Source organism: Cornus florida, unplaced genomic scaffold (assembly GCF_030987335.1).
Source record: "Cornus florida cultivar Cherokee Brave unplaced genomic scaffold, ASM3098733v1 CherokeeBrave_3.0.0_Hap2_Chr08, whole genome shotgun sequence".
NCBI lineage: Eukaryota > Viridiplantae > Streptophyta > Magnoliopsida > Cornales > Cornaceae > Cornus > Cornus florida.
Genome location: NW_026775578.1, coordinates 45,903,005 through 46,047,183, shown reverse-complemented (window position 1 = coordinate 46,047,183; position 144,179 = coordinate 45,903,005). Strand labels below are relative to the sequence as shown.

At 35.5% G+C, this 144,179-nt stretch overlaps 8 protein-coding genes across 10 annotated transcripts; 5 read left to right on the top strand and 3 right to left on the bottom strand.

The window, feature by feature from the left end:
• The first annotated feature begins 9,527 nt into the window (after nucleotides 1-9,527).
• Nucleotides 9,528-21,835, top strand: LOC132271578 (RNA-binding protein 1-like). Of its 3 annotated transcripts, XM_059773008.1 has the most exons (7): nucleotides 9,533-9,767; nucleotides 15,424-15,545; nucleotides 15,676-15,922; nucleotides 16,018-16,079; nucleotides 16,164-16,245; nucleotides 17,502-17,622; nucleotides 17,745-18,028. In XM_059773008.1, exons 1-6 carry the CDS (start codon nucleotides 9,680-9,682, stop codon nucleotides 17,603-17,605), a joined length of 705 nt encoding a protein of 234 aa, XP_059628991.1. In that variant the 5' UTR covers nucleotides 9,533-9,679; the 3' UTR covers nucleotides 17,606-17,622; nucleotides 17,745-18,028. The 3 variants fall into 3 exon arrangements, with proteins under 3 accessions (XP_059628992.1, XP_059628993.1, XP_059628991.1); XM_059773009.1 differs by lacking the exons at nucleotides 17,502-17,622; nucleotides 17,745-18,028 and adding an exon at nucleotides 21,394-21,572 and having other exon boundaries at nucleotides 9,528-9,767; XM_059773010.1 differs by lacking the exons at nucleotides 17,502-17,622; nucleotides 17,745-18,028 and adding an exon at nucleotides 21,591-21,835 and having other exon boundaries at nucleotides 9,529-9,767.
• Nucleotides 21,836-31,537: 9,702 nt separating this feature from the next.
• LOC132270173 (uncharacterized) lies at nucleotides 31,538-35,715 on the top strand. Its single transcript, XM_059771372.1, has 3 exons — nucleotides 31,538-31,912; nucleotides 35,138-35,497; nucleotides 35,608-35,715. Exons 1-3 carry the CDS (start codon nucleotides 31,538-31,540, stop codon nucleotides 35,713-35,715), a joined length of 843 nt encoding a protein of 280 aa, XP_059627355.1.
• A 1,287-nt stretch (nucleotides 35,716-37,002) lies between these two features.
• Nucleotides 37,003-38,359, top strand: LOC132270172 (uncharacterized). Its single transcript, XM_059771371.1, has 3 exons — nucleotides 37,003-37,355; nucleotides 37,502-37,632; nucleotides 38,073-38,359. Exons 1-3 carry the CDS (start codon nucleotides 37,003-37,005, stop codon nucleotides 38,357-38,359), a joined length of 771 nt encoding a protein of 256 aa, XP_059627354.1.
• A 32,990-nt stretch (nucleotides 38,360-71,349) lies between these two features.
• On the bottom strand, nucleotides 71,350-71,799 carry LOC132270170 (uncharacterized). The gene has a single exon (XM_059771370.1). The coding sequence runs from the start codon at nucleotides 71,797-71,799 to the stop codon at nucleotides 71,350-71,352; it is 450 nt and encodes a 149-aa protein (XP_059627353.1).
• Nucleotides 71,800-71,910: 111 nt separating this feature from the next.
• On the bottom strand, nucleotides 71,911-96,558 carry LOC132270169 (uncharacterized). The gene is made up of 5 exons (XM_059771369.1): nucleotides 96,086-96,558; nucleotides 73,301-73,828; nucleotides 73,009-73,198; nucleotides 72,645-72,738; nucleotides 71,911-72,443 (listed from the first exon to the last, which is right to left on the bottom strand). Exons 1-5 carry the CDS (start codon nucleotides 96,556-96,558, stop codon nucleotides 71,911-71,913), a joined length of 1,818 nt encoding a protein of 605 aa, XP_059627352.1.
• A 4,015-nt stretch (nucleotides 96,559-100,573) lies between these two features.
• On the top strand, nucleotides 100,574-117,248 carry LOC132271577 (MAG2-interacting protein 2). The gene is made up of 12 exons (XM_059773007.1): nucleotides 100,574-100,865; nucleotides 100,985-101,033; nucleotides 102,051-102,224; nucleotides 103,706-103,907; nucleotides 104,049-104,269; nucleotides 104,879-105,848; nucleotides 107,081-108,057; nucleotides 110,149-110,237; nucleotides 112,133-112,492; nucleotides 112,585-113,833; nucleotides 113,999-114,264; nucleotides 114,356-117,248. Exons 1-12 carry the CDS (start codon nucleotides 100,776-100,778, stop codon nucleotides 116,999-117,001), a joined length of 7,293 nt encoding a protein of 2,430 aa, XP_059628990.1. The 5' UTR covers nucleotides 100,574-100,775; the 3' UTR covers nucleotides 117,002-117,248.
• Nucleotides 117,249-118,008: 760 nt separating this feature from the next.
• LOC132271575 (uncharacterized) lies at nucleotides 118,009-119,944 on the top strand. Its single transcript, XM_059773006.1, has 3 exons — nucleotides 118,009-118,162; nucleotides 118,927-119,086; nucleotides 119,478-119,944. The coding sequence occupies exons 1-3, from the start codon at nucleotides 118,015-118,017 to the stop codon at nucleotides 119,737-119,739; spliced, it is 570 nt and encodes a 189-aa protein (XP_059628989.1). The 5' UTR covers nucleotides 118,009-118,014; the 3' UTR covers nucleotides 119,740-119,944.
• Nucleotides 119,945-134,356: 14,412 nt separating this feature from the next.
• On the bottom strand, nucleotides 134,357-140,271 carry LOC132271574 (beta-glucosidase 13-like). Its single transcript, XM_059773005.1, has 14 exons — nucleotides 139,864-140,271; nucleotides 139,580-139,649; nucleotides 138,363-138,421; nucleotides 138,059-138,134; nucleotides 137,699-137,776; nucleotides 137,492-137,579; nucleotides 136,889-137,126; nucleotides 136,648-136,757; nucleotides 136,324-136,568; nucleotides 136,185-136,216; nucleotides 135,855-135,954; nucleotides 135,599-135,713; nucleotides 135,245-135,444; nucleotides 134,357-134,653 (listed from the first exon to the last, which is right to left on the bottom strand). The coding sequence occupies exons 1-14, from the start codon at nucleotides 140,236-140,238 to the stop codon at nucleotides 134,460-134,462; spliced, it is 1,980 nt and encodes a 659-aa protein (XP_059628988.1). The 5' UTR covers nucleotides 140,239-140,271; the 3' UTR covers nucleotides 134,357-134,459.
• Nucleotides 140,272-144,179: the final 3,908 nt, after the last annotated feature.

Below are 144,179 nucleotides of genomic sequence, written 5' to 3'. Positions count from 1 at the left end.
AAAGTATGAAAGTTGGGTAAAAAAAAAAGGCCTCTCTAATAATCTCCTAATTGGGCTTTCAAATTTTCTCTCACATATAGCAACTGCCAATTTTTTTTGGCAAGTCTCTCATTTCCTAATACGATGCTGTTTCACATCGTCACCCACTCGTACTTCTCTCTCTCCTTGTCTGTTGCAATATAGAGAGAAAAGTTCCGGGACAATCTGATCTGAAGCAGAGGAAGAAAATCGATGACGAAAATAGGGTTACTGATAGACCTCGATCTCGATCTTGATAGTTCCTGGCCGTTAGATCAGATCTTCATCTCCTCCAATCTTACGTCGCCGTTCCTTCTCATGTCCTCAGTGACCCTCTCTTGTGAAGCTAGCTTGACTTTGGTTTTTCTTGGTTGGGAACGGATTCTTCTCTCTCTCTCTCCCCCCTTGTTTGTTGCAATATAGATTTTGAACGTCTGATTCTTATTGATTTTGTAGTTTGCAGTTGCATAGAGAGAGAGAGGGGGAGCAATTTCAGAGTTGAGAACGAGAATAGAGATGGAGGCGATTGGGGAGGCTGTAATGATTTTCCCTAAATATATATATATATTAATAATAATATAATCAAATATATATAATATACATATATACATATAATATATATAACTTTTTGAAAAAAAAATTATATAAAAAAATTAATTCACAAATAGTGGTAAAAAAATTATAAAAAATTTGTTTTTTTTTTTTTTTGGTTCCTTTTTTGACTAGATATTTTAGAATTTTACTTTTTTTTAATTATGTTTAATTTTTGTTTCCTTCTAATGTTTACAACTTGACTTGAAATGTGCCTAATATTAATATTACTGATCCAAATATAAATAGTGGAAATGGTAGTTGAAAAAGAATGGTGGTTGTGTTAAAAAATAGCATTTTGCATGAAATGCACCATTTGAGTAGAATTGCTAAAATGTAGCATTTTGACACTGTAACACCTGTCAAAATATAGATTTGGCATGCAAAAATAACTTTTAGCATTGGAGATGCTCTTACGGTAATGTTATTTGGTGTACTCTTTATTGTGTTCTAATGATAGGATTAATTCTTAATATTTTTTTAAAAAAAGATTAATGTCAAAACCTATACAAAATTATAAGACTTAAGTTTAAAAAAAAAAAAAGAAAAAAAAAAAAGAAAAGAGGGAGAAAATACATATATTCGGTTCATTTTATAACTTGAATTCAAAAATAAAATAAATTTTATAACATATTGGATCTCAAATTAAAAGAACTTTATTTCAAGTCATTGTGGCCTTTGCCTTGTCTAAATATTTTAATATATCATAGTATCCTTTATATTTTCAATTTAGTTACTAATATACATAAACTACACTGGCATATCACTGATATTGTTTTCTTTTTCTCTCTTTCCCTTCAAATTATTTTTCATAGTCATTGTTGAGGGTGAAATCCACACGGTCTGATATGACACCGTTTTCTTGCAAAGAAGAGAGTAGAAGATTGATAAATCTTGACGGCACCAGTGTGGTGCTTGCCAAGAACTCTCTTTTTCTCTCTTTCCCTTCAAATTATTTTTCATAGTCATTGTTGAGGGTGAAATCCACACGGTCTGATACGACACCGTTTTCTTGCAAAGAAGAGAGTAGAAGATTGATAAATCTTGACGGCACCAGTGTGGTGCTTGCCAAGAACTCTCCGACGATTAAGTCAGTCACTAGAGGTCTAAAAGAAAGACAGGGATTTAATAATAGTTTTTTGTCGCACCTTTTTTGATTGGTAGGATCTCATTTTTTGCGAGATCAGAGAAGATCCGTTTGTGCGAGATCAGAGGAGATCCATTTATTACCAGATTTGCCAAGATATGATTTAACCCTTTGACTTTCTCAAATCGTGCCAAGGTTATCTTATCCTGTTGAACCACATCATCTTATCTTTTCCTTGATAATGAAATATTATCATTCTTGAACAATGAAAATATCATCGTTCAAAAGTAGAAGAGATTTGGCGGCTGATCAAAACTTAGTTGCCTCTATCATTAGGTCAAGGTAGGTTAGGTTTATTTTTCCCTATCAGTTGGCCCCCATTCCCAAGCTTACTCGTCTAGTTTTGGGAATGTAAATTTTTTTTTTTTTTTACCCCAGCACGGTTCCCTCGGGAAAAGTGCCCGGGGGGTACTGTTCACTGGAACAATAACTTTTTTTTTTTTGGCCCCGACACTGTTCCTTCGGGAATAGTGCCTGTGATACCCCTTGAATCCGAGACACAGGTTGATCAAGCCCAAGCCCGAACTCGAGGGAATATCAAACAATTAATATTTAATGCGAACACAAAATACAAATTGAAATAATAAGAAATAAATAATAAATAGCTGGAAGAATTCTAATGAAAATCCTCAAAATAATAATATAAAATCCAACTCCAAAACCTCCAATTAATTAACAACTCGGAAATCCATCTAGTTGACCCCTAATAAAAATCCCAACTATAAAGTAAAATAACTGAAATAAGATCCAAAGCTAGTAAGCAGTCCTACGCAATCGGTGGAATAGAAGTCTGTATCTGCTCTACACGACCAAGTTCTAACCCTGGAACTGACGAGCACCTGAAAAATAAAAGAGTGGATCATGCCCACGTGCAAGTCCTGATCTACTATGATCCAAATAGGAATTCGATACGCAAATACATCCTAAATAGATTCAACAATATCAGAGTAGTCCATATATGTATAAGTACACACTATAGGACGTTCACTAGTCCAATAGGTTTGTCTCGTAGAGATACCATGCAAATTGCACATTACGTGGTCATGTGTACCTAGACCTACCAGGGAACAACACCTCTGTCCAGCTATCCATCCTAGGCGATATACGCACCCTAACCATGATCATGAGACTCAAGCTCATACCATAGTACTATATCATATATATATAAAATCCGTGTCCTCCTGATACAAAATATCACCCATCTAGTATAGTGGTTTGATATGTATAACAATCCATCCCAAAAACCAAATTATGTCATTCAGTTACTTACTGACCTGACACTAATAGGAGTCAGACTTAACCTTTATGGTTAATCCACACCTTAATCCATGTTAGGTAGAATTTAGTGTTGAATTAATCCATACCTAGTATGCCACCACCCCATACCGGTGCATACAGTCCTCCAATCCACATAATTGATAAAAATAACGTTAATTAATTTATCAACCGTTCTCCGAAATATGCATCACTATAGTTTAATACATATATAATGACATTAGGTATTCACTACAGAACCTAAAAATCATGCTCCAATTATTTAAACTGCTAAAATAAACCATAGAGCTCAAATCCTCCAAAACAGCCGATAAATCGATACAATTATAACAATTTGAGTATCAATTAATTCCAAACTAAGTATAGTTAAATATAATTAATTCACTATACTTATAACACTAAAAAAAATATAAGATTATATATAATTAGATTATATATAAAAACCGTGCCAAGTTCTAGTAAGTAAAACCAACAAGACATTGTGCAAGCTACCGGTTTTCTCTTAGGTTTTTCTTGCACTATTCTTCAATCCAATTATGATTTTATATTTTTCCATCATAATACCAATCTTATACAATCCCATACATCACTTAAAACAATTTAAACGAAGTGCAAACACCCTTGTAGCCCAAACAGCCCCTAAAAACCAATTCTGTAATGTATAAGAAGAGAACAGGCTCTTTAAAAATTTAGAACCTGCTCAAAACCACTTAGAGCCTACTCTAAACCACTTAGAGCCGGCTCCAACTCTTTGGGAGCCGGCTTTAAGGGTTTTGGGAGCCTGCTCTCCCTCCCTTAGCAGCCGTTGTCCGTTTTCCCTTTGTCTTCTTCGACTCCGGTGATTAACAGAGCCTCTATATTGTGTTTTAATTATCATTCTAGGTTTAATCTTAGTCCTAGATAAATTTTAAACCACTAACATCCAATCAGAACATTTATAGAACACAAGTTTTGAAACAAGATTACAGAAACTCCGTTAGAAATTTTAAGCAACTAACCACAGATTAATTCAGTGTTTTTTTTATATATTGTTCTAAATACTTGTTCTTGAGTTCAAACTTAATCCCAGATTAGTTACAAGACATTCAATCGCATTACTAATCTCAACTAAAACAAAGCTTAATCGTAAACCATAGAAGAAACAAATAACATAACATAAAAGGAAATGCAAAGTAGTTATTTCAACGAGTCTAAACAAAATTCATGCATGCATAAAAGACTTGTTATAATGTTTATTTAAATCCATTTTATCCTTGATTTAATCCCTGGAGTCTAACTAGGCATGCACAGAACACGAATTAAAAGGAAAGAGAAGAACAGAGACTTGCCTTTGAGTTTCAAATTTGAAACTCAACACCACTGTTCTCTGAATTGTCTGTTAAACCCCCCATTGCTGTTCCACAAAACCATGTTCCTTCCTCCTTAATCCCACCTAGCCTTCCTCTCCTATCTCTCTCTGTTTTCCCTCTGTATCTCACGGTCTCTGCTTTTACAAAAATTACGTTTATTTTTCTAAAACCCTAAACTGTGTATTGCTTTATATTTATAGGTGTATATTAACACCAACCCTAATCCATGTACAATTAGGGGCTAAACCCTAACTCTAATTCTAACCGTCCCATAAAACTATCTCAGCTTTAACCTACGGCGGCTCACAGATACGTGAAATATAAACCAAAGTTAAAACTGTAACCCTAAGTTACCATAAAGAAAATAAATAAACATTACATTAACTAAATAAAACAATTAAATAAGTATAGTAATTAAACAGGTAATTAATCCAAGTAATTAATTCAAATAATTAATTAAAACCAATTAAACAATTAACTCAATTAATTCAATTTAAACACCACAATAAAACAATTAATTAAATAAAAATACAATTAAATCAGAAATTAAATATCAGAAATATCTTTTTAAAATTAGGGGTATTACAGTGCCCGCGGGGTACTGTTTACTGGAACAATAACCTCTTTTTTTTTTTTTGGGTACCTTTGGATACTCTTTCCTTGGATATTTTTCCCTTGAATAATGTTCCCTCGGGTAATGTTCCCTTAGGTATTCTTCCCTTGGGTAATGTTCCCTCGGGTATTTTTCCCTTGGGTAATGTTCCCTAAGGTATTCTTCCCTTGGGTAATGTTCCTTCGGGTATTTTTCCCTTGGGTATTCTTCCCTTGGGTAATGTTCCCTAAGGTATTCTTCCCTTGGGTAATGTTCCTTCGGGTATTTTTCCCTTGGGTATTCTTCCCTTGGGTAATGTTCCCTTAGGTATTTTTCCCTTGTGTAATGTTCCCTTGGGTATTCTTCCATTGCGTAATGTTATATTGGGTAATGTTCCCTTGGATAATGTTCTTTGGGGTATTCTTCTCTTGGGTAATGTTCCCTCGGGCATTTTCCCTCGGGTATTGTTCCCTTGGGTAATATTACCTTGGGTAATGTTCCTTCGGGTAATGTTCCCTCGGGTATTTTTCCCAATAGTGAAACAGATACCAAATCAAGGTTCTGTTTTGGAAGGGTACGGGTTCAAACCCATGGTCAATAACTCTTAGTGATGTAAAATTGGATTTTTCTTTTGAAAATCCAATATACTAGTTGTAAACTTTATGGGTTTCAGTTAGTCCATCACTTTGGCAAGGGAATAAATTTTACAAGCTTCACTCAGCTCGTCGTCCCTTTAATAAGGGAATTAGTTTTTACAAGCTTCACTCAGCTCGTCCCTTTAGTACATGATATTTATTTACTGTCCCTTATAGTATGGGGATATTGATTACGAGATTCATTCAGCTCGGATCCTTTTAGTACAGGACATTTATTTACTATCCCTTATACAAGGATATTGATTACGGGATTCATTCAGCCCGGGTCCTTTTAGTACATGACATTTATTTACTATCCCTTATAGTACGGGGATATTGATTACGGGATTCATTCAGCTTGGATTCTTTTAGTACAGGACATTTATTTACTATCATTTATAGTATAATGATATTGATTACGAGTTTCATTCAGCCCTGATCCTTTTAGTATATGACATTTATTTACTATCTCTTATAGTACGGGGATATTGATTACGGGATTCATTCAGCCCGGATCCTTTTAGCACATGACATTTATTTACTATCATTTTTAGTATGGGGATATTGATTATGGGATTCATTCAGTCGGGGTCCTTTTAATACAGGACACTCATTATTATCCCTTGTAATACGGGAGGTAGTCGTCTCGTCTCTCTAGTAAATGAAGGAAACTTTAATTATCTCACCCTTCTATGTAGGAGGAGTAGTCGACTTCTTGTCCTTTTAATAAGGGAATAATGTGTTCTTGGCCCTTGATCCCTTTAATGAGAAAACCTTTAATAAGGTGTAGTCGGCCTCTCGTCCCTCTGAGTCCTCCTCACAATATGTCTTATCGCTTTGGCTGAAGAATGATCTCTTATAGCTGGCATCTTTTTCATCTCTGGTTAGAGGGGCTAACCTCTTCTTGTCCTCTCATTCATTTCCCTTTCGTGCATTTATGGCGTCTTCAGCGTTCATGTGTTTCTGCGCTCTAATCAACAACTTTGCCATGCTGGTGGGAGGTTCTTTAGAGAAGGCGAACAAGAATCTGGAGGTTTGAAGTCTTCCTATGAAAGCGGTCAAAGCCACCTTGTCGTCCACCTCTTAAACTTGTAACATCTCTGCGTTGAATAGGGTGATGTATTCCCGGATCGACTCTCCCTTCTATTGCTTCACGGTAAGTAAGTACATGGCTAGCCTCCTATGCCTCTGACCTGCAATGAAATGGCTCACAAATTGCTTACTCAGTTCTTCGAAGGTGTTGATGGTTCCTGGCTTCAGCTTGTTGAACCAAACTCTTGCTGATCCCTTAAGTGTAGTGGGAAAAGCTCGGTATATGATTTCATCTGGCACGGCGTGTAAATGCATAAGAGCTTGAAAGGTCTCCAGGTGATCGAAGGGATCTTTGGTCCAATCGAAGCTTTCGAATGAAGGCATCCTGAACTTGTTAGGCAAGGGGCATTTCATAACGGCGAGGCTGAATGGCAAGTTGGTCATTTGCACCAAGTCATCTATGGCGGCATGACCTATCCTTTTCATAGCCTGCATTACATCTTCCATTTTCACCTTGAGATCCTTGATCTATAGGTCGAAATAGGTAACTTTCTCTGTCTTTTCCTTAACACAGAAGGTTGTGCCTATTTGAGATTGGGAATTCTATAGAGGTGGGGAAGGAGGTTCTCTATGTCGATTTCTGACTTGGTTTTGTTCTGCCTCGAACGCGTGAGAAGGATTGTTTTCTCGGTCCTCCTCGTGTTGTCCCCCATCATTCAGATTGAGAAGATATGGTCGGACAATTCTTGTTGAGCTGTGGTCCCGCTGGGACAAGATGTTGCAGGATCTTTGTATTTTGTTGGATCAACTGGTCCATACCCTGATTCAGAGTTTAGACCTGTAGTTCTAACGTGCAAGCTGTTCCTGATCATTCGGGACGTTTGGGTGTTTGCCCGACCCTTCTCTTTGACTGGATCCCTGTAATGATGATTCTGTTCCAGTTACCATACCGGACCGCAAGTACATATACCTAACCGAGTAATTGATTTAAGGGAATCGTTGTTTCCCACAGACGACGCCAACTGTTGAAGGTGAAATCCACGCGGTCCGATACGACACCGTTTTCCTGCAAAAAAGAGAGTAGAAGATAGATGAATCTTGACGGCACCGGTGTGGTGTCTGGCAAGCGCTCTCCGACGATCAAGTCAGTCACCAGAGGTCTAAAAGAAAGGTAAGGATTTACTAATAGTTTTTTGTCGTACCTTTATTGACTGGTAGGATCTCATTCTTATAGGCGCTCCTCGTCAGTTCATTTGCAAGATCAGAGGAGATCCATTTGTTGCCAGATTTGCCGGGATATGATTTAATCCTTTGACTTTCTCAAATCGTGCCAATGTTATCTTATCCTGTTGAACCACATCATCTTATCTTTTCCTTGATAATGAAATATTATCATTCTTGAACAATGAAAATATCATCGTTCGAAAGTAGAAGAGATCTGGCGGCTGGTCAACACTTAGTTGTCTCTATCGTTAGGTCAAGGTAGGTTAGGTTTATTTTTCCCTATCAGGCATCAAATATAGTTGTTCACAAAATGGTGTTACAAAAGGAAAATAAAAATAAAAAATTTTACAAAACGATTCATATTGTGTTTGGTAGAAGGGAGGAAAGGGGAAGGGATAAGAAGATAGATTGAACAAGTTTCCATTATTTGATGAAACAATTTCTATTGTAATTGAAATGAGGGGGGCACGGTGTAAAAAAAAAATAAAAAACAATAATTACGACAATAAATATAAATTTTATAAATCAAGAGGTAAAAAAGAAAAATTACTTAAAAATAATATGTCAATCAATGAGTAATTTAAAAAAGATTAATAGTTAACAAAAAATTTAAAAAGGAAAGAAAAATGAGAGAATTTTGAAAGGGAAAAAAATTGGAGTTTGATTAAAAAAAGAAATTAAACGAATTTAAAAAGTAAAAAAGAGAAGAAATACAAAATTTAAGAGATAATTTTAAAAAATAAAAATTTTAGAGAGGACATTATATGAATTTTTTCATATCCACATGTAAAAATATATAAAATTAGTATATATATATTATAGTAAGTGGGGCCAGGCGAGGGGGGCACGTGCCCCCTGGGCATATACTTGCTCCGCCCCTGGTTAGAAGTGTTTCACGTTGAATTCGAATGTAAATTGAAATGAGTATAAATGAGTGGGTATACAACATGTCTTACCCAATAATTTAAATTTTTAGGTCAACGAGCAAACACTCACCAGTTAAACTAGTCTACAAGACCCTTGGTACGAATTCTAATAAATGGGTATTGCTATAAAAAAAAAAAAAAAAAACCGGGGGCCACTTTCAGTAACTTTTAAAAGGGTATTTTGTAGTTTTAAAAAATAAATATTTAAAAATACAATAAAAGAAAATTTCCGGATTATAAATGAGTTGGTATATAGTATGTCTTACTCAATAATTTAAATTTTTAGGTCAACGAGTAAGCACCCACTCGTTAAACTAGTCTACAAGACCCTTGATACGAATTCTATTAAATGGGTATTGCTAAAAAAAAAAAAAAAAAAAAAAAAAAACAAACCCGGGGACCACTTTCAGTAACTTTTAAAAGGGCATTTTGTAGTTTTAAAAAATAAACATTTAAAAATACAATAAAAGAAAATTTCCGGGGACACATGCCCCATGCTCCAATGGGTTATGACATTTTTATTACAATATTTGATTAGAGCAAAGTCTTATCCCGATCCACCGTATCCATAAATTAAAATTTTATTAATTTCTATCCAAAACTCGGATGAATTCGGACTTGGTTTGAGTTAATTTGCATCCGGGTTTGAATCGAATTCGGATTTTATCCATTTTTATTTGGCCGGGTAATATAACCGACGTATTGGGCTTCCTTTGGTCGATCGCTGATTGGCTTCTTAAAGAATAAGAATCAGAGAGTAAAAAGCGTAAACCCTCAAATCTGACGCCCCTTGTTGTGTTCTCTTGTTAGATTGCTTCCATCAATCGAAATTACCCTTTCCATTCCTTTCTCTCTCTAAAATTCTAGTCCCTTTCTCTCTCTAAGAATCCATGGCCGACGCTTATTGGAGATACGCCGACGTCAGGCAACAGCAAGCTCTTCCTTCTCTTGTCGGAAAACGCCCTCGCTCTGACTTCGGTAATCTCTTTCTCTCTATACACACATGACATATACATAGATTAGACGCACGTGTTATAATTGATGGGGAAGCTAGGGTTTCGGATTACAGGTTTTATCTTTTGTTTGGTTATCAAGAATTGGCGATGGGTGTTTTTAGATATGTTAGGGTTTTTCAATGGCGATGTGTTTGGTTGCCGATAAAAAGTAGGGAAGAAAGAAAGAAATTAAATTTCGTTATATATGTTATTCCATGGCTTGAACTGTGAATGAAACAACAATTTGGCTCAGTTGGTATATATATATATATATATATATATATATTTAATCTCTTTTTGACTTCATCAAGATGGAGATTTGAATCTTCTCGTAATGTTAAATGTAGAGCCCAAATTCTTCTTATTTTGGGTTTTTTCACCATTGAATTAAGTGGCACCTGATTGCATGTTATTCTTCTTTTTCGTGTGTGTGTATACATTTATATATATATATATATAAATAACATTGAAGTGCTCTACATTCTGTGAGATTAATGGGTTATTTGTCCTTAAATTATTTAATTCTTACTCCTCCCTTGATTTACTGCTGCTATGCAGAACTTTTTGTTTAAATTTTTAAGTAGTTTCAAGTTAAAAGGAAAATAGACAATAACTGGTTGATAATTATGGTTATTGGTTTATTATGTCATATGATTTTTCCATTATCGTTGAGTTGTTAAGATGGTAATCACGTGAGGAGCTGTCATCCACTTCTGTGCAAACCCATTGTTGCCTGGACTGGTCTTTACTTCAGGCTTTAGTGTTGGAATCTTTGAATAGGTATTGGTGGTAGTAAAAGAAATGGAATCTGTCTGAATATTTCTTTGATGATCGATGTGTCTTACTGATCATGAAAACAAACGGTTTTCTTTAAATATTATTTAATTTATGATTTTATTGTTTATTCTTTGCCCAATGACGAAGATTTTAGTCACAGCATTATTTAGGCTGAGGGTTATCCGGGATCCACTCATCTATGTATAAATATATCATTTTTTTTTTTGGACGCATTTGGATTCCTTTTCGATGTTAATTTATACATACACATGTATATATATCGGTGTTTTTGTCTTTTAATTTCACTTAGCTTTTGTAATTTTAGCAACTGCTTATTATGTATTTTAGGGTTTTGGATAACCCTTCATTTGGTGCACCAGTTACAAAGTGTGACATGGTCCACCTTGAGGGTAGTGTTAGGGAAGGGCAAAAACAAGATCAGATTAACTACTCTACTACCAGCATGGTGAAGGTCTTTTCTTGAGTAGGACGAAAAATGAATAGCTTATTCATGTAGCTGACCCAAGTAGATGGGAAAAGGCTTTGTTAAGTTGAAAAATTCAAGAATATTTAAAACTGATTGAAAGATCATCACGTTTTTGTCATTTCATATTGTGTTAATTTTTTTTCTTGATACGTTGAATAGTTTATGTGAAGACAATTGGTTCAATGAAGGTCATGGGTGATCGAGGGAAAGAAAGCCGTCTAAATTTCCGTGATGGGGAATGCTATGGATCACTGAATGAAAAAAAATGATATGTTTTGAATATTGATATATTCTCTTCTTGTTCATTCGCTTGACATTTTATAAAGTTTACTTTCTTAGCATGTTAATGATTGTAAAACTGTTTGGAGATTTGATTTTATATTTATCTGGAGTTAATAAGTGTTAAGATGCTAGCACTTCAGTGGTTTGGACACATGATTAGCCTATCTATTCTATTTTAATGATTGTAAAACTGTTTGGAGATTTTCTTTTATATTTTTCTTGAGTTAACAAGTGTTAAGATGCCACTTCAGTGGTTTGGGCACGTGATTAGCCTATCTATTCTATGTAATGATTTCATTAAATAGTCTCTGAACTCATTTAGGATGCACTATAGAGACAGACTATGCCTTTTGAAAAGGTGAGTCTATGGTTTTTGAGAATCTATTCAAATAAAAGAGCACTAGCAGAGGATGTAGTGCCACAAGTAAGAAAAAATGTAAGCCACACTCAAGATCGTAATTTGTTCTCTACTACATATTTTTTCTACAATTTCCAAGATGATACAATTTAGCCCGACATATATTAGGAAATATCGTTGTTGCTTACAGACCTTGTGGATAGCTGCAGGCCAAATAAATGAACCAAATTGGTGATATATATATAAATGATCAGCACTATAGTACTTGTATTGGCACGTGAAACTTTCACCATTGACCATCCATTTGGAAGATCAGTTTGTATGGTTTGAGGATTCTAAGACTGCATATATATGAGGAATGCCACTTCAGATGGCTGAAGCATTCCATCTCAATTTGTCTGGAAATGACATCCTCTTCCTACGAAGCTTTTAGAGAAAGAAACTCATTATATGCGGTACCAGAACATCCATTTCCTAATGTAATCCTCTTTTTGCTGCACATTCCAACTAATATATCAATACCATAAACGGTACATGGAATTGAATTGGGAATCCCATAAATTTTTGCTATGAGAAATGTCGAAATGACAGGCCAGAACCTCCAAAGATGATCTCTGTGGTTTGTACCTTTTTAATGCTAGTCACTTATTATTTTGGCCTCTTCAATTGAAAAAACTCAGCATTGTTTTGACTTCAGTATCTAATTTCAGTAAATGTATGTGCCTGACGTAACTACAAAACCTTTTCTTGTTGTTAAATTTCGTTTGGGTAGATGTCTTGCGGCTGCGTGATAGCTTGTATGTCAATCATGTTCATCATAGAATGTCTCTTTTCTGATTCATGAAAATAACAATCTTTTATTGATGACCACATGTATTATTTAAATATTTTTTTAGGTTATTATTGATGAGATCCAAATGACACTCTCTTAATCTACAATGTATAATACAATGGTAAAAGTTTGTTATACCATTTCAAGTCCTTGTAGTTACAATTCAGTTCAACAAAGCCTTTTCGTAACTAGTTGGAGTCGGTATCGTGAATCTAGCTTCCTCGCTTTGCTCTATATAAGGCCATAATATCATTTTAGGTAGTTACATGATGCAAGTAAAGGCTGGAGGTTGGTTACATACCCAATCCACCACTCCACGCTTCCTGGATTGAGTCGATTGATGGAACCGACATGTTGTAATGATCCTTCTATTAAGTTGCATCCATTTTGCTTGTTCTCCTTATATTTATTAGTTACCACAAGATATTCAGTGTATTAAACTTTGATGATCCATAGTAAGGTGGAGTTCAACGTCAAGTTCAATATATTGGTTAATAGGCTGGATGTTTTTTTAAACCCAATCCATTTCCACGCCTTCAGAATTGACCGAACCATCATGGTAATGACCCTTTTAGTAGGTCGCATCTAGTTTGCTTGTTCTTCTGATAATCACCACAAAACATTCAGTGCATTGAAGCTTGATTATCCATATTAATGTGGAGTCTAATACATTGATTACAAATGCGTATCTTTATTACTGTTATTAGTTTGTTCTTGTGTGTGTATATTTTCTTAATTGGTTTTAACAAATCATATTTGTATAATTCATTTTTAAAGTTTCAGGTTGGTGTATAAATATGTTTCCATAAATAATGGAATTCACTTTTTACTAGTAATTTGGTAAATATCATGTGGCCGCTTATATTTCCTTGATTTGAATGTTTGAAGTATTTGGGAAAGACTCGGAGTAAGCAGGGGCGGAGCCAGAAATTTTCTAGTACTAATACGTTTTAGCAAGAATTACAAAATAATAAACACTTCTATTATTAAGTGTGAATTTTTAAAGGCAAGACCAAAAGGTTCATTGGACTTTGAAAAGTCATAAATAATTTATTTCACAAACCATTGTTAATTTCCATAGATAAGTAACTATAAATTAGAACTTTAGCAAATTTAATATTCTATGCAAAATTACCATTAATAACCATCAATAGCTATACATTATTACTATTAATAATTTTTTTTTAAAAAAACTGGGGGGACCATGGACCCCCTTGCCCCCCTGGCTCCGCCCCTGGGAGTAATAATGCACTTGTTACACAAGAATATGTAGGGGAGAGTTGGAGAAATGGAGGTTTGGGTTCTAGAGGGATCTGGTGATCCTTCCTTTTGTTGGAAAAATGAGAATCTGGATAAAATTGATGAAACAGAAGAGATCTGAGTTAAAGATACAGGTGACGATATCTGGATCCATTTAGATCTTAATTGCTTTATAAGAAGGCTTTGCTTGTAAGCTGTTGTGTAGTAGTGATCTAGGAGCTGGAAGATATGGAGCTATACGTTCCAGCTCTGGCATAGATTAGGGCCATTGCTTAAAGCTCGAGTGCTAAGCATAATAATCGTATTAAGTTTAAGGGAAGCCACTATCTGCATATAAATATTACCAGGTGTTATGTCTGCACCCTGTAAATTCCTCACTTCCTCACATTAATGGGTCTAGCAGTGGTTGGCGGCCTTACAGTGAATGTGAACTCTCAATTGCTTCATGAATTTTGAGTTTCTAACTTTCTGTTAGGTCAACCCCCTGATTTCCAAAGGCGGCCTTCATTATTAATCATTAATTTGGTCCTTGAGACCCTTCCAACCAACCACTAGTAATTAGGTCTTTGATTAGTGTGTTCACCTTTTTGCATCCTTTTGTTTTTAGAATTATCAATTCATTCTTGCCTTAATGGGGGTTGGATCTCAGAATCAAGATCTATTAATGTAACTGCCAGTTTCACATCCTTAGAAAATCATTCTTAGCCGTTAGATCATTTCCTTTTGATTTAATTTGTGATTGCAATTTTTTCCTGGAGCTGCTGCCTTTTAGTAGTCATATTTTTGATATGTGTTGGAAGTAGTGAATCAATCATTTTTCTGCGTTACTCTGTTAGGTTAATCCGTCTTTTAAGTTCCTAGTGATTTCTCTTTCCCCCCTTTCTCTGTCTCTCTCTCTCTCTCTATATATATATATATATATATATATATATGTATGTATGTAATTTTATGCATGTCTATCTACCTATCTATTTGTGTCTCTGTTTTATTTTTATTATTTGGGTGGTGGTGGTGAGAATGCAAGGGCTAAAATAATATTGTGAGCAGACTTTGATTATATATCACAGGGGGCCTTAAAATCACCTGCACCAAAATCAGCTGAATTTTGGTGTTTGTAAAGTGTTGTGATATTCTGTGAAGTGGCATTCTTTTTTATTTTGTGGGAGTGTTCCTGGAACCAGGTTGGTTATACACGTGTAGTTTAGCTTGTAATGCGTTTACCTTCTTTTACATAAGTGTAATGATATCGCAACTAAAAAGAGAAAGGCGGCATCAAACAATATCCATACATGTCTTTTTCCAAGGTATTATTCTTAATGGGTCAACTGTCATGGTTCAGCAACCTGATTAAGAATGACATGGTGGTTCCTGTCTACTAATCTGGATTATGTAACTCATGATTGTAGGAGCTTTTTTGTTATGAAGAAAAAGGGGAAAGGGGGTCTGAGAGGAAAGTTGCTACAATTAGGAAAAGCAGTTGTATTTTTTTTTATGGTGATATTCTTCCATTTAGCATTTTCATTTACCTCATATAGTTATCTTATGCTCTTCCGTTTCTAGAAGTTGCTTACGTGGGTTCATTGTTGCTTGCTTTGTATTCTTTTTGGCTGCTAATTTGCTGATTTTTGTGCTTAACCTTGTAGAAATTCCTGGTGGCCATGAGTTGCCAAGCTATTACGCTCGTGATGATGAAAGAGGTGCACACCGTGTTATTAGAGATTCTGACACAATCGGAGCATCATATGATCGTTATCTGCGCTCTGCGGTACTTAGTTCTTATTATGTGTTGCATTGTGGTGCCCACATAGCCCCCTTTCTTATTATGTTTCTAGTAGCGCTTTATTAATTTACAGTAGTTGAATGTTTAGTTCTAATGCATTAGTACAATGTACCAGCAAATTACTTCTTATGGTGGGGGGGAGTCTGTTAAACCTTTAAGTGGAGGACTAAGTGGTCACGCTATTGATGATCCACGCGACCCGCGCCTTATGGGTATTGGGGGGTTGGACCCAGGAGTGACTGCAAAAGGCCGGACCTTGGGATTTGGAGGTGGAAGGCCTGAGGTTTCTCTTCCTCCTGATGCTACCAGTACACTGTTTGTGGAGGGATTGCCAGCAAATTGTACACGGAGGGAGGTGTCTCGTATCCTTTTAATCTACTAATTTATCTCCTTGCATTGCTTTCATTTTTTCCCCCCATTTTTTTGCTTTTAGTTTGTTCCTTCACTTGGTTTGTAGATATCTTTCGCCCTTTTGTTGGGTACAAAGAAGTCAGACTTGTTACTAAGGATTCAAGACATGTATGATGTTTCTATCAAAATATACTGTCTAAATTCATTATTTGGAAAATGTTTGATATGCTCACTGAATTTTAATTTGTGCAGTCTGGGGGTGATCCGCTGGTACTTTGTTTTGTTGATTTTGCTAGTCCAGCCCATGCTGCCACTGCAATGGATGCCTTACAAGGTGTGCTTGACATCAAATTCAATTTTCGTTCAATTTGTAGGATGTTAGCTCTACTGAATAAAACTATAAATTACCAATGTGATTTGGCTATTGTCTCATTCTTTATTATGACATTACTGCAAAATGATACCATTTAAGAGTTGTAGAAGCAAAAAAAAAAAAAAAAAAGAAAAAAAGAAAAAACGAAAAACAGTAGGGGAATTGTTACTTCCGTTTTCAAGGCTGAGGGAGGGTTTTGATGCGGGTCATTGGGTTTTGCTCCTTTAGGATTTGTTGTGAAGAATTGTTTGCCAAAAGTATGGCTCTAGCTTGACACTGAACTTGGATAATATAAGCACATGCTACTCGATGCCTTGACCCTATTTTTTTTAAGCACCTTTAGCTTGACCTTAGCTCCGATTGACAGCGTCTTACTTCCAGTGGGATTCTTGGCGTCTTTTGGGCGATCTGAATGCGTGCTAATTATCTTAAGCTAAAAAGTGGTAGTGAGTATAAATACATGTACTTGGGCCTTTGTGAAGAAATGTTTGCTAAGAGTATGGCTCTAGCTTGAAACTGAACTTGGATAATGTAAGCACATTTAGCTCGATGACTTGTAATATAAGCACATTCAGCTTGACCTTAGCTCTGAATGATAGCGTCTTACTTCCAGCGGGATTCGAAGCGTATTTGCGTGATCTGAATGTGTGATAACCAACCATCTCAAGCTAAAAAGTAGTGTGAGCATGAATATATATATACTGGGCCTTTCAGAATAGTTATTATTCTGAAACTTGATTGCAAATATGAGGAGGAATATTTTGCTAAGTCTTTAACTTTTAAGATTTCCCAAACATATGTAAAGGTTATTCCTCCTGTAGTAAGAGCTGGATGCTGCATTCTGTTAAGGTTAATTTTTGTTCCTCATATTAGCTGCTGGAGTCACGTCTTCCCTTCACGTTCTTCATAATTCGTATTAGAGGATAGCGCGCACAATTGTACAATTGGCAATTCCACGTATATACTCGTAAGAATTTTTTTGTATAATGATATGTTATCATTCACTCAGTCAACAGGTTCTATTGATTTTCATCGCATGCCCTCGTGTATAGTCAGGAAATTAGCGGTGGACGCGCCATTGCCTCTTGGGTGTATTAGAAAGTGATGGCAAACATTATTTGCGTTTTTCTAAATAAATTACGTTTTTGCTGACGCACTTAATTCGCCGTTCATAACGTGAGTTCCGCAGCGTAAGTTAGTCAAACTCAATTTTGCAGGTTATAAATTCGATGAGCATGACCGTGATTCGGTCAATTTAAGGCTTCAATTTGCTCGCTATCCTGGTGCGAGGTCAGGTGGCGGGCATCGTGGCAAGCGTTGAATTATGCGGTTTTACAGGTGACTAATGCTATCCGCCATGCACTCAACCCTTTACTACAAATGATGGCCGTTAGTTCTATTTTAAGAAATTTCACGGAAAAATAAATTAAACTAAATTGTGGAACAACGCTTCTGTGTAGGACTCACTCGTGTCAGGGAGGTCTATGACAATGAGGGGTGATACAACAGCCTTGCAGTTTCAAGAATTACTTATCGTGCTGAATCGGCGCTTTTGTTAGGACCGGCTTGTTGCGGGTGGGTTTTCGATAATTGAGGGACGGTTGCCCGAGTTTAAACTTATAAAGGGCTTAGCTTTTTTCTAATTAATTTAGAATTATGTCTCAAACAATAACACCAGACTCGAGTCCTGTTAAATTTGTTTTTCTATTTGAGTCTATCAAAACATTGCTTCTGCTTTTGTTCATGTCTCGATATTATTTCATGTTTGGAGATATTTATTTAGTAAACTAGAGATAATGATTGCAGAGGTAGCGCAACTAACTAGTTTTCTTGTTTAGTTTGTCCTCATAGTTTTCTTAGGATTTTCTTTTGGATGTACAAAATCAACCATCTCTAGCCTCTTTTTCGTTTGAATTTTTTTCTATGCATATAGCAGGGATTATTTGGTTTATTTATCTTCAGTTTTGTTTTATTTATTTATTTTAAAGTCAGTTTTATGCTTTTTTTAGCATTTTCTTCATGCATATATATATATATATATATAAATTGTTATTATTGTTTTTCTTCTAAAAAAAGATAATTTTTAAGTTTTCTTTAACATGGGGTACAAGATGTCGGCAACATTTCAAATTCTAGGTTTAGCTTTTGCAAGCTTTGGGCATTTAAGTTGGATCTGGTCATCATTTTTCAACATGCCTTTTTGTAATCATCATTTATGTATTTTGGTTACACAACCGAGTTTCAGTTATACTTGTTTTAAAAATATTTTTAAGCATCATCCCTCACAAATGGTTATTTTGTTTTTAGTGTTTCATGTTATCGTATACTCAAGTTAGTATTTTTTGGGCTTTTTTTTTTATACTTCAGTAGAAACATTTTATACATGGAGGTTTTTTCTTCATTTGGTAGCCGCCTTATAAAATTGAGATACGGACTCCTTGTGTTAGGAGACTTCGACTTGTCTATTTTAATCCTTTAACTTAAACTATGCCACTCAAGGCGATTAAATTTCTTAAATAAGCCCGGACCAGGTTGTGCAAAGTGTGGGCGCTATATCTTCATGTAAAGTCTATGCATGCCTTTATTGTAGTCTTCATTGCATTGCCATAGTGGCGTTAAAAGGAGACTAATCATGTTACTATCCCGGGAGAAGTTCCCGAAGCCTATTTCTGCTTGTTATATAGCTTGATGCGCATAGAATTTTTTTTATTATCTTGGATGTCTGGGATCACATCTGTGCGCATAATCCCAGGGTCGTCACGGCTTTAACCATTTGAAGGGGGTTACAACTCTTGCCTGTTATGACTTGATATTTTTGATTGAGCTGGGCTTGGATGTCTAGTGTCACGTTGCTGCGTTTAAAATTCTAGGGTTGTCAAGCATCTTACTGTAATTATACAGGCTGAGGAAGGTATTCTTAAAATCTCCCTGTGGGTTCCTTGAGGTCAAGTCATGGACGATCCTTGCATGTTCATGTCCTTTAAAAGCTGTTGGTTGGTGGAAATGTTGGGAAAACGTTGATATATAAATATATTGACGAGTATGGATGACTTGAGTTCAATTGTTGTGCCAATATATATATATATATATATATATATATATATATATATATATCTATATTCCCCACTCCTTTGAGAGTTAAAAGCAAATACACAATCACAATCCTAGTAGGGCAGGTCTTGAACGCATGAACATTAATACCTATTAGTATTATTGCGTTGAGATTTATATATTACCAGATATGCGGTGTGGGGACGCATTTACATTGCTTCTACGGGGTTTGAAAGGGAGGAAATATCACTGGACTACAATCCATGGTGGTGTGGGTGGCTCTTGGCCTAAAAATATGGCTAATGACGTATTTAAGTAGAAAGAAGTGGATTTCGTGGGGGTGGGATGCCATACTGCAAGTGTTGCAATTGTTGAGCTTGACAAGCAAGCAGGGCTAATCATTTATCTTCTTTCAAAAATCTCAATTTAATTCAATTTTATCCACCAGAAAATCTCAATTTAATTCAATTTTTTTTAGATAGATAGATAGATAGATAGATTATGCGGTTTCTATTCTATTGTACGACGTTATTGTTTTTTACAGATGGTTTATGCTGATTTTGAAAGATTTCAATCTTTTAGAATTATTTTGTACATGTTTAACAAAAATACTAAATTGATTGTTAAATACTCTTTCTTCTATACCATTTTATTTTATTTGTGTGAAGATTGTTGAGTCTGTACCGTGTGATAAGAAAACAAATGCATTCATCTCAATTTAACATGAGAATGTTTTGAAAGATTTTAATTTTAAATGAATGTTTCATCAAATTTTGGTTATGATTTATTATAGTTTTTTTTTATGGTAGTTTCTTGTAATTATAGAAAAAGAAAAAGAAAAAAGAAGACAATCGTATGCTATAACTTTTTAATTAAATGAAATATAGAAGAGTGTTTTTTATTTATGTGGTATTCTTGGAGTATTGAGCCATACTTGATTAGAGCAGTTTTCTTACCTTTTCGGTTTGTTGGCTATATCATAAACAACTCATTATTCCAATTCTGGATAACCACCCCTTCCACACATAAAATTAATTGATTGCAACCCTCTAATAACATTCCTCATACCTATTTACAGCAATTTTAAGGACTGATAAAATGAATTCAGTAGAATTGGTATAATAAATTAAGAGTTTACACTAGCATGTGGAACATGCTCTTTAAAAAATTCTACACCATTTTACCATTTTATAATGTGTACGCTATGTACAAGTCTAACCATTTAAGTACTCCTATTGTTTGATAATTGGAATTTAAAGATCAAATTTAACTCTTATTGTTTGTTAATTAAACTTTAAAGATCAAATCTAAGTCCTAAAATTTTGAGCATAATTTTATGTTATAGAAATTTTTTAATACTTGTTTTAACCTCATTTAAATTTTCATCCCATAACTTATTATTTTAAGTGATCCAAATTGTGTTTTAAACACACTTAATTGGCTCACTATTCCGAACCATCGCTTAGTAATCTGGTCGGCGCTCCACAAGCTTCTCAATACCACCATAACATAAGAAAGTGGGGTTCTTTTAAAATGCTCCACAACTCTGCTTAATATATATATATATATATATATATTTTAAAACTAAATGACATAATTGCTGTTTATGCCTGATTTTCTTGATAAAGTGATTGTTACCAATGCTTTCTTTTTCCATGGCAATTAACTTTCACATCCACTTTTTATTATTTATTTATTTTATTTATTTTTTGTAAGCAAGCAATGACACATATCTACTTAACAAAAGAACATAACATGTACGCATACCCCTTTGCAAGTACAAAGTTCTCGTATTTAGGGAAGTAAAAACAATTTAACAGTCATTAAAAATAAATTTGTTGATGGAATTATTATGGTGAATACTAACTTTTTTCTCTTTTTTTTCTGCCACGTAGTCCATTTAATTTTCGTCTAATCAACTTGTCCTTGTCACGTGTCATTTTGCTATTGGCCCATGTTGGCATCCACATGGCATTCCAATATTTGTGTGCGAAAAATAAACACAAATTATAGCTTATATAACTTGGCAAACAAGTTTTAGCTGAGCTGTTGTAATAGGTAGGTGTTGTGTATCATGGAAGTCGAATACACCGTAGGGACATTGTTCGCGGCAAAAATCAAAATCTGGATTTTGATCTTCTCCAAATTTTATACGATGATTGTGATTAGCCAGTGAACTAACAAGAAAGAAGAACCAAGATTACAAGTCTCTCAAGTCAGCTGTACGCTCTCTTACGTTCTATCTCGGTTTTCAGTACAGTAACACCCGACCCACAAGACAAAACGGGTCAACGAACTATTTCTGGGTGCCACTCACCGGGTCACAATGCGATCCAGCTATCAACTTCAACGGTGAATTGTTGCACTTGCATCCCTGTCCTGCATGTATTTAATTCCACTAAATTAGGGTTCATTGTTGTTTACATGTATTTTATTCCACTAAATTACGGTTTATTAGACTCCACATTATTATTAAAGCAACTGCTAACTGCTAGTGTCTTATCTGGTTGAAAATTTCTAGGGCTTTGTGTATGAACTCTTGCTTGTTATGACAATCTAAATTCTTCTGATATCAAAGATAGGTACCGAAATATTAGAAACAGTTGTTTTCTAATCATTTTTATTTACATGTTTTTGGGATAGGGTCATTTATGTCACACTGCAATTTAAACTGAAAATTAGCCAAAAAAAGACACGTGACTTGTTTTATAAAGGACCTAAGTGAACAACGAAGTGAATTCATTAATTTCATGTATAGTCTATATAAGAGAACATGAATTTAAATTCAATCCTTTCAAAAAAGAACAAACAAAAAAGAACAAAAAAAAAAAAAAAAAACGAAGATACCTTTAAAATAAATTGCAAATAGTGAGACTTTTACCAAAAACCTCCAAGTAAAAAGTTCAAAAAATGGGGTTTTCAAAGCTCACCAAGGAGATGAGGCACTAATCAGTCTCTGGACAAAAATATTGTTAACCAAATTTCCTCCATTTCAAACTCAAAGTATCGATTCGGTGTCCCTAAACATAGCATAAGTTCAATCTAGTACAAGATTAATCTGCATCTAATCATTTGCTATTATTTTTGAAAATCTCAATTTAATTCGGGGTTGTACCAATTGGGCTATTCTTTATTTAGAAACTCGAACCTTAAACTTTGAAAAGTAAAGAAAAGTAAAGAGATACTGCTAAGCAATAATGTTTATTATATATTATATACGTAGTATATATTGGTCCTTTTTGTAAGATTACCAATTTGCCACCATTGGAAGAGTGAACTAGAATTACAGTTCTTCTAATCAAACACACGTGGTTGTTTTTATTTTTTATTTTTTATAGAGGGGTGAATGCTATGTCCGTGTTACGTAGATTATAAGAGGTGAATTTTTTAATAAATATTTTTTAACATTTAAAGAAAATGGAAAAAAATAAATAAATTGATTGATACGTATTCTCTCTAACCATTTAATTTTTTCAATATTGCAATGTAGCAGGGGGAATCCGCCATTTCGGTTATCACAATAGTGTATATGCTTTTTGACCAAAAGTTTCATAAACACAGTAAAAAGAATGACAGAAGACACATGCCATTTTGGGTGTGTTTCAATCCTTGGAACAAAGTTTTACATGTTTGCAATATTTTCATTGGAGATTATTCCAACATTTGAATTGATAGCTTATTTTATCTTTTGGATTTAATTTCAAATGAATACTAACCTTAATAATTTATAAAAAATTATGGTGCATCAAATTTCGATTCTAATTTATTATAGATTTTATTATTATTATTATTTTTTGATTTTTATCATAAATTTCTTGGTTGATATTTGAAACTTAATTTTTTCGAGTTAGAAAAAGATTAACAAAAAAATTGCTTAAGGTAGGAATCCCAAGCATAAGTTCTTAATTTGAACATAGAACACACTAAATAATTTCTACATCTAAAAAATAATCCAAATTTAATTGTTTTCTGTAATTTAGAGTGAGTAGTATCGGTTGAAATAATTAGAAACAATTGTTCAACCTTCCACTTCAAATTCCATTCTTTACAAATGAAAAATAAGCCACATGATTTTGATACTTCTCAATGTGACATATTTAAGTTAAGGCGTGCAATTTAGGTTGGGCAATTTGAACTCAACCTGAGCCAGCGGTTCGATTTTTTGTGAGTTTGGATAATTATTTTTATAATTAAAGATGGGCCTAATTGAAAATTTTAAAACCCAAACTTAATTAAGGTTGAGCTTGAGCTGAGGTGCTAGCAACCCAAACCCGAATTTTAATATTATTTTTATTTTAAATGCATTATAGATAATATTGAAATGGACAATGCTTAGCTACACACTGGTGAGTAGCCTCACCCTACTCATCCCTTATGTGTTCCAATAAAAAAAGAACACATCAACTTTAATAAAAAAAATCAACAAAATTATAAAAAAACGAGAAGAAAGTTGGATTGATCCGTTTTAATTGAGTAATAACCCTTTCTCTTTTCTCTCTCTTTTTCTTCTATTCCCAAATCCACGCCCTCCTCTCTTCACTATGGGAATTAAATTTGCCCCTCCCATTTACATTATTCTTTGAGATGTTTGTTTTTAATTCAATCGATTATTATTCTTTTGTGAATTTTCTCCCCTTTTGTGATCTGTTTTGGGTTTATCATATAAATTAGTTATGATAACTCATATCTTCTTCTTCTCTTTTTTATCCTTTTTTTTTTTTAATTATTATTATTATTATTTTTATTTATTTATTGTATAAATTTAATCTATTTGTAACTTGAGTTTGATTCGATCAATTTGGGTATCGGCTTAGTATGCTAACTATCGATAATTTAGGTGATTGAAATATTCCATTTTGAAGTTCATGGTATAACCGGAATTTGAGTCTAATCAAATTGGGAATTGCTGGCAAACTTTAATGCAATTAACATGTTTGATTCATTGGCGTCCTAGCATGAGGACTTTTAATTCCCATGTCAGTTTCAGCATTCGAAGCCAAAGGCATTAAAAAAAAAAAAAAAAGGGGCTGCCATGTGTGTTTTGCTTCTACTGAGTTGACAGGATGGAGGAATTAGCATTTTGCAGTACTCAATGGAGAGAGGAGGGGGTAGTTTTGGGAATCGATGAAAAAAAGAGAGAAAAGAGAAAGAATGGTTATCCAATTAAAACGAGTCGATCCGACTTTCTTCTTTTTTTTTATAATTTTGCTGATTTTTTTATTAAAGTTAATATGTTATTTTTTTATTGGAACAGGGTGAGTAGGGTAAAACTACTCACCATTGTGTAGCTAAGCATTGTCCTATTGAAATTATGATCACTTTTTTCTATTCAACTTGTTTACAAAATTTTTAATTTATTGTATGTTAACATTTAGAATAATTGAGTTTCTAAGAATTTGTTTGTAATTAATTTAAAATTTGTAACAAGTTTATTAATATATACATACATATATATTTTTTGTTTAAAAGTAATTTAATTGAAAATTAATTCAAGATCACATTAAATTATTATGATAGTGATTGACTAACCAGAATTAACTCCATTTTGTAACCCAAAATTTAAGTTAGAATTAAAAGTTGGTTTATAAGTAAGAAAATAGGTTGGGCTCTTGTTGGGTTTTTAAATGATTGAAGGTAGGGTTATGGTTGGACTCAGAGTTACAATATTCATGTGGCAGGTTGGGGTCCGACTACAACCCTCCTCTCACCAAATCAATTCTTCACCTTTGTTTGTTGAATATATCATAAGCAACTGACAACTAAATTATATGATAAAATTACTCCAATTCTAGATCATAGCTGATATCTACAACTCACCACTAATATGTATTTTAATGCACAAATAAAATCAAGTTTATAATATTACAAGACTGTTGTATATTTCATAAACTCTTAAAACAAAGAATGATCAACTCTATCCCTAGCACATACCTATTTATAGCAATCCTAAGCAAAGAAAAAAAAAAATGAAATGCATATGAATTGGTACAATATTACAACACTAGTATTTTCCACAAGCTCTCAAAAAAATTCTACACCATTTAATAAGATACTGTAACTCTAGTATGTTCTACAAGCTCTTTCAACACCAATTTATAATGGAGAAGTGCTAGTCACAGTCGTCCTGCACTAATTCTAATATAATGTGAACTGCGTACACTAGGTACAAATGTAACCATAAAAACTAAATATTGAGACTCTCATTGTTTGATAACCAAAAATTATAGATCAAAATATGACTCCTGAAATTTTAAGTATAATTTTTTTTTTTCCTAGTTGGTACTCATACACATTTGTCTCTTCTGAGACTTGAAGTCTTGACCTCTTTTTAGAAGGTAAAAAGCTGATACCATACACATTTCCTAGTTGGTACTTATACACATTTTTGTCGTAATTTTTTTTTTTTCCTAGTATAATTGTAATTGTACAATAAGTACCTGCTGCGAGACAATTTACACAGCCAAACAAGGCACTTCCTTGAATTGTCCTTCCAATGATGAGATGACCAAGCTAATGAAATCATTCCAACTTGATGGCATGATGTGAAATCAGCATTTCAGCCGGTTGAAATTCTAAATTGGGTTGGAGAGTTCACGGTCAAAGAAAAGGTGAGAGTGCGGTTCCTCAAAGGTCATACATAGGGAGCAAAAATTTGTAATGCCCCTTTTGATAGGAAGAAAAGAAATTAGATAGGAGTGAGTGAAGAAGAGATGGATAAGACATTTTTAAGAAAATGATGATGTTATATTTTTTTTTTTGTTTGGTTGGATGGAAGAGAAGGAAAGAGATAAAATCTTATTTTGTTTGTTAAGAGAGAAGGAATAAGATAAATTGCTAATAGTGGATTTATATAATAATTAAGAAGGGAAATATTGTAATCTAAAATTTCTATCACAATCTTGCTTTTCTTTTTTCCTTTCTATGTTTGGAAGGATATAAATTTGTAGAGCAGAAAGAATGACTCAACTGATAATGAAGAATGCCGACACACAAAAAAAGACATTGGCGTATAAAAAGAAAAATAATGTCATTTCACATTAAAAAAAAGCGCATTCAATGAATAGATAGATTGTTACCAATGCTTTTTCCTTTTTCCCCTGTCGAGTAAATTTCACCCCCTTTTTGTCCATAAAATGAGTTTAACTATTGATCTACAGGTTCGAAGTTAAAAAAAATATTACTAAGTCACATACTTATAATCACATTATTGTAGCACACCCCTGTACAAGTAGATAGTTCTCGTAATTAGGAAAGTAATAAGCAAAATAATAACGAGTTGTAATTTGGTAGCATCAAACGACTGATTCTACTTATCTAGAAGCATCCTACACCAAAATAAACAAAATAAATAAATAAATAAATAAAAATTACTAAATATTGTTATAAACATTCGATATGATTTTTCAAATGTGTAAAATCCTTTGAGGCATATTGTCTAGTGGAAAACAATTGCGTAAAAATTGACAATGAGGTTCCGCTACCTACATCTACAGTGAAGGCCGGTGAAGAGTTTTTTTTGTGTGCAAATAAATAAGGAGATTACAAGTCCCTCGAGACTCGAGTAGTCTCTTTATGTCTCACTCTACTCCCTATTTTGTAATATTACCATTGTTATTAGTGGATTTCAATTCTTTAAAATTTAGTAAGAAATTATTATTATTTTTAAATACGTAATATAAAATAAAGTTGTGTTGGAGAAAATAGAAACACTAAATAAAAAGACACCCTTTCACTGAAAAATAAAATTTTCTCGTGTTGTGTGAAGAAAATATTTTGAAAAAAATAAAGGATTACAAAAATCCTAATTTTCTAGAAGTTTTAAAAAACGTAATAGAAAATTTAGTTTTCCATACTTACCTATTTTCTTCCAAAACTTTTCCTGCAAAAAAACAAACGAACGTATCTTTTAATTTGACATTCTTTTTTTACTTATTAACTTATTCATGCAAAATAACTTATTTATTTATTTATTTATTTACTAGGTTTCATAGAGGCAACTTATCTGCAAAATAACTCTTTCTTTATTTTTCCACAAGTTCATATATAATTCAAATCTCTCTAAAAAAAAAAATATTACCATCAGTTTCTTCCTCTCGGCTTTTTTTTTTTTTAACTAATAATTAATTCTACTTCCACCTAAGAAAATGTTATGAAGTCTTGCTTTAAATATAAATAAAACATAAATAATTATATTATTAAATTTAATAATCCACCATTTTACTATTTCTTTAATAAAAATAGACATTATCAAATACAAATTCATTTATGTTCAATCACTTTCTTTTCACTCTCATGCTATTCAAAATAACAAATTAATTTTTTTACTAACCAAATGCATGATAAAAAATAACTTTTCTTTTTTATTTATTTCACTTTTATTATTATTATTATTATTATTATTATTTTATTTTCTTACTTATTTCCATTTAAACAAATGGAGTCAACGTAAATTGTAGGTTGCATTGATTTCACTCTACTAAATTAGTGTTTGTTTGGCTCGTATTACGAGAACTACTGATATTTTATCTGGTTGAAATTTCCTAGGGTCTTTCTGTGTGACCTCATGCTGTTATATCTCTTTTTATTTTTTTATTTTGTAAAAAATTCACACACCTACATTCGAAATCTTTCATTTTGAAAGAGAGAAGATATAACATTAGACTACAACTTTTTATTATACAGATATCTTTTTGGACTTTTTGAAAAATTACCAATTTACCACAATTAGTTGAGCTAGAATTAATTAGTTCTTCCAATTGATAAATTTGGTAAAATATAGTCGAGACTTGTGTAGATATCTTTTCGACTTTTTGAATACTTATTGTTTACATGATACTTTATTGTTTTTATTTTTAATTTTTTATATAAGGTGAATGCTGTTTTCACGTTAGGGTGATTATAAGAGGTGCATTCTTTGATAAATATTTTGTAATGTTTAAAGCAAAAGGAAACAATAAATAAATTAATTATTAAATACTTTCTCTAACCATTTTATTTATTTATTTATTTTTTTGTAAAGATTGTCTAACAATAAGAAAGAAACTGCATTAATTAGATTAAAAAGTAACATAAGGTGATTCGATATTCAGATACATTCGACTAAATTTACGTAACTAAGGAATAACGTTGTGATGATATTATTCTACTCATATAAAACAGTCTAATATATACGACGGACTTGTAAAAGCCAACGAGAGACAGGGGGCCTTTTCGGTGCAAGAATGACCTGGGACACATGTCATTTTGGGTGTGTTTGAATCCTCGAAGCAAAATTTCCCTTGTTTGCAATGCTTTTTTATTGTAAATTATTCCAAGATTAAATTGTGAATGTATAGTTTATTCTATATATTTTTATATAATTTAAATAAATTCTAATCTTTATAATTCATATACAATTATGGTGCATCAAATTTCGATTATGATCTATTATAGATTTTTATTTTTAAATTTTCATCAAAGTTTCTTGTTTGTTATTTGAAACTTTCTTTTTTGAGCTATAAAAATACTCCATAAAAATAAAACTTCAATAATTGCTTTAGAAAAAGAATACATTGGCACAAATTTTTAATTAAATTAAATTTATTGCAACATAGAACATAGAACAGTATATCTAGCATTAGACATAGTTAATTTTTTTTTTTTTTATAAGTTAAAAGGATATAATAACTAAGTAAATATTAAATAATGACTCACTAAACAAAAACTAACTAATTTTGACATTAAAAAAAAAAAAAAGCAATCACTCATTTAATTGCTGTCCGTAACTCTTGGTGATGTATAGATTGAAAGAAAGCAAATCACACCTTCTAACACTATTTAGTTTTAAAAATTCTTTTAAAAAAATACTGTTTACCCGTGTTGCTAAAAACATCCCAATGATCTACATTCTCATTCTACATTTTGTGTGTCATCAATTGTAGTGATGTCACTCTACACATTTTTTGAAAATCAAATGTACTCTTTTTTATATTCTATATTTAATTATTTTATTATTTTTTAAAAGTCACACCTTGTCAATTTGTTTTCAAAATTAAAAGTACACACAAGCCCACTACCATTCCTTCAATACAACATAAGAATATAGGAGATTGAATGTAGAATATAATGGGAACACAAGAGTAGAGTATGTATACTAGGTTTCTAAAGTTTCTTCAATAGGCACAGGTGCCAGCCATTATCCAAACACTCATGCAATGGGATACTCGAACTAGATACCAAGGCTCTACCATCCCCAACTACGTACTAAGGGCTCTACCTTCCCCCAACGAGGGAACCATTATCCAAACACTCATCCCCTGAAATGCTCTAACTATGGTTTGTTGGCTATATCATAAGCAACTGACATTAAATTTTTTCAATAAAATTAAGTTTACAATACTATAATACTCTTATATGTTTCTATAAACTCTTTAAAAAAATGATTAACTCTGCTTTAACTTTAATTGATTTTAATCTCCCGAATACCTATTTATAGGAATCCTAAAGACTGAATTTTTTTTTTTGTACAATACTATATAAGTCTCTGGTATGTTAATTTCCGGGAAAAAAAAGTCTCTGGTATATTCCACAAGTTCTTTAAAAAATTCTATACCATTTTATGATGCGCACACTATGTACAAATCTAACCATAAAAACAAAATATTGAGACACTTATTATTTGATAATCGAAATTTAAAAATCATATTTAAGTTCTGAAATTTTGACAATAATTGTATATTATGAAATTTTGTTAAAACTTGTGAAAATCTCACTTAAATTTTTATTCCATTTTATGTAACTTAATAATTTAAATCATCCAAGTTAAGTTACCAAACGCGCATAATTTTATCGGTCTTTTTGGACACGAAAATAATAAATGCCCCACTTTATTTATTGCATTTATTTATAAATGCGTCCTTTTTTAAATTTTAAACTAAGTGATGTAAATGCTCATTACGTTGTCTGGGTGATTTATGTCCGCAATTTTAGCTGAAAATTAGCCAAGAAAGACATGGCTTGTCTTGTCTTAAATTTTCGTTCATTAAAGTCCAAAATGTAGACCAGAAAACAACAAAGTGAATTCATTAAATTCATGTATAGTCATTAATCTCTAACATGAGTTGAAATTCCATAAAAAAGAAGAAAAAAGAAGAAGAAGAAGAAGAAGAAGAATAAAAACGTGCACACACACTTAATCTTTTATGAAGGTGAAGATACCAAAAATGGTCTGAGTCGGATACGACCCATATCACTATAGATTGAATCAGGAAAGAACGTTTAGCTCGATCGGATGACCACCCATCAAGCCTAATATCTATTGAGATAATCTCCAAGCCCAATCTCAAAGCAAAAGAAATGGGCCAGTGTCCAAGAGGAGCCCAAAGGATCGGTCCAACATGGAAGACTAAAGAAGAAGTTTTTAGAACAACTGTAAAAGTCTATAAATAGAATGAAAAGAGATGAAAAAGCGGTTGAGATATTTTGAAGTGTAAAGACTTATCTTTCCAAATTGAGAGAGTATGTCCATTGCATCTTCAATGGCGCCGTCTGTGGGAATCGGAGGAAAGATCCAGTTGATCTTCAAGTACGCTGTAAGCAGATTGATCATTCTTTCGGAGGATCAGGATTGACCTACGAAGTTGAAGCTTGATTTCTGGAAATTGGACTCCGACCTTAGGAGATCGTGATCTGTTTTGCGGAGGTTTGATCCTGATTCACGAAGGCCAGATCCGATGAATTCACGACAGAAAAGATTCAGATTTAGCCGACGGAGATCAGAATCCGGCTAGGCAAAGGTCAGATCTAGTACACTCACAGTAGTAGAGTTCAAATCTGACCAAGATTTCTCGATTGATGACTTTGCTCCGGTCAGGAACGATAATAGGAGGTGAGAGTTCTTATTCGCAGGAAAATGAAAACACGCAAAGCTTGAAGAAAGGCTCTAAGAAGAGAAAATGCAGAATTGAGAGCCAGAGTGGAGCGACGAGACACTCGGTAGTTCCACGACCGCCTCCGGCAAGAGAAAGAATTCTACAGCCAAATGTTGTTCACCAGAGCGAACAAGAAGGAAACGTTCACCTAGATCTGCGCCGCAAAGAGTTCAGGCCGGAAGATTTTCCACCGAATGTCCATTATATGAAGAACGAGAAAGATCTGTCTATCTGGATCCACACTGAGAAAGGATTAAGCGAAGGAAGCTGTAGAGTTTGGCCACAATAAGGCTATGCCGTCGTGGCGGAGGGAGTTGACTGATGAGAGATCGTTCGATCCAATTTACCGTCCGTCAATGGCCACTTATGACTACAGGAGTTCAGGCAAGAGACCTGTTGAACAAAAGATACTCTCGAAGGAAAATGAAGCCCTCTGCATGGCGGCTCGGACTGTCGATTCACCGTTCACAGATGAAATCTTGAATGTTCTAAATCCAAGAAAATTCTCCATGCCAATTTTTACTTTGTTTGATGGAACAAGTGATCCGATAGAACATGTTTATCATATTCAGGTAAAGATGGCTCTAAATACAGAAAATGATACTTTGATGTGCAAAGTTTTCCCTACGAGCTTTACTGGACCGGCGCGTAATTGGTTCAAGAACTTGGTAAGAGGATTGGTGGAAAGCTTCCGGAACCTGTGCGACAAATTCATAAGCCAATATTATGGAAATTGTGATACCCCTCAGATCCGAGACGCGGGTTGATCAGGTCCGAGCCCAAACCCGAGGGATATCAAACAATTAAAGTATTTTAAATCGAACACGGAATACAAAGTGAAATAAGAAATAAAATTAAATAGTTGGAAGAAACTAAATTAATAAACCTTAAATTATAAATATTTTAAATCCGATAATCCAAACCACCAATCCATACAACTCGGGAATCTTTCTAGAGGACCCCTAATAAAAAGTCTCGAACTGAAAATAAAACATAAAGCTAAAAATAGAGAGTGGTCCTACGTAGTCAGTGGAATGGAAGTCTATATCTGCTCTGCACGATCAACCTCTAATTATGGAACTGCCGAGCACCTGAAAAATAAAGGAGTGGGTCAGGCCCACATGCAAGTCCTGATCTACTACGATCCAAACAGTAATCTGATACGTAGATACATCCTAGAAAGACTCAACAATATCTAGAGTAGTCCATATATGTATATATAGTACACACTATAGGACGCTCGCTAGTCCAGTAGGTCTGTCTCAGCCTGAATAAAAGGTAATATGCGAATACGCACCCGAAGGTGGGTGTGAGTACCTAGACCTACCAGGGAACAACACCTATGTCCAGTTATCCATCCTAGGCGATATACACGCCCTAACCATGGTCCTGTGACTCAAGCTCATACCATGGCACATATAATAAATATATAAAGTCCGTACTCCTAATACAAAATATCATCCATCTGTATAGTGGTCTGATATATGTATAACAAATCCATCCTGAAACCATAATAGGTCATTCAATTTATTTGATTGACACGACACAAGTAGGTGATGGACTTAACCTTTATGGTTAATCCATACCTTAATCCAAATTAGGTAGGACTTAGTATTTTGAACAAATCCATTCCCAATATAGGTAGGTCTTAGTGTTTTGAATTAAGCCATCCCTAATATGATACCGTTCCATACCGGTTCATATATATCCATATAAGTATGACTTAACCTTTTTATGGTTAATCCAACTCATTCCAAATTAGGTAGGATTTAGTGCTTGAACTAATCCATACCTAGTATGTCACTGTCCCATACCTGTACATACAACCCTCCAGTTAACATAGTTGACAAACAATATTAAATAATCATCAACCATTATCCATAATATGCATAAATACCATTTAATACATATAACAAGTCAATATGAATTATTACAGAATTCAAACATCACATTTTAATCATTTAAAATGCTAATACAAGTCATAGTATTCCAATCCTCCATAAAATCCTTAAATTGATAGAATTTATAAAACAAACATATCAATTTATTCCCAATCAAGAATAGATGATTTCAACCACTTACTATTCTTATACTTCTGTTTAAATATAATTAAACAATAAATTATGTAATACAGAAATTCCAAACTCCAGTACATAGTTTAATGTTCAAAACAGTCGATAAATCGATACAATTATAACAATTTGAGTATCCAATTTAAACCCAAACTAGGTATAGTTAAATATAAGTAATTCACAATACTTATGATACTGGAATAATATTCAATTATACATATTTAGATCATATATAAAAACCTTACCAGATTTCAGTAATTAAAACCAACAAGACAGTGTGCAAGCTACCAGTTTTCTCTTAGGTTCTTTTTGCTCTATTCTTCAATCCAATTATGAATTTATATTTTCCCATTATAATACAAATCATATATAGTCCTACACATCACTTTAAACCATTTAAACAAAGTGCAGAATCCAGTTTAGCCCAAATAGCCTTTAAAATAAACAAAACTGTGCGTTTTAAAAGAGAGCAGGCTCTAGAAAAATTGGAGCCTGCTTTTTTCCATCTAGAGCCGGCTCTAGACTTTTTAGAGCCTGCTCTAGTACACCAAGAGCCGGCTCCACCTTCCTAGGAGCCGGCTCTAAGGAAATTAGGAGCCTGCTCTCCCTCCCCTTAGCAGCCTACGTCCGTTTCATCTTTGTCTTCTCCGATTTTTGTGAGTATCAGTCCTCTGTAGTACTTTTAAATCCTTGTTCTAGGTTCAATCGTAGTCCTAGATAAGTTTAAACCACTGAGATCCAATCCTAACATGTGTAGGAATATAAGTTTTAAAGCCACGTTTACAGAACCTCCGTTAGAAATTTTTAAGCAAATTATAACAGATTTAATTCAGAGTAATTTAGTGAAATTAAATAATGTTCCAAGCACTTGTTTTAGAGTTCAAACTCAGTCCTAGAATGATTACAAGGCATTCAAACATCCTACTAATCTCAATTAAAATAACGCTTAACCGTAAACCACAGTAAGAACAAATAGCAGAATATCAACAATTTTTGCAAAGCAGTTAATTCATGAGAGTAAACGAAATTCATACATGCATATAAAACTTGTTATAAAGTTTATTTAAGTCCGTTTTATCATTGTTTTAATCCCTGGAGTCTAACTAGACATGCACAGAACACGAATTAAAGGGAAAGAGAAGAACAGAGACTTGCCTTGAGACTTTGGATTAAAATCTCTAACTATCATCTCTATCAACTCCGGCAACGTCGGTTGTGTTAAACTACCTCTGCTGCTCCTAATTCAGTCCCCGAACTCCTCCTTGAATCCCTTCTTTAATCTCTCAATTACTCTCTGTATCTCACGGTCTCTCTGTTTTTACAGAATTTGGCTTAGTTTTCTAAAACCCTAAATCACCGTATTGCTTATATTTATAGGTGAATCATGATAACCCTAATCCATGTATAATTAGAGACTAAGCCCTAATTCTAATCCTAGCCGGCCCATGAAATTTATGTCGGCTAAAACAAAACCCTCAACCACCTAAATCCTAAAGAATTTACGTATTCTAACCTAACTCACTTAAGGCCATTTTTTTTTAAAAAAAAAAAAAAAAACCATGACATCAATTGAGTTAATTAACAAATAAGTAACAATAATTAAATAAATAACAATAAAACAATTACGTAATAATAAAACAATTATACTAAATTAACAAATAAAACAAGTAAATCCAAATAAACAAGAAAAACTGCAATTAACTTAATAAAAATGTAATTAAATATAATAAATAAATTCCAGAATTGTCCTTTTAAAATTACGGGTATTACAGAAACAAGCAGTCGGCAAAGGATATATCAAGTCTTTTTATAATGAAACAGCTAGAAGGCGAACGTCTTCAAACTTTTCTCACTAAATTTAACCTAGAAAAGAGCATGGTAATTGAGTGTCATCCATCCACGGCGGTTCAAGCGTTCAAACTGGCCATGAACCGAGGGACACTGTTCCATACAAATCTAGAGGTGAATGCGCCGAAGACCATGGATGAGCTGAACCAGAGAGCTGATAGTTTTGTGCGCTTGGAGGAAGAGGAAGCTGCTAACGCGAGGAAAACATCAATGGTCGTGGTGGGAGAAAAGACCAGAACAAAGATCAGTCAAAAGCAAGTTGCACCACACTGTCCGACTCCCTGGAAAGCAGAAAAGAGGCCTAGGGAGGAAGAATCGATCACTCCACTCAAAGTCAGCCTATCGAGGTTATTCCAAGAAAATAAAGATAAGTTTCGCCCTCCCTTACCTATCAGACAACCGCTCGAACAAAGAGATCAATCTAAACATTGTGTTTTTTATAGTATTTTGGACATCTGACTAATGAATGCAAGAATTTAAGAAGACAAGTGGAGATGCTGATAGCAAAGGAAGAATTCGCTGGTTACATTCAAAGGCCAGCAATAGAGTAAAACCGATCGGCTGAGTAAGTGAAGAGAAATCAGAAGCCAAACTACCATAACGCTCAGCCTGTTCGTAAATTAATGCAATTCATGGCATGCCTGAGCCGACCGAAGAGTCAGAAGAGTTACTCCAAAAGCGTCTTCGTTAAACATAAATGAAGAAAATGATAGGCAGTGTAAATGCTCTGCACCAGCAAAGCAGTTCAGTTCAGATAAGGTTTGACAGAACAGATCTGTTGCGAATTTAAATCCCTCATGAAGATCCCCTGGTCATTAGCCTGATGGTAGCAGAATGTTTGGTTCGAAGAGTCTTGATTAATCTAGGGAGCAGCGCAACCATCATGACAAGAGTAACGTTCGACCGGCTCGAGATTAAACCAGAAAAGCTCAAACCCACAGGAAATCCACTGCTAGGATTCGACGGGAAGTGGGTGGAGCCTATCGGTATGGTCGAGTTGCCAATACTTGCTGCCGAGAGAGAATTGATAGAAAGCTTTATGGTCATTGAGATTCACCCCTCTTATAATCTCTTAATGGGAAGAGGGTGGATTCACAAAGTCCAAGGTGTCCCATCGACTTTGCACCAGGTAATGAGATGCTTAAGTCTAGATGGGAGCAAAGTGATTGATATCCATGGGGACCAGGTAGTAGCTAAGGAATGCTATTACGTAACCCTGAAAGCCGGCAGGAAAGGAAAAACGCTCGTTCGATCTGGGAGCCTGAGATAGCAATTACAGGGGCCTCCACCCAAGGCACCCAAGGAGGTTGGGGAGGAGGAAGAGCCTTTGGTCCTTACTGAAGAATCCCTCATGGATATGCAGATTAATCCTCTGAGACCAGATAGAACCACAAGAGTAAGGTTAAGGCTTGCAGAGGAGGAGAAACTGCAGCTAGTTGATTTCTTATCTAAAAGCGCGGATGTGTTTGCCTGGAGCCATTCAAACATGCCAGGAATCGATCCCTCTGTGTTTTATCATTCTCTCAATGTAGATCCAAACGCCAAGCCTGTAAGACAGAAGCAGAGGAGGTTCGCCCTAGAGCGCAATCAAATCATAGCTGATGAAATTGATTTATTACTGGAGGCAGGGTTCATCAGAGAAGTTCAGTACCCATCTTGACTCTCAAACATGGTTGAAGTGTAGAAAAAGAATGGGAAATGGAGAGTTTGTTTTTATTTCACTAACCTGAACAAAGCTTGTCCAAATGATAGTTTCCCTTTACTAAAGATTGATCAAATGGTGGATGCCACTACTGGGTATGAACGGCTAACTTTTCTGGATGCTTACTCAAGTTATAATGGTGGATGCCACTACTGGGTATGAACGGTTAACTTTTCTGGATGCTTACTCAAGTTATAATCAAATTCCTATGAATCTAAACGATGAAGAAAAAACATCTTTTGTCACTGAACGAGGGATCTATTGTTACAAGGTTATGCCGTATGGATTGACAAATGCTGGAGCCACTTACCAAAGGTTGGTTAGCAAGATTTTCAAAAGTCAAATGGGTAAAACTGTAGAAGCCTATATTGATGAGATGGTAGTAAAAAGTAGAAAGAAGGACCAGTATTTGCAACACTTGCAAGATATGTTTGAGGTGTTGAGGAAGTACGGCATGAAGCTTAACCCAACCAAATGCTCGTTCCTGGGGCATGTGGTTAATAGCAGAGGGATTGAAGTTAGCCCAGCCTAAGCCGAAACTCTGATAAAAAATGCATAACTGAGAACAATTAAGGAGGTTCAGACGCTCATCGGACGAATAACAACACTAAGTCAATTCATTTCTAAGCTATCAGATTGCTGCAAACCGTTCTTCGACATAATAAGAGGCCACGGAGGCAAGCCTGGGGGGATGAGCAACGACTGGCACTGACCAGGTTGAAAGAGTATATGCAGAACCCTCCAATCTTATCTGCCCTAAAACCAGGTGAGAACCTTTCCATATATTTTGGCGTATCGAGCATTGCCACAAGTGCTATTCTGGTACGAAGTGAAGAGGGAAAACAGTTCCCAGTATTCTATGTTAGCAAAACAATGGCTGAACCGGAGAGAAGGTACTCAAAGGCCGAACGGGTGATCTTATCATTGGTGTATGCAAAGAGGAAGCTCAGATACTATTTTGAATCCCATCCTATGATCGTTCTTACCACATTTCCTATAAGGATTATCTTGCATAAGCCAGATCTGTCAGGAAGAATGACTAGTCCATTGAGCTGAGCTCGTTTGGTTTAACGTATGAACCCTGAACGGCCATAAAAGGACAAGTGGTGGCTGATTTCCTACTTGAATGCGATACAGAAGACGTAGAAGAAGTCCTCGAGAGTGCATCGTAGAAACTTTTCGTTGATGGTTCTTCAAACCAAATAGGGCCAAGAGTAGGGATTAAACTGCAGACCCCAGAAGGTGCCACGCTCCATCGAGCAATCAGACTTGAGTTCAGAGCAACTAATAATGAAGCAGAGTATGAAGCATTGCTGGCAGGACCGAGACTAGCCAAAGAACTAAAGGTCAAGAGTTTAGTTGCTTTTAGTGATTCGCATCTACTTATTAGGCAGGTGACTGGGGAGTATGGTACCAAAGATGAGACAATAGAGGCATATCGTTCTGCCATTATGCATGAAGCAAAAAACTTTGATCAAATTAAGTTCACCTAACTGTCAAGAGAATATAATGAGGATACTGATTGGCTAGCTTGCAGTGTGTCGAGTTCTGGACTGTCATTGGGAAGGGTGATTCCAGTTGATGTGTTGTGTCAACCCTCCATCTTTGAGGAACCACTCGGCTCGGATCCTCGGCAAGTAAACGTCATACCGTATGTGCCAAGCTGGATTGATCCAATCATGATTTTCATACGAGATGATGTGTTGCCCGAACAAAAAGATGAGGCAAGGAAAATCAAATCAAATGCTACAAAATATACCATTATCCATAATCAATTGTATATGAGATATTTTTCGGGTCCATATTTGAAATGTGTTGCCCCCTTAGAGGTTGGGCAGATTCTGCGGGCTATCTATGAGGGTGTATGTGGCAACCACTCAGGAGGAAGATCTCTAGTGCACAATACAATGACGCAAGGATATTTTTGGCCGAACATGTCATGGGATGTAGAAGAATTCTCTAGAAGATGCGATAAGTACCAAAGGTTCAGACCACTGATCCACCAACCATCTGAAAATTTGCACGCAATAGCCAAACCATGGCCTTTCGCGCAATGGGGGATGGACGTGGTTAGCCCTTTGCCAAAAGCGAGATCACAAAACAAATACGTTCTACTTGCAACAGATTATTTTACCAAATGGCTAGAAGCCGAGCCGTATCCTAGTGTGACCTAAACTCAAGTAAGATGTTTCATCTAGAGCAATATCATTTATCGTTTTGGTGTGCCGAGATCGATCGTTATGGATAATGGAATCAATCTGGACAGTACGTAAGTAAGGAACCTGCTATAAGAGTATGGAATTAAAAAAAAATTGGTAGTAGTTAGCCATCCGCAAGCGAACGGTCAAGCCGAAATCACAAACAGAACTATCTTTGCTTGTATAAAGAAAAAGCTTGAGGAAAAGAAGGGTAAATGGTTGGACGAGCTTTCGAACGTCTTGTGGGCTTATAAAACAACCCCTAGATAACTAACTGGTGAGAGCCCATTCGCTATGCATATGGCATTGAGGCAGTAATACCGGTTGAGCATTTAGTTCCAATTGTTCAAAGTTTGGCATTGGATCAAGAGCAGAATGACAATATGTTGAAATTTAACCTTGATTTGCTAGAAGAAAAAAGAGATGCAGCAGCAATTAGACTCGCTTCTTATCAGTAAACACTTATGAATAGTCACAACAAAAAGGTCTCGCATAGAGATTTTGCACCCGGTGACTTAGTTCTGAAAAAGAAGGTAGGAATCGTCAAAAAGATGATGTCACCCTAGGAAAGGCCATACAGAGTTGTAGTGGCCATAAGAAAGGGGGTATACAATCTAGAGACCATTGCTGGAAGTGGTTAATAAACCATAGAATGACACGTCTCTAAAAAGGTACTACCAATAGAATAAGATTGTAAGATTAAATTCCATTATGAAAAATGTTCATTTAAAATTGTGCTCATATGAATGTATCGATCCATCAAGATTTATAGAAAGAATTCATTTTGTTTCAAAAATTGGTTGAGCAGAAAACATTTAACCAAGTAAGTGGCAAATGGCACTATGAGCCGAACGCCAAAAACTTGCACCAAATGAAAAGTCGAGTGGCAAGTGGCATTTTAGTCGAGTAACAAGTACTTAATCAAGTAAGTGGCAAATGACATTATAAGCTAAACGCCAAAAACTTAATCAAGTAAGTGGCAAATGACACTATGAGCCGAACACCAAAAACTTGCATCAAATGAAAAGTCACGTGGCAAGTGGCATTTTAGCCGAGCGCCAAACACTTAATCAAGTAAGTGACAAATGGCACTATAAGCCAAACGCCAAAAACTTACATAAGATGAAAAGTCAAGTGGCAAGTGGCATTCTGGTCGAGCGCCAAGCACTTAACCAAGTAAGTGGCAAATAGCATTACGAGCCGAACGCCAAAAACTTGCACCAAATAAAAAGTCGAGTTGCAAATGGCATTCTAGCCGAACGCCAAACACTTAATCAAGTAAGTGGCAGGTGGCACTATGAGCCGAATGCCAAACACTGGGCAAAATTAAATTATCATTTCGTTCAAATACAAGCCGAAATAAGAACATTTGGCAAGATTAAATTATCATTCCATTCATTATTACAAAATAATTCTGGGTATACAAAAAGTGATATCAGAATGAAATGAAACAAGTACAAAGGTCAGCGAAACTCTAATCTATCATCTCTTCTCCGTGGTCGATCCATTGCCCATTCCACCATCATTGGCTGCATCATCATCTCTGGCTGGTCTATTGTCTCTTTCACCATCATTGATCATTTCCTCGCCTCTGGATGAAGAGTCAACATGAATGACCTCCTCAGTTGGTAGAACTCTATCACTGGTTACAACGACAGGAGGAACAACAGTAGTGATAGGAGAGATACTTAGAAGGCGAACAGATGGGATAGCCCCAGAGGTTGCAATCTCATTGCACTAAATGAATATACGTTCGGCAGGGTCAGGAAGTGGATCGGTGTAAACGTTCAGTAGGTCAATCTTTAAAATGTCGTCAACATTATCTGGACCAGCATAGGAGCTCGTTTGACCTTCAGGTGGAGAACGATCAATAAAACCATCTCTGTACCCCTCAGCGTATCTGAGAGCCCCAATCTAAGAAAAACGAGCATGAAGAGCCTTCATACCACTATCAACTCTGCCTATAACAGAGGGGTACGCTCATTTGAAGATTTCTCTTCAAAAACAGAACGGGTTAGCTGCTCAGAGATTAAAGAGCGCTAGAGGTTCCCCTTCTCAACCTTCAGCGCATCTCTCTCAGTTTGCATAACATTTCTTTCCGTCTTCAAGATGTCCATCTCATCATGAAGAGAGTCCCGCTAGTTCTTCAGAGCATCTTTTTCAGCCTTCAGAGCATCTATTTCTCTCTCTAATTCAGCTAGCTTGACCAACAGTTCTGTGTTTTTGGCTTCTACTAATGCTATACCCTTGACAAATCTGTCAAGTCTAAGGGAGAGGGCTTTAACTTTCTTGTTTGACAACTCAAGATTCCTCTGGAGGGTGATCATCTCGAATAGAGTCTGTATAAGGACATAAGCGTTCTGATACATTCAGTACGAGTATGAAAGGGTCTGAACGAGGAAAAAATGAAAGTTTGTAAAAAGGTAGAAAATAGTTACCTCAATAGCAGCCGAGGGAAAACAGTTGAACATTTCATTAAAAGACATTTCTTTCTGGGTTTTTAGGTCCTGTGGGGTCCAAATGTTCTTGTAAAAGGCAAATGAAGTGTCACCATCCTGGAACACAGAGCTACAATTGACCCATTTTCCTATTTGAGTATGGGCCACCATAGAACCACTACTAGGGAGGAGGCAGAAGTTCTAGTTGCATCATCTCCCAGATTGGATACCTGTGATGAAGGGAGAATAGTGGTAACCCTGCAGGTCCTAACCCTTCGAGACAAAGGAAGGTCATCCTGATTGAACCCACCCTCAGGCTGGGGTCTTTTGCCCAGGCTTTTTTCCGAAGTATCTGTTCAAACAGGAGTAGATCCCTTAGTGTTTAAAGCAGTAGGTGGAGAAACCTCGATTGAAACCTCAGAAGGATTATCGTTCGGCATGGTGGGTGAAACCTCGGTTGAAGTGGATGTGAGAGGTTCGGGAGTAGGCTGGTTAGGGTTCTTGGAAACAACCGGAGCGGTTGGAATGGCCGCAGGAGCAGCTGGGGGTAGCCGCAGGAATAGCTGCAGAAGGGTTCCTCCTCATGTTGAAGGAAGGAATCTGTATTTGTTCCATGGTAACACCTAGGATTGATATGTCAAAAAGATTTTCTGGGAGCAGATCGGAAGTAGAAGGAATAACGTTCAATACTTTCTCCTTCAGAAAATAAAGTCTAGCCCTGCAAACGCTGAAAACCAATTCAGCATGAGGAATGCCAAGGCAACAGCAAAGGAAAGTGCAGAAACGACGAAGACAAATTTTACAGGGGCAGTTGTTCTTATGTTTCTTATATTTTTTGTATAATGGGACAGAACACTCCCCAAAAGTGGTCGGGATAGGGAAAATCCAAGTGATTGGAGTCTGCCAAGCCTTACTGATTCCAATTAAATTATTTCTCCCACCTTTTTCGGAGGCGAGTTTATCCGTGCATATGGATCATTTTTCGAGGGGAAAGAAGTTAAAGTACATATCACTGGTTTTGATTTTGGTAACTCAATAGCAAAGAAGAAGGTCTAGGATGTCAAGATCTAGATTTATATCATGATTTAAGATCAAAAGAACTGATATAACCTTAAGAAAATTGGGATTAACTTGAAGAGGGGAAATCCCTAATTTATTAAAGATATAACAGAAGAACGGATGCAAAGAGAATTTGATTACGTTTAATTGAAGAAGGGAGAAGAGGATCTCTCTGGGAAGAAGACCCTCACCAGTTCTCTCATCTAAACCCTCGGGATAGAACTTAATGGAAACATCGTTGGGTATTTCGTACTTCAAACAAATAGTTTCTAAGTTAGTAACCATTGCAATGGTGGAGGAAACTCTTGGATTTAGGTTTTTTTTTTTTTTTTTTTTTTTTTTTTTTTTTTTTTTCTACAAAAAAGTAGTAAAGAGAAAAATCCTTGAAAAGTAACAGGGGATTAGGACTAACCTTAGAAAGAAGATCTACAGAGTACACTGCAGCAAAGTGAAAGATAAAGAATCACAAAAGGAGAACTCACCGGAGAAGACCTGGTTATTGACGGAAACGATCAAAGCAAATGAGGCTCGAAGATATAGATGGGAAAGATAGAAGAAAGGCAAAAGATGGGAAGTTAGGGGTTTTAAAGAGGAAGTGACTCAATAACCAAAGAGTCATGGCAATGATGATATTTCAAATTTTGAAACATGGGTCTCTGAACCAACCGTTCGCTTCCTCACGTCATTGTTTCAAGCAGTCATGTCATTATAAAGTCTCTTCAATAATCTCACCCCAATTAATTAGGGAGAGATATGGGGGGCAGGTGAAGATACCAAAAATGGACTGGGCCGGGTACGACCCCTATCACTAAAGATTGGATTAGGAAAGAACATTTAGCCCGATCGGATGACCACCAATTAGGCCCAATATCCATTGAGATAATTTCCAAGCCCAATCTCAAAGCAAAAGAAATGGGTCGGAGTCCAAGAGGAGCCCAAAGGATCGGTCTAACATGGAAGACTAAAGAAGAAGCTTCTAGAATAATTGTAAAAGTTTATAAATAGAATGAAAAGAGAGGGAAAAACGGTTGACATATTTTGAATTGTAAAGACTTATCTTTCCAAATTGAGAGAGTATGTTCATTACATCTTCAGAAAGAAATATATATATATAATTTAAAGAAGACACTTTTAAATTAAAAAGCAAAGAGTAAGTACTTTTAGCAAAATATCCAGTGATATACTGTAACGGGTGAGCGTTTGTCCATTTACCCTAAAACTTAAGTTATTGGGCATACCCACCCATTTATACACACTTCGACTTCAATCCAAATTCAATGTAGGACAAATCACACTTGTAACATTCTCCCTATCCGAACTCGTGCAACGCCTTCCTTGCGGTCAAGCGACCCGGCTTACTCTGGGTCCAGACTCGGATGCCCTCTAGGCCGAGCGTTTGGCGTAACACCGGATCAAGGATTGGGTCTGACTTTAATACCAATTGTAACGGGTGATCGCTTGCCCATTTACCCAAAAGCTTAAACTATTGGGTTATACCTACTCATTTATACACACTTCAACTTCTATCTAATCCGATGTGGGACAAGTCCTACTTGTAACATATAAGAATAAAAATGGCCACAAGTAAAAAGTTAAAAAAGGAGATGAGACATCATAGACTAATTTAGTCTCTTGATTAACGAAGGCAGTTGTCGGCCAGTTGAAACAAATTATGAGATTAATAAAATCACTTTATCATAATAATATCATATATTGAATTTAATAGTATAATGTATTCAATTTATATACAAATATATTAATAAGGACCCAATGCGTACTCCCCTTTGAATAATCGTCCCATGCGTTTACGATTACAATATAGCGGTATCTTATGTTCATTGAAAGTTTATTTGTTCAAATTCATAATAACTATGTTGCTTAAAATAAATGTGGGACAAGACTTGCCCCACCGGTGTATAAATCATCTCTACTGACTACCAATGTGGACCAATCACGAATGCATAAATAATCCGTAATTATAAAATCAAGAAAGTGATAAATAAAGACAATAAATTTTTTTGGAATAAATTTAGTCACCTTCCCTGATTTTCTTATTTATCATTTTCCTGATTTTGTAATTATAGACTATTTGTGTATTTGTGATTGGACCACATCAGTGGTCAGTAGGGATGATCTACTAATCGGTGAGTAAGCAAGTCTTGTCCATTATATATAAATATTTAAGGCAAAACAATTTAGATGTAGACTACTATATAGGCAAATAGCCCATCTCGTACAAATTTGACCTCCCCAAACTAGAGGTCAGGGTTCAAGCCTTTGTGGCATGTGTGTGTGTATCAAATATGTGTACGCGCATACCCGCTTTGGGAACTAAGCATTCTACCAATTAGGCCACTAAATAATGTCTGAAGAACTTCTTCTTCTTTTTTTTTTTTGTTATAATTAAGTGACGCATATATAAAATAGAGTAATTACATATATACAACGGGCGTGCCCCAAGAGCCCAATCTAGAAACCAAGAAAATATAAACCCAAAATAAACCAAACAAAGCCCAAAAGAAAACAAATACAGTCCATATTGTCCAAAGATTAGCCCAATATGGATACCATTTAAATCTCAAGCCCAAATCATATATATAGGCTGGATTCCATCAACAAACTCATAAAACATCTTAGTACTGGTGGTGGTGGTTTGGCTATGGTGGATGCAGTTGGGGAGATGATGGTGGTGGTGATGGTAAAGGTGAAGAAAGGGTTTGGGTGGAATTGTTCATCGACGAATGTAGTTAAATTCCATTCTCTTGCGATTTCCTCTGTGTAAGGGCAAGAACACTTTTTGATAGAGAAAATTTATACTCACTGCATTGATGATTAAGTTGTAGGTTTGCCTTGGAGGTATACTTCAATTCCTGAATATCTTGTTCTTGCTATGTGTTAGGGTTGAAATAAAACCCACATTTTTGCTGCAATCTATCCCAAATTGATCTTGAGTATGAGCATCGGAAGAATACATGTTCATTACTCTCTGCAGCCCTCAAAGATAAGGCACATACATTAGGTTGCATTGTGAAATCCATTGATGGTTTGTCGAAGAGTTGTAGGTAGATTAAACAATACTTTACGAATTCTTTAACCCTTTCAAAATGTGATCAATTCACCCATTTTCTTCAAAATCTGAATTTGATGAAGAATGAATGAATTTTGCCTTTTGGAATCTCTAAATCTTCAATTATACTCCAATTCTGATGACATAAAGAACAACACTCCTAAATCACTCTTGTGTTTATATGTGTGCTCTCAAAAATAAAATTAGTAAAATCAGATTGATTTTCTGAATAAAAATATCTCTTAAAATGTCTCTCAATTAGATCTGAATTTTGTATGCAAAAAGCCGTGGAATCCTAATTGAGAAAACAAGTTTTTATAAACTTTTGAAAACCTAATTGTACTTGGAAAACAAGTCAATTTCGTGCATAGGATTTTGGAAAGAAGTCTAGACCAAAAAGGAATCAAAACAGACCAGAAAGGTAAATTACCAAAACCAATCAGAAGACCTTGAACCGGTTCACTATTCTTTGAACCAGTTCAAGATGGCCAGTATGAAATTTGAAGAATCCCTTTGATTATTGAACCGATTTAGGAAAGTTGAACCGGTTCAAGATGGCCAATCTTCAAAACCTTTAAAAAGCCTCAAATGTTGAACCTGTTTAAAAATTCTTGAATCAGTTCAAGATGGTCAAAATGTAAAATCTTCCTAAAAATTATGTTTCAACCTTCCAAAACTTCCTAAGTGTTCACACACACTCACATACCTTTCTCAAGCGTTGTTTCATCATCCCGGAGTGTATTAAAACATGAACACTTGAACTTCTTCAAATCCGTATCCAATCTTTAATATTAAAATTTTGAATCGAAAAATTACAACTCAATCAGACTTGTTTTGACAACGAAATTAGCCAATACAAAATATATACTTTTATCTCCCCAAAATATATATCTCTCACAATTGGTTGTGCAATGTATTTATTTTAAAGAAGTTTTCTCCAGAACTATGAGCATTGGCTTGGAATGTTGATGTCACAAATGTTCTTTTGCTTGATGAGGTACTTCTATGTTTATGTCTTCTACAAACTATTTTCTTCATTTGAGCATAGAGTCCATATGTGTCTCAAAATTGCAACTTTGTTCCATAGCTAGAATTAATGTAATCCAAGTCCCCCAGCTTCTTTTGGTGTGCACACTTGCTCCCATCCCACTTTTGATCTGTATCTACTCATATTAGGTCCTGCCTAAAGGAATCTTTGAAGAATTTGAGTGACTTGATCACAAACTTTAATAGGCAGAATCAGAAAATTTGTCCAGTAAATGTGCTACTAAATAAGGTAGACTTAATGAGCTGTAACCTCCCTGCAAAAGAAAGTGCCCTGGATGTCCAGTTATTCACTTTAGATAGCATGCTATCTAAGATTGTTTGGCAGTCAAAAGTTGTTAGTCTTGAAGTAATGAGTGGTAGGCCTAGGTATTCTACTGGAAGGGAACCACAGGAGAAATGTAAAAGATTTGAGATAGTTAATCTATCATCAATTGTGACTCTACAAAAAAGTTTGGCATTTGCTCAGATTAGGGGTAAGACTAGAAAACAATTTAAATTTATCGAAGGAATCCTTAAAGATTGAGGCTAAGTTAATGTCTCCATGGCACAACATGAGTACATCATCTGCAAAGGTTAGGTGTGAAATTTGAAGTTCTTTACACCTCCAATGGAAGGTGAAATTAGGATTTAAAGTGGTGAACTTTGTTGTGATTGAGGACAAGACATCCATAGCAATAACAAAGAGATATGGGGATGTAGTATCCCCTTGTCTTAACCCTCTAGCACTTTTAAAGAACCCATATAATTCCCTATTAACAGAAACATAAAAGCAAGCAGTTTTAATGCAACTTTTGATCCATTTAATGTAAATGATAGGAAACTACATTAACTACAAGGTATGAAAAACAAATTGCCAATGAAGTTGGTCATAAGCTTTGTGAAGATCCACAAGGTATCAAAAACAAGTTGCCAATAAAGTTAGTCATAAGCTTTGTGAAGAGCCACTTACATAGTGCATCTAGGAGATAGCGAGGACTTATGGTAGCCCCTCAACAGTTCCTGAGCCAGAATGATATTGTCCCCACTTTTCCTTTCGCTTGATAAAGGCATTTTGTGCCTTATCAATTAGTGTAGATAAGATGGGTTTCAGTTTATTAGCTAACAACTTTAAGAAGCATTTGTACAGCACACTACAACAAGATATAGGTCTGTAGTCAAATAGAGAAAATGGATTAGGTATCTTTGGGATCAAAGCCAAGTAAGTTGCATTAACCTGCTTCAATAATCTGTTTAATTGCCAAAGACACTTCTTCACCTACTATGTGCCATGTTTTTATTTTTTATTTTTTGAAGAAAAAGGAGTTAAAACTATCTGTTCCAGGTGATTTTTTGGATTTGATAAAGAAAAAACACTTCTTAATTTCTATGTCAGTGGGATCTGAGGTTAGGCTTTCCAAAAAATCCTCTGGATTAGTTTTCGAAATAAATTGAGCTAGAAAGTCCTTACCTGGGTAACAATGTGGATTGTTACCAATCAGTTCTTCAAAGTATGCAATGAAAATTGCCTTGATATCTCTTGAAATGCTACCATTCTCATGCCTGACCTCTGTGATTTTTTTTCTTATATATTCAAACTATTCTGAATATTTTTGTGAAAGAAATTTGTATTTTGGTCACCCTCAGCCAGCCATTGGACTCTCGAATTTTGTTCGAATAAATGTTATTGTATTTTGCATAGACTTGATTATTTAACTATTGAAAAGGATAGATTCGGTAGTAATACTACCAAATATTATTAGCTGTAAATATAATATTTGGAGGATATTTGCTGTAAATAGAATATTGGTCAAATGCTGTAAATTAGGAAATTATTAATTAGGCTAGCTAGTTATGTGGATGTATTCTCTCCTATAAAGAGAACCCGTGTAAACTTGTGAATTGTGTGCTAATACAGAGAAAAAGTTTATTCCATATTTCTTTCCTTTTAAATTTATATGGTATCATAGCCACCCTAAGGAAAAAAAAAAAAAAAAAAGCCTAATTTTCTTTTCTGCACAATTTCTTCGTTGATCAGCCATGTTTGACGTTTTCTCCATGTCAATCTCGTCTATCATAACCCAGTCAACCAATTCGACACCCAAGCCCCCAGTACCGATTCTAACTCGGTTTAGATCACCAATATTCGCCTTAATGGTGACAATTATTTACGGCGATCCCAGACCGTTCGAATGTACATCAGAGGGTGGGGAAAGATCGGGTACCTAACAGGAGACAAGAAGGCACCAACATCGGAGGACCCAACGTACGTAACCTGGGATGTAAAAAGTTTGATGGTGATGACTTGGCTTGTGAACTCCATGAACGAGAATATTAGCTCCAACTATATGTGCTACTCCACGGCCAAGGAGCTCTGGGACAATGTGGATCAAATGTACTCTGATTTGGGAAATCAGTCTTAGATCTACAAATTGACTCTAAAACTTGGTGAGATTCGGCAGGGAGAAGATTCTATCACCAAGTATTGCAATTCATTGAAGTGCCTTTGGCAGGACATGGATCTGTTCAATAATTATGAATGGAAATCTATTGAAGATGCCAATCACTACAAACGGACCGTGAAGGCTCGGCATTTACAAATTCCTTGCTGGGCTCAACATGGAATTTGATGAAGTACGAGGACGGATCATTGTTAAGACTCCACTTCCTCCAATTGGTGAAATATGTGCTGAGGTTTGAAGAGAAGAGAGTCGCAGACATGTAATGTTGGGGAAGAAGACTACCAGCGGACCTGTTCAGAGTTCTGCCCTTATTATTACAGAGACTGCTGTTAATAAAACAGTCAATTTTCAACAAAAAACTGAAGAAAAGCCACGGGGTCTAGTGCGACTTCTGCAACAAACCGCGCCACACTCAGGAGAACTGTTGGAAAATCCATGGAAAACCAGCGAATTGGAAGAGTAGTAAGCCTGGTGACAGAAATAGGCGTGCGGTTCCTACTGCTAATGAAGCTGAGATAAGTCCCTTAAGTAAGGAGCAGATAGATCACCTTCTGAAGCTGCTGAAATTTAATTCCTCATCTAGTTTCCTAGTGTTTCTCTTGCACAAATAGGTAGTGCACTTAATGCCCTTTATTGTTGTTTAAATTATACTCCATAGATCATTAATTCTGGAGCCTCTGATCATATGACCAGCCTTTCCAATCTTTTTAACACTTACTTACCATGTTCTGGCCTTGAAAAAATTAGAATTGCAGATGGTAGTTTCTCACCTATTGCAAGAAAAGGTTTGATAAAATTATCCGAGAATATAGATCTTAAATCTGTTCTCCATGTCCCTAAACTAGCCTGTAACCTTTTGTCTGTGAGTAAACTAACCAAAGAATCTAATTGTCGTGTAATTTTCTATGATTCTTACTGTAAATTTTAGGACCGGAGATCGGGGAAAAAGATTGGCAGTGCTAAGATAATAGATGGACTTTACTACTTTGATGGGGACTTCTCCAGTAATCAAAAGGATCAGGGTCTTAGTAGTGTTAGTTCTAACTCTATTTATGAAAAAAATAATGTTTTGGCATTTAAGACTAGGACATCCTACCTTTCCATATCTTAAACCTTAGTTTCCTACTTTATTTAAAGGTTTGGATTGTTCATCATTTTATTGTGATAGTTATTGCTTATCTAAAAGTCATCGTACTACTTATTTGCCAAAACATTATACTTCTTCAAAACCATTTTATTTAGTACATAGTGATGTTTGGGGACCTTCAAGAGTCACTACTATCTTTAGTAAAAAATGATTTGTTACTTTTATAGATGATCATACCCGTTTATGTTGGATTTATTTGATAAATGAAAAGTTTAAGGTTGAAAAAAACTTTAAGAATTTTTACACAATGGTTGAAACTCAGTTTTAAGTAAAAATTAGCATTTTTCACAACGATAATAGAACCGAGTATTTTAATAAAATTTTGGGGAGTTTTTTAAAAGAAAAAGGGTATCCACCATCAGTCTACATGCGTGGATACCCCTCAATAAAACGGAATTACTGAAAGAAAATAAATATTTACTTAAAGTGGCTCGTGCTATAATGTTTTCAATGAATGTTCCAAAATATCTTTGGGGGGAAGCTATTTTAACAGCTTCGTATTTGATTAGTAGAATGCCTTCACGTGTTTTAAAATATAGTACACCATTAGAATGTTTCAAAAGAATTTTTCCATTATCAAGGATATACTCGGATTTACCTCTAAAGGTTTTTGGCTACATAGCTTTTGTTCATATACCTAATAATACTCGATCCAAACTTGATCCTCGAGCTGAAAAATGTGTTTTCATAAGGTATACTTCTAATCAAAAGGGATATAAGTGTTATAATCCCCAAACAAGAAAATTTTATGTAAGTATACTTTCCCAAAAATTCTCTTCAGGGGGAGAATGAGGTGATGGAATAAAATTTTTAGGATTTATTTCCTACTCCTTTACCAAATGTGATTTTGACTCACTCACCTTTTCCTACTGTTATTCCCGAAATTCAAAGTCAGGAACAATGTGATAAAAACCAATGAAAACAATGAAATGAATCATAGTCATATAGTGCCAAACATTACTGTATCTGAAACAGGGGAAGAATCACTACAACAGGGCACTAAAGTTCCCAATACTGAGCCTCTGGTTTATACTCAAAGAATACCTCATCAAAAGAGTCAAAGTCAGCCTATTCCTCTTGGAAATGATCAATCTCAACCTCCAGGAACCCAAGATATCACAGGTAATTATGTTGCTAACGTATCTTCAGTTCCTATTGTTTCTCCTAACCAAGAACCATCAGACCTTGATATTCCTATAGCTGTTAGGAAAGGTATTCGAATCAAATATCCAAATTCAAAATATCTCATTGCCAAATACCTTTCTCATGAAAAACTCTCTCATACTCATAGGGCTTTTACCTCAAAAATCTCACACTTGTTTATCCCGAGAAACATTCAGGAAGCTTTTGATGATTCGAATTGGAAGTTAGCAATGATAGAAGAGATAAATGCTCTTAGAAGATGTGATACTTGAGAGATAGTTGATTTACCTAAGGAGAAAATAATAGTAGGTTGTAAGTGGGTCTTTACTGTGAAATGTAACGCTGATGGTAGCATAGAGAGGTACAAGGCAAGACTAGAAGCAAAAAAGTTCACCTGGAATTGATTATCAAGAAACTTTTGCTCCTGTAGCCAAGATAAACTCAATCAGAATTTTTTTACCTTTGGCTGTGAATTTTAGCTGGCAATTACATCAGTTAGATGTAAAAAATGCCTTTTTAATTGGAGATCTTGAGGAGGAGGTCTTTATGAATCTACCACATGTTTGAGGGAAAATTGGGACCTAATAAAGTCTGTAGACTGAAAAAAAAAATTATATGGTCCCAAACAGTCCACTAAAGCTTGGATTGAGAGATTTAAGAGAGCTGTGAAGAATTGTGGCTACTGTCAAAACTAAGCTGACCATACCATGTTCTACAAACACAGTAGAGAAGGCAAGGTTGCAGTGCTAATTGTCTATGTGGATAATATAGTCTTGACAGGTAATGACAATAAAAAATTGGAAAGACTGAAAAAGAGACTTGCAGCTGACTTTAAGATCAAGGATTTGGGTACATTAAAATACTTTCTTGAAACGGAGTTTGCTAGATTCAAAGAAGGTATATTTGTGAATCAACATAAATATGTTCTTGATTTATTTAGTGAGACAGGTCTGCTAGGATGTAAACCAGCCGAGACACCCATTGAGCCCAACCTTAAGCTGCAGCCTTCTTAAGATGAAGAAGTTATGAGTATAAAGTAATATCAAAGACTTGTTGGAAGACTGATCTACTTGTCACATACACGTCCAGATATAGCTTTTGTAGTCAGCATGGTTAGCCAGTTCATGCATTCACCTGGACGAGAACACTTTGATGCAGTCTACAGAATTCTCAGACACCTAAAGGGGACCCCTGGAAGAGGTCTACTATTAAAAAATCGTGGGCATTTGCAAGTTGAAGCCCATACTGATGCGGATTGGGCTGGGAGTGCTATTGATAGACGATCAACTTCTGGCTACTGCACCTTTGTTGGAGGTAACCTTGTCACCTAGCGGAGTAAAAAACAAAATGTAGTAGCAAGAAGCAGCGCAGAGGTCGAGTTTAGATCAGTTGCTCATGGAATTTGTGAGGTGTTATGGATTAAGAGACTAATGGATGAATTAAAGGTCTCTAATCCGTTGCCTATGAAATTGTACTGTGACAATAAAACTGCTATTTCGATCGCTCACAATCCAGTGCTTCATGACAGAACAAAGCACATGGAGGTAGACAAACACTTCATCAAGGAAAAGCTCGAGAAAGGATTGATCTGTATGCCATATATTCCTACTACCGAGCAAGTTGCAGATGTGCTTACAAAGGGACTTCTTACAAGACTGTTCAACAGACCAATTAGCAAGCTTGCTATGGAAGATATCTTCAAACCAGCTTGAGGGGGAGTGTTGAAAAGGAAAGATTTGGTAGTAATACTACCAAATATTATTAGCTGTAAATATAATATTTGGAGGATATTTGCTGTAAATAAAATATTGGTTAAATACTGTAAATTAGGAAATTATTAATTAGGCCAGCTAGTTATGTGCATGTATTCTCTCCTATAAAGAGAACCCTTGTAAACTTGTAAATTGTGTGCTAATACAAAGAAAAGGTTTATTCCATATTTCTTTCCTTTCAAGTTTATAGTAACCATGAGTGGTTTTCCATTCCTCCTAAGTCATTGTTACCTGGGTCACCATTCAGTAGGTTTTGGCATGAAGTATATATGGTCCTTTTTAGCCTGTAGGACTCTCTCAGAGATGCTACTGAATGAACTATGGTTAAGTTTCTTCTGGCTCAGGTTTACTTTTTTTTCTTTTTCTCTTTTACTGAGCAGGATATAATAAGTGATCCAATTTTTAAAAAAAGCACATTTTTTTTTCCCCTTAAGCATTAGTTTGAGTATAAGATTACAACGATGTCTCTTGAAAGACGCATATTTACAATTTTAAAACTCACATACCTAGGGAAAATACATGATCATGTATAGTTGAATAGAGCCATACCATGTAAAAGTAGATAGTTCTAGTAATTAGGGAAGTAATAAAAATTGAAAAGTCATTAAAAATCAATTTGGGAAAAAAATTGTTCTAAATATTCAATATTATTTTTTAACTGTGTAAAATCCTTAAACACTCGATATTGATTTTTTTTGTGTAAACTCTTTTTTAAGGCATATGGTCCTTTTCTCGTACAGATTACTCATAAGTTGTTGACGTCTTGATGCCCAACAATTTTTTTTTTTTCTCGAAGCATAGAAAAATCTATAATCCTCTTCTGTAATTTTTTTTTTTTCCTGTATTTTATAATACCCACATCTAAGGTTTTAAAATTGACTTTTGAGTTAGTTTTCTTCATAATAACATATTCTAGCTTGATATTGGTCCGACCCAAATGGTTCGGATCGAACCTGATTCGTATATATTTTCTATAGTATATAGATACATTTTTGAATTAGAAAGAGTGTAGATGCTGAAATTTTGTGATGGTCTAATAGTCATCGGATATATTGGTCAAGAAGTCAAACATTACTAATTAATTAAATTTCATGATTTTGGGGTCCCAACAATGGACACATGTCGAAATCCTAAAGGCCCAGATCTTTAAAGAAAGAGCGATTTAATTCAATTTCAAATTTGAATTTATTTCCAAACAAAGAGAGATATGTATATCTTGATTTAGGGGATATAGCACAATCATGGGGGATTTCCAAATTGAATACCCCAACCTTTGGCCTATAAATACAAAGCCATCAAGGAGGGCACCGAGATAGACGGAGACGAATAGAACACCAAAGGCCACACCTACGCGTGCCGTTCTTCATCAAAAGCCTTCATTCACCGTTCGAGATCAAGCCCTGTCGGCCCTCGTTTGAAGATCCATTTGAGTCTTCTTCAACTTTGAAGAACTCAAACAAAGTTCAACCACATAGAAGAAGAATAACAAGCGTGCCACACTTATACCGTTCTTCATCAAAGACCTTCACTCATCGTTCGAGATCAAGTTCAGCCGGCTCTCGTTTGAAGACCAGTTGAGTCTTCTTCAACTTTGAAGAACTCAAACAAAGTTCAACCATCAGTTCAAGATCAAAATTTTAAAGCCCTTATACCGATTTCCTAAAAAGATTTAATCAGAGGGTGATTCTAGATTGTAATAGAACCGCCAATAGAAAATTGTACCTCTTTTCTTTAAATTAATAAAATTAATTATTTGTATGCATTTTTGTACGATCGTACAGAGAGTATTACACGGAGGTGGTTCGCCATATCCATAAGTTTGAAATAGGACTACCAGTGGATGTAGACCATTGTATCATCAGTATCATGCGGGGAGTAAATTATCTTTAAGGACATAGTATTCAGCCTCGATACAAGTTTTTTATCTATTAATTTATTAAATATAAAGTTTCATATAAAATTAATTATTTCTTTACATATTGATAATTATCTAATCGCATGTTAAATGTCACACAAAGCATATATATTTTGTAACAGTTGTACTTCCGAGTATTGCATTGTCTGAGGACTTTTTATTTGGGTCCTTTTTGAAAGATTACCACAATTGGAAGAATTAACTAGAATTAATTAATTGAAATCAAATGAAATTGAGACTTTAAAAAAAAAAAATTGAGACTATTTATTTTTAATTTCCTAGAATAAGACTTTTATGTCTGTGCAAAACTCTAACCCTCCAATATTCGGCCTTCTTAAGCTTCCTTCTAGTATGGTTTCTAGCGTATTTATTGTTTTCTTATAAAGGGTGTATGCTGTTTTCACGCCAGGGTGGATTATTAGAGTGCATTCTTTGATACAATTATTTTTTTAAATGCTTAAAAGAAAAGGCAAAAAAAAAAAAATGATGATTAAATACTCTTTCTCAATGGCAAGAGGTCTCTGGAGCCATAGGGTTGGGGCAGGAAGGACACAAGTCTATGGTTAGACTACTAGTTGCCTAATGGACCAATAGTTCAATAGTTGGGCCTCTCTGGTTTGGAAATTCTTTAACTAGATAATAATATCTTAGTTGATAGCCTAATTTCCAATCACCATTGAATGCACCCAACCACTATCCACCTTCACCAATTCTTCCCATCAAGAAGTTTCATTGGTCAATCACAGGAGATGCCCCAACCTTCCTCTGAAACAGACTATGTCGAATGGTTACCTAGCCCTACCAAAGAATTCACAATGGCACATACCATAAGATACTTTAACCCTCCCTCACTAATTTTCCCTTGGCACGAAGTTGTGTGGTTCAAACATCATATTCCTAAACACCGCATAATCCTATGGCTAGCTGTGAGGAAAAGATTGTACACTCTTGATGCCAAACCAGTCCTCCACAAACACTACACAAACTGTTGTTACTTATGTAATTCTGTTTGGGAATCAATGGACCACCTTTTCTTCAAATGTGAATATTCATCCCATATATGGTGTTTTGTTCAAGAAGTTGCAGGGTTCTATATCTTACCAAGCTGTTGGACTGAACTGATTCAGTGGTGTTCATCACACTGGTCCTCATCCACCTTTCTAGTTCATAAGCTTCTTTGGGCTGCTGCTGTTTACTTCATATGGATGGAAAGGAATGCAAGAGCCTTTAGAAACCAATCATCATCTCCCTATAGCATCATAGCTCAAGTCAAAGAATGTGTTAGAGCAAGACTTGCATCACTCAAGCTCAAAAATTCCCATGACATAAGATCACATCCATCTCACAACTTCAGCTGCTCTTCCAGCAGGGTTGTTCCACGTACGGCTGCTAGACAAGCTTGGCTTTTACACTAGCCTGTGTATGAGAAGCTGAGGTTACATGGATTCACAATAAGTAGTGAGTTTAGAAGTACTGAGTTTGGCTTGGCATAAGGATGTCGTTTCTGAAGTCAGAAAGCTTAGCTTGGCAAAGTTGGATGTAGTGTTAGATGTTTGATGTATCTTCTTGTTGTATTTCTTTTGTTGTTGTCTCCTTCCCTAATTGGGACAATCTGTACATTCCTTCTTATATCTATTCAAGCTTACCTTAAACAAAAAAAAAAAAAAAAAAAAAAATGTTTTCCTTCTTTTCAATGTTTTCATTCTAAATTATTGCAAGATTAAATTCTGAATGGATAGTTTATTTTGTACTTAATTTCAATTGAATTCTAACTTTTATAATTTATATAAAATTATGGTTCATCAATTTTGATTATGATATATATATATATATGTATATTATTAATTTCGTCAATGCTTTCCGGTTGTTGTTTGAAACTTTTTTTAGCTATAAAAATAAAAAATAAAATAAAAAATTTGCCTTCAAATCTCTTTTATTTTTTTAGTTAAAAAAATCTGTTTTGTTGACTATATCATAAGTAACAGAAAACTAAGATAAAATCTACCTTTGAGTTTACAATACTATCACTCTTATATTTTTTGTAAAATCATTCTATTATAACCTTAATTGATTTGAACCCTGACCACATGCCTATTTATAGCAATCCTAAACACAGATAAAATCTACCATTAAGTTTACAATACCATCACTCTTATATTTTCTGTAAAATCATTTTATAACTTTAATTGATTTGAACCCCGAGCACATGCCTATTTATAGCAATCCTAAACACAGATAAAATCTACCATTAAGTTTGTAGTATGTTGCACAAGCTCTTTGAAAAATTCTACACCATTCCATTTATAATGTGTTCTCTACAGTACAAATCTAACCATATTAACTAAAATATTGAGACTTTTATTGTTTGATAACCATAATTTAAAGATCAAATTTAAGTCCAAATTTTTTAGTATAATTGTATATTGAATTTTTTTAAAATATTTGTTTGAATTTTGAAAGTCACTTAAATTTTTATACCCCTTTTAGATGACTTATTCTTTTTACATTTTTATATATTTTGAAAAATGGTAAAGATCACGAAAGGAATTTGTTCATTTTATCACGATTGAAGTGGACTTTTATTTTTGGAAAGAATTAAGCCATATAATTAAGTCAAATAGTAAGAAAGAGATTATTTATTTGTGGGAAGAATTAATGGGAGAAAGAAAAAATATTGTCTTCGGAAAACCAATCTTGCAAATTGTTTTGTCTTGTCTATCTCTCATTATAGAGTTAGTTGTATATGTGTCTTTTTCATCTCTCAATTTAGGGTTAGTTTTTTATCTTTCCATATGAGTTATGTGCCTTATATATATATATATATATATATATATATATATATATATATAGATAATAAAAGATGAATGATGACGTTTCAATTTGAATAAAATCTAATTGAAAAGTTGGATGGATTAAGAATTCAAAACAAATTCATAATAAACTCTAAACTAGTTTTGATGTTAATTTTTTTACTAAGTCTCTTACATTTTTACAGGATAAATGTGTACATTGTTTGTTATTCAATTTAAAATGGAGTTGAAAAGATATATATAATATACATAAAGCTAAAGAAAGAAATAAGGGGAAATATGAGAAAAACAAGTTAATGAAAGGGCTAAAAATACATATTTATCATAAATATATCAATTTCGTGATATGTCATGAAGTTTTTTTCATGACATATAGCAGCGTTCTTTTATTTTTTATCTTGTCAAAAAACATACTTACTCAGTTACCCGTACAAGTCTTAAACCTTAAAACCATTTACTTTGTTCACTATTTCTCATGATGAGGCAAATGTGACAATAAGATGAATGTTCTAATAAAAAGATTGTTACCAAAATACTAAATGCACTTTAGTGTTTTTATTTTTTTATTTTATTATTATATATAAATGCACAACTTTTTATTTGTTAAATAATAATGTCATCTTACATTTATAAAGTAAATGCATTTAATAAAATGATTGTTACCAATGTCTTATATATATATAGATATCGATTTAAATTTTCCACCTTCCAAGTAAAAGATAAAGGAACTACACTACATTACAGTTATTGTTAACACTGTCGCCCATTGTTGAAGTGAAGTGAAATCCTGATCCGGAACTGAGACCTTTCTTATGAAGAAAGAGATATGGTGATCGAGATCGACACTGATGGGTTGCCGGCCAGGTACCCTCCAACGGTAAAGCCAGTACTCGGACTTGTGCATTGAAGAATAAGGAGAGATCTTTGCATTCCCGAGAGAATATTGAAAAGAAACGTCATCTCTCCATTTAAATTTCTTGAACTGATCAGTTGTCGACCGTTATTTGAATTTTTAAGTGCTCGGTCTCATTACCCATCATTCTGGATTGTTCTTCATATGTGCTTTTCTTTATTTTTTATTTTTGTAAAAGAACATGAACATGTACAGTTGAAGAGAGGCATATATACCCCTGTACAAGTAGATATAGTTCTCGTAATTATGGGAGTAATAAGGAATTTTTAAGGACATTTGGAACATTACTTTGTATTCTCTGTGCAAATTGTAGTTTACATTGATTTTACAGTCTACTAAATTAGTGTTTATTAGACTCCCATGTGTTTATTAACAGAACTGCATCTTATCTGGTTGAAATTTCTAGTTTTTTATAATTATCGAAAAAAAAAAACTGTCTAGTTTAGTTTTTTCTGTTTGACCTCTTGCAAGTTATGACAATCTAAATACATCAGATCCTAGAGATCAAAAGTGGTTACTGAGAGATTATATGGCTCCGTAAAATGTCTTTCATGAAAAATATTTTCCTTTTATAGGTAAAATATATATATATATATATATATATATATATATATATATATTTTTGGTATTGGACAAATGTGTAGGTTGAAGTTGATGAGTTATTTTTATTAGGTTTCAATATTAAATGAAAATAATTCAAGAAAGAAATGGGTTAAAGTGACTCTAGTCTTATATTTTCGTTTATAAAACTGCAATATATTGACTAAAGAGAACACAACAAAGTGAATTCAATAATTTCATGTATACATTTAAAATTCCATCTTTTGTGAAAGGTATAAACAGAATATATATATATATATATATATATATATACACACACTGACACACACACCTCTAAAAGTTCAAAATATGGAGTTTTCAAAGCATACCAAGGAGATGAGACATCATAGACTAATTAGTCTCTAGATTAAAGAAAGTTCTGTCGGCCAGTTGAATGAATTATATATGGAATTAATCAAATCACTTTATCAGAATAATAATATCATATATTGAATTTAATATCATGTATTCAATCTCTCTATATATATGCATATTTATTGAATTTTGATAAGGATCCAATATGTGTCCGCATGCATTAAATTAATAACCATCCCTTGTGTTTATGTTATCTTATGTCCCTTGAAACTTTATTGTTCAAATTCATTATAACTATATTGCTTGAAATATAATATTTCTAAGGCAAACTAAGTTAGATGAACACTGAACAAGGGCTGGTTTGAAGGGAACTCATCTCTATTTCTAGTCTTTTTAACTCTAAATTTGGCAAATTGGTTGAAATGTGCGCGCACACAAACACACGCACAAAAAAATAAAAATAAATAAAAATACTTTTTTATGTATCATTTAGATGATAATAAATCAATGCTATGTATATATAGATAAAATTAGGCTTATTTAGGTACCATTCATGCTGTAAACCAAAGTGCGTGCCCAGTAAGAAGAATATGCTCCATTTGGTTGAATGGAAGCCATCAGATGATAGAAGACAAAATTTGAATTGGGATCAGATGGCAGGCCACTGTCTTCATGATGCTGCACAAACCAATGTTGAAAGATTAATGTTTTTGGATTTATTCAAAGAATTTGACATATATATTAGGTATAAACTACCGATTTGTTGAATGTTTATTATTTATTTTTTTGAATGTTCAAGCAAAAACACACCCACCACTGTGTATATATTTTTGCCTCCACCACATAACCAAATTATGCAAGCATGATATAAACCAACTATTAATTTAGTCAACTTAGAACACATTTTCATCAGAATATGACATCAATAGAAATGAAAAGCAAATCATTCTCCTTCATTTTGGAGAATTGTAGCCTTTGCATACATGAATATATATATATATCATCTGATCTCTTTCTACTGGTGCAAGGATATATACCGAATGAAATGACTCCAGATCCAAGTCTTTTCTGTACTTACAAAATAATTTGATAACACGGATTCTTATTTCTTAATGATATCCCACGATCAAGACAATTGGCTGAATTCCGTAAAACCATTTCATAGAAGTTCATTCACAAGAATTTACCGAAAAAAAAAAAAAAAGTTCATTCACATGATCTTCTTTTTATAAAGTGAATAATCGACTTTGATTCTTGATTAATTCACATCACTTCTGCTTCTATTGTAACAAAAGAATCTAAACCACGGAGCGGAAAATAAAAGGAAAATTTAGAGAAAATATGAAAGAGAATGTATTGCGGGCAGATACGTACCATTATTGAACCAAACCAAAGAATTGTACCTTTTTTGTTCATAATGCAAAAAAAGTTCTGCAGAGAAGCATACAAGAGTGATATTGGTCCGGCTCGTCTCCAAACTTTGTATGAAACAAAAGAAGATGAGCCAAAACAATATCACACCATGTCTACTTCTCCAGACATGAAGATTGAAGCTAAGCCTTCCTCATTGAGAAATGTCAATGCTTGTAGGGAGGAGCTTCTTCTCCACCCACCCACCCACCCACCCCCACCCACACACACACATATATATAGAGAGAGGAAGAATAAGGTTTTGTTAAAACTTGGAACTGACACACACACACACACACACACATATATAGAGAGAGAGAAGAAGAATAAGGTTTTGTTAAAACTTGGAACTGTGGGTGGTTCCTATAAGACTAGAAACAAGGACTAAAGTAATTACTTGGCATATGGAACCTTATCATGACCAAGATTTAGGAATCCATTAGCTATCCTTATTCTCTTCCATTGTTTATATACCCTGCATAATGGAGGAACCTTCAACAGTAATGGCACGTGAACATTTTGCAGATATATACTTATCCATGTGTCATTGTTAAAACATCATTTAAATTACACACACACACACACACACACAAAAAAAAAAAAAAAAATAGGTCTTATTTATTTTCATGTCCTTGAAAAGAACTTTGGCAATGTCTTTGGATTACTCGAGCCTTCTACCCATTAATATTTCATTTTAAAAAGAGAGGAAATATCAATATACCTTTATTTTTTAAAATCCAACAATACGGTTTGAACTAACGTATCAGTAACTTAAAACTCTATTTGGAGAAAATCTAATCTTTTATTTTTATTTTTATTTTTTAAAATAACTTATGTCTCACTATGAGTGAACCATTTTAAACAAAATAACGTAATAGTAACATTGAATTATATCTGTGATTGAATCCATCTAACTCATTTAACATAGAGAACACAAATTCTTGAATTTAATTTTGTTTTGAGACATGAAAAAATATACCATTAAAAACAACAAAAAAATAAAAAAAAGTTGGAATTACTAATTTTCAAAAAATAATTAGTTGTCTCTCTCATTGTATCATTACAGGTTGTGGTCTCATTGTATAATTTTTTCTCTCTTCATATTTTGATTCTATGGGTTTTTTGTTCTGATAATTTCAGTTACTTCTCGCTATCATTAATAATCTCAAAGAAAAAAAAAAAAAAAAAAAAAAAAAGCAATATGATACATTGTCGTGGGATTGACGAACGATTGGATTGTTTGGTTTATGATTTGTGTTATTTTGTTTGTTTGTCGATGTCGTTGTGCATTAGTGCCTACAATTAATTTGTAAGTGTGTGTCTAGTGTTTGTCTATAGTGGGTATGAGAGAGTGTGTCAGAGTAATAGGAATAAGAGTGTGATCAAATTTAAATATAAAATTCATATCTTATTTGTTAAGTTAATGATTATTGAATTTAGATTAGTAACCGTTATCAGATTAAATGTTTCAATTCATATATTCTATTTAGATCGGATTCATCTCGGATTAAATTTGAATTCGGATAAAAATCATACTTATGAACATATATAATTATTCGAATTCGAGTAGGTCTAAATAAGAGTGTATAAGATGTTTTTACTATGTAATTTTTGCAAGTAACTGGCAAAAGTGGAAAAAATTCTTTGCAGTCAAAGGAACTAGTTACAATAGTGTAAAGGTAAAAGTGAACTTGCTCAAAGAAATACAAAGTGGTGATAATGGAGGATGTGGTGTAAAGACATAGTTTAAAATATTCTATCTTTGTCATTCACTGGCAAAGAGCCGGCCCTAAATCTCAGTTTGATACCAATCAACCTATAAGGTCTAGCTATTTTCTTGTAAGATGAAGACAAATTTGGAATCTTAGGAAGCCGAGTTAATTTTATTTTTCTGACTTTTCATTTCTTTAGAGTGACCTAAATGAACCATTGGTGTCACACAACAACAAGAACAATAAAAAAAAACAAAAGGGATAACCTAGTTTATTAACATTCTTTAATCACATGGAAGTTTGGTTCATCTAAAAAAGTGCAAAAGTCATTAAAAATAAAAGAGAATGGTCCCTCTAATTTGTGCATGGATTTGGTCACAACACTTTGAAACCATTAGACAGGAATTATTGTATGATGTCGGGTCCCGATTAAATTTGTGGCGATGGTGTGGGCGGTGTGTCGTGGACGGGTGTGAGGCACTGACAAATTATTACACTGAGCGAGTTATGAGTACACAATCTCACATCGTCTAGGTAAGAAAAAGATGAAGTGATGTGGTAGTATTATATTCAATTGGTATGAGACATTTTGGGATAAAACTCATTAGTAAAACCGTTCGAATTCAGGTTCAAAGTGGATAATATCATATCATGTGGTGGAGTGAGTTGTTATAAATGGTATCAAAGCCTAACCCACCTGGAAATGTGGTCAATTAGGACGTTGAACCCCAAAGGGAGGGTGATTGTGATGATCTTGTAGGCGAGTGCAAGAGACTGACATATTACCACACTGAGCAAGTTACGAATACATAATCTCACATCGCTGCACAATCACACATCGCCTCTCCTCTCAAGAGTAAATAAAATAACCCTTTTCTTTATGTATCATCATGTAATAATATAACAATCATTAAGAAAAAAATTTATAAAAATATTAAAATATGATTAGATAAAGTTTCTGGACAACTTTTTTGTGTTTTTAAAATTAATGGTCATTATGTACTTAGATGCAAGAACCTATCACGCTCTGTACGAGTGAAGGGAATTAGTATTATATAATAACCTTGGTCTATTCAATGGAAAATATTGGAAAATCTAAGGAACCTAATCTGAAAGATTACAATATTCTTCTCTTCCTACTAAGAAAAAGTCAATTGGTTCCTCTATTTTCTTTCACTGTCATTCTTGCTATATATATTGATTAATTGACTCAATAGCAAACCAGAATTCAACTGAATTTCCTTGTCAAAAGATGATTAAATTTTCTAAGAAACCATTGGATTTGGACAGACTAAGAGATTTGCTTACCAAGTCATTGGCATGTTTGGCACTTGACTTGATTTTGATAACCTAATTTAATACTTAATTATGAATAGATTATTAGTGTTTATTTGATGCATTTGATAATACAATTTGGGTCACGCAAACAAGTAATTGTCGCGTAAAAATTGTGATATGGAGGTCACGAGTTCAAAATACGAAAACAACTTCTCATGCGGAATTAATACTGTGTACATTTGACCATCTCCAAACCTTGTAATGACAGAAGTCTCGTGTATTGAGTTTTCCCTTTGTCTTTTAAAAATGGACTAAAATTTTAAGTGATTGTGACATCACTTATAACCAAATATTGAACAATCTAAAACTCCAAAAAATGTTTATAAAAAAAATCAATTTATTATTATTGCTTAAATTTCAGCTTTTAAAATTAAACTCTTATAACGTTTAATACTTAATTTTAATTTGATCAAACAAGCAAAAAAAAAAAAATGAAAAAAAAAAAAAGAAAGAAAAAAGAAAAGAGAGGAATGAAGATGAAAAAGGGAAAAGCACATTGTTTTGCAGCCCGAGGGCATAAAAACAAAAGGAACTTCCTATTTCTATATTGCTGTACCAGCCAGTTATAAACAATGTTTATTTGGCTGTCATTATCATGTTGCTGTCTCGGCACATAATTATATATTATACTTGATACCATTTAAATTCTTAGTTCAATTTTGTCTCTAAATGGTGGAGTTAAATTTCATGGTGCGCTAGAGTAGATGCTGTAGTGGTAGGTGATGGTGAGCGACTATAGACAAGCGACTTTTTAGGGTATTTATAATTTTGAAAATAATTTTATATTTTTAAAATTTTGAAAACAGAAAATTGTATAAAGAAATTATGTTTGATTCAATTTTTTTAAAAACAAATTTTTTATTTTTAAATTATTGAGAACTATTTTTAAAGTTACAAACTAACCAAACCTTAAAATCCAACAAACACGATTTGAGAATTATAGAGTCATCTAGGGAATATGAATAACTTTAATTAATACATGTTATTAGTTCAGGATTCTTTTAGGTTCACAAGTTGCACAACATGTGTTTTTTTAGAAGTAATTAAACTTATGACATAATTTAGTTGTAAATTTTTTGTTCTAATATCTTTGTTATTGGCACATTATATTGTGAGATTAACTGTTTGAGAATTTAAGGAAATTTTAATCCACTTTTCTAACACATTATATTGTGAGATTAACTATTTGAGAATTCAAAGGGAAAATTTATCCGATTTTTTAATCTTACACCAACAAATGTATCAAACACAACTGTACATCTGTTAATTGTATATATGTTTTGTCTTTGGAGGCTATATGAAAATTTCAAAAGTCATGTTGACATAATATTTATTGGGTTTGGTTTTTGGAAGGCATATGAAAAATCTATGAATAATGAATTTTTAACTTGTATAGTGACTATGTTTTACAAGACTTTGTTTTGTTCAGTAACAAATCAGCCTCTCACTCAATTTATACCAACAAATGTATCAAACACAATTATATATATGTTTTGTCAAACACAATTGTATATTTTTTTTTTTTTTGGAATTTAAAGCAACTGAATTAATTGATAAAAATTACAAAGGAGGCCATAGGCCAAACAGCCCAAAAGGGACACATAACAAGCCCGTGGGGCAGAAAGGGCTTAGCCCAAGAACCAGAACCCAAATAACGGACGAAAGATCCATTAGTGAGGATTCAACAAAACAACAAGCTACAATCCGGTGAGCAAAAAAATTTGCCGGAGCAATACCGGCCAGAAATTAATCAGGAGGTCTTGGAGGCAGACGACAAGAGGAGGGAGACAGGTTCCAGTCCTCGAGAATCCTCCTTGAAGAAGCACAACCATAAAGGAACCCTAATTTCGGAATTGAGGTGATTGAATTACAGATTCGAGTAAGCACTGATCTTTGTGAGGATTTCTTCCCTTTAAAGATTTGTTCATTTCTCTCTTCCCATGTATGGTAAACCATTGATGAAAGGCATACCTTGCGAAGCAAGTTGGGGCCGGAATTGACTTTCCATCTTGTAATGACCCGGTCATTTGCCTTCCTTTCCTTTTTCCTGAAATTTTACGAATGAATTTTTTTCGTTTAATTTTCTTTTCTGAGCTCTGTTTCGTGTCGCTTAGTGTCATCTCGAGTGCTCAGAATTGGTTTCTGAGACTTTTTCATGTGAATTGACAACTTCCTTTGAGTACCGAGTCATTTTCGCATTTTTCGTTTTTGGACATTATGCGCCTTTCGTCCTTTTCTCTGTTTCGTCTTTTTCCCTATTCTGTCTTTTCCCCATTTGTCACATTGTTGGCACAACCTCGCTTCTCATGCTCGGAGTTGGTTTTTGACTTCACGTACCTTCATCTTGACTGGTTTTCTCGAAATACGTATCTTTACTTTTGCAAGAAAGTACTCTGGTTGCTCCCGGTGTCCATAAGGGCATGGATGCAAAGTTCTATGAAATTATTTTCTTTTCTTGGGGTGTTTTTCGTAAATATCTTTTGAAGATATTTTATTTCAGGGGTTTTTAAGAAAATATTTTTGGAAGATATTTTTATTCTGGGCCATAAGTGCAGTTTTCACTTTTTAGAAGGGCCATTGTGCAATTAATGAAAGTTATTGCAAAATGTCTTATTTTGAGCCTGGATCCTCGTACAGGATTTATTTTCACATTTCGTCGAGTTGTGTACTCTTGGAATTTCCTCCTGGTCGATGTTTTCCAATTTCAGGGTTTCTGGCCCCGGTTTGCGCTAAACTTGTTTTGGGCATAACTTTCTGCTCGGGACTCGGTTTTCAACGTCATTTCTTCCGTTGTTCATATTTAATTATTTTAAATCTTTTTCGTTCACAAAGTTTTGCCATTTGAGCGTATCTGCTCAAATTTTACTTTTTCAGATCCGGCGGGGCCCATTCGGGGTACTTTTTGAGATTTCTATAAAAGGGGGGTGAGATATTTCATTTTTCATCTTCTCCCCTCTTCATGCACGACCTGGAGCTCCCATGGCAGCCCAAGGGGTGCAGCCATCTTCTCTCTCCTCTTTTGGTTCACTTTTCCTTGATGGAAAGTCTTCGGCCTTAACGTTTGTTGTTCCCCTCGCCGTGCTCTACCTTTCTTGAGTTTGGTTTTGAGGCCAAGTTATGATTTTGATGGGGCTTTCATGGGGATTATGTTCACGGCGTTGTCCCCGACAAAACCTAGTAGTTTCGTCGGATTCGGAGCCGTTCCATTTTGATGGCTTTTGAGATTTTCATCTCAAATTGAGGTAGGGGATGTTCTAGGTTTAAATTCTTGTTATATAGCATGCTTATGATGCTTATACTACTTGTTTGTATGATTAAATATAAAATCTAGAGATTTTATTATTTATTTTTCTTGTACGGGATCTAATTTTCCCAGTTGCTCATGACTTGGTTTAAACATGTAGCATGATTTTATATTACCCCTTTAATATGCTCATTGTCGTGTATTAAAATTGGAATATTTGAATAAGTATTAAAGATTTTATTTAATATTTATCTTAGGTGAAAGATTAATTCACATGGCCTTAACTAGCTTGAAATTAATATGTATTAGCATATTATATTAGGCCTTAGCATGCTCTTCAACATAGTTGAATTTGAAAGTAATTGGAGGTGTTTTGAAAATTAGTAATTATTAATTAATTTGATTAATTAATTTGCCCCGAGTGCACTATTCACTCTATTTGAATTCCGACTTGATATTCTTGATTTACATGCCATATAGCTTCACATCTATTTGATTTAGAATATTCGTTGAGGTTTTGAAACCTTTCATTTAATTAATTTCCTTATTTAAGATTTAATTCTCATGGTGATATACAACTTGGAATTGAATTGTGGCATACTAGAAAATTAAGCTTTGGCGTGGTTGTTCACATATATTAAATTGGGATTAATTGCATGAGAATTGCAACCTTTATTTTATATTTAACTTTAGTGAAAGTTTAATTTACATAGGTGTAACTTGCATGAGATAAGCCTGTAATGTGATATTACATTAGTCCTTGACATGTTCTCTAAGATATGTTAAATTGAGAGTATTTGGTTAAGTTTGAAAATCTAGAGATTTTAATTAAAAGAATTAATTAAAATCTATTTTGTGGTCCTATTAGCTTAATTAAGGTTTTAACTTGATCTTTGTATTGGTCATGACTTGTTTACTAGTATATATTAATTTGGGACTATTTAAAGTTGTTTTAGGCACTTGGGATTTAAATTAGCATGATTTAATTAAAGTTCTACTTTGTTGTTCTAACAACCTAATTGAGTTTTAGAATGGATATAGGTGATGACCTTGCCATGTCCTTTAACATGTGTTAAATTGAGGTTAATTGGAATTGAATCAGAATCTATAGAATTTAATTATGTTTATCTATTTAAATTCTATCAATTTGCTCCATGATCTAATTGTATTTTAGAAGTGGTTTCTATATTCAAATCATGGAATTAGACTTGTTGTATATTCATTTGATTATGTTTTGAACATTGGATAACATAGTTGCTATGTTTGTATTCATGAGAATATATGTTCCAATATTGAATTATATTGTTATAGCGTGTAATGATTCGCACACTGAAGATTCGACATGTGATGTTATTATAGTGCGTAACGAATCGCGCTCTGAAGATTCGACATTGTCATCCTATAATAGTTATGGATTTAGAGCATGTGTTGTGTGGTTACAACCTACTTGTGCATGAAGGTAGTTTCGTGTATTGTTTAATACGTATATAAGTTGTTGACTTATTTATTTTGGAGTCTTGGGACATTGTTACTGTGATATGGCTAAAGTTCGGCTTTAGTGCGGGAGATATGAGTTCTCCCCAATTGAGATAGTGCGCACTAGGGTGGTCTTCCCAGCGGGTTAATGCCCGGAATAACCAATTTGTTCTTGGTTTAGTCTGAGACGTGATGTCCAAGTCTTCCACTATTTGTTTTTCGCATTCAATTCCAAGTTATCAATCATGTTTATATTGTGACTGTGGTTTTGGCTATTGGCGATTTGATGTTGTTAAGTACATCCATACTAAATTGCTATATTTAGTTGATTTAACATTTAGATTTCAAGTTGATAACTTTGAGAATCTGTATCTAGTTGCTTTGTGTAAGCATGTTTCTATCTGGTTGCTTTGTGTAAGCATGTTATATCTTGTTGCTATGTGTAGCATGCTCTTGTGTTGTTGAAATTGCATAAAGGATGTGTTTTATGCTAGAAATGATCTTAGGTAGCTAGGATGTTCCGTGAGTCTCACCCTTGACATAGACGTTAGGTGGAATGAACCACAATAATTAAATCATGCAACTTGTAAAACTTTAGGTCGATGCATGCTCATTTCCTACGAGTAGCTTTATGTTACTCACCCCTACGATACTAGGGCATATTTCAGGAACGAAGACTTGGTTCGTGAAACCTAGCATTCCTTGGATGTCGTGTAGCTTTCAAGTTTCCATTTCACGCAAATGTTAACATGAAATGTCATTTTGTAGACTTATATGTCAAAATATGTATATTTGATTCCATGTATGTAATGTGTACTTAAGTACACTCTTTTCAATGTATTTGATATTTATGAGATGAGGCCGGAGGCCAATGACCATCATATTGTGTTCTATGTACTTTTTAACTTCATGAAATATTGTGAAAATCTTAAAAAATCGCAAGTCATTGCTTCACCATAGTTGCATCGGGTGTGGGAATTCCATTCTCATTCTTTCATAGGGTCTCATAAATTATATTTGAAGTGTGGCAAAGGGCCAAACGGTCATTTGATCCCGTTTTGTATTTTTGGATTCTGAGTTTTCATTCCAAGTTCCATTTTTGCCTTTTTGCCCGTTGGGGGGTCGGATTTTGTATCGGTAGTATTTTTAAGTCGTGGACCATTGTAGCACGTCCAAATAGGTAAGTTACGTTTGCGTGCATGGTCATTTCCGGGCAAAACCTTATCGTTTGTGTTTTGAGCCTCTTGTGAATTCATTTCGCATTTTTTTTGCATATTCTGATCTAGGGGCATTATGGACCTTTCACGGTGGTTTTATTTCCTTCTTTCAACATGGTTGAATAGAAAACGTGATTTTGGGGGGGGGGGGGGGGGGGTTTATTTTTCGTGTTTTTCCAGAAAATATCTTCTTGGTGCCGGAAATCGATCGCAAAGTTTAGTTTTCAGTTTTCTATATAGTAGCTTTTTCGACCCTCTGGACCAGATTTCTTGGGAGGGCATTTTGGGCATTTTATATTGCGTTTTTTTTTAATTCTCTTGCGAGTCACGTAGAAAACTCAATTTTGAGGGGGTTTTTTCTTTGTGTTTTTGCAAAAAAATTCATCTAGGCCTCTAAATTCAGCCTCTGTTCCGGATTTTTCTGAAAAACAAACCCACAGCAGCTTTATGGGCTGCTGCTGCCAGCCATGTGTGCACTAGCGCTCGTGCGGCGCGCATGGGCGTGCGCATGGGGCTGTCGTGGCCCCTCGTCGGGCCGCCGCGACGTCAACTCTTCTCTTGGGCTTTTTTCCTTCGTCCGGACTCTGATTCAAGTGAATTTTTTTTTGAACTTGACTAATTTTTCGCTGTCTTTCCAACAATGTGCTTGGTTGCACCCAGTTCTTCCTGGATAATTACCAGTTTACCCTTTTGCCTTAAGTGCTTGTTTTTCTTCGTCATGCCGTTTCTCCTTCGTCCGGACTTCGAATCATGCGATTCTTAAGTCCACCTTGATTAGTTTTTCATTGTCCTTCCAGCAGTGTACTCAATGGCACCCGAATCTACAGTTTTCAGAAATGACTATTTTGCCCCTGGGGGCTTATTTGTCATGTTTTTGATCTTTTGCTTCCGCATCAGTTCTTGTTGAATTCCACGACCTCATGGAAGGTCACTTTGACTTCTTAGAGTCGTGTTTTCTGTTTTCGCTTCCGTATTCAGATCCGTTATCGGATCATCCTTACGGTTTATCATAGGACACGCTGGCTTAAAAACCAGGGTCGTCACACATCTGATGCTGGACCATGAGATTAGATTCTCCCAATTTGAGATAGAGTTGCAGAAATTTCTTTTGTCTTTAATGAAACTCCAAGTCGGAGAGATGAATGGGCAGTTGAAAAATAAGTGGTCGTGGGATTCATGGTGTGAAAGGCATAGAGCACAAATGTTGACATGTTTTGCCATAACTTAGCTGTCAAGTGTTGGGAGCCTTGCTTGGGCTGTGAGCCAGAGATTGAATTTCATACGAGGTATAGTTGGGGATTTCCAAACTAGGTTGAACCAATGAACTAGAGGAGAAGGACCTGCAAGAGAAGACGTTGTGTGCATTAAGCTGTAGAGGCCTGAGGATGAGGCTATCCAGCGTTTCGTGTCACTTCTAGATGGGCATGGAGGAATTAGAGATGACAGTTTTGGAATTGAGCTTAGTAGAGAATGTGGGAAGCACCAATTGTGATTGACAATGAAATACTGCACTTTGATATCCAAACTGAGGCCCAAATCAAGAAGAATAGCTGAAGAGAATCTAGTGCAGAGAGGACCACCAAGCGCCCAGTTGTCCCACCAGAAGGAGATGCCATTGCCATCCCTAATGATGTGCTTGATTAAAAGCCTAGCTGGATGTCTGAGCTGCAACATTTTCCTCCAGCTCCAAGAGCATTGGTGAGGGATGCCAATGGTCCAAAAATTGCTGGACTTGATCAAGTGAGTATTACACCACCTAATCCATAATCTATCTGGATTTGCAGTTTAGAGCTCCCATATTCTTTTAAGAATACCTGCTTTGTTGGCTAACTCTAGGTTAGGAATACCAAGACCTCCAGCTTCTTTAGGCAAACAAACCTTGTTCCATGTAACTTTGGCCCCTGTAGCTTTCATTTCAGGACCAGACCACAAAAAGGCTCTAAAAATAGAGTTTAGCTCATTGATAACTGACTTAGGAAGGATAAAAATGCTAGACCAATAGATTTGGGTAGAGACAGGTACTGCTTTAATTAATTGCAGCCATCCAGCATAGGACAATGACCTCGAAGACCAGTGAGTAATTCTTTTGGTAATGTTACCAATCAATAGGCTACAATGAGAGTATTTCAGATTTGTAGAGATTAGGAGAACTCCAAGGTATCTAACTGGCAGAGACCCCATTTTAATACCAAGAAGCCCTTTAATTCTTCCTTCAGTAAGATAATCCACTCCTGAGAGGAAAACTTCACTCTTGAATAAATTCATAGTAAGTTCAGACATTGTGCAGAAGTGATCAAGAGCACATTTGAGGATTGAGACTGAGGATATGTCACCATGGCAAAACAGCATTAAATCATCAGTATAGCAAAGATGTGTGATTTTGAGGGCTTCACATCTCCAATGAAATTTGAAAGAGTGAACTCTCTAAACATAGTTGTCAATAATGAGAGAGAGAGCATCCATGACAATGACAAAGAGGAAGGGAGAGATAGGGTCACCCTGTCTCAACCCCCTCTTACCTTTGAAAAAACCTTGAAACTCCCCATTGAGAGCAATGGTAAAGGATGGAGATGAAATACAGGCTTGAATTAAGGAGATAAACTTATCTGGAAACTATAGAAGTTTGAGACAGCTTACAATGAAATCCCATTTAACTGAGTCGAATGCCTTCCTCGGGTCAATCTTGATGGCACATTTAGGGATAGGAGAGTCCTTGTGATATCCCCTCAAAAGTTCATGAGTAAGGAGAATTGGATCGGTGATCATTCTTCCATGAATGAAGGCAGATTGTAAATGTTCAATTATGAATGGAAAAGTGGATTATAATTTGTAGGTAAGCAGCTTTGCAATACACTTATAAATAGTGTTATAACATGATATTGCCCTGTAATCATGGATGGTATTGGGATTTAGGCATTTTGGGACAAGAGCAATGTAGGTGTTGTTAGCCTCAGAGAGTAATTTCCCATTGGTGAAGAATTCAGAGATGGCCTTTGTTACAGATCTTCCCACAATGCTCCAAGCCTTTTGGAAGAAAGTGGCATTAAATCCATCAGGGCCTGGAGATTTATCTCTGCTCAGACTAAACATACAGCTTTGAATGTCCATGTGAGATGGAATTTGATCCAGCATTGAATGCAAATGAACAGGAACTGTCTTGGTGTAGAAATGTTACAGATCAGTAACTGAATGAGTTGAGGGAGGAGAATAGTCAAGTAGCTGCTTAAAGTGATGAATGACTTCTTGCTTGATTGAGTCTGCATCCTCAATGATAGTGCCTGAATTAACTGTGAGAGAGATGATCTTCCTTTTGTTGTTCCTGGATGAAAATGATTTGTGGAAGTAAGAAGAGTTGTTGTCTCCCAATTTGAGCCAAATCATCCTTGATTTCTGCCTTAACATGTCTTCTTGAGTATTGGCCAACCTCAAGTACTCTTTGATCAAGGATCTTTCCATTTCCCTCAGAGAAATATCAGTGAGAGTGGAATCTAAGTCCAGTTGGCATGAGTCCAGCTCCCCCTTGACAGCATTCAACTTGGAGTCAATGTTAGAGAAATCCTTCTTGCAGTTATCTTTAAGGGCAATCTTTAAAAGCTTGAGCTTTTGGACCACCTGGAATATTGATGTGCCTTTGATGAAGGTACTCCAAACTTTGTGGATAGAAGGTAAGAACATGGGATGGGAGCTCCAAGCATTGAAAAACCTGAAAGGTATGCATCTATTTGGAGTGTTAAAGTCCAATTTTACCATGATTGGCCTATGATCTGAAATACCAGGGGTTAAGAAAATGCTTTCTGATAGTGGGAAGGTAGAGGTCCATTGTAGGTTGACAAGAGCTCTATCGAGCTTCTTAGCAATGCAGGCAAGGCCAAAGCTTTTGTTGCACTATGAATATAAAATTCCACTGAACTTAAGGTCTTTAAGTTCTGCAGATTGAAGACACTCTTTGAACTCTGACATAGCTAGGCATAATGTAAGACCCCTAGTTTTAAAAGGGTTATAATTGAAATTTTAATATTCCTTTTTATCGTTTTCATTATTTATTTTATTTGTTTTTGGTATTTATGTGGTTAGGCTTTTCAGAATTAAATTAAGTGTTGGGTGAATTTAAATAGTTATAAATTAAATTGATTTGTTAGTTGTTTTATTTTTCCTTGGTTTAATTGGTAATTGTGATATTTAAATTAATTGGATTTTTATTTTATTATTTGAATTGTTGGACCTATTTGTAATTATTTGAATTATTTGCGTTAATGATATTATTATTTAACTGAATGGATTTATTGGTGCTTATTGGTATTGGTTGCGTTAATTTCATTATTGGGTTTAAATTATTGTAATTAAGTTAAGTGAGTTTTTGGACGTCACCTAAGTGTAGCCGACATAGATTTTAAACGTAGGCTCTGTTTATGGGCCGACTAGTATTTAGATTAGGGCTCTGTTTTTAATCCTACAGGGAATAGGGTTTCAATTAAGTTTATATATATATAGAGCAGTATGTCACCTTAGGGTTTAGCAATCACAGACCTTATTTACGTTCAGAGTTTTGAATCCAAAACTGTAAAGGCAAGTTCTTTCCTTTCTCTCTCCCGTTGCCTGTGTTCTGTGCATCCTTAGACTGTCTCTAGGGTTTTAATTGATCATTAGTTAATTTATACATGCTTGTTATATGCTAAATCAGATGTCTGTACATGTGGAAGTAATCTGTTTTAGTTCTTGTACCTCTGGTTTCTAGTTTGGAGTGGAAGCATGTTTAATCGGTTAAGGTTTTAAAAACTGTAGTTGAATTGAACTATTGTGAACAAGGCATAGGGTTGTTGTTGGATGTTTCTAGGACTCTTAACACCAGTTTTAAGAAGCAACAGAGGGGTAGGAAAGGGTCAGAGATGGAGCAGATCGTCGGAGACGGCGAAGGAACAAACTGGGGCTCTCAAAGGGGAGAGAGCCGGCTCTCCCATGGAGAGAGCCGGCTCTAGGCAAGGAGAGCCGGCTCCCCTTTGTGGGAGAGCCGGCTCTAGGCAAAGTGGAGCCTGCTCCACTTGTTTTGGGAGCAGGCTCTTTCTTTTTGTGCGTACACTGAAGCAGTTGCGCCTTGTTTGGTCCAACTGTGGGTTTTTGAACAATGTCTGGGCTACTGTGATGATTTTAAACACTAATTCATGGAGTATTAAAGCCCTAAGATGCATTAATTTATTTTTATGCTAATGTTTTAAACAGTAGGAAAATCTTAAGTAAGTCGCGGGCTGTTTAAGGACTTAACGGACCGGAAGGATTTAATTGTGCAAACTTTGTCTAGGAATTAAAAAGGGTTGGAACATGGATTCCAAACAATATTACCATGTTATATTAGAGCCTCACATAATAAATTATTGTGTTAGTACTATTGGATTTAACAGTAAGAGGGAAAGTGCAACGGTGCAGGCTGTTTATGGAAGGAACGAATTTAATTGCCTAGTTTAATTTCAGTAATTTAACGGAGTATGTATATATTTATAAATCTTGTTGGGGTGCCATGCTAGGATCATTTAATTAACAAGTTTGATCTAGGCATATCCTGAATGTTAATTGTTGAAATACTAAATATTTTTCTGGAATGCGTGGACTTAAGCTTGTAATCTTAATTGCGGTAATATTAAGCATTTCACTGCAATTACTTGGATTAGGGTTTGGACTTAAATTGCTGAACTAGTACTTAAGTTCTGTCAATCTAATTGGATGTTGGCCTGGAATTAATTGAAGAATTAAATATATATTTTCTATCAATTTCATGGATGAATGCTGGAATTTAACTTGACGAATTAGTAAACTTTGTCTCGTTTGATTACATGGATGGATTCTCGATTTGTAGTTGATAACTTGTTTAAATTCTGTGTTTATTAACTATATGGATAATGTGGACTTTATTTGATGTACTGCTTATAATGTTGCATCATTTACGGATCATTTGCATATATGCACCGGTATGGGACGGTGGCATACGGAGGGATGGACTAGGTCACAACGCTAATTCCTACCCATTCATACATACGGAATGGATTAACTAAAAACAGTTAAATCCTACATGGTTTCATGTCCTGTCAACTAAAATAGTTGAACGACATGCTGGATGGTTGTTTATATTTCTGCGTTAGGATGAATAGGGTTTTAACTAAAACATTTAAATCCTAATTTTATGTCGTGTCATGGCAATGAATCAGTTGAGCGGCACTACATTGGTTTGGATGGGAATTTATATATATAAATTATGGTACTGCGATTTGAGCTTGAGTCTCATAGTCGACGGTTAGGGTGCGTATATGCAGTAGGATGCGTAACTAGCTATGTTAGTTGAGGTATACCCTGTTAGGCTCAGGTAGTCATGCCCACTCAGGTGCGTATTGCATGTTACCTTCTATTCAGGTTGAGACCCTCAGCATAGTTAGTGAGAGTCCTATAGTGTGGGTATATATTTATCTATTACGGACTATATAGATATGATTGAGAGGTTTAGGATGTATCTGCATATCGGGTCTCTGTTTGGATTGTAGTTAGGATAGAACTTGTTCGTGGACCTGACCCACTATTATTTTTCAGGTAACGGACGGTTCTAGGTCTTAGAGCTAGTTCGTGCTGAGCAGAGACGACTACTCATTCTACCGACGATGTAGGAGGTTCTTCATGGTTTAGCAGTGGACTTCTTTTTAGTTGTTCGCTTTCCAGTATTGGCTTTTGATTAGGGGTCCACCAGATGGATTCCCGAGTTGTATTATAATTGGAGAAGTTGGATGTAACAGACTAGTTCTTATTTATAAGATTTATGCTGAAGATTTCAATAAAGGATTTTCATTTAGCTTCTTTCTAGCGAATTTTATTTACTCATGTTTATCTTAATTATATTCTGCGTTCGATTATTGCTAATTTGTTTGATATCCTCAGGTAGTAGGGCGTGGGCCTGGCCAACCCGCATCCGGAAATCCGGGGGTATCGCAGTTGGTATCAGAGCACTCCAGATTCTAGTGTCCTTATGAGTGTTTTTCGTTATAGGACTTCCACGTTGCGTCTCTTAAAACTTAGAGCCATGTTAGGATTCGTTGTACTTTCGTTACGGATCGTTAGGAGGAGTTGATGTTAATTGAATTCGGTAGATATAGAGTGGTTGACACGAGATGGAGGAAGTGGTTCAAGGCGAAAGCGATACAGACCCAAAGGAGTCACGTAAAAGGTTGTCGAGTTCTTTACCAGAAGCAGAACTTAGGATCGAAGGTTAAATTCCAAGGTTGGCATTACTTAGAAAGTATACGCCAAGGAAGAATTAAGGTGCAGGTGTTAGGTCACCGCTTATCGGGACCAACACAACTTCAGTTGTTCTCAAAAAGGAGGCAAGCGAAGAGTAAGATTATGAAGAGGATCTCAAGGGAGGAGATATCAGCGTCTCCAAGAAAGGGGATATTGAAGCTTGAAGATAAAGGATCGCATGAGGGTGCTCTCATTCACCAGTAGTATAATGAATGGTACTAGTGGAGTTGGTGTGAACCAATCTACATATAGTTAAAGTTTCGTATCATCTCTCCGGGAGTTATTTGCAAAGTACTCTTTAGGAGTTTGGGAATCGGATGGAGTTCTTACCAGAATAAAGACGTGATTTTATATCACATTCCGGAGAGTATGGGGATTAGGTTGTGATAGTCTAAGTTGCTTTGTAAAGCCACGATAGACGGTTTATATTCCGCATATTAGGAGGATGAGGGTTAAGCCTTTGGATATTTGTTTAAGCAAACGATTGCGCGGTTAAGCTACGGTTAATGGATAAGTTTCAAGGTTGGATAATTACCAACGAAACTATGGAATGAACTTTTTTGAACTTGAGTTCAAAGGAGGTTTTCTTCTCTGGAATGGAATATGTCTTAAGTGGAATTATATTTTGGTTGTTTTGTGTATTGTATGTACTACATGTTTCATCTTTAATTGTTATGTATTTCAGTTTTGTTATTACGTGTTTCATTTTATTAATTAGTCTGCATTGGGAGTATAGATTGGTTAGGAACACAAGTATGTGATCAACCAACTATTATACTGATGACATGGATAATAGTGCTATGTACGCTAGGATTTGTGACAGTATGGTCATAGGATTGGGTAGAAATACAAACTTCTAGCCAATCTAATGGATCTGGATATGCATCAATATGGTATGCTAGTTAGGATGGGATAGTTAAACTATCAAAATGAATCAAATAATCAAAAAGGATTAGTTTGATATGCTCAATGCTAGGTGGGGATTCGTTTTTACACCGCTATAATAATGATGGTTGTTAGTGTCTTGGGGATTCGTGAGGTTGTGGTAGGTAAAGATTATTGTAATGCCACTATGGTTCAGACGGAGGATTTTGTACTGGTAGGTACTTATTAGAATGACTCTAAGAGAGGATAGTGGGCTGATAAAATCTTTAGCAGTCTATTCGTAATCAAGACATTATTTTACGAGTGTGTCATTTGGAGGAGTTGCTGGTGTTACACTTGGAGGAGGAACCAAAGTTTCTACACTGTATAAAAAAGTGAACTTTTTTTTTTTTAAGGTTATCTTTCGCAACAATTAGCTGTTGCTCCGACATTGATGACTATATGGAGGATGCGAAAAGTTTCAAATTCAATTGAAACGAGACAAGGAGTTAACTTGACACTTACCCATAATAGAGAAGTAAGGTGTGTTAAGGATATGAAGGTGAGACTGAACACCTATATAAGGAAGCAGTGCACGGTGTGCGTGAAAAAGTCATAATAAGTTGACCTTCGATAAATGGAATTACCAGTTAATTTTATTATCGGTAAGTTTATCACTAACTGGTGATGCATAGATACAGTTTCTGGGTTAACTTTTGACAATGCTTCGATGTAAGCAATGGGTGCATACGGAAGCTGGTGGTACCAGACCAGTTGGTACTTTCTATAGACAAACGGGAAGGAGGATATAAGGATTGAGATTCACATCTCTTAGTTCTTTATTTATCCTGGTGCATCATAAAATGCTTCATGGTATGAAGCAGTTGTTTGGCGGATTGGCAAGCAGAGGGACGTGGTGATTTGGATACCATTTCTCATATGATCGCGATGGACCATTCGAGATTACGAGACCCTTGTAGACATTTTCTATGTTCAACTGATAGACCCTCTTCACGGATTTGGATTCAGATTTGGTTAGGATGTTGGTTCGTTTCTTTATTAAGTCAGCTAAAATCTGGTTTATTGCGAACTGGTGGGTCATCAGTACGTATGAATAGAGGGGATTACAAGACGACTTAGATGCCTCAATGTGATGATTCATATTTTGCATTAAGTTCTGTTCGGTTGAAGGGAATAGGGAAGTGGACGTTTTCCATAACCGCTAGGAGATTACGATTCTTTGTTGAGTTCGCAGTTGAAGTTTAGCCTGTATAATAGTGACACTGGCTATTATCACAGAAATTAAGGAAGACAACTGCAAATATTAAGGTTGATCTTTGTGGAGGTGTTACTTTACTTAACTAGAGCTTAAGGTACTGACGGAGATTTAGTAGTTTCTGTTAAGGTTGTCGGAATGAATTGCGATTTAAAATCGGCATTTCTTCTTAATGTACTCGGATAATTATACGGTACAACAGGACTTCGACTGTCGAGTCACGTGAACCGGATGATGTAAGACATGTTCATTTGTCTATCTGGATTGGTTGTTTTAAATTAATACGTTTGATATGCATGCTCGGATTAGGTGAGATTTAGTTCTTTGTTAAGTTTAAAATCGGTATATGGTTCCAAAGGCATGGTTGAATGGTCGGTATGGTTGATTTGTTAAGTATAACTAAATATACTTAAGGTGGCATGGGTGATTTGCCACAGACATAGTTGAATTGTCGGCATGATTGATTTACAATGGTTATCACAATATACAACAAGGGGGCATGGTCTATTTGCCAAAGTATAAATAACTATACTTAGGAAGCCATGGGTTAGTTACCAAGTTATGACTCAATCTAATCGTATTGATAGAGCGAAGTCTACACGAGAATGGAAATGACTTTTAATCTAATCGTACTGATGAGCACTGAAAAGTGCGCATTTAAACCCGTTAAGCTTAAGCATTCTAGTACCTTTATCTATCTTACTTTGCCGTTTTAGACTTATTACGTGTTATTTATATTTTCAGGCACTAATCCCAAAATTGAGCTAACTCAGCCAAATAAGAGCTTAATTGAAGCAATCCTGAGATAAACCAAAGGAGGGAGCAAAGTGGAGAAAGAAAGGAGCAAAAAGGAATCAAAGTTGTGCAGCTGAAAAGTTCGATCGATCCAACTTAGAGTTCGATCGATCTAACATCTATGATCGATCACAGTACTTCTCGATAGATCCAACCTTGGCCTTTGCTGAAATTCCAAGTTCGATCGATCCAACATCACCTTCGATCGATCGAACCCTATTTTGTCCTATTCAAATGATTGATCTTATCCACAACTGTACGCCTACCAACCACTTTTGTCCTTTTCCCCATAAATATCTTTGAAATATCTCAGCCTTGTTCTTATCCGGAGGAGTCAGACCACTTCGATCGATCCAAGGTGCAGTTCGATCGATCGAACCCATCTTCGATCGATCCAAGTTAAGGTTCGATCGATCGAACTTCCTCCAGCGAGAAAAAGTTAAAGTCCAGCTCATTTATTCCGTCCTTCACCCAATCATTGGAGAATATGCCTTACACGACCACAGCTCATCATAGGGTGTATTTGACCTACCTATATAAGGAATATGATACACTTTTTGGAGAGGAGTCTAGAGTCTCTTATCACACATTAAAAATCATCTTGGAGGCTATTCTTGGAGAGGAAGAAGGGAGGAAGCTAGAGCAACCATTGGAGGAGATCTTCATCTACAAGGAGCAGCCATGGAGTTAGCCCTTGAGGGTTGGATCATCACTACCATGAGTGGTTAGACATCTTCTTGGGGCTAGAGTTAGCCCCAAACATGCTTTCTATACTCTAATCTTGTGTATTATTGAGGGATTAGTGTTGTATGATACATCTTGATATTCATGTATATATAAATCTTGATTATTTCATGGTTTGTATGGTTTAATGCTTCCAATTGACTATTCTATGCTACCCATATGTCTATGTATGCTAAAGTAGGATATTCATGTGCTTATCTCTAGATTTAGTGTTTTTGATGCATGTCTATGTGTATTGATGCTATAGATCTAGAGATTATCAAGATGATATGCTTAATGAATGCTATTTTGGTTCATTTGATGGTTTATGCCTATTCTTGATGGTTTGTGCCTCTCCCCTAGTCTAGATAGCTTTATTTTCATGCTAGTAGTGTAGATTTAGTGTAGTGGTAGTATAATGTTAGATGAGAGGATAATCTACTCTTGATGTTTGATGTTCCATGCTTGTGAGTCCAAATGGCATATTCCTCTAATATTGTGTTGCATGTGGATTGTGAGCTTAATGAAGGATTAATGACTTGTTTTGATCTATTGTGTTATCCCCATGTTGTCTAGACAATATATGCTCTATTGCTTAGATATATTGTGCTCTTCACATGATGTTTAGACAATACTTGCTTGATTTGTCATCCTTGCCAATTGAATCAACCTAATGCACACACACCCTTATCATATTGCAACACATCCATTACCCTCAATTGATCACTTGTTAGTAGTATAGAAAAGTATTGCTTGGTGGTGATCTCTACACCCGAAGACCTCTCTCTCTCTTGTTTACCTCATATTATTTTATTTAGTTGAATTCAATTTAGCTTAATCAACCAACCAACCAATTGTGTGATCACTCGACCTACTAACCCTAATTACCATAGTTCACAATTCGATACACCGTCAAATCCCTTGGGACAATCCCTACTCGCCCTATCTATATTTTATATAGAGAAAGGTAGTAGTGGCTTTTTATAAATGTAAAACTTGGCCACCTCCTAAACACACACAACTCTCAAGCTTTGTTGGTTGTGGCGACTCCATCAAGGAAACCGACAACAAGTTTTTGGCGCCGTTGCCGGGGATTTTAAATTGGCAACGTCGAATTGTGAAATTCAATTAGGATTAGTACTCTTTTGATCGTGTCTTTAATTTCTTTTTATTTTCTGTTTTTGATTACTTATTAAGTTTGTTCTTCATTAACAAGGTGCATTGAGCAAGGAGCTAGCAAAGAACTTCCAAGCTATGGAGCAAAGCAAAGCAAAGGAAAAATGCTTAAAATGAAGAGTTGCTAAAAAAAAATTTTTTTTTTTTTGCTAAGCTAAGCTTTTAAATTTGGAGTTGAAGTGCTAAAGGACTATTGTGAGAACTTCTTACTCAATCTCCTTAGTTAAATCGGGGGCCCACGTGGAGGCATTTATTTGACATACATTGCATTTGAAAATTGTGGTTGTGAAGTTTAATTACATTGTTGAGAAAGTTACTTATTCGTGTTGCATTGTGCATGCGTGGTCGTCGTTCATTGAGACCTACTCTTGTCCCTCTTGATTTGCATTTAGAATCCACTATTAGGAATCCAAGGGGAAGAGGAAATTCACATAGAACCAATCTACCAATGGATGCTCTCAATGATGATCATGTTGAAGACCTTGGTCACATAGACCAACAAGGCATCCTTCACCCTAATGTGCAAAATGATAATATGCAAGTTCCATTAGGCATGCCTAGGCCATACATTCATCAACCTCCTCAACAACAAGACCAAATTCCAATGGGAATTCCAAGGCCAATGTATGCACCACAACCCCCCATCATTAATCAAGCTCAATATAACCAAGGTGTCCATGTTGCACCTCAAATTGCTAATCCACCACTTGCATTGAGAGATCACTATGTGCCTAATGAGTATAATGCACCCACATGCATTCAATTGCCACCATTTAGAGCACACCATTATGAGATTAAAGCACAAACTATCCAAATGCTACCTAACTTTCATAGACTTCCTAGTGAAGAACCTTACAAGCATTTGGATGAGTTTCTTGAAGTTTGTTCTACCGTTCGATACACGGACATACCGGAAGAAGTTTTAAGGCTGAAACTTTTTCCATTCACCCTTAAAGATAAGGCGAAGTATTGGTTCAACAACCTTAGGCCTTTTTCTATAACTTCTTGGGCAGAAATGTAACAAGAATTTTTAAAAAAGTACTATCCGGTTTCGAAGACCAATGCTATGAGAACCGTCATTAGGGAATTCACACATGGGGAGGGAGAAACTTTCCACGAGGCATGGGAATGCTTCAATGAATTGCTTAGGAAGTGTCCTCACCATGACATGCCTAAATGGCAATTGGTCCAATTCTTCTTTGAAAGCTTATCGGACAATTATTAAGGCATGGTTGATGCTTCAATGGGAGGTTCTTATATAGACCGGCAAGAGGAAGACGTGTGGCATCTTTATGAGAGCATGAGTGAAAACTCTTTGCACAGAACATTGTCATCTAGGAATGGTAGAAATTCTCAAGGTAGGAAGAGTGTTGGCTTACATTAAGTTGACCACTCAAATGATATAACCGCCGAGATGAAGTCTTTATCTCAAAAGTTTGATCAATTGATCAATCAATCAAGTGTCTTCCTTTCCTAATCATTCTCCTAGAGCTCAAAATGAATCATGTATGACTTGTTCTAGTGTTCTTCATTCTACTTCTAATTGTCCTCATGGACAAATTCAAAATGAACCCATTAAGCAAGTTAATGCAACATTTGTGAACCAAGGGAACAATCCTTATGGTAATCATTACAATCCCGGTTGGAGGAATCATCCTAATTTTTCTTGGAAAAACCAAGGGGAGGGTTCGAACTCTTCCCAAAGCGGTTTTCAAGGGAAATACATTCCACCTCCACTTCAAAACCAAGGATCCCAAGGTTCAAGACCATATAACTCACAAGGAAATCAATTTGCTAATTTTCATTTTCCTAACCAATCATATTCTCAAGGAAATTTTAGAGGTTCCGCTTTTGAGGAAAATGTTTTAAATGCTTTGGGCACTCTAGAAGCAAATACTCAATTGTTGCATTCTCATTCTCAGTCAATTGCCAAGCTAAAAACCCAAGTAGGGCAAATAGCTGAAACACTTAATGCTAGAGAGAAGGGAAAGATGCATGTGAATGCCCCAATCAAACAACAATGTGTTGTAGAAACCAAATCCTCATTGGAAGGGCATAATGTTGAGCATGTCAATGCGGTAACAACCTTGAGAAGTGGTAGGGTAGTAAACAATCAAGTTAGAATGCCTAATGAAGAGAGTGAACCGGTACAACCTCAAGTTGTCACCCGTCCCGTTCCACACACTATTCCTCCTTCATTGCATGTGCATGATCTTGAGAATGAGAAGCCCTCAAATTGTAAGTTGAAAGATGATTTCCAAAGAGATTCATTGAAAACAATGTTGAAAAATGTGTTTGAGAAAAGTTCTTTGAAAAATGTTATTCATGATTCGTCTTTGAAAAGTGATTTGAAATCCAATGAATCGAACAAGTCCAATGCTAAAAATTCTTTGAAAGAAAATGCTGAAAGAGTTTTTGAAAAAGCTCCATTTCTGGACGCCTTGAAAGGGTCCATTTCAAAAGAAAGGCAAAAGACCAAGAACAATGAGATAATGGATATGTTTAGGCAAGTCACAGTTAATCTTCCACTTTTGGATGCAATTAAGCAAATTCCGACTTATGCCAAATTCTTAAAGGACTTATGCACCCAAAAGCGGAAGAACAAGAGCCAAACATCAAAAAAGGTGGTCTTAACCGAACAAGTGAGTTCCATTCTACAACACAACACTTTGCCAAAGTTTAAGGACCCCGGTACACCTACAACATCTTGTGTCATTGGTGAACATGTCATCAACCGGGCACTTCTTGACTTAGGGGCTAGTGTTAACCTTCTTCCCTATTCGGTTTATGTCAAATTGGGCCTAAGTGAATTGAAACCGACGTCGGTGGTTTTACAACTTGCCGACCGATCCATTAAGAAGCCTAGGGGGATAATTGAGGATGTGTTGATTAAGATTGATAAGTTCTTCTTCCCGGTTGACTTTGTCGTCATTGACACGGAACCGGTGCCGAATCCAAAGAACCAAATTCCGGTTATCCTTGGCCGTCCTTTCTTGGCAACCTCAAATGCCAACATAAATTGTAGGACGGGGATAATGAAGATTTCTTTTGGGCACATGAGAGTGAAGTTGAACATCTTTAACCCCACACCCAATCCATTTGACAAACAAATATGAAGAAGTGGTTAATGTGGTAGAGGAATATCATGATCTTGCTTGTGAAAGAAATGAGCTTTTGTGTATGAACAATGTTTCAAAGCCTTCCTCTTCATCTTCAGCATTGCATGCCAGAAAAGTGATTTCGAACTCTTGTTGTGAAAGGGCGTGGAAGCCCAAGGAAAGTTTTGACAATGAACTCAAGACGTCTTTTGAGTTTACCCCAACAAGTTCTTCTAAGAACCATTTGTTGGGAGTGACTCGAAACATCTCTCATCCCAAAAAGGAGGGGATGCATTGCAAGATCTTTGATCCGGGCTGAAAGAGCCCAAGGTCTTACTAGAGACGTTAAAGACTAGCACCGAAATTCGTAGGATGTCAAAACCCTATTCCTCCCTCATTTTTATCTTGCATTTTGACTCTTGCGAAGTCTAGATACTGTTTTTGTGGTTCATATACATTGGAAGGAACTGAGTAAGGGATTGCATGAGCATTCAAGTCATTTTGAGCATTTAGACATAATTTCGATCGATCCAAGTCTTGGTTCGATCGATCGAACTTTGGTTCGATCGATCCAACTATGGACTCGATCGATCCAGCTCTCATTTTGCACCCAACACTTAGAAAAATTTTGGACCTGCATCCAAACTCCAAAATGCATGCTCTCGGGATCTCCAAATTTTCAAAAGTTCGATCGATCGTAAACCATTTCGATCGATCGAACTACCTTTCGATCGATCCAACATGTGGTTCGATCGATCATGAGTCCCAACACTTAGAAAAATTTTGGACCTGCATCCAAATTCCAAAATGCATGCTCTCGGGACTTTTCAAAATTTTTCATGTTCGATCGATCGAATTCTAAGTTCGATCGATCCAAGGTTCCAGCACATATCAACTCTTGAACCCTTAAACTTGTACATTCTTTATCCTCTTCGATCGATCGAAATCTTTCTTCGATCGATCGAAATTTGCATCTCATTAATTTAATTCCCTTTGATATTTCAAAATTTATTTCAAAAAAAAAAAAAAAAAAAAGTTCAAAAAATGCCTTTAAGAGTGGAGACCTAAGTTCGATCGATCGAACTCTATCTTCGATCGATCGAACTCTGCATATCGTGTTTTTAAAAATATAACCGAGTTAGATTGATCACTTTGGATCGATCCAACTTCAAAAGGAAACCAAACCCTAGTCTCCATCTTCTCTCAATCTCATCTCAATCCGGCCAACCTCCATTCCAATCATCTTCCCCATCTCCGGCGAGCCAATTCCGGCAAGGTAGAGCCTTATTTTCACCGCGGCTTCGCACCCTCTCTCTCATCTCATCCCTCTCGGTTTTGAGGTAAACCGCGAGCCATTTCTTGATTTAAAAGTTTAATCAATGCATGATTCATGATTTTCTATATTGATTTATGTTGTATGTGTATTAATCATCCATTTTGAAGCATCAATTTCATGATTATGGTATACATATTCACACATGCATTCGGCCGAACCAAATTGGGGATTTTTGATTTGATTTAGCATTTGGGGAGTGTTTGGGTGTTGAGGATGGGATGTTTGGTGTGTAGATGGGCCCACAAACATGTTTGTGTGGGCCCCGTACTCTAGATCTCACAGATCTGTGACTTTTCAAATTCGGCATTCGCACAATTCGATCGATCGAACTTGTGCTTCGATCGATCGAAGTTGTGAACTTCATTTCACTACCTTCGATCGATCCAATCTTGTGCACTTTCATGCTTCGATCGATCCAAGTGTTGGATTGATCCAATTCACTTCGATCGATCCAACTTTTGAACATTTTTCACTTCGATCGATCGAAAATTTCTGTGATCGATCGAACTTAAAGTTCGATCGATCGAACTTTCACAGATCATACCTACACACTCCATTCATCTTGTGTCGTCTTCATGCTATCTTTATATGCACAATGCCTGTGATATTCCACATTGGATGCATTTCATACCTACATTGCTTAGCATGATTCACATATCATCATCATCATAGATTCATGTCATCCGTATTTTGTCTATCTTATTTGACATACATGTTTCTATTATGCACTTAAATTCTTATATATCTGGCACTGACTTATATTAAAATTTTCTTGTCTTTTTACAGATCATGCCTCAACGGTACAAGAGTACAGCCAGGAGATCTTCGGGGCCACAGCGACCCCGCAGACATATACGGCCCAAGATAGAGATGGTTGCAGAGCCATCTCATGCTCAGGCGGAGCCCGCACAGGCTACTCCCCCTCAGTCCCCATCCCACGAGGCTGAGGAGGGAGCTGACCACATGCCATCTACATCTCAGGCTCCTCCAGCCTTCACACCATCACCTTCTCCTGTGCGCCATCAGGCAGATGCAGCCGCCATGCCATCACCGCAGCCACCTCTACCGGCTCAGCGCCGTGACCAGTTGCTGCCGAGATATGCAGCTATGACCGTGGCTCAGGAATCATACTTCGATACTAAGTACTTCTCCGAGTCTATCCTGACCCGGTCTGGCTATCAGGATATCATGCAGCGGGGCCTCTCAGCCATCTTTGCCCTAGTCACCGGCCTTGTATACCCGCGACTGGTGCAGCTATTCTTTCAGCATCTCCGGCCCTCGCCACGATCTACCGCAGAGATGATCACTACACTGGACGGCCACGAGATTGTCATCACAGTTGACACTCTGGCCCGTGCTTGCCGGTGCCCACACCGGTGTCCACCTGAGCTTGCAGAGACATACCCGAGGCTGCATAGGCCTTCATTTTCTGACATGGCTGTCTCCTTGACAAGCCATCATGCCGGTGGTCAGACATTCGCCACCAGGACCTTCTTGCCTGACGACCTCTGGTTCATTGACACAGTTCTTTTCCAGAATATTTACATGGCGGGCCACAAGATCCAGAGGCGTCATGACTACTTGACAGCTCTTTACGCTTTTTACACGGGCTGCTGGGTATCTATCCCAGTCCTCATCTGGAGCGTGATGAGGTTGCTGTATGATTCTTTCATTTCCAGGAAGGACCCTAAGCGGTCCAAGGTCCTGCCCTTCGGACACTTCATCACGCAGATCCTTCTTGACCAGCGCTACAGAGTGCCCCCAGATGAGGAGCCCCTTGCACGGTCCAGCTTCTATAAGAGGAGCGACTGGAATAAGAGCTACAATGCTCTTATTCGGAGTCTTCAGGAGCCAGCTGTAGAGGCAGCAGCTGAACTAGAGGAGGAGGAGGCAGCCCAGGCACAGCCGACACCTCCAGCAGCAGCAGATATTGCAGTGGACGACGCACCAGTCGGTCCGGCTACCGATCATATGGACATTGACCTGGAGCGACCTGCGGAGGAGTATGCCGATGCTGCAGATGATGCTGATGCCGATGATACCAGTGATCGAGCTGCTGCTCAGGAGCGAGTTCGGGAGTCTTCTTCAGAGGCACCACTGCCTGAGTCTCCAGTTCCCACTCCCAGATTCGGAGCACGCTTGCAGACGCTGGAGGAGGATGTAGCAGCCATGCGAGCCGACATCATTGCCCACCGAGCTGAGTTCACCTCTTTCAGGGCGGATGTCATGGCTTGCTTTGCCGATCTCTCCAGCCGACTCCCTGCACCTGCACCTCCAGCCACTGCAGATCTTCACGATCAGGCCTCCTGAGACTTCACCTCCAGTTGTTCTATGCTTTCATTTCTTTTATTCTGGATCTGTATCATACTGTCACTGTTACTGTATTATACTTTGCGGCCGGTCTGTCGGCTTTATTATTTTATTGATGTACCTGCACTTTATATTCTCTATATATTGCTTTTTGATTATGGATGTCTCTTAGTATCTCATATTTGTATGTTTGACTCCATCAGGTACACCACAGTGACTTCAGTGAGAGAGTATTGCCTAATTTTTCAGGACCACTCTTACACCTCTCTCTCTATTCTCTATTTATCCCATCTTACACTTGCATGTCCACTGTGCACTGATTATCCTATCTTGTTATCTAATGAGTTTATCCGAGTGCAAACTTTTCAGGACCACAGTTTATCCCAAGTTTGGGGGGGCCATGCCACCCACTTTGGATACTTCTATCCCGATCATTCATGTCTAAAGCACTGGTATACTCTTTCCTTTGTTCTCTTCACACATTGAGGACAATGTGCAGTTTAAGTTTGGGGGTATTGGTGTATGTTTCAGTGTTACTTTAAAATTCAAATTTTGAGCATGTCTTGTGTATTTGAGGGATATTTCTATACTTGGTCCATTTCTAGCTATGATTTTGATCTTTTGAGGACTATATTGCTTAAAATTTAAAAATTGCTTGACTTGAGAGTCCAATACTCCTTGTATGCCTTGAGGATGCCATTTAGGAGTAATTTTTTCAAAAGATTGATATCTTGCTTGCATTTGTGGTCCACATCATCCTGAATTTGTGATTGTTTTGAGATTCATTCTAGGATTCTACACTAGCACCGGTGCACACTAGCATTCATTTGTGGGGTACATGCTTTGTTGATTATTGAATTGGTTATATCCTAATTGGGCTAGTAGTGCATTGAAAGCTTTCATTCTTGATAAAGGTGGATTTCAACCCCTTTTCATTGAGTAGCCGAGATTCTTGCCTCATTAAGCAGTGAACTTCTCGCGCCGAAAGGTGGAGGGCCCAAACTCTAGGTTAATAATTGAATTGAAAAAAAAAAAAAAAAAAAAAAGAAGAAGAAGAAGTTGCAAAAAGCAATAAAAGTGAGGACTTCTCCCAAAAGGTGAGAAGTGGGAAACGATTAGATGGTTGTTGTCTTGATTTGTAGCCTAGTTGATTTGAGTTGGTAAGTCCGTAGGGGTGTCTTAACACCTAATACCCTAAAGCCATCTGGTTTGGGAGTCATTGACCTAAAGCTCGCTACATGAATCTTCTAGAAAGCTTAAGAGATCAACACATTGCACAATACTTCCATCTTTGATCCTCAATAAAAAAAAAAATAAAAAAAATAAAAAAAATAGAGTGAAAAGAATAAGCGCACCTAGAACAATAAAGCTTTAATAAAAGGTCCACTCTCTTATCTTGATGATCGGTACTAGATTTGTGTGCTAGTTTGAGGGTAAGGATGTGATTACTTCTCTAGTTAGCTAAGATAGCAACACACTTGATGCCGGACCTCTCACATGGATTCTAGACTTGTTTCGATTTTCATGATCATTTTCTTGATATGTGGAGGACCATACTTGCTTGCTTGATATTGAAATTTTGGGAGATTGCTTGGAAATGGTTGAAAAATTGCATACTTGAGGTAGTTTTCTCCCAATGCTTGTTTGCAATATTGGTGCCTCTTTTGAAAGAATGAGCTTAATGTTTATGGGTACCATTTCTGGAAACCCTCACGAGACTTTACTCATCCACTAGGGGTAACCTAGGGGTTTAAAAGGCTTGTTGTATATGCTAAATGCAATCGTGTTCCCTACGAAAGTGGCGTTATCATTTTACTTGCTTTCCAGTTTATACTTGTTTAGTTGTTCATTTCATTCCTTTACTTCTTAGTTCATTGCTAGGGACTAGCAATATTTAAGTTTGGGGGTGTGATGAGCACTGAAAAGTGCGCATTTAAACCCGTTAAGCTTAAGCATTCTAGTACCTTTATCTATCTTACTTTGCCGTTTTAGACTTATTACGTGTTATTTATATTTTCAGGCACTAATCCCAAAATTGAGCTAACTGAGCCAAATAAGAGCTTAATTGAAGCAATCCTGAGATAAACCAAAGGAGGGAGCAAAGTGGAGAAAGAAAGGAGCAAAAAGGAATCAAAGTTGTGCAGCTGAAAAGTTCGATCGATCCAACTTAGAGTTCGATCGATCTAACATCTATGATCGATAACAGTACTTCTCGATAGATCCAACCTTGGCCTTTGCTGAAATTCCAAGTTCGATCGATCCAACATCACCTTCGATCGATCGAACCCTATTTTGTCCTATTCAAATGATTGATCTTATCCACAACTGTACGCCTACCAACCACTTTTGTCCTTTTCCCCATAAATATCTTTGAAATATCTCTGCCTTGTTCTTATCCGGAGGAGTCAGACCACTTTGATCGATCCAAGATGCAGTTCGATCGATCGAACCCATCTTCGATCGATCCAAGTTAAGGTTCGATCGATCGAACTTCCACCAGCGAGAAAAAGTTAAAGTCCAGCTCATTTATTCCGTCCTTCACCCAATCATTGGAGAATATGCCTTGCACGACCACAGCTTATCATAGGGTGTATTTGACCTACCTATATAAGGAATATGATACACTTTTTGGAGAGGAGTCTAGAGTCTCTTGTCACACATTAAAAATCATCTTGGAGGCTATTCTTGGAGAGGAAGAAGGGAGGAAGCTAGAGCAACCATTGGAGGAGATCTTCATCTACAAGGAGCAGCCATGGAGTTAGCCCTTGAGGGTTGGATCATCATTACCATGAGTGGCTAGACATCTTCTTGGGGCTAGAGTTAGCCCCAAGCATGCTTTCTATACTCTAATCTTGTGTATTATTGAGGGATTAGTGTTGTATGATACATCTTGATATTCATGTATATATAAATCCTGATTATTTCATGGTTTGTATGGTTTAATGCTTCCAATTGACTATTCTATGCTACCCATATGTCTATGTATGCTAAAGTAGGATATTCATGTGCTTATCTCTAGATTTAGTGTTTTTGATGCATGTCTATGTGTATTGATGCTATAGATCTAGAGATTATCAAGATGATATGCTTAATGAATGCTATTTTGGTTCATTTGATGGTTTATGCCTATTCTTGATGGTTTGTGCCTCTCCCCTAGTCTAGATAGCTTTATTTTCATGCTAGTAGTGTAGATTTAGTGTAGTGGTAGTATAATGTTAGATGGGAGGACACTACTCTTGATGTTTGATGTTCCATGCTTGTGAGTCCAAATGGCATATTCCTCTAATATTGTGTTGCATGTGGATTGTGAGCTTAATGAAGGATTAATGACTTGTTTTGATCTATTGTGCTATCCCCATGTTGTCTAGACAATATATGCTCTATTGCTTAGATATATTGTGCTCTTCACATGATGTTTAGACAATACTTGCTTGATTTGTCATCCTTGCCAATTGAATCAACCTAATGCACACACACCCTTATCATATTGCAACACATCCATTACCCTCAATTGATCACTTGTTAGTAGTATAGAAAAGTATTGCTTGGTGGTGATCTCTACACCCCAAGACCTCCCTCTCTCTTGTTTACCTCATATTATTTTATTTAGTTGAATTCAATTTAGCTTAATCAACCAACCAACCAATTGTGTGATCACTCGACCTACTAACCCTAATTACCATAGTTCACAATTCGATACACCGTCAAATCTCTTGGGACGATCCCTACTTGCCCTATCTATATTTTATATAGAGAAAGGTAGTAGTGGCTTTTTATAAATGTAAAACTTGGCCACCTCCTAAACACACACAACTCTCAAGCTTTGTTGGTTGTGGCGACTCCATCAAGGAAACCGACAACACTAATCGTACTGATAGAGCGAAGTCTACACGAGAATGGAAATGACTTTTAATAAAAATAATTCAGAATTTCGTGAATTCCGAGGATGGAATTCCTTTTGTTAGGGGGGAAGAATGTAAGACCCCTAGTTTTAAAAGAATTATAATTGAAATTTTAATATTCCTTTTATTGTTTTCATTATTTATTTTATTTGTTTTCGGTATTTATGTGGTTAGGCTTTTCTGAATTAAATTAAGTGTTGGGTGAATTTAAATAGTTATACATTAAATTGATTTGTTAGTTGTTTTATTTTTCCTTGGTTTAATTGGTAATTGCGATATTTAAATTAATTGAATTTTTATTTTATTATTTGAATTGTTGGACCTATTTGTAATTATTTGAATTATTTGCGTTAATGATATTATTATTTGTCTGAATGGATTTACTGGTGATTATTGGTATTGGTTGCGTTAATTTCATTATTGGGTTTAAATTATTGTAATTAAGTTAAGTGAGTTTTTAGACGTCACCTAAGTGTAGTCGACATAGATTTTAAACGTAGGCTCTGTTTATGGGCCGACTAGTATTTAGATTAGGGCTCTGTTTTTAATCCTACAGGGAATAGGGTTTCAATTAAGCTATATATATATAGAGCAGTATGTCACCTTAGGGTTTAGCAATCACAGACCTTATTTACGTTCAGAGTATTGAGAGAACAACAGAGAGGAACAGAGAGGGGTCGTGAGAAACAAACAGAGCTACTTTGGTGAGGGTTTGGCCGTGGCTTACAGGATGGACGTAGGAGAAGGGAAGATGGAGCAATAGGAGATTTAACAGTGAATGGGATCGCTGGAAAAACCTAGAACGACGGCAACAGAATTTTGAATCCAAAACTGTAAAGGCAAGTTCTTTCCTTTCTCTCTCCCGTTGCCTGTGTTCTGTGCATCCTTAGACTGTCTCTAGGGTTTTAATTGATCATTAGTTAATTTATACATGCTTGTTATATGCTAAATCAGATGTCTGTACATGTGGAAGTAATCTGTTTTAGTTCTTGTACCTCTGGTTTCTAGTTTGGAGTGGAAGCATGTTTAATCGGTTAAGGTTTTAAAAACTGTATTTGAATTGAACTATTGTGAACAAGGCATAAGGTTGTTGTTGGATGTTTCTAGGACTCTTAACACCAGATTTAAGAAGCAACAGAGGGGTAGGAAAGGGTCAGGGATGGAGCAGATCGTCGGAGACGGCGAAGGAACAAACTGGGGCTCTCAAAGGGGAGAGAGCCGGCTCTAGGCAAGGAGAGCCGGCTCTAGGCAAAGTGGAGCCTGCTCCACTTGTTTTGGGAGCAGGCTCTTTCTTTTTGTGCGTACACTGAAGCAGTTGCGCCTTGTCTGGTCCAACTGTGGGTTTTTGAATAATGTCTGGGCTACTGTGATGATTTTAAACACTAATTCATGGAGTATTAAAGCCCTAAGATGCATTAATTTGTTTTTATGCTAATGTTTTAAACAGTAGGAAAATCTTAAGTAAGTCGCGGGCTGTTTAAGGACTTAACGGACCGGAAGGATTTAATTGTGCAAACTTTGTCTAGGAATTAAAAAGGGTTGGAACATGGATTCCAAACAATATTACCATGTTATATTAGAGCCTCACATAATAAATTATTGTGTTAGTACTATTGGATTTAACAGTAAGAGGGAAAGTGCAACGGTGCAGGCTGTTAATGGAAGGAACGAATTTAATTGCCTAGTTTAATTTCAGTAATTTAACGGAGTATGTATATATTTATAAATCTTGTTGGGGTGCCATGCTAGGATCATTTAATTAACAAGTTTGATCTAGGCATATCCTGGATGTTAATTGTTGAAATACTAAATATTTTTCTGGAATGCATGGACTTAAGCTTGTAATCTTAATTGCGGTAACATTAAGCATTTCACTGCAATTACTTAGATTAGGGTTTGGACTTAAATTGCGCGAACTAGTACTTAGGTTCTGTCAATCTAATTGGATGTTGGCCTGGAATTAATTGAAGAATTAAATATATATTTTCTATCAATTTCATGGATGAATGCTGGAATTTAACTTGACGAATTAGTAAACTTTGTCTCGTTTGATTACATGGATGGATTCTGGATTTGTAGTTGATAACTTATTTAAATTCTGTGTTTATTAACTATATGGATAATGTGGACTTTATTTGATGTACTGCTTATAATGTTGCATCATTTACGGATCATTTGCATATATGCACCGGTATGGGACGGTGGCATACGGAGGGATGGATTAGGTCACAACGCTAATTCCTACCCATTCATACATACGGAATGGATTAACTAAAAACAGTTAAATCCTACATGGTTTCATGTCTAGTCAACTAAAACAGTTAAACGACATGCTGGATGGTTGTTTATATTTCTGCGTTAGGATGAATAGGGTTTTAACTAAAACATTTAAATCCTAATTTTATGTCGTGTCATGGCAATGAATCAGTTGAGCGGCACTACATTGGTTTGGATGGGAATTTATATATATAAATTATGGTATTGCGATTTGAGCTTGAGTCTCATAGTCGACGGTTAGGGTGCGTATATGCAGTAGGATGCGTAACTAGCTATGTTGGTTGAGGTATACCCTGTTAGGCTTAGGTAGTCATGCCCACTCAGGTGCGTATTGCATGTTACCTTCTATTTAGGTTGAGACCCTCAGCATAGTTAGTGAGAGTCCTGTAGTGTGGATATATATTTATCTATTACGGACTATATAGATATGATTGAGACGTCTAGGATGTATCTGCGTATCGGGTCTCTGTTTGGATTGTAATTAGGATAGAACTTGTTCGTGGGCCTGACCCACTATTATTTTTCAGGTAACGGACGGTTCCAGGTCTTAGAGCTTGTTCGTGCTGAGCAGAGACGACTACTCATTCTACCGACGATGTAGGAGGTTCTACATGGTTTAGCAGTGGACTTCTTTTTAGTTGTTCGCTTTCCAGTATTGGCTTTTAATTAGGGGTCCACCAGATGGATTCCCGAGTTGTATTATAATTGGAGAAGTTGGATGTAACAGACTAGTTCTTATTTATAAGATTTATGTTGAAGTTTTCAATAAAGGATTTTCATTTAGCTTCTTTCCAGCGAATTTTATTTACTCATGTTTATCTTAATTATATTCTGTGTTCAATTATTGCTAATTTGTTTGATATCCTCGGGTAGTCGGGCGTGGGCCTAGCCAACCCGCATTCGGAAATCCGGGGGTATCACACATAACCTCAGAGAACCTCCATGCCTTTCATTAGGATTAGGAATAACATTGAAGTCTCCCATAAACAACCATGGGGAAGAGGAGAAGGGACCAGCATGGAAATTAATATCCTCCCAAAGAGACTGTTTTTCAACTCCCAAATTAGCAGCATAAATGAAGCTAGAGAAAAAGCTAATGGAAGTCCCAATGATAGAGATCTTGCAGTGAATAGCTTGTCTGGAAGAGCTAAGAACTGAGAGATCAATGAGGTTAGGGTTCCACATGACCCAGATTCTACCCAAGGTAGAGAAATTATAATTGTGAACAATTGACCATTTAGGAGCAACATTTCTGTGGCTGGAATCCAATTTAGCAAGAGACACCTTGGTCTCAACAATAGAGATTAAGTCCAGCTTTTTGTCAAAGATAAGTCTCTTTATCTCTGACTGCTTAGAGGGATGGTTTAGCCCTCTAATGTTCCAAGTAATGAAGTTTATCATTGAAGATGAGGTTTGGAAGGGCCTCCAAGATGCCCCTTGGACATCAAATTGCTTCTTTCAGATCTTTTCATTATCCTGATTGTACTAATGTGGTGGGCTATTGGATCATTTTGACTGTCAGGTTCACTAAATGAGGAGGATGGAGTGGTTGTCTTCTTCGAACTTTTCACACTCTTCAGTCTGCAGTGGGCCAAAGTAATAGAAGTAGGAGAGTTGTAGCTCGGAAGGACAGACATGGATGCTGGAGATTTCCTTAGTGGAACCTGAGGGACTGGACTTATCTCTGAGAAGTTAAGTTTTTTACTACACAATCGGGAGTGAATAGGAGTCGAGGGGTATGGGGGAGTATTCTGGACTAAAGTGTGTGCTGAGGAGGAGTCATGCTGTTGGGAAGAGGAGTTAGGGGAGATGGTGGATGGGGTATGCTCGTTGGTGTTTTCATTTGGGATGAATGAAAATGGTGAGAAATGATTGGAAATTACCTGGATTGGAACCAGTGCTGTACTTGAAGATGGGGCTACAGAATCCTTCTTTTTCTTCCTTTTAATTGTAACCCATTCTGAGGACTTTGGGATGCCTGCATTACTGATGTGGTCTTGAGAGGGGCTAAGAATTGCAGTTGAGCTGATTAAGTTTTGCCCCTTGAGTGGAAAGGGATTGATTAAATTCAGTGGACAAGAGGATTCAATGTGATTCAACTGGAGACACTTATTGCAAAAATTTGGAAGCCATTAATACTCCACTCTGATTTGGTTAAGAGAACCATCCTCAAGTCTGATGGGGACTTCATTCTTCAAGGGCTTGGTTAAATCCAAACTTACACAGATTCTGGCAAATTTGAGTTTAGTGATAGATTCAGGGGCATGATCAGCATAAAGGGGTTCTCCAACTGCATTAACAATATGACTCAGACCTTTGGCAGACCAGTATTGCATGGGAATGTTATGGAACTTAATCCAAGTGGGAATGCAACCAACATGGGTTGGGAGGGAAGAATTTTGCTGGTTCCATTTCATGAGGGAGAATGGGTGACCAACTATGGACCATGGTCCAAGTGATAGAACATTTTCAGCCTCAGAACATATGGTGAATCTGAAAAGGAAAGAATTATTTTCACCAAGAATTTTGTCTGTGAGTCCAAGCGATTTCCAAAGCTTTGTTGCTGCAGCTTGGATAACTTTGAAGGGAATTCTCTTGTGTGTGGAAATGTTAAGAAGGTGAGTTGAGGACCAGAACTGAAGACCCTCTTCTGTAACTTCCTTTGGTGGAGAAATGAGGTTTGAATCAGTAGGTAGAGGAATGAACTCGAAAACCATCTTCCCATTACTCTATTTGACCACTTCAGACCAGGATTTGGCCTGTGGACCATTGATATGCTGTAATAGAGTAGAAGGTTGGGCTGTGTTGACCTCTGTAGCTGCTGTGGGATTTGTGTAGGTAGTATTCTTTATGGTAAGGTTTGCATTAATTGCTTCAGAAGCATACCTCGCAGAGCTAGGAGTAGGTATTGTAGCTTGTGGGTTTCTGTGTGTGACAGGAAAGTAGGTAGTTTCCTTGCTAGAATGGGAAGGTGAAACATGTGAAGTAAGTCCATGATGTGTAAAAGTGGATGACTTGTTAGCATTCAAATTCAAATTTAAATTTGAAACTGGTCCCACCATGTGGACTTGGTCTTCGCCGGGAAAAGTGGTGGTTGCTGGTGGTGGTTGCTGCATGGTTGAGCCGCCTTCAACTGGAGGAAATGGAGATGGAGGTGGAGGGAGGTCTTTCTGGGACTTGAGCAGGACAATTTCTGATTTGAGTTTTTCGATGATCTTCTTGATGTCTCTGTACATATCAATTGCTTTGCCAAGGTTTTCGTCTTTCCATTGAAGTTCCTCTGTTAACCTCTCTATTTGGTGGCCAGGTGAGTTATACAACAGAGGGTTGAAGTTCCTAGGCAAATAAGGAGTGGGAGATGGTGGATGGAATGGGGTTAGCTTGTTTGGAAGGAGGTGGTGGTTTTGGGATTGATGGTTTAGAGCGTGATGGGTGGGACATAGGTGCTTTGGGCCCTTTAGAGATGGGGGGGACATTTTGTGGAACATTATGTGGGATGTTGTTGAGAATGTGGATTGGTTTAGTGGTTGGAGGTGGGAAATTTGGGCCTGGCATGGGTGGAGGGTAGACTTGGGTAAGGAGGTTGGATGGAGGAGGCTTTCTGGGCGTGGTTTCTTTGGTAGGAGGTTTCTGCATAGGTGTCTTTGATATGTTGGGTGGTGAGGCTGTGAAAATTTTTGATAACTTGACTGGTTGGGAAACATTTGAACTGGTATGAGATGGTAAAAAGGGTGGTTTCAGATGGTTCTGTATGTGGTTAGAAACAGAGGGAGGATTATGGAGGTTGGTAGAAACCTGGGGGAAAGAAGAGTTATGGTGCGGTGGGTTGAGGGTAGAGCTTTGATGGCGATGGTGGAGACCAATCTTCGTCTTCATGGCGTATTTCTTCTTCAACACAATTGTATATATGTTTTGTCTTTAGAGGGTATATGAAAATTTCAAAAATCATGTTGACATAATATTTATTGGGTTTGGTTTTTGGGAGGCATATGAAAAATCTAAGAATTATGAATTTTTAGCTTGTATAGCGACTATGTTTTACAAGACTTTGTTTTGTTCAGTAACAAATCAGCCTCTCACTCAATTTATAGACAATGGCCTTGCAATGAATGGTAATAATATAAATATTTAATTACTACGAGCATTTTTAAATTAGGTTATAGAATACTCCAAATAAATATATGTATACTTTATACAATTTTATACCACTCTAAATAACTCTACACAATTTTATGCAAGCAGACACTTGTTTAGAGAATTCTAAAAAGTCCTTCCAATACGTTGAATCGATATGTTATATGAATTGGACTTATTTTCAAACACCCCAATACTATTATTATTAACCATGGCCTCAATAAATATATACATATATTTTTAGGAGAGTTCTTATTGGGAGACAAGTACATGTGTATGTGTATGTGTATGTGTATGTATATGTATATGTATCTTTCAAGGACTTGGATCCTCTAAGTTAAATCTTCTTTAAGTTATCTTAAATTGAATTCTCTGCCGATTGAGCTTGTGTGAAACCACGTCAACTAATTTAAAAAAAATTTGATAAGAAAATTTACCAAAACTAATTTAAAGAAAGTTTAAAAACTGCACCATATTGAGATAAAAAAAATTTACCAAATTTTGATAACTGTGCCGTTTTGAAATAAGGAAAATTCATCATACTTCTCTCCTCATTTTGTCCGAAAAAAATCGCTCACTCTCTCTCCTTTTGCTTATTCCCATGAATAGGGAAATATTTAAGCCTTTGTAATGGATTTTGTAATTTAAATTTCAGAGAAATTTTGCAGTTTAGATTTCAGAAAGAGAGGGTGAACCACAGCAATTTTGCCGATTAAATTTCAAGAAAGAGAAGATATGATCTAGTCCCATATTTCATGGGGGCAATTAGCCGCTGAAATTTTTTTAATTTTTTTTTAGTATTAAATCCTTCTAATTTTTTTTAAAATTTTTTTATATACCTTTAAAATTCTACTATATGATAAAATTTCTCTATTATCCCCTCACAAAATTTTCTGCTCCATCCTGTTTAGACCGTAATAATTTACGGGATGTAAAAGGAAACTAACTGATCAAGCAATTAAGCCAATTAGATGTTGAGAGAAAATCAATTTGTGAATTTAAAATTCATAGGACATACACTGTAAATTAGTCATAGGACATACAGCCTCTGTTGATTGGATGAAGGCCATTTTCTTCACCCGATCCAAGTGGAGCAGAACCAACTAGACTTCAGTCTTGACATTTTTTATTTTTATTTTTATTTTTATTTTTATTTTTTTTCAGTCTTGACAATTTTCTGTAAAGGATATCCATGATTCGAAAATTGTGTGTATATAATATATAATATTTTAAATCTAAAAAGTTATTTTAGTGTGCCTTTTCAATATATGCATTTCCCAAACACATCCTTATTCCTTCATCATCTCTCTTCCCCAAACCGCCCTCATTCGGCTCAAAACAACCTTAAACGGTTCACATCTCACGAGACTGAACCGGTCTCTCTCTCTCCCCAAAGAATTTCGTGCATCTTCTTGCTGAATGTAAGGTCTAGGGTTTGAGATCTTCGTAAAGACACAGATTTAGTTATTACTGTTGTGCTGCAAATGGAGGAAAGGGCGCGAGAAGTTCTCTACGAGACACGTCATCACGCTTCCAGGCCTTACTTGCCCAATTACCCTCCTCAACATCAACAGGTCTCTCTCTCTAAATCTCTCTATTTGTATTCTTTCATTTTACTTGCAATCCCTTGATGTTCAGGAATTAGAAGCTTTCTTCTCCTAATTTTCCCTAATTTTTGTTCTGTTAAATTCAGCTAAATGAGGGTGTTAAAGGGAGTTTTCTATCACTGCTTTCCACTCGAGGTATATTCAATTTTCACTTTCTTAACTATCTGCACAAGTTTAAATCTTTTGAATTGCATTTTGCACATACATATACAAAATCGTATCTATATGTGTGTCTGTGTAGCAGATGAGAACGTTGTTAATTTGATTCATAGTTCATGTAGTTGTTGGTTTTGGCTCTATAATCCGAGATTTTTATTAAAATGTACTGGCACGCATTAATTTTAATGTGTTAATATAAGCTAATCTCAACCAATGGACATTAGTCCAGATGGTATGATCTCTCCTCCCCATTGGATTTGAGAGTTCGAACCCTGCTAGGGGCAATATTGTGGGTGGGTGCGTGTTTGCTTGAACTTGAGGGGAAAAAGTATATATAAGCTAATCTCCAATTTATGTTAATATAATGTAGCAGATAAGAATCTTGGCTAGTTCAGTATTTATTTATTTATTATTATTATTTTCACACACACACAATCCTAAATTTACATTAAGAGGTATAGGCATGCACTAATGTTTAATGTGTCAATATAAGTTAATCTTCATTTGTTGTTGAAGTATTAGACACAATTGGCTTAGTATATGTATTTTTTCATATATGGGATAATGTAATAGCAGGAGGGTTGGATTTGTTTATCTCAAAGCAAGATTGTAGTTTATCAACAGGAGGCAGAGAAAGCAGCAATCTGATCTTTTGTATATTTGATTTACTTGAAAGAATTCACATATAAATGGCACCATTCTTATATGTGTGTGTATCTATTTCAAAAGTATTATAATTGGGCTACTTGTGGCATGTGCTTTTGATATACGTGTTCAAAAGGGAAGCCATATCTGCTTTTTTTTTTTTTTTTTTTTCCTTTGTGATTTTTTCTTTTCAATTTCCTGTCTGAGGCAAAAAAGATTGTTGTTGTCCGTTTTTATGATCAATGACTTCGTTTTTGCATATTACTATCTTTGTCACTTTCGTAAAATGACTTGATTGATGCAAACTTGTACATTGCTGATCTCTTTTTCTTTCTCTATGCCATGAAGGTGTTAGTCAACTTAAAGAAAAATGGAGTGAATATAGGCGTCCAAGAAAATTAAGGAAATGCACATCCTTGTTTGTCTCTCCAGGAGGCAAGCATGTGGCTATAGCCGCTGGCAATCGAATAACCATTTTGCAAAAGGATGATGACTACCAGGAGACATGCGGCTTTTTTACCAGTAAGATTCACTTGCTGATTTATGTAATAATGTAGACGAAAGCAGCACATGGAAGTAGTGGGAACTTTTTATCATTTTACGTCACATTACAGGATTTTACGAAGATTATGTATTAAAATTGAGGACGGTGACAAAATTCTTCTGAATTGATCAACATCCCCCGTGCACCAATAAGAGAGAGAGAGAGAGAGAGAGAGAGAGAGAGAGAGAGAGAGATTCAAGAAAGAAAGTTTTGTTTCTTTAATAACCTTTTAAGTATATTATATATATATCAACGCATAAGAGCAAAAAGAGTATAACTTGTTAATACATACTTTCATTCATATAAATCAATGAACCTAACTTCACCTTTGATTTTAAAAATAAAATACTAATCTTTACCGATGCATAGCATGTTTGATACTTGTTGATGATATGTGAGGATGATCTCTGAAGGCACTAGATTGAAAATGACGTTAGAATATCCCCCTCTACCTTCTTAAATTGTTATGAATGCAACTATTTCCAATTCTATATTTTCTTGTATTTACCTAATCCATCTCGATAGTCTCGTTCCTGTGACATCTATTTCATTGAGATGTGTATTAGTTGCTCTGCATTATGTAAATAACGTGGATTTTCTTAAAATTATAGCCCTCTCTCTCTCTCTCTCACACACACACACACCTGAAAAGTAACTGACCTAAGACGGCTGATGTGGCCATTTTTGGTATTTCTTACTCCGGGCCATCTATCTTGAGTGTTCTCTAGTTTCCATTTCTTTACATACTAAAATGACACTTTATGAATCCTTAGTCCTGTTTAGTTCTCCCTCCCTCTCTCTCTCTATATATATACATATTTATACACACACACCCACATATATTATGTACTTAGATATGTGTGTGTATATGATTGTTGTTTTATCTTACAATGTACCTCCACCCGGTCTCACCAGTTTATGTTAAGCTTCAACAGACAGCATTTAATATTGTACCTTCTCCAATATGTGTCTTGTAAATGCATCCATATTTGATGAAATGAGTTTCTGGTTATTAGAAATCTGTACGTCTGATCTCTAGTTCCTGCCAATTATAGCTCATTATGCTTGTCCTTGAGGATGCCTCATATCTTTAGATATTCCAGCTTTTTCTAAATTTACCATGCTATCTTCTCAGGATAAATAATCATATGTTCCCAAAAACCAAGATGAGAATTTTCCTCTTCCCACTAATAACCTCCATCAATTGACTAAGGATATAGCTACTGTTTACATTACCAATTTCTGATTTTCTTATTTGTATTTTACTTGCTTATAATTTAGGACCTGTCAAGTTGAGGAGGGAAATAATCTTCTGGTAGATTTTCATTCACCCCTTGGTTTAGCGTTGTTAGAACTCAAATTGTTGAAAATGGTCGCCCATGAAGAAATGTTTGTTCTATGTTATCTTGCATTTCATTCATTTGTAACACTGATTTTGACTTGCATTCTTTGCAATCAGGTGGTAGCCTAGGCACATTTCTGTTTGGAACATGGTCAGAATCTCACGATATTCTTGGTGTTGCTGATGACACTAATACACTCTATTTTATCAAAGCTAATGGTGAAGAGATAACAAGAATCTCAAAACGGCATTTAAAAGTATCGTCACCAATTATTGGTTTGATCTTGCAGGATGACGCTGATACAAATAATTCTTGTTTGTAAGTTTTTATTTTGTCAGCAATCCCTGCATAACATATGTTGAGTTGGAGGGTGTTATTTTTGACTATTTGTTAAGTTCAATATCTCTGTTTGACCAGTACATCCACAGCAGTTTAGTGAATCCTTATTCCTCCTCACAGATGTACCTTCAAAATTCTTACATCAGATGGTTCTCTTCATGACATTGAGATCAGTCAGGATCCCAGTGCATCCATTTCCTCTGCACACACCTCAAATATTGGCTCAACTCTAAAGAAGCAGTTCCCTCAAAATGTCTTCTGCTTGGATTACCATCCAGAAAGTTTTTTGCTTGCTGTAGTTAGTAGTGCTGTTAGCATCTCACTGATCTCTGGTAACCCAGGTAATATTTGCACTCGTTTTCCCTCTTTCTTTATTTCTTTCAGAATGCATAATTTTATTGCATGCTCTTTGAAATTTTTAAACTTGAGTAGATCTCTATCTAGCTGAAACTTTATCTTGTATACTTGCGATTGTTATTTCAAAACCAGAAAATCAGTGGTCCCGCCCACAACTTCTTTGCATTTAACATAACAAGATGACCAGATGACTTTTGAATGTTGATTTTGTTTCTTCCTTTAAACAGTCAATGTATTCCAGAAAATGCTGAGTAAGTCTTTGTTTTAATCCAAAGTCGATTATGCTTATATTAGCAGGGAAATCTCATTTAGTAAACCCAATGGCGTGATCCTTAATCACTATGTACATGAATTATTTGCAAACTTGAATACCTATGTTGTATCTATTTCTCAGGCCCTAGATGCTCTTTAAATTTTTTTTTTTTTTGAAGTGAACTTTTTCTTTTAATATTCAATTATGTATAGGAAATGGAAAGGGCCCTTTGACTAGAACGGCAAGATTTTCTTACATGAATTTTATTTATTTATTTATTATTTTTTGAAAAATTCATTTTTATATGCAAACTATCAATTGTTCATTTTTCTCTCTCTAGGATCATGTAGTCTCTCTCTTTGGAGAAGAACTGGGAACTTCAATATGGAATCACTGTATTCTGCACAGTTTGAAGGTTTATATTCCAAACCAAAAGGTTATGAAGGTCAATTAACATCTCCAAAGGTGCTAATCTCACCTCAGGGCAAATTTATTGCTACATTAGATTTGAGAGGTTGCTTGGCCATTTTTAAGCTGGATGAAGGACACAGCTCTCTTTCAGATTTTTACACTATGTCAAGTAGAGGGAGGCATTTCTTGAATGATATAATGGATTTTACTTGGTGGTCTGACTATATCCTTGCTCTTGCGGAGATTAGTGGCACCATAACCATGCTTGACATTCTTGGTGGTGTTAAAGTATTGAAGAATGATCATGTATACTCTATGCCCATCTTAGAAAGAGTACCGCAGTTCCCAGGACACCTTTTTCTTTTAGAGAGTAAATCGTCAGAGGAGAGCCATGAATCATCTGATAAGAAGGCAGTGAGTGGCTTGCATCGTATAGAGCGAGTTACTGAAGATGAATATGATCCGTTTTTCATTTCTAAACTGCATTGGAGCTTGGTATCATTTTCAGAGAAATCTGTTTCTGAAATGTATGATATATTGATTAGAAATCATGAGTATCAGGCTGCTCTGGACTTTGCTAATCGTCATGGGTTGGATAAAGATGAAGTGCTAAAGTCAGAGTGGTTGCATTCTGGCCAAGGAATAAATGGAATCAAAATGTTCCTGTCAATCATCAAGGATCAAGATTTTGTACTTTCTGAATGTGTAGATAGAGTTGGACCCACAGAAGATGCAACTAAGGCTTTAATTGCTTATGGGCTCCACCTAACAAACCAGTATAGATTTTCTGAAGCAGAAGATGTTGAACATAGCCAAATTTGGGATTACCGTCTGGTGAGGCTCAAATTATTGCAATTCAGAGACAGGCTGGAGACATTTCTTGGGATAAACATGGGCAGGTAAGGATGCTGTTCAAAAATTATATTTTTTTTATGTGATAGCTAATATAGATGAGTAATGTACATAATTATCACCTTTATTTCACGTATGTCAGTGTAGGGTATCCATGGAGCCTTGTAATTGCTTGAACTTGCACTAATAGAGAATCTCCAAATACGACAGTGCAGTTGCATTTTAACAATGTTTCTGTTTCTTCCATTGGGAGTCTGTTTTTGAAGTGTTTCCCATAATATGTGTATTCGTGCAGGAGCTGAACATTGCAAAACTGTTTGATATTGACAATAAATTTCCATTTATCTCATGCTGGTCTTGTACTCAATATTTTTGCACACATAATCTCTTAACTAAACTTATTGGTATATGTGATGTTGTGGCCCGAATTTGGTGTTGGGTCACGTTGGGACCCGCTTACGACCCGACGACCCGTTGGATGAGCTTTGTGTTAGCCCAAGCTCATGGGTCGTGGACATAAGGGCACTGAAAATCGTACAGAGAGAGTGAGGGGCTGAAACTTGTAATTTTTCGATTTTACACATGGTGAAGACTTTCGCCGGATCTCCACCGTGGACGTAGACATTTCCGAACCACGTATAAATCTCTGTGTGGTGTGTTTATTTTTCTATCGTGTTTCGTAATTGTTGCTTGGTTCGCTGCGTTTGTCGTAACAATATACTTTCTTTTCAGTTTTTTTTTTTCTTTTTCCTTTTTTTTTTCGAGTGGCTCTCTAAATCTGTATCGATCTAAGGGGTATCCTCTATTTTTTGCAGAGAAATACAATATTGAAATACTGTAAGCTAAAGAGAAATACTTTTTCTCTCCATATGTTCTTGTTTATCTACACTTGGGTGTTATGGGATCTTGTAACTGAAACATTAAAGTTTCCACGTTTCTCAAACCCAACTAAAGATTATTATCTCTATTAAAATTTATTGAAGCATTTGTTGACACAATGAAAATTTAGGTATTCCCCATCTTTTCTCATTTACTTTAAGATGTATGAAGAATTTCTTTAGTTTGATCTTCCCCCAACCTTGGGGATGTTTTCAGACACTTCCCTCATGAGATGCAGTTGGATTTGGATAGTTCACCTGATATGAATAAATCATTGATATGATGTTATATTCCATGTAGTTGGACAATATAAATTTTCTACTTTTATTTCTGCATCTACTAGGTATCTCTTCCTCATGGTTTCTGCTTACTCACAATTTGATTGCTTAGCCTTCTGTAGGTTTTCTGTGCAGGAGTACTCCAAATTCCGTGTTATTCCAATCAATGAAGCTGCTGTAGCACTTGCAGAAACTGGGAAAATTGGGGCCTTAAACCTTCTTTTCAAGCGTCATCCTTATTCGTTGACTCCTTTCATGTTGGATATTTTAGCTGCTATCCCTGAAACAGTTCCAGTTCAAACATATGGACAGCTTCTTCCTGGGCATTCTCCTCCTTCAAGTATTGCTCTGAGAGAAAAAGATTGGGTTGAATGTGAAAAGATGATGGCATTTATTGACAGACTCCCTGTGGAGCATGAGGGTAGAGTTCAGATCAGAACTGAACCAATTGTCAATCAGTGCTTAGGAAATTTGTGGCCATCAACTCTTGAACTCTCTAGATGGTACAAAAAGAGAGCTACAGATATTGATAGTTTAAGTGGGCAGCTAGAGAACTGCCTCTCATTGGTTGACATTGCTTGTTGCAAAGGTATTTGTGAGTTGCAGCAGTTTCATGAGGATATTTCATACTTGCATCAGCTTATTTATTCTGATGTCGGTGATGACGCGATGAATTTTACCATGAGCCTTGTTGAATGGGAAAAGTTATCTGACTATGAGAAATTCAAAATGATGCTTAACGGAGTTAAAGAGGAAAATGTGGTTGAAAGATTATGCAATAAAGCAATTCCTTTTGTGCAAAAACGGTTTCATATGATGACCCCACGTTCTGACGATGAGGTATTGGATGATCATTCTACCGTAGATAAGAAAGCTGACTCATTTCTGGTTAGATGGCTGAAGGAGATTGCTTTGGAAAATAAATTAGACATATGCTTGATGGTCATTGAAGAAGGTTTCAAGGATTTGCCAAATGAGAACATTTTCAGGGATGAGGCTGAAGTGGTAGATTGTGCTCTGCAATGCATTTATTTGTGCTCTGTTACAGATAGGTGGAGTACCATGTCCTCCATTTTGTCAAAACTTCCACAACTACGAGGTAATTTTGCTTTTATGGATTCGATCTGCAGACATGAAATCTATGATCTGTTCAGTTTTTCTGATTAGCATGATCAATATTCATGTTGAAATATGATGGTTGAACATCCATGACTTGGAATGAGGCATGATTCTTATTTTTGCTCCATCTTTTTCTGAAAATAGTTTGTGTGGGGTAATATTTTATACCATTAAATCTTTTACATGAAGTATATAAAAAAAAATTATTCCTCTTTTTTTTGTTGCGTGGCTGGGAAACAACATGCTATACTACAATTTCGTTAATTGTTGAGAATCTTCCCTGTTCTGTTGTTGGGCTGTACATCTAGAATAGCTTGAAAATTTATAAAAAGTTTACTTCTTATGGAATAATTATAACACAATAGACACGCAAGTGATCTAGCGTAGTTGATATCAATGGCTGTTCTCTTTGAGGCAGTCGAGAGGTCAATTCCTCATCAAGTGACCCTTAGAAAATTAATTTGCATAATTCTGATACATGAGTCTTGCCTTAAATTTTCTATAAGGGTATGCATTGCATGGAGAAACATCTTACCCATAACTAGAATTACCAGTGTAGAGCATAGGGAAGCATAATTAACAATAGCTGAAGGAAAACGCTTGCCGTATCCTGGATGGCTAGTTTGATTTTATTCAATATGCTAAACATTTCTTGAAATCTATCATTTTGTTACCATGTTGCTAATCTAATACTCCCTCCGTCCCATTATACTTGTTTTGTGAGTCACAGTTCCCAAAGTGGACAAGTATTATATGACAGAGGGAGTAAATGGAACAAAAACTGCTTTCAGACACAGCTAAGAAATCTATGATAGTGCTGAGTATGGGTGAATTGGTTGGTTTTGTTAGGCTAAGATTACGAAAGCCTATTGGTTAGCCCTTAAAAACAAGAAAGTTGTAAGATTTGTAAAATGAAAAGGGTTTGTACTGAACTTGGTTTCAAAGGTGATTGTTGGAATTGCATAGAATCAGTTGTCAGATATTCTGGAGAACACTTGGTTTGGGGGGCCTCAAATCAGAAGTTAGCTGTAGTGGAAAGGTTAGGGTGGTGAATTGAGGTTTCTAGGAATGAAACTAATATGAAGGTTTGATTGTAATTAAGACAATAATAATAATAATAATAATAAAAATCAGATTGTATGGTTTTAAAGTGAAGAGGAAATTTTTCTAAGAATCTCACGTAGATTTTTTATTCCTTAGGCTTTTTGCCTAAGGTTAGTTTGCATCATACATCACAAAATGGTTCAAAAGTTTCTCAAATTCTCAAAATTCAACTCAATAGATAGATAAGCAACATAAATAGTTATAGGTTTCTATATATATATTTTTACCTCTATTGGGATCAAGACTTCAAAATAGGAAGCATTGAAAGTATCAAATCGTTATAACTTGATCCAAATTAAAGATCCATGCACCGCAACTTTAGTTGGTGTCTTGTAAATCTTGAAGTTCCAAAATGCTCTCGACTCCGGTTTTCGTATTTAAAATATAAATAAAAAAATTATATTAGCAATGGTAAAAGGTTGTCTGATTGTGACCTGTAGGTCACAGGTTCAAAACAGGAAACAGCCTCTCCGCATGCAAAGGTAAGGCTGCATACTCTCCCAATACCCTGCAGTGGCTGGAATCTCATGCACTGAGCTAGCCCGTTTTATTAACATTTCTTTTTATTAGCAAATTGTTAACCTAAAATTGGTATGAAATAACACGATTAAATATATATAATTCTCAATTTGTCAATAGCATACTTTGGAACTTTGACTACTAAGACTATTTTCACCCTGCTAAAAGGCCACATGTGAAGACCCAATAGCTTGAATTGACCAAAATACCCGAGGCATTCTGATAAGAAGGAAATATATGTCGTATATGGATTTCAAGAGGGTCCAAAATTTCAAGTTTGAGTTACATTGCATCACGACTAAATATGTTTCTTTTATTACTCCCCTGCCCCATCTTCTTTCTTCGCTTTTATATATGTTATGCTTTTACAGAAATTATATAGTTACTGCCACCATGGATACGGGGTATGCTATTTCTGAATATAATTGAGAATACATGAGCCTTGCAGATTCTGATGTATGTACTAAGGGCCTCGAGAAAAGACTTAAAATGGCTGAAGGCCATATTGAAGCAGGAAGGCTTTTGGCATTTTACCAGGTTATATGCTCTCTTCTATAAATAACGATTTTTGTGTCTTTTAGTATTTGGGATTAAATGTATGAAGTTTCTGGATTTCCTTTCTTTTCATGGACGACGGCCTAAAAGTCAGCACTCAGTGCTAATAATGTTCGAGGATGTAATTTTTTCTTCAGCCTCTTGATAGGCAGAATTTTATAATTCGGCTTGAGGGATGTCTTCTCATGCAAACTCTTTGAAATAGTTACTTTAATCAGTGGGAATTTTTCTTTGACAATCTTTTAATGTTGTAATTATACTTTAGCCTCTTGATGGGCTTAGATTTCTGCATTACATCTTGAGAGATGTTGTCTCGTGCAAAGCCTTTTTGGAAGTGTCTTTTAATCAGTGGGAAATTTTGCTTGTTGGAATTGGAAATGCAGCTATTGTGTTTAATGGATTGTTGTAGGCTTGTAACGGAATTGACTTTACATCATTCAAGTGCTTGGAAATTCTATGCATTGCGTGGGATTTGGTGCTGCCTATTTTGGTTTTGATTTTCTTGTATTTGGAAGACCATTTATGCTTAGGCTATGCATTCCTCTGATTAATTGGCATTCTTTTAATTCTTATGTTCATATGAGGAAATAGCGTTAAATACTTGAAGTTGCTTAGCTTCTCTTGCCATCTAGGAAGCAATAATGCGTTTTCAACCATTGCTGCTACCGGTGAGGCCATCTTTCAGTCTCCTGGGAACACAAGGCCCCGGTTCGGTTCAGTTTTTTTTTTTTTTTTTCCCCTCTCAATAATAATAATTTATGGCTTCTTGATATTGTTGCTCATTCTTTTTGGATCTCTTGGATATTGGATCATTAAGTGGAGTCTTTTGCAAGATGTTGGGAGTTTGTCTCCATATATTTTACATAGCTTTCTTTTTGTAAGCTTCTAGGTTTTTTGTTCCTTGGTATTGTGTTCCCTTGGCAATCATAGTGAATGATTCTTATTAAAAAAATGAGGGTTTGGGAGCCGCAAGTATACATGAAACCATCTGGGACCATCGTAGTAACAATTTTGGTATATAGATGTTAATGATTATACATTCAACTCTCTAATAATAAGTAGCTAGGGTAGGACATGTACCATGTGTGTCTCCCACCTCATTCTATGTGTTCTGCTGTTCATTTATTCCCAGCACTAGCATTTTCCTTGTCTTTTTTTCAAATTTTGGCAATTTTTGCTATTTGTTTTCTGGTCAGATTGAGAAACTGCTCCCATACAAAGTTTTGGTGAGATGGTGAAGTTGTTGGCATAATAAGATAGAATAGATCTTTAGATATGCTAAATATATTAATAGATTTATGGAGATGTGAAATATGTTACTTAATTTAAGTGTTCTTTTGTCTCCAGTTATGATTAGTCGAAAGCTTTTTCAATCTTCTCTCTCTCATGCGTTACATGTGTGTGTGTGTGTGTATGAAAGATGTTCCATATTCTTTTCCAATTATATTACCAAGAATTTTATAAACAAAATATATCTCATGTCTACTAACTGTACTCGATGTAGAAATGGAAAAACATGTAAAAATTATTTAAAAATTTAATTATTAACTTAAATGCTGGTGAGATAAGCAACTTACCTTCGTATGTTTATTTTTGAATATGTGAGTTTATTATTAACTTTTTTTTCCCTTGATTTTCAATACCTGTATCCATTTTAAAATTGATAATATAATAGCATTTTAGAAAAGATTATTTATTGTTAAATATCATCCTTTAAGTAGAATTATTAAGCGTTAATTATTAGAGGGTCAACTGTATTTGTGTACGCTAGGGGCTTAGCACATATACTGCTACACTTCATTTATGGTTGCCGTTTGTGCATGTAGTTGATCATGAAAGGCAACATCTCATTTATAATGGCACTTGCTTTTGTTCAGGTCCCGAAACCAATTAGTTTCTTCTTAGAAGCACATTCAGATGGAAAGGGGGTTAAACAGATTATTCGTCTCATACTATCAAAATTTATTCGTCGACAACCTGGTCGATCTGATAGTGATTGGGCTAGCATGTGGCATGACATGAAGAGCTTGCATGAGAAGGCATTTCCTTCTCTAGATTTGGAGTATATGTTGATGGAATTCTGTAGGGGACTGCTGAAAGCTGGGAAATTTTCTCTTGCAAGGAACTATTTAAAAGGCACAGGTACAGTTGCTCTGGCAACAGAGAAGGCAGAAAATATTGTCATTCAAGCTGCAAGAGAGTATTTTTTCTCAGCTTCAAGTTTTGCTTGCTCTGAAGTAAGTATTCGTGCAGGTTATGCTTTAATGATTATATATGGCTACATATATTCTTCTGCAATTTATTGATTAAGTTGCTGGAACTTGTTTAGATCTGGAAAGCAAAAGAATGCCTGGATCTCTTTCCTAATAGCAGAAATGTGAGGGCGGAGGCTGATATCATCGATGCACTTACTGTCAAACTTCCAAACCTTGGAGTGAATATTCTACCTGTGCAATTTAGGAATATAAAAGATCCAATGGAAATCATTAAATTAGCAATTACAAGTCAAGCAGGAACTTATTTAAATGTTGATGAACTTATTGAGATTGCCAAACTTCTTGGATTGAGATCTCAGGATGAGATATCCGTTGTTCAAGAAGCTATTGCAAGAGAAGCAGCAGTTGCCGGTGATCTGCAACTGGCTTTTGATCTCTGCCTTGTTTTGGCTAAAAAGGGTCATGGTTCTATTTGGGACTTGTGTGCTGCAATGGCAAGAGGCCCTGCCCTTGATAATATGGATGTAAATTCTCGAAAGCAGCTTCTAGGTTTTGCTTTGAGCCACTGTGATGACGAATCCATTGGGGAGCTGCTACATGCATGGAAAGATCTAGATTTGGAAGGTCAATGTGAGGCATTAATGATGTTAACAGGGACAACTCCTCCCAAATTCTCAGCTCATGATTCCTCAATTACAAACTTTCCACTGCATAGTACTCAAGATGTAGGTGATGTAAGAGATCTATCTGGACAGATAGATGGTCTCAGTGGTGATGATCAAGAACTTCATCTTCATAACAACAAAAATATACTTTTGGGTATTGCTAAAGACTTGCCTGTGGAGAATGAGACTGATTGGGATTCTCTACTTAGGGAAAATGGAAAAGTTTTGTCTTTTGCTGCTTTACGACTTCCATGGTTGCTTGATTTATGTCGGAATGCAGAACTAGGTAAGAAATTGATTCCTGGCTTGGTCCCTGGAAAGGCTGGAATGCAATATGTGAGTATCAGAATGAAAGCAGTGGCAACTATTCTGTCCTGGTTGGCAAGGAATGGTTTTGCTCCGAGAGATGATCTCATTGCCACTCTAGCAAAGTCAATTATAGAACCACCTGTTACCGAAGAGGAAGATATCATGGGGTGCTCCTTTCTGTTAAATCTTGTAGATGCCTTTCATGGGGTGGATATAATAGAAGAGCAGGTGAGAACAAGGGAGGAGTACCATGGAATATGTAGCATTATGAATGTGGGAATGATATATAGTTTATTGCACAACTCTGGACTCAAGTGTGAGGGTCCCGCTCAGAGGAGGGAGCTACTGATGAGGAAATTTCAAGAGAAGCACAGACCACTTAGTTCAGGTTACTTCTACTTCTCAAAACCCTATGATCAAGACTCATACATTTTGTTTCTGCTCTTTTACATACAACAGTCCCTGGTATCCATAAGTTGCTGCAAGGCAACGTATCTCCTTTTGTATGTTATTGTTATTATTTTGCTTCTCATATCCTATCTTTTGTGTTCAGATGAACTAGACAAAATTGACAAAGCACAATCCACATTTTGGAGAGAATGGAAGTTGAAATTAGAAGAACAAAAACGTGTGACAGATCAATCTAGAGTGTTGGAGCAAATAATTCCTGGGGTTGAAACTGCACGATTTTTATCTGGGGATGTCAAATATATTGAGAGTGTTGTTTCCTCTCTCGTTGAATCTGTTAAGTTGGGGAATAAGCGCATCTTGAAGGACGTGTTGAAATTAGCTGATATTTATAGCTTGAATCGCACCAAGGTGTGCAGGTTTGCTTGTATCTTTGAAGGCATATTTAATTTGATGCTGCTATTTAATTTATCAAAGATAATTTTTGCTTGTTTTCTTTCAGGTTTTGCTACAGTACCTGAACTCTGTCCTTGTTTCTGAGGTCCGGACTATTGACGATATCGATGCTGAAATTTCAGTTTTCAAAAGAGAGATACTTGCTTGTGCTGCAGTAGCTATCAAAGTAATTTCCTCAATTGTCTACCCTGCAATTGACGGACACAACAAACAGCGCGTTGCTTATGTATATGGCCTGCTTTCTGACTGCTACTTACAGTTGGAAGAAACTAAAGAATCATCACCAATGATCCACCCAGACCAAGCAAATATTACTACCCTCCCATTATCTCTTTTCTATAAGGTTCTTGAGCAAGAATGTAGTAGGGTGTCCTTTATTAAAGACCTGAACTTTAAAAATATTGCTGGGTTGGGTGGTTTGAACTTTGAGTGTTTCAGCAGTGAAGTCTATGCTCATGTTCATGAATTTAATGTGGAAGCCTTGGCAAAAATGGTTCAGACCCTTGTTGGCATCTATACCGATCCAATGCCTAAGGGTCTGATATCATGGCAGGATGTCTACAGACATTATGTTCTGGGTTTGTTGACAAGTTTGGAGACTGTATCCAAAAAAGAAACACATTTTGAAACCCCTGAAAACCTTCAAGGCTTAATAAGTGAGCTCGAGCAGACTTATGATGTTTGCAGAAGTTATATCATAGTCATGGCATATCCTGATGTTGTGGACATAATGAAGCGGTTTTTCACAGTGATCACTCCTCTTGGTAATTGTTTCGAGAACCTATCAAACGACTCCTCATGGAAGGACTGTCTCATTGTGCTATTAAAGTTTTGGCTTAGACTGACTGATGATATGCGGGAATTCGCATCCCATGAGAGGTCAGAAGAAGAGTATAATCCAGAAGGTTTGATGAGGTGTCTCAGGGTTTTTGTTCGGTTGATAATGGAGGGGAGAGTCTCACCAAGTCAAGGCTGGGAAACTATTGTTGGCTATCTGAACTACGGCTTCAAAAGCAGTATTGCTGTTGACATTTCCGTTTTCTGCAGAGCAATGGTTTTCTCTGGTTTTGGGTTTGGAGCCATTGCAGAATTATTTTCTGAAGCCGTATTAGAATTTCCTGCCTGCTCAACATTGATCACTGACAGTGAAATATACTCTGATAATGTTCAGGATCTTTGCCATTTTTATTCAAGTATATTGGAAACCATTTTACAAGACTTGGCCACTGGATCCTTTGAACGCCATAATTTATGTCGTTTATTGTCATCTTTGAGTAAAATTGATGGTGATTTGGAGGATCTGAAGAGGGTCAGACATGCACTCTGGGAAAGAATGGCCAAGTTCTCTGATAACTTGCAGCTACCAAGCCATGCTCGAGTCTATGTTCTGGAGGTTATGCAATTCATTGCAGCTGGAGGTACAAATTTGAAGGCGTTTTCTGCCGAGCTACAATCCAATGTTATGCCATGGGAAGGATGGGATCATTTCGATAGCATAACTTCAAACGCAGATACTATTGCTGATCATGGAGTGCCAATTCAAACAGATGGGTCTAGTAGGTTTAGAACTACTTTGGTTGCACTTAAATCATCACAGCTGGGGGCAGCTATCTCACCTGGCATAGAAATTACCACGAAAGATATTTTGACTCTGGATTCAGCAGTTTCTTGCTTCCTCAAATTGTGTGGAGCTGCTACTTCTAAGCCCCATTTTGATTCTTTAATAGCCATTTTGAGAGAGTGGGAGGGGCACTTTACAGTTAAGACAGATGAGGGTGAGGCAAATTCTGCAAAAGCATCCGATGCTGGTAACGATTGGAACAGTGATGATTGGGACGAGGGATGGGAAAGCTTTCAGGAAGAACCTGTTGAGAAAGACGTGAAAACAGACCACTCCCTTTCAGTTCATCCTTTACATGCGTGTTGGATTGAGATCTTAAAGAAGTTAGTAACCTTGTCCCTGTTTACTGACTTGCTAAGACTGATTGACCAATCCTTGGCAAAATCTAATGGAGTATTGGTGTCTGAAGATGATGCCTCAAGCTTGAGCCAGCTTGGACTTGGGATAGACTGTTTTCTAGCTCTTAAGATTGCGATGTTACTGCCTTACGAAGCAATTCAGCTGCAATGTTTGAATGCAGTTGAGGACAAGCTGAAGCAAGGAGGCATGTCAGACACGACTGGCAGGGACCATGAGTTTTTAGTTCTCGTGTTATCTTCTGGGCTTGTATCCACCATCATCACCAAATCTTCCTACGGAACCACTTCCTCTTATCTTTGTTATATGATTGGGAATTTCTCTCGTCAGTGTCAGGAAGCCCAGTTATCGAGCCTCAAACACAGAGCGAAGAACGGACATGAAAACAATGAGAAAGACTACTCGTCTCTTTTCAGAAGAATATTCTTCCCGTGTTTTATATCAGAGCTTGTGAAGGCAGACCAGAATATTCTAGCAGGTTTTCTTGTTACCAAATTCATGCACACTAATGCTTCGCTCAGTTTGATCAACACTGCAGAGGCCAGCCTTAGAAAGTACCTAGAAAGTCAGGTCCAAGCACCACAATACGACGAGTTCACTGTTGAGGACGTGCGCGGTTTTGAACAGTTAGCAAACACCATTTCTAACCTGAGAGGCAGGTTGAGAATTTTAATCCAATCCGCGTTATCGTCTCTGCCAACTGGTGTTAGATGATGAGGTGCTGCTTGATGTTTTTTTTTTATTTTTTATTTTATTTTATGTATCAATGCAAATGTTTTTATACAAATTAAGCTTAGAAAAGACTAACACAGAACAATTTTTCTAATTTTGGGGCGGGCTTTTTTTCATTTTCTTATACAAAATGAGTTTGTACACTTCAACATTCATGTCATCTCTCCATGAAAATTAAGATGCATTAATAAAAATATAAAAACCTAATTGGATTTGACAGGATTTCAAATTCCAATTTGTGAAGTGTTTTGAAATCCCATAAAATCTTTTAGCTGAGATGAGATTTGAAGTTGGAACGTTTTGTGTTACAGTTCTGACTTCTGAGTTGGGGTTGCGAATTCGTAGTAGTATTATGTTGGATCAAACCCATCTAAAAAAAAATTACAAATAAATTCTTAGAATATTAATTGTCTAAAGTTTTAACATGTAATAAATTAAAATTTAAACAAAAAAAAAGCTGAAAAGAAAAATTATAAATTCAATATTATATATAATATATTTGAAATAAAAAATATATATTTATAAATAATATTGAATTTAAGTTCCGATTAAATTCAGATTGATAACACCTCAATTCAAATTTAACCCTAATTAAATTTGAATTAATATTTTTAAATCTAATCTTAATAATAAAAATAATTATTCAAATCTCTAAAAAATTAGACTGGGCCAGATTGGGTGTGGGTCGACCTTTTCCGAGTTACGCCCTTGCTATGAAATTCATTTTTTTGAATTTTCACGCTAAAAGATACTAGCTTTGGCGGTAAAAATTGGACCTCGGCGGAACATAATGGAGGTTTGTTCCAAGTGTATTCACATATCGATCAAGTAGCTTCATTAATCGAACACGTGTACCCGACAATTTATTGGAAGCCACGATTGGCGAGTATTAAACTATTATATACTCGAGAGAAAATTGACTGTAATGAAAAGTTAACTAGATTTTAACCCTCAGTTCAAAAGAATAGGAAAGGACACCATAAAAAGCTAATCCTATGAGTTCTCTCTCCTCTCTCTCTCTAGACTCTGGCTCTGCAAATCTGAGCTTCGATTGTAAAGCGGAAATGGAGAGATTGCCAGCAGATTTGTGTCTAAAGATCTTCTGTTTGTTGGATCACCAGAGCCTTTCAACTGCTCATCAAGGTTAGTAGTATGAATCACACCATCATCATCATCATCATCTTCCACTTTTGACCTTCCTGTGATGGACATTTCGAGTCTTTGAATTTGAGTTTTGGCTGTTGAATTATTGATTCATCATAAGATCTGAATTGGGTTTCTTGATTTTTTTTTTCTTCTCAAATTGGACTGTTTTTGCTCAGAATTCAATTTTCATAAACTGAAGAAATTGGTTAGGTTCATTGATAGGGTTTGGGAGCTGTGTTTTTTTTTTTTTTTTTCATTGTTTTGATATAGTGCTGGTTGCAGAATTGTGTAAGAATTTTTGTTTGTCAATTTTTAAATATCTCACTGAATTATGTCCATTTCAATTTTAAATTTTGGGATTTTGCACTATAGGGTTGGATTGGTACTGCAAAAAAAAAAAAATTTCAATTTTATAGCGTGGTAGAAGCAAAAGACTTGCATATATATATATATATATATATATATATATATATATATTGTTGTTGTATACATGGTTTCTGTACCAAATTATTGTGGCCAGATCTCATATCTGTTCAACTATATATATATTGTTGTTGTATACATGGCTTCTGTACCAAATTATTGTGGCCAGATCTCATATCTGTTCAACCTTTTGAAATTTTACGTAAGTTACAGAACCAGCAAGACCTTGTATTTCTTTCTTTCTTATATATATATATATAATGTTTTTTCTTTTGAAATGATTTAATTTTAAGCAAAAATACCCTTTTGTTTTATGTTTTTTCTTGCTATTTGAAAAGTTTGCAGGAAGTGGAAAGTTATGGCCTCAGAGAACATTTTATGGTCTAATTTATTCGAAGAGAGATGGGGCAGCGATAATGCGGTGTTCTATGCTCCTGTAGATTCAAAATCATGGAAGGATGTGTATGTGGTGCAAGATCGGTGCGATCGAGTCGGATTGTAAGTTGAAACTGCATGCTATATTGTCATTCATGTTTTCAGTTCAAACCAATTTAGATTGTACTAAATGATCTCTGTTAATCCTTATGTATCACTATAAGTACCTTATTTTTGGGCATTACCTATTGGCCTAGTTCATAGTTGGTAGAGATGTTTTTTTTTTTTTTTTTTTAAGGCTTTTAGAGAGTTCTGAAGCCCAGTGTACCTTTGTTTCATGCCTTACACAGGTTGACACGAAACATGTCGAAAACACATTTCAAAATTGACACTTTTTTTTTTTTTTGCGCGGATCTTCTTTCAGTGTTTTCTCAAATATATATGAATTTTATTCCCCTCAATTCGACTTATCAGTGCACTTATTTGGATTCGACAACCGGTTTGTGGTTTCTAGGGGACTGAAGATAATCAGAGAAGGTATTGACTACTATCTTGTACACCAAGGTGAAATTCAACGCCATTTGGGTTCAAGAAGACAGCGAGAGGTAACAAATGGGTGTTCAATGAGTTCGGAAATAGACATTCCCGGAGAAGCAACTTTGGAAGATGAAGAACCACCTTGTTTAGGAATTCTGGACAAAATACTCTTTTTCATTGGGGACTTGGAAGCTGCTTCAGTATATCCCAACTACGCAAAACGTCGCCGGGTGCTGTAAATGTTTCTGTGCTTCTTTTTGCCAAGAATGTTGAAGTAATTTCTCTGTTTGTAACATGATGTAATTTCTGTCTGTAACATGAGACCTCCTGGCCTGGTTACGGTGGTTTTGATATTTACTCGTATTATTTTGTCTATATGTATGCTGTAATATGACAACTTGATTTTGATATTTATTCGTGATAACAGACTTTCTCTTCTGTTCACCATGACTCACTCTCCTTCTAACGAAATCTATGGATTTGAAATCAGAAATTTAGAAAGTAGATATCCATATCAATGACTGCATTGGATGGCAATTCTTGTTCACCATTAAGCTTTCTCTTCAAGTAACTAGAAATGAGTTACAGTTTGTTTTCAGTTGAGTTTGTTTTCCTGAAAGAAACAATATCTCAGCTTTCAGGTGCCATTATGACCATTTAAGCACACAATTACAATTAAATAATTAATTCAATTAACCATATAACAAAAAGCCAAATTATCTCAGGTTTTAGCCGCCATTATGACCATTTAAGCACACAATTATAATTGAATAATTAATTCAATTAACCATATAATATTGTCTCTAACAGAACTCGAACACTGCTACAAATTATATGATGGTAATCCTGCAAGAAGATTTAAACCGTCGTAAAAAGCTAAGGACAATTTCTATTTGAACCTTACATCACTCACAATCCAACTCAATAAAACAGCTTTATTCTAAAATTTTGTATTAGAGTATAACCGGCGTTCGCAGAAAGAAACGCTGGTAAGTGCGAAATTTTGTGCTGAAATTATTTCACTTTACTATTTGCTTAATTTATCATTTGTTTCTAACTTCACCAATCTCATCCGACATTACAAACTTCAGTTTCCATCGCCCGCTATTCCAGTTCGGGTTCACCGTGGCCGCTGGCCCGCCGTCTTTCAACTCTCAAGCTTGCCCCCCTCTCTCTCTGCTAACTTGTATGTATGGGTTTTGTTTTAATTTTTTTTTCCAACTTTAGAGTATGAATAACAACTCTTTAAATAGCCTCCCTATTTCTTGTTTCTCTCCCCTCTCTAAAGTTGAGGGATTCACCGGAAACGCAACTGATCGATACACGGCGCGCGCACATATACATATATATATATATACACACACACGTCTATCTCATTTTCAGGGAGATTGCGATGGACCCTTCCATTATGAAGCTTCTTGAAGAGGACGAGGTTACGTTTCTCTCTCTTACTGCACAATTTATGTTTGAATATGTTCACATATATACATATACATATATATATGGCTGAAATTTATTGGATGCGTAAAAAAAGGGGAATTGTTGGGATAGTAAAATCTAAGTTGTTATCATCTGATACGTTTACATGACGAAACTATGCATTCTGGGGCGGATGTGGAGGCGTTCACTGCTGCTTTAAACAGGGACATTGAGGGCCACACCTCCACTTCTCAACCCTCTGATTCAGGTGGTGGTGAGTATGCATCTCTACAAGCTTTGGATTAAGGATGAGGTTCTATTTTTTTTTTTTTTTTTTGTGTAATTTTTTTATAATTTGATTAAGGCCGCTCCCTACTTTGATTGATGAGAGATGTAAAGGACGTAAAACTTTGGATCATATATATGTGTATGTACATATATTATTTCGATATGCACAGGAAATTTGGGAAAAAAAATTGTTCTGATTTTGAATCTGATTAAATGTTTTTTCATTTTTTCATGTTTTTTCATTTTTTTTAATCCTGTTTTTTCCCCTCCCATGAGGGAAGGAAGAATAAGACAGTTATGTATGATCTTGAAACTTTGGATTTCTGTAATTTAGGTTGGATATGCTTTGTTTGATTGTAGATATGTTACAGAAAATTGAAATTTGTAATTTGTAACAGATAATTAGTTCCTAGATAAAATATTCAGGAATTGAAGCTTTTGCTACATAAATAATGTTTTATGTTTTCTTATTTCATCACTGAAGTCATGGGGTGCTTTCTGATTCCTGCATTTTGAGGTATGATTGTGTTATGAAACTCGATCTACTTTGTTTGTATATATTAATGAATGTTGTATGTTCAGTTGTGTTATGAGACTATTTTGTATATAATTAATGAAGGTTCTATGTTCATGTTTGTTGTTTTCTATGTTCATGGATGATGGTTCTATGTGATCAGTTGTGTTATGAGTCTCTGGACTGGATATGTTTCTCTGTGCTGGGTATGTGATGCACTCATCCTTCAGAAAGTGATCACCTAGTGAGACAATTCCTCACATTTCAAACCTATGCTCACAGGGTCTCACAGGAGGAAGAACAACTGTAGTCAACACAAGGCTTGTGTTTTTTTTCTGTTTCAGTTGTCACATTTGACTGTCTCTCTCTGTTCTCTTATATTTGTCCAGCTTTCATGCTCTTGTTGGGGTTCTTGTTATCATGGATAAATAATACTCGGTGTTTTTCTTCATCTATATATAATTGAAAAACATAGTACTTAGAATAAAGCTAAGACTAGATGGAACTGTTGTCTTCTTTACGGTAGAGGGGAGTTCTTGTGCATCAATGGTGGTGATTGGTAACAGTCAATTACTTTGATTTACTTTATTTCTTTCTCAGCGATGATTTTAGTTGTTGTTTTTTGGTAGGGAGAGGATGTTAGTTGTTGCATTCAAGAATTTGTCTATATAATTTTTTTTTGTTCTGTACTCAAAATTTTCAACTTTCCCGCCTTTTTAGGTGTACATTCGATTTATCCTTTGCTCTTTTGCTTCCTTGTTCTAATAACAAAGCATTATTTTTCATAAATGAAGAAAAATATTGAAAGATAAAGAATCAGACACTTGTTTGGAATTTGAGAGCGTTTTGACTGAAAAGGGTGAAGGATGAAAGAGATGGGGGCTGTGACCTATTATTATTATTTTCTTCTTATTCCTTTTAACTGAATGAATCAATAGTGTTTCAATTTTGCATAGAAACTGATATTTGGCATCATGGCATGGTATGACTTGGGAGGTGGATTTTAATCAACAAAAACCTCTTGATCATGGTTGAGTCTGTGGGAAAAGAATATGAGTACTAATACTTTGGGCAGCAAACCAGTTCTGAATGAGGGGTACTTTGGCAGCACAGTGGATAGCAGGAACGAGAGAGACTTCATTCATGATGATATAGTTTCATCCAAGATCAAAGGTGCTTCATGTACTTGACTCTTAGTTTTTGCTATTGTTTTATTCAGCTTTGAATTTCTAAGCAAGAGTAGTTCAAATATCGTGCAGGATTGCCAAGAGTACGTTGGGCGCTTCCTGATTCCTAAAATAGTACTCTTAATTATTTTGTGTATTTTTTTGTGCTTGCTAAGTTATAATGTGATCCCAGTCTCTTCAATGATAACTGCGTTACCATGACTTGTTAATCTTTATTTTTTTTTTTTTTAAGTTTCTGTTTCAATTTGTTGAGTGCTGAATGCAAAATTTTTGATTGGGCAGAAGTTGAAGTTGAAGCTGCACTTATTAAAAAGCTAGAAAAAAAGAAAGTTTCAAGATGCAAGGGTCGTGCTTTTTTAATTTCCTTGGCCGATGTGAAAACTTCTACTGCATGTGGTTGTGTTCACTACTTTTGTGAAAACTTCTTTTGGTTGTGTTTACTTCTTTTCTGAAAACTTCTTTAGCAGTTTTTTGTTATTATGATGTAAACTCTTATTCTTTTTTGTTGCCTAAATCTATTACACATTTAGATGATATTTTCATATTGGCAATTAAGGTTATTATTAAAGTACTATTTATTGTAAATGGTACTTCTTTTATTTATAAATAAAAAAGGTTAGAGGAAAGAAAAAAAGCACAAATAATAATAATAATAATAATAATAATAATAATAAAAAAGAGGTAATTACCAGCTCTTTTAAGGAGTAAAGGCTATTAAAAGAGCACTGGTAAAAGCCTATTACCAGCGCCGGTAAAAGCTTACCGACGCTGGAATCACCAGCGGCTTGCTAAGAACGCTGGTAAAACGATTACTAGCGGCCTTTTTTTTATTATTTTTTTACAGCGTTTTTGAGTGCTGGTGAAGAGCATAACTATTGTAGTGTACACATTGTTAATATGACAGTGTATTTTAATAGATGCTAGAGATGGAAAAAATTTACAAATCAAATGTGGTAGTGTATATTTTACATAAATTTTTTTTTTTTGACATACCAAATTAGAGTTTTTAAGGAGACATGCAATTAATGTATTATCCCATTTTAAAATTATTAACGTGTCCTTTTTAGTTTAAATAGATATATAGTTACCAAGTTTGAAATTTTTTTGAAAATATAAAGAAAATGGAAAGATAAGATTTATTTGCTTTGAAATCAGGGTCGGCCTTGACCTAAGGCGACCAAGGCAGTTGCTTAGGGCCTCAAAATTTAAAGGGCCTCAAAATTTATAGGCCCAAGAATGATGGGCCAAAAAAAAAAAAAAAAATTTGTAACCAAATGCAGGGACCCTCAAAATTTATAAACCCATGAATGATAGGCCACCAAAAAAAAAAAATTACAACCAAACGCAGCAAATCATTTTAGGGCCCTCAAAATTTATAGGCCCATGAATGATGGGCCACCAAAAAAAAAAAAAAAATTGTAACCAAATGCAGCAAATCATTTAAGGGGCCTCAAAAAAAAAAAAAAAAAATGTAAAGAGGGCCTCACTTTTAAAGTTCGCTTAGGGCTTTTCAAGATTTTTTCAATCTCAGGGCCGACCCTATTTGAAATTTCAAAGTGAAGAATTAATTTGGGATATCTAAGATAATAGACTGCTAATATGGGATATAGATAGTATAAGAAAATTTTGTTATGACATGTTACTAATAAAAGATTTATAAAATATGAAAAAGAAATGGAAGTTAGGTCATTTCATATTTGAATGGGCATTATTTCTTTTTACAGTATTTTTTTATTAACCTTGATATGTCATAACAAATGCGAAATATCCAAGTATTGTACGTTAAATAAAAAAGATCGATATATGTGGGATATATGTGGAACAAACATTGTTTTTAAAAGGCTCGACAACATCGCTTTGCTAGCATTAGCCATTAGAGCAGCCGCAATGTGCTAGCTTAAAATCTTGGGGTCCATTTTGCCTCGCGGGCGATCGTGATATATATATATATATTTTCTGTTGCAAAACGGCGCCGTTTTCGGTTGCTTTTTTTGTTTTATTATCAAGCGCTCCTGGAACAGTGGCTAAGGCACTGTTTTGGCAGAATTTTTTTTTTTTTTTTTGATAAAACCTATAAATAGGTTATTTTGAGCCCTTTTTTTTAAAAAAAAAAAAAAAAATTTAAAATTCATTAAATAAAAAATATATTGTTTAGGCATTGTTTGTCAAAAAAAAAAATTTTTACTTGGGCCAAAAATAAATTATTATTATTATTTTTTGTTTTGTTCCCTTAAATTTTTTTATTTTATTTTATTATTTTGGGTTAATTACAATGACACCCCTTAAGATTTGTCATAATGACAGTTATATACAAGTTAGACCATTTTTGAACAATAAGGCCCCCTCAGGTTTTATAAAGTTAACAAAGACACCCCTATCATCTCTAACATGAACTAAAATGACTTTAATACCCTTTCACTTGTGAATTAACCCATTAAAATTAGGGTAAGTGTAAAAAATACCCTTCTATTTTCAAAAATGTACAAATAACACCCTGTTGTTCAAAAGTCGCCCCTGTAGTTTCAAAATAGTGCAAATAAGGGCTTTTTGTCAGAGGGGTAGATAAAAATACCAAAATACCCCCAATATTCTTTATTCAATAATAATAATAATAAAATTTTAAAGAAGTTGAAATTACCCAAATAGGCATTGACCTAAACTACGTCATTTTGGGTGATGTGGGTAATGAAATCTTATTTCTCTCGGCTTAAAATTTTTTTTTGGGTGAATTTCTCTCTCTTCTCTTAACTCGCCGGTGTTCATGGTGAAAGAGGGTTTTCATTCGAGCCACCTTTGTCCCTCGGCCTCGCCGTTCTCCTTATCGTCCTCCTTGCTGTTGACTGCCGCATCATCAATCTCAGATCAGACCGCTTGTAAGCATTCTTACCAATTATCTATGAAAGCCCTAATATCCAATCTTTCCTCACACCACCTCATGCTACGCCGCACTCTTACCACCGAAGCCATCAAGATTGCAGAATCGCCCAATCAAGTGAAATGGGGCTACAGGGAACCAGAAATCTATCACCCCTCTGGGTCAGTGGTTGCCTAATATCACTGTCGACACTTACGTCGTCCTCACTGGACTCGTCTACAACGGATCTTCCGTTTGGAACGTGTCGTCCTTGGGGGCGATCTTAACAAGATTATATTCGGTTTCTCAATTTTTTTGTTATTCACGTTGTCCAGATGAGGTGTGTTATTCACACCGTTTGGTTTGCTCAATTTTTTGCTCGAATGAAGTTTTAATGGCGAATGAGTTGGACTCAGCCAAGTTAGGGTTCGGGTTGGTCTGTAACTGATATTTAATGGTGGAGGTTGTTGTGGGGCGGCATTGCGGTGGTGAATGATGGTGATCTCTTCTCAGTCCCGCACCCTCACCGGACTAGCCTGCGCCTACGCCGGCGACCTATTCTTCATAGAGAGAGAAAAGAGAGTGCAGAGGAGTTGAGAGAGGGAGCTGATCCGGTGCAAATGCAAACAACGCAAAAAAAAGTGAGCAGCCAATAGACTACTGACACGTATGCGAGTGTGCTAGCAGTCCCTCATTCTCGTCTCGGATTTTTCTCGTCCCAAACATCATTTAACATATATCACTTAAAAATTAAACTCATTTAATTCTGAAAATGAAGTAATAAATTAATAATATATATAAGGAATTAATATATAAATATAAATAGAGATAGAATCTTTAGAGAGAGAGAGAATAAATAAGGAATAAAAATAAGAAAAGAAAATTTATATTATATTGAGAGAAAAAATAAATAAAGAATACAAATATGAAAAGAAAAGCATTACAGAGAAAGAAAAAATAAATAAAATACATAAATATGAGTATTATATATAGAAATGAGGGATATAATATAAATAGGAGAGAAATAATAGAAATATGAATATAATGAGTATTATATATATAAAATACGTGTATTATATATAGATTATTTATAGAAAGAAAATTAATTAATACAAATAAGAAAATAAAAAAATTAATTATTTTTAACTTAATTATTTAGAGAGAGAGCCGTTAGAGAGGACATAATAACAAAATTTCAATTTTTTTTTTTAATTTTTTACAAAAAAACCCCCTGTACTTTCAAAAGTGTGCAAATATCCCTCGTTGGGCATTTTGGGTAGTGCAAAAGGGTATTTTTGGTATTAAAGCCCAACTTTTGCTCACATGCACGACACATGGCAAATTTGTTGGTCATAAGCCCTTATTTGCAACTTTTTGAAACTAGAGGGGTCAATTTTGAACAACAGGGGTGTTATTTGCACATTTTTGAAAATAGAGGGGTGTTTTTTGCACTCACCCCCATTAAAATTATAAAATTTCCTTTTTAACCTTTCTAATCATTTCAATGAACCAATTTAGCCCTCACACCACCAAGCCCTCCCAGGCAATCCTAGCCACACATATAAGAAAATATGTCCAATAAGATTATATAGTTTAGCAACAAACATTACACGTCTTCTATCTTCTCTCTCCTCCCAACTTTCTCTCTTTACACTGTCATTAGGTTCGAGACTCTGATTCAATCAGCTCTGCGATAATGAATTCTCCGTCGGAATCCCAGTTCACATCCCCGTCGTCGACGACATCAGCCTTCCATCATCTTCATCCTCCAAGAACCCCTCAAGCAGCTCATCCTCAGTCGCCGCCCGACTACCTCTTCACCGACACATTCCACCGATGGTTTGGTGGTTCCCTGACGCCATCAGGCATTCCACAAATCATCTTCAACGGTAGTTGTTGCTTCGCTCGTGTATGGGAAGGCGAAGGTTGGGTTGTTGGCAGCGGCGGTGAACACCCAAATTGAGGCGTGGATACCCATGGCAGATCACAAGGTCATCCTCGTCGACGAAGAAGAAAGTTATTGCTAAGAGATCCAGTGAGTCAAAGAACGAGATGTAGTCGTCGATGATGAACTAAAAGTTTGTCAGAGAACCATGAAACCTAAGTATGGCGATGTTGACGGCGAAATCTAACCCACCGATCTTTCTTGACGCCGACCCAGCACTGGCTACAACAACTCCAACGGCCACTTATCCTACAACATCGGTGGCCGCCTTGAGTGCAATGGCCTCGACAGCGCCACCCTCGCCCATACCTAGGGGTGGCAATATTTGACACGACACACTAACACGACATGAACACGACACGAGATAAGCGGGTTTGGGTTTAGGCTAATCGTGTTCGTGTCATAATTAACTCGATTAACTAAACGTGTCAGATAAATGTGTCGTGTTTGTATAAAAAATGACCCATTTAGCAAAACGTGTAGAATAAATATGTCGTATTCGTGTAAAAAATGACTTAAATGTGTCTTTTCGTGTCGTGTCAAGTATTGACCCATTTATTAAACATATTATGCGTGTCGTGTCATGTTACACGTATAATAATCATGTCGTGTTCGTGTCAAGGGTCTTAGACACGATTAATAATCATGTCATGCTCGTATCAGTCCTAATCATGTCCATGTCGTAATCTTGTCGACACGAACATGACACGCCAACATGAATTGCCACCCCTACCTATACCATAGGTGCATCAAGTGACCAAAATTTTTTTTTCCTTTTCTTCCCAACTTCTCTCTGTTCTTTCCATCCTCCCAAAGCACCTACCATACCACCACTACCCACAACCACAATTTCTCTCTCTCTATCTCTCTCTCTCTCTCTCTCTCTATATATATATATATATATATATATATATATATATATAAACTCTAGTTGACGTCAATGTCACAAATGCATCACTACTGTGTCATCCCCGTTGCTAGTCACCATCGTCAAAGCCCAATCTCATCACCCTGGTCGTCACCATCGCCAAAAAGACTTACAGAAGTTCCAAATAGTCTAATCTTCCCTCATCTCGACCAATCTCATCAACTATGAATGTTTCCATCAAATTTTTGAAGCCGGAGGTTGTGGGTGAAGAGGTGGTGGTTGGGTGGTGGTGGCGATGGTGAGTGATTCGGTGGGTTTGGGTAGACAGAAGGTGATGGGGGAAGAAAAAATAGGTGACTGGTATTGATCCCACACAAAGGGCAGTTTGGTCTTTAAAGAGTTTTGATATTTTACGATTAAAAGTAATAAAATATTAAAGGACAATTTGGACTTTTCATAACCTTTTAGGGGTTGTTTGGATGAAATTTCTAACAAGAGGTGTCATTGTTTAAAAATGCTCCAACTTGTATTTAGATTTCAATATGGCAAACCTCAGGGGGTGTTGTTGTAATTAAACCTTTTTATTTTTTATTTTTTTGTTTTAAATTTTAAATGTGTATCACAAATAATGCATTTGGCCGTTCAAACACTGTTTGGCTGACACAAATAGTGCCTTAACGGCTATAATTTTTTTTTAAAAATATAAATTTTTTTTTTTTTTTTTTTGGAGAAAGAAAATTCGGAGAGCCTGATGGAGTGCATATTTCTGGAGAGTAAAAGCTATCGACGTGGCTATTGAAAAAGCTGATGTGGTATTTTTAGAGAGACAAAATCCAAAGAGGCTGGTGCAGATGGCCTTAGTACTCTTGACAGCTAGTTATTTATGTCATTGGGCAACTCAATGGCGGTTCTTATATATATATATATATAAAAGCCAATCCTATCTAATTCACGAGAGTCGTCGTGAAAGGAAAAAAAAAAAAAGTGTCAAAAGTTCTACCAGAAATCTCTCTCTTCAACCACGTTTTTTAAACGGTTCAATCACTGTTCAAACAGCGTCAATGTCAGATAATCATTGTGCCAACCTTCATTTAATTTAAATAAATAAATAGACCAAGAGTTTGTATAAAATAAAAAAATATTCTGAAAAAAAAAAGATTTTTTAATTTAAAAAGATTTCTTAATAAATATTTTATTAATTATAAGATAATATATAAAAAATGTAAACGTACAACCAAAAATAAAAAAAAAAAAGAGTGAAAAATCTATGGTATGACTTTGGCATTGTTTTTGTTGTTGTTGCCGGCTGTAAAAATAATTAGACCATTTTCAATATAGACAAGAATGCACTTGAATAACAATAATTATATTGCACGGTTAAATGAAGTTCATTAACAAAAGAATTCCCCAGACTATATGAAGAAAAAGAAAAAGAAGTAGTAGCTGGTGGAATCCTTTTCTTTAAAAAAATCTTATTACACAATTTCTATAATATAAGTCTCATATTATGTGAAATATCTTATCATTGTCGATATGTCCAGCCTTAGAAAAAAATAAACAAAATAAATAATAAGTTAAAAAATGACATTGTTAAATTTGTTGTTCTTTCTTTCGTAGGGCTGACACAGAGGTACTTTTACGCCAATTCTTAACATCAGGCCTATTAATGAGTGAAGATATCTTCATTTTGAAAGGTTAATGAGTGAAAATATATTGTTAATGAAGAAAAGAAAATGAGATTTTGAATATTAAAAATGTTAGAGTTCAGAGAGAATGGAGAAATTATATATTGTATTGATGTGTATGAGATTTGTAATACAAGAGTATTATATAGGAGTGGTCATGTGTGGAATATATTCTGACAACCCTCTCAAAGTCAAAGTGGATTATATGAACCCATCTTAAGTTTGAAGACAATCCTGCCATCTTGAGTTTGAAGACAATCATTTCACTCTGATATAGCTAACGTGGCACTGATACTGACGTGGTTGATGACATGACAACTGAAGTGGTAGGTGACTTGGCACTACTGTTGGCACCTTTAATGTCCCAGATTTTTTTGAAATTTATTTTATTTATTTTTATGGCTCGTTTTGCGTGCCACACGGGCCCCGATGACTGTTTAGGTCATTTTCTTGAGTCGAGGGTTTAGAAGTGCATTTTAATTATTTTATGTCAAGAAAATGCGACAGGATTAATTTTAGAATTTTTTGAAAGTTAGGACGATTTCTGGGTTCGGGAACTTCTCCCGGTTTGCCAATTGCATTGAAGGGCATTGTAGACATTTTACACATATATACATATACATATATCTATATATTAGAGTAAATATTTTGTGGGACATGGAGGGCGTTATATTGGTTGAACAAGGGGGCAATTGGGTAACTTGGATTAAAGTAGGAATAAGGCAAAAGTTGACACTTGACAAATGAAGGACCACACACCCCATTTAGAATTGCCAACTTAACCATTCCCACCTTCCTCCATTCCCCGCCAACTCACTCTCTCTCTGTCTTTCTATTTCTCTCTTTATATCTATACATGCACACATATACCTCCATGCTTTGAAGCCAAATTTGGGAGATTTAGAGTAAGATTTAAGAGGAGATCAAGAAGAAAGGTTTGTTCTACACAACAAGGGCTTTGATTTGAGACCAACCTTGCACACACTTGGAATAATTCAAAATTTGGGTTTCCTTAGGGCTTGTTTGGCTAGCATAATTTGAGGCAAGGGTTTTCCTAATACTTTGTACTTTATTTTTCATTGAGTAATTGTGCTTTGAATTTTCCAATATTCATTCTCTAATGCAGGGTTATGATTATGATGACGTTGCTATGTTAATGAATGGAAAATTATGTTTATATGTGTTGAAAAAGTTGTTATTCCATGCTAAATACTAAGTGTTAGCTTGATAGAGTTGATGTGGTTTATTTAATGAGTGTGTTATCACAAATGTTTGGAAAATCCTATGTTTGTAGTTGATTTTTATGATGAATACCATGCTAGCTTGTAGCTAAATTGTGAATGTCTTGTTTATGCCATGGTTATCATACATGTGAAGTTGTAATCAAATTGATGCAATTACATTCATGTGTAAGACATGGTGGGGAAAATTGAATGAGGAGTGCATTAAGCCTTTTAGAATGGTAAGAAAGTTGAATAAGAGTGAAAAGTGAGCCATTTTAGAATGCAATTACATTCATGTGTAAGCCCGGGGCTAACTTGACCTAGAGGGAACACGGTCTGGTGTAGGATGTGTAACGTTGGTACTAGGCCCCAAATGGTTGCTGAATTTGGAACCAGGGATAATATTAATTTCACCTCGGTAAAGTCAGTTAGCATAGGTGGGGATTGGGTTAGTTTTAGACCAAGCTTTGGAATGGTTATGCATTGTATTTGCATCCATTGTGTGCAAGTTGTATCTATGCCATTAATTGGATTGAAAAGTGGTTTAAATTTCATAAAATTTCCAATGCATGATCGTGGCTTTCTTTTATTCCTTTTTGTGTGTTATGTGGCACAAGGAAGTCCAAAGTTAACGCCTTAGATAACTTCTATTGAGCCTCTGTGTTCACCCCTTCCTTTAACATTTTTCAAAAAACGGAAAAGAAGTAGAGGAAAATCATCAAAAGTCATCCTTATTTGTAACCAAATTGTCACCTTTTGAGACCAAATCTTTGGTCGCAAAAATCGCAAAAAGTTATATATGTTCAAGTGCATTAAGTAACTCATGGGTCATGATAATATTATCAATTATTTGCCTACCCTTAACAAATGCATTTTGTGAATGACTAATTAAAAATGGTAACACAATACTCAACTTAGCTGCAATAAGTTTGGAAATGCATTTATAGAGTAGGTTGCAACAGGAACTAGATCTAAAATCACTAACAGATGAAGTATTAGGATTTTTAGGGACCAAAACAAGGGAAGAACAATTGATTTCAGAGAGCATCCTCCCAAAAGTGTGGGGTTCTTTTTCTTTTTATTTATTTATTTATTTTTTTTATTTCAGCAATAATCTCATCACCTATGATAGAGCAAACATGCTTAAAGAAACAAGAATTATAACCATATAGATCAGGACTTTTAAAGGAGTGAAATGAGAGGATGCAACTCTGGATTTCCAAGTCTGTGGGTATAGCTGTGAGGGTGGACAAGAATTGGTTAGGAATAGAGTGAAAATGAGAGAAGAGAAAGAGTCTATACATGTGAATTGTGTGTAGCTTTGATCAAGTAGGGATTGAAAGTGAGAAAGAAATTCCTTTTGTAAATTTTTGTTCAAGGCATTGACATATATTTCAAAATGTAAATAGTTGGTGCAATGAACCAATTATTTTCCAACAATTTTTAAGGCTTTTAGCAGCAAATATGCTTTATCTGTTGGAGTGTAATTGTAACTTAAAGGCTTAAAAGAAATCAATGGCACCTTACAGAGATGTTATCAAATTGATATGGTGTAACTATGGTTCAATGTGATTATAATAATAATAATAATACTAATAATAATAATAATAATAAAAACCAAAGTATACTGAAGTGAATTGTATCCCAAGAAAGAAAAGTACAAAATTATTATTTTTGCACGTTATGGAAAATTATTCATTACTTATCAAATGTTAAGAGAGAAAAGTAAACTTTTGTGAGATATAATTTTTGTAATTGGCAAATTTCGATGTCAAAACAAGTTGAATCGAGTTGTAATTCTCAAGTTACTATATCAAGATCAAGATCGACTGCTGAATTGGAAGGTCATTCTAGTTTGATAAACTTTGATCTGCAAAGAATGCAAATAAGGTATGAACAGCACTTTAGGAAGTTGTTTCCCACTTAAGATACTATATGTATCTATATGGTATATTCTTCAAGTTACCAAAAATGAAATTTTTCCAAGTTTTTCAAAATTCTATCAAGTGGAAACCGGTACTACATTTGAAAACCGGTTCAAGAACCATAGTTTCGAAGAAACCATTCTGTCCTTTGGGAACCGGTTCCAAAGTTGGCTACCGGTACCAACTGTTGATACAGTTTAGGATTTCAAGTAACCTGTTCTGTTCAAACTTCCTATTTGGTTTAGAATTCTTCCAAAAAGTTCTATGCACGAAAATTACCTTTTCCTATGTATATCTAGGTCTTTTAAAATTCAATATAAACCCTGATTGTTATCTAGGTTGGTACGGCTTTTGTACTTCAACTTTAGAATTCCTAAAAGCCTACTAGAGAGATCTTTTTGCAGAAAATCAAAGTTGATTTTTCTATCATTCTTTCTAGAACACACACATAAACACAAAAGTGAGCTTAGAGTGTTATTCAAATCCTGATCGTGATCAATGTCTTGCATCTACAACGATCAAAAAACAAATCTACTTCTTCTACATCAAATTCAGATTTTGAAAAACATAGGTGAATTGATCACACTTTGAAAGAGTCAAAGCATTCAAAGAGTGTTATTTGATCTACCAGCGATCCTTCTACAGAGAACAAGAGTAAGCCTGAGGTCAAGAGCTGTTAGGCGGGACATCGCAAAGCCAAAAGATTGTCAGCTATTGATGTTTAATAAAACGATAGGATGTAAGCCCAAGTCAAAGCTAGTCCATTGTACTTTGTTTCAAATATAGTGGATCGGTTTACTTTAGACTACACAGTTCACGAGATTTTTTTTCGTCCAAACAGTTAGTCTATTTTACCAATTGGGATTTCCTTACTTTACTTTATTTTATCTTGAATGAGATTAATTGATTAATTACTAAAATAAGTAAAACTAAATAAGTAAATTTAGGTTTTTAAAATATAAACTTTCTACGCAAGTAATCTTCCGCTGCACAACTCACAACTTTATTTCAACACTTTAGCCTCAAATATCTAATTTAATATCATATGATACTAGCCAATGCGAGGAATTTGAATGACCACCCCATCTTCATTAACCCAAACGCGAACACGGTCGCTCCTAAAATCAAAAGTCGCCGGACTTCCAACCGTCATCACGATTGCTTTCACGGTGCTATTTTCGCTCTCTATCTTTGCCACAGCAGCCTCTCCAGTTGTCCCAACCAGCTCCGGCCACGACTCCTTAACTGCAAAAAAAATATTAATTAAAATTATTCATCATATCATGGCATCCCAGTGGCCTTATCGTGCCACTGGGATGGCATTGTTCTATCTAAATCACTAATCTCTACTATATGAAGGTTGAAAAATGAGTTTATGAATATGGTGGGAATGGGTTTAAATAGGTGAAATGTGTATTGCCTTAATTTTTAAAGCTTCCAAGTCATCATCGCCAATATCTTTGAACGTTGACATAAAACTCGATCCAGAGAATGAATCAAAACGGAAAATGCAAAGACAACCGAAAGTTGATTTTGTTTCACCGACACAGAGTAGTAGTAGTGAGTGAGAAGGTAGGTTTTTGGTTCAGTTAAAAGTCAGGGAATGTTTCGTGCGTACGAGATTCTTTGTAACTCCACCATAAACCAAAAAGTAACATAACCTTTATACTTTAAAGACTTGGTTAATGTGTTCGTTTATCAAGCGTTTAAATCTATAAACGAAACAAAATTTTTCAAACATATTTATCGTCCAGATCTGTTTTAAAAAAAATAAAATAAAATAAACAATTATCAATAGGATCCGTAAAAAAAAAAAAAACTAAAATAAACAATTACCAATCTGAGCCGTAATTGCAGAAGTCTCTTCCCCTCTGAGAAAATTCATGTACCACAGAGCAGAATTTTTTGGATGTCTGGCTAAGTTATTCTTGTAATCCACGTAGACGATGCCGAAACGAGTAAGATAACCATCAGCCCATTCAAAATTGTCCATCAGAGACCAAACAAAGTATGCCATTATGTTAACCTCATCATCACTGCAAAAAAAATCCAAGTCATATGTATATATATATATATATAAAGTACAAAAAATAATAATAACTAAAACTATATGTTTCACAATTTTCAAAATTAATTAATACTAAACTTTCTGTAATTTAATCATGAATAAGTTTTTTCCGGAGAACTTACTCTCTCACTTTTTTAAGCGCAAGAAGGTGCTCCTGAATGTACTTTGTCCTTGTCATCTCATCATTGCAGACATCTTGTATCGTTGTTCCTTTTACTTCATCTTTATCCATTATCCCTATGAATAAGACAAGGAGGTCCAAAAGTACGTATTTAATTAGTGTGTATATATATAATATCCATTTTATTTCAAAATTATACGATATTAATCTTTCCAAATACTAGCTACGAATTTAAAATAAATAAATTTAAGACTTACCATTCTCTGTAATGTATATTAGTGGATTATTGTAGTTATTCTTTATGTTTATCAAAACTTGTTCAAACCCTTCTGGGCAGGCATTAATCCATGAAGTAGCCTGCAACATCATCACATTTATTAATACTATAAGATAAGTACAAATTAAATGATAATTAATACTCTATTAATAAATGAAAACACTAGCTTGTATGCCATTCATTTCTGAAATTTACTACTCTTGAAAAAGTTGACTTTTTTTATTCTCGACCTCTCCCTTTTGAGGATAGGAGGAGGTTTAACTTGGATAAATTTTCTTTTGGTAGAGTTTGACTAAACATGAAGGCTTACCGTTTCACCAATCGATTTACCTCCCCACCGACCTACAAGCAATAATATATTATTGATCATTTTAATTAGTATGGAACTAATTACAAATATTAGAAGTTCAAATCTAAGAATTAGCTATAATTATTTCAGGACTTATTACTTGTGAGTAAAACATCAGAGAGTGGATGATAGACAAATGGTTCTACATAATCATCGTCAAAACCATTAGGAGGTGGCTGATATTTATTTTTGTCGAGTGCATAATATCCTGTATAGTAGTTTACTCCGATGAAATCATATGATTCTTTTAGCAACTTTTGCTGATCTTCGGTGAAAACTCGAAGATCTTTCACTCTCTCTATAATGGCATCCGGATATTTCCCATTTATCAATGGATCCATATACCTGAAAAAACAAAATGGAAGAATCAAACTTAGAACCTTCAATCATACAAGTTTAGCTAGAGGAACTACAATATACTCACCATCCGAACATGAAATCGGTTTCTCTTTCCCCAGCCCCTGCATTATCTTCATCATAAGACTCATAATAGCATGTCACGAGCACAATCCCCATCTTGCCCTTTTGAACTTTCTATAAACATTCAATATTACGTATTTAATTAATCACAACAGTTTTAATTTCGGACTGAAATCAACATCGTCATATATATATATAGTCTATATTTTTTGTTGATAGATTAATTTAAGTGGATGGAAATTGACCTGATAATTCTTCTTGTACAAAGCTGCTGCATTTGCATGAGCAAGAAGAAAGTTATGTGTGACGTCATACATGTTCAATTTAGTCTGCACATACCACGGATAAAGTCCACCCGGTGGGTGGGCACATAGTTGATACCCAAAAACAGCATAGCTCCATGGTTCATTAAGTGTGACCCAATTCTTTACCCGATCGCCGAATTCCCAAAAGCATAGGTTTGCATAGTCACAAAAATCATCCCTGTTATATATATATATATATATATATATATATATATATGTTGATGATAGATCAACGTCTTAATTAGTTACAATATTATAACAATTTAAGAAAAAGGAAAATGTAATATTTACTATCAAATATTTATCATACCCGCACTTGAGTCTTACTGTCTTAGTCATGTACATATTATATACATGCATGTGAATATGACCAGCAACGAAGTTACGTCTTGAAGTGCGTATACATCTATGAAGCTAAAATCCAAATGTACGTTTTGCAATTACCGGGGAAAAAAGTAATTCTATTGCTATTTAAAGACTCTACTGACTAATTTATTAGCAAGGTAAATAGAAGAATCAATGGATATAAACTGAGCCACTTACACAATTTTTTCACTTGAAAAACCTCCGTACTCATCTTGTAAGGCTTGAGGAAGATCCCAGTGGAAGAGAGTCACGTAAGGCTCTATACCTGTGCATATATATATATATATATATATTGAGATGAAAATTTAAAACTATGCAAGTTGATGCACAGATGGGAAGTTAAATTAAAATTAAAATACAAAGGAATTCAGGTTGATTCATGACCGTTCTCTACGAGCTCGTTAATGACATTATTGTAGTATGCGATTCCTTCTCTGCTGACTCCACCACTTAGCTTTCCAGCTGATAAATAACCACAATATTAAACAATAGTTAAAATTATAATATATATATATCAAATTTTATATATGACATACTAAGACCATGTATGAAATGCTTAGGATAACTCGATCAATGAGTCCTATCAAATGTAACAATGTCCTCTTGTTTTGAAACACTCAAGTTTGGTCGAATTAATTTTCAGTTGCTGAATGGTCTAAAATTTTTAATCACTTGAATTCTTTAATTATGATGGTGCTCAAATTCCACCCATAAATACATAAGAAAGAAAAGATGGATACTTACTTGGCAATATTCTAGACCATGAAAATGATATTCTGTAGGCATCAACACCCAGATTCTTTAACATATGCACGTCTTCCTACAACATGGTTAGAGAAAAATTGGAAGTGAATGTTAAATCTTCTTGTATAATTATCTAATTCAAACTCAATTAATGTAAGTATTAAATGATTTAGTAAAGTTCAGACTTAATTTATGGCAGTATTTTCTGGTAAATTTTCTTAATTTACGGGGAAAAAAATCTAATGATTGGATTAACTAAATGACTTATATGGTGTAAAATGGTAACTCGAAAAGAAAGTTGTACCTTGTATCGATGAAAAGAGTCAACTGCCACATCTCCGTTACTACCGTCTGCAATCTTTTCTGTAATTTTTTTGATAAATATTGTCAAAGACGTGAAGATGGATCTCACATCCAATATCCTTAGCACAAGCTCAAATATATACATGAATATATAAATATAATGTCTCAACAATTAAAAACGAAGAAAAAACAATATGTTTGTGCACATATATATATATATATTATATTACACACATGCAAATCACAAATAATCATAACTTTGTAACTTAATTACCAAAAAAAAAACTCCCAATAGTAACCTAATAGGCTAATACCTGCATATTCTCAGTTACCTTTGAAAAAATTATGTACAATATTTGATAATTTACTCACCCATAAATGAAAATATTATCATCTTCACCACCAATATGTCACAATGATAGAATGATACGTGTCCATTTAAATTCAAAATATGTATAAAAGATAAATTAATTCTTATTTTATATTTTGAATTTAAAGTGGATTCATCTCATTGTGCCAGTTCAACATTGTTAAAAGAATTTTTTAAAAAAAAAACATTGTTAAAAGAAATATTAGATATATATCCATGTGTAGCGATAATATAGTACTCCAGTCTAATAAACATTTATCATTTGCCTTTTAATAGAAAATAATTACTGCAGCCATGTGTTATATTGCATGGAAAGATGCTGGAAGAGCATGATTGCTTTTTAATCTCCATTGATTAATTAATTAAGGATCTTTTAGTTTGCAATCTAATGAAAGAAAAAAAATGCCATTGTAAATTTTTTGATTATTTGGTTGTCATAGTAATAAGAGAGAATAAAAATATATATATTTCATAGAATATATTTATTTAATGGGAGAAGGGGAGCTTCTAGGTTTCTAGAGAAATAAGTCAGAACTGGTACGTCTTCAAGCTAGCTACCTGGTTCTTTTTTTTTTTCTTGGTTTAAAGGTAAGCTTTATAAAAATAAAAAATAGAAGAATGTAGCTAGCTGGGTTAATGTGGTGTTCTTGGCCATATTGGTGTTTTGTTTTTTGTTTTTTTGTCTCCCCGGGAAGGTCAAACAATTATATATATGTGTATAAGATTTACAATGAAGGAATGTTTAGGTCTGTACTCCTTCACTAGCGCGCGCGCGCGCACACATATATATATATATGTATGTATGTATGTGTATAGGTGATTTTTAATGGGAGCTAGGAGAGAGAGACCAGGGAATTCATGTGTAAAAGTGTCCCAGATACTAGGGCCTCTGCCACCTTGATTTACTCCGCCTTCAATCTGAAAGAAAAGCAAACGAAATAATTTAAAAAATATAAGACGCGCAGTACAGCACAATGCAGATGCATGCATATATAGGTTAACGTACGTATGACTTTGGAAATTAATTAGTAAGCTTTTATATATTTAAATTATATACATGAACTAAAATTAATTAAGTAGAATAATTGCTATAAAATTAAAGGTGGAGCAATGTACGTGCATGCAATAGTACCTGATATGAAGCTGATCCTACTCCGAAGATAAAATCTTCAGGAAAATCGCTACGTTTGATTTCCACTATTTCTCCAGTTGTGGAACTGGTGCACATAGCGAGAACAGGACGACGGATATTGGTGGTTGAGTATCTCATAATTTGAGGCTTCATATAAGTACTCCTCCTAGTAGTGAGGGCAGGGCGGGTACTGGTATTGACGGAATATCCCATAACGGAAGGACTAGTTGAACTCCTCCTCCCTGGAGTAGCCGGGAGAAGGTGGCGGGTGGTGGTGGATGATCTCGTGACAGAAAGGGAATTGAAATTAGTGGGAAAAGCAGTAGTAGTGAGGGCAGGGAAGATGGCATGAGTAGTACTGGAAAAGATTGCCATGATCGAGTACTATACCTTGATCGATATACAGATTTTGTTTCAAATTTGATGCACCAAAGCTTCACCCTCCCGTTGGTTTATATAGTGCATGCAAGGAGCGTTGCCTTCCTCACATGTTACCCCTCGTTAATGACTCCATTTCCTCATGTGATAGCCCTCATTACGAGGGAGGACCACCGCGTACAACCTGAAAACACCTACCCGTGCATTTTTCCTCACTAAAAATAATTATTCTAATGGTTTTATGACTTTGTCGTGAACTCCATTAAACGCACCTATACTATTTTTATCTTAGGTCATTGCCTAAATAGCCCACAGGTTTAGCCGCTCTGCTCCAAGGAAAGGTGAGGTGTTTAAGGCTTTAAGCTTCACAGGTGTTTAAGGCTTTAAGCTTCACAATTTTGTGAGTCACAATTTTTAATGTGGATAAATTTTATTAAGGGTGGCAATTTGTATTCACGGGGCATAATCATATCGTGTCAATTAAAAGATATTGTACTAAATAGTTTAATTCGAACATGACCCGTTTAATAATTGTGTCAGAAACTCTTAACACTAATCCGACCTGTTTATTAAACGAGTTATACGTATAACTTGTTTAATGACCTATTTACAAAAAATAAAAATAAATAAATAAATAAAGTATTTTATTTAAATTATTAATAATACTCATTAAAATAATAAATACTAAAAAATATATAAATTTTAATCAACCAAATTACTAAATAATTTTTATTTTATAAAAGATTAAATAATAAGACACAAGTTTATATAGTAATTTTAGAATTTAAATAAAAATTTATTTACGGCATATATAGTTAAACATGTATAAACTGGTTACACATGTTGAATCTCTCAACCCAAATACGACACAAGTAATTAAACGGATTAATCGTATCGACCTGTTTATGACCTGAATCCGTTTTAAAGTCAACCTAAACCCGCTTAACTCGTGTCGTGTTCGAGTCATGTCAACTTTTGCCATCTCTAAATTTTATGTAACTGAGTGAGTATTAATTATGTAAGTACTCACATAGAAAAATGACCAACAAAACAGCAAATGGAGAATAAATCAGTATTAGTAGGGAATTAGGCATCATTTCAAATATACGTACATTGGCCACGTCTAGGGCTTGAATCCTCCCATCCCCTCCATTTTTCGTCCCCCTTTTGAAAAGGGAAGGTTATACTATTGGCCTAATGACCCATTGGTTATATAATATTATTGTTAGCATTAAAAACAAAATAGAAAATACTTTAATAACTTACAATTATTCTTATGGTTTTTTACATTTTGTCATGAACTACATTAAATGCACCTATAATATTTTTATCTTAGGTCAACTATCCCTTCGCATGACTTTCAAGTCACAATGGAATAACCTTATTATTAAGCCTATACCCATCATCCCTTAAAACAATTTTCTAAAACTCAAAAAATAGAAAATTTATAATGGTTATTATAAAATAAAATAATATAGATATTTATATGTTCTATGAAAGCATGTCTTTTTTTAAACCTAATTTTCAAAAACAAAATTTTAAATTATTTTCTATATTTTAATACTTCGTCTGGTAAGAAAGAGGAAAATTGAATGGAATGGATAGAAGAAATGATGGATAAGACATCCTATATTGTGTTCTTCTATCTTTCTGTTTGGTTGAGCAGAAGAGAAGAGAAGAAATTGACAATTTACTTTGATCAAGAGGAGAGTTTAATTTAAATTATTTTTATTATTAAATCCATCACTTACTTTATTTGTGAAATTTATTTAATATTAACAAAAGATGATACTATAATATAAAACTTCTATAATAAGCGCACTCCACTTGTCTTCCCTCCTCTCTTCCGCCTATATTTAGAGGGATGAAATTCTGTGAAGAATGAAAAATGACTTATTTGTCCTGTTATCCTTTCTATCCTTATCTCATTTCTATCAAGCAAAAAAAAAAAAAAAAAAAAAAATTGTTCATTCATTTCTATCTTTATTCCAATCATCTTCCTTACTTCTCACAGAACAAAATATTAATTATTAAAATAAAGTGAAAGAACAAAACCATTCAAGATTCTAAGCTGTATGTATTATAGAATTTTTAAATATGTAGAACACAATATGTTATGGAGGAACATTAATGAAGATGGAAGCAAAGAACATTAATGAAAATTGAGGCATTTTCAACATTCTAAAACACGTGACAGAAAAAAAAAAAAAATCGACAAATGAGCAAAAACTGAAGCATAGAAAACGTTTTTTTTTTTTTTGTTCACTTTTTGTCTTAAAATAAGGCTGGAAAACCCTATGAGAAGTTATTGAAGAAAACAAAAAGGAAATATGAAAAAACAAATGTGAATACGTATAAATGGAGATAAGGAGCTGGACCCGTGAATCACATACCATACAATGGTAGACTAACCCTAACCCAACCATGATTGAGAATTTTAAAATGTTTATAATCAATGGACCACAATTACAGATGTCCATGTGCAAAGCATATACTATAATAGACTAACCCCAACCCAACCATGATTGAGAATTTTAGAATGTTTGTAATCAATGGACCACAATTACAAATGTCCGAGCAAAGCATATACTATGGTAGACTAACCCTAACCCAACCATGATTGAAACTAATTCTCACATACGGCTAAATAATAGACCGGAATGAAAAACTGGATCAAAGTTTTAATGAATTTATTTACCAATTTTGTTTTTTCAATATAATTATTATTCTGGCGAGAAGCAATGAAAAAATACCTTATTTAATTTTCGGATTTTGAAGAACGTCTGAACTGTGAGAGATTAGTAAAACCAATTTCAGAATTACATAAACAATTTTAACTTTAGAAAACAAGATGAAATTGTTGGTTACCTTAAAATAACTGTTACATACCTCAAAGAAAATTGATTTAAGAATCATTATTCAACCATGCGTGAAAACAATAATGCTTTGATATAGACGTTGGATAGTGTCCAAGACCTACGAAGGCCCATAATTAGAAACCAACAAAGCATACATTTCAAGTGGTCCCCATAATTGATATATCTTGACAAAACAATGGACCACAAGTACAAATTTCCATGAGCAAAGCATATACTATGGTAGAGTAACCCTAACCCAGCCATGATTGAGACTAGTCCATGAGCAAAGACATATTGTCTTTTTAGTCTACCATATTGTCTTTGCTATTGCTAGACTCCATAGCAATAGCAAGGACAATATGGTAGACTAAAAAGACAATATGCTTTGCTCATGGACTAGTCTCAATCATGGACTAGTCTAAAAAGATAATATGCTTTGCTCATGGACTAGTCTCTATAATCCATAGTATATGGTAGACTAAAAACACAATATGCTTTGCTCAGGGAGTATAATCCATAGTATATGGTACACTAAAAAGACAATACATGCTTTGCTCATGGACTAGTCTCAATCACCTACAGATGGAATATTTTAATTTGTAAAAATAAAATAAACTGAATGGTTTATAAGTTAAGCAGCACCCTGAACTAGCAATCTCAATCTCAATCTCACTATTTGGTCTATTTGATGAGAAAATTAAGGATTATAGTTTCACGGCTAATTAAATAACAGACCAGAATGAAAAAAAAATGGATCAAAGTTCAATATAATATTCTGGTGAGTAGCAATGAAAAAACACCTTATTTAATTTTCAGATTTTGAAGAACCTGAGCTGTAAGAGATGAGTAAAAACCGATTTCAGAATTTCATAAACAAATTTTAATGTTAGAAAACAAAATGAAATTGTTGGTTACCTTAAAATAACTATTACATACATAAAAGAAAATTGATTTGAATGATTTAAGAATCATGGTTCAACTAGCCGTGTGTAAAAACAATAATGCTTCGATAGACATTGGACAGTGTGAAAATTAAGATGTAATTTTTTTTTTTTTTTTCCTTTCTTCAAAAGTTCTATT

Excerpts from the sequence above, each read along its gene's own strand:
- LOC132270172 (XM_059771371.1), top strand. The coding sequence starts at position 37,003 with ATGGTGGATGCCACTACTGGGTATGAACGGTTAACTTTTCTGGATGCT. Across the intron at positions 37,356-37,501 it reads ACCAAATGCTCGTTCCTGGG|ATTGCTGCAAACCGTTCTTC; the intron begins GCATGTGGTTAA and ends CTAAGCTATCAG. Across the intron at positions 37,633-38,072 it reads CTTATCTGCCCTAAAACCAG|GGCCAAGAGTAGGGATTAAA; the intron begins GTGAGAACCTTT and ends CAAACCAAATAG.
- LOC132271575 (XM_059773006.1), top strand. The coding sequence starts at position 118,015 with ATGAGTTCTCTCTCCTCTCTCTCTCTAGACTCTGGCTCTGCAAATCTG. Across the intron at positions 118,163-118,926 it reads CCTTTCAACTGCTCATCAAG|TTTGCAGGAAGTGGAAAGTT; the intron begins GTTAGTAGTATG and ends CTATTTGAAAAG. Across the intron at positions 119,087-119,477 it reads CGGTGCGATCGAGTCGGATT|GGGACTGAAGATAATCAGAG; the intron begins GTAAGTTGAAAC and ends TGTGGTTTCTAG.
- LOC132271574 (XM_059773005.1), bottom strand. The coding sequence starts at position 140,238 with ATGGCAATCTTTTCCAGTACTACTCATGCCATCTTCCCTGCCCTCACT. Across the intron at positions 136,569-136,647 it reads ACCGATTTCATGTTCGGATG|GTATATGGATCCATTGATAA; the intron begins GTGAGTATATTG and ends TTGTTTTTTCAG. Across the intron at positions 135,955-136,184 it reads GTAAATCGATTGGTGAAACG|GCTACTTCATGGATTAATGC; the intron begins GTAAGCCTTCAT and ends ATGATGTTGCAG.
- LOC132270173 (XM_059771372.1), top strand. The coding sequence starts at position 31,538 with ATGCCGTCGTGGCGGAGGGAGTTGACTGATGAGAGATCGTTCGATCCA. Across the intron at positions 31,913-35,137 it reads GTAATTGGTTCAAGAACTTG|CTAGAAGGCGAACGTCTTCA; the intron begins GTAAGAGGATTG and ends ATAATGAAACAG. Across the intron at positions 35,498-35,607 it reads AATCGATCACTCCACTCAAA|TATTTTGGACATCTGACTAA; the intron begins GTCAGCCTATCG and ends TGTTTTTTATAG.
- LOC132271577 (XM_059773007.1), top strand. The coding sequence starts at position 100,776 with ATGGAGGAAAGGGCGCGAGAAGTTCTCTACGAGACACGTCATCACGCT. Across the intron at positions 100,866-100,984 it reads ACCCTCCTCAACATCAACAG|CTAAATGAGGGTGTTAAAGG; the intron begins GTCTCTCTCTCT and ends TGTTAAATTCAG. Across the intron at positions 103,908-104,048 it reads GATACAAATAATTCTTGTTT|ATGTACCTTCAAAATTCTTA; the intron begins GTAAGTTTTTAT and ends TCCTCCTCACAG.
- LOC132270170 (XM_059771370.1), bottom strand. The coding sequence starts at position 71,799 with ATGTTGCAGCTCAGACATCCAGCTAGGCTTTTAATCAAGCACATCATT.
- LOC132270169 (XM_059771369.1), bottom strand. The coding sequence starts at position 96,558 with ATGATAAACTTCATTACTTGGAACATTAGAGGGCTAAACCATCCCTCT. Across the intron at positions 73,199-73,300 it reads ACTCATTCAGTTACTGATCT|AGATAAATCTCCAGGCCCTG; the intron begins GTAACATTTCTA and ends TAGTCTGAGCAG. Across the intron at positions 72,739-73,008 it reads ATACCATCCATGATTACAGG|TTTCCAGATAAGTTTATCTC; the intron begins GCAATATCATGT and ends AAACTTCTATAG.
- LOC132271578 (XM_059773008.1), top strand. The coding sequence starts at position 9,680 with ATGGCCGACGCTTATTGGAGATACGCCGACGTCAGGCAACAGCAAGCT. Across the intron at positions 15,546-15,675 it reads ATCGTTATCTGCGCTCTGCG|CAAATTACTTCTTATGGTGG; the intron begins GTACTTAGTTCT and ends ACAATGTACCAG. Across the intron at positions 15,923-16,017 it reads TACACGGAGGGAGGTGTCTC|ATATCTTTCGCCCTTTTGTT; the intron begins GTATCCTTTTAA and ends CTTGGTTTGTAG.